The 144,179-nt window shown below is 42.4% G+C and overlaps 5 protein-coding genes across 11 annotated transcripts in view; 1 reads left to right on the top strand and 4 right to left on the bottom strand.

Annotated features, from left to right (window-relative positions):
• fam114a1 (family with sequence similarity 114 member A1) overlaps positions 1-9,032 on the bottom strand; it is a 13,713-nt gene extending 4,681 nt beyond the window's left edge. Inside the window, exons 1-7 of one of the 2 annotated variants that reach the window (XM_084045012.1) lie at positions 8,968-9,032; positions 7,625-8,189; positions 4,998-5,082; positions 3,988-4,226; positions 2,483-2,617; positions 2,161-2,313; positions 557-755 (exon numbers count right to left, since the gene is read on the bottom strand). In XM_084045012.1, coding sequence (XP_083901138.1) covers positions 557-755; positions 2,161-2,313; positions 2,483-2,617; positions 3,988-4,226; positions 4,998-5,082; positions 7,625-8,068 — 1,255 coding nt within the window. In that variant the 5' untranslated portion in view covers positions 8,069-8,189; positions 8,968-9,032. The remainder of the gene's footprint in view (positions 1-556; positions 756-2,160; positions 2,314-2,482; positions 2,618-3,987; positions 4,227-4,997; positions 5,083-7,624; positions 8,190-8,967) is intronic. The other variant, XM_084045013.1, reaches the window with a different exon arrangement.
• A 2,027-nt stretch (positions 9,033-11,059) lies between these two features.
• On the bottom strand, positions 11,060-30,595 carry klf3 (Kruppel like factor 3 (basic)). Its single transcript, XM_084045077.1, has 6 exons — positions 30,465-30,595; positions 19,315-19,372; positions 17,944-18,586; positions 17,282-17,429; positions 14,123-14,289; positions 11,060-13,953 (listed from the first exon to the last, which is right to left on the bottom strand). The coding sequence occupies exons 2-6, from the start codon at positions 19,351-19,353 to the stop codon at positions 13,772-13,774; spliced, it is 1,179 nt and encodes a 392-aa protein (XP_083901203.1). The 5' UTR covers positions 19,354-19,372; positions 30,465-30,595; the 3' UTR covers positions 11,060-13,771.
• Positions 30,596-52,973: 22,378 nt separating this feature from the next.
• On the bottom strand, positions 52,974-121,238 carry tbc1d1 (TBC1 (tre-2/USP6, BUB2, cdc16) domain family, member 1). Of its 6 annotated transcripts, none has more exons than XR_014599811.1 (24): positions 120,897-121,238; positions 117,623-118,320; positions 96,913-97,527; positions 90,511-90,600; positions 90,311-90,415; positions 89,400-89,532; positions 88,613-88,704; positions 85,721-85,837; positions 84,551-84,676; positions 83,837-83,982; positions 82,666-82,941; positions 81,152-81,262; positions 80,788-80,901; positions 80,354-80,487; positions 69,914-70,123; positions 65,372-65,533; positions 62,521-62,676; positions 60,738-60,838; positions 59,742-59,885; positions 59,058-59,217; positions 57,310-57,479; positions 55,705-55,881; positions 54,489-55,505; positions 52,974-54,443 (listed from the first exon to the last, which is right to left on the bottom strand). XR_014599811.1 is itself a non-coding variant. In XM_084044459.1 (23 exons), the coding sequence occupies exons 2-23, from the start codon at positions 118,265-118,267 to the stop codon at positions 55,185-55,187; spliced, it is 4,305 nt and encodes a 1,434-aa protein (XP_083900585.1). In that variant the 5' UTR covers positions 118,268-118,320; positions 120,897-121,238; the 3' UTR covers positions 52,974-55,184. The 6 variants fall into 6 exon arrangements, 4 of the variants coding, with proteins under 4 accessions (XP_083900585.1, XP_083900586.1, XP_083900587.1 ...); XR_014599812.1 differs by having other exon boundaries at positions 52,974-54,446; positions 54,509-55,505; XM_084044459.1 differs by having other exon boundaries at positions 52,974-55,505.
• Positions 121,239-122,690: 1,452 nt separating this feature from the next.
• pgm2 (phosphoglucomutase 2) lies at positions 122,691-138,006 on the bottom strand. The gene is made up of 13 exons (XM_084082964.1): positions 137,777-138,006; positions 136,315-136,482; positions 135,678-135,869; positions 134,255-134,338; positions 129,942-130,135; positions 129,157-129,346; positions 128,900-128,997; positions 128,573-128,753; positions 128,357-128,450; positions 124,740-124,869; positions 124,076-124,268; positions 123,723-123,856; positions 122,691-123,580 (listed from the first exon to the last, which is right to left on the bottom strand). The coding sequence occupies exons 1-13, from the start codon at positions 137,864-137,866 to the stop codon at positions 123,478-123,480; spliced, it is 1,851 nt and encodes a 616-aa protein (XP_083939090.1). The 5' UTR covers positions 137,867-138,006; the 3' UTR covers positions 122,691-123,477.
• Positions 138,007-139,106: 1,100 nt separating this feature from the next.
• Positions 139,107-141,558, top strand: LOC311054529 (transcriptional protein SWT1-like; the record flags this gene model as incomplete). Its single annotated transcript, XM_084070542.1, has 2 exons — positions 139,107-139,185; positions 139,345-141,558. Exon 2 carries the CDS (start codon positions 139,765-139,767, stop codon positions 141,556-141,558), a length of 1,794 nt encoding a protein of 597 aa, XP_083926668.1. The 5' UTR covers positions 139,107-139,185; positions 139,345-139,764.
• Positions 141,559-144,179: the final 2,621 nt, after the last annotated feature.

Below are 144,179 nucleotides of genomic sequence, written 5' to 3'. Positions count from 1 at the left end.
TAGAGTCTATCTGTGCACGTCCCTGACTGCCTTAACCAAGCGCCCCAGTACCTGAGTAGACAGGCAGATAGATAGACAAGGCCTCGGTGTGACTGTGAACACAATTCCAGAGGAACAGCATTGAAGAGCCGCACATTACGTAAAGGTAAAGCAGGCTTTTCATTTGTATTCAGTCCAGGGCCAGCATGACATTTTGCAAGGTACTTACTGACATCATTTTAGTATTCCACATTTCTGCTATGTGGAGTGAGAAGTTTGGCTGGGGAACAACACTAACACCAGAATTTCAAATGTCAAGGTTTCCCCTTAATTTCACTTTTGTTTTATTTTTATGCCACAATCTGTCTGCCTCACACTGACATGCCCCCAAAAATAAACAAAACGTTCAACCAAAGTGAAATCTCACATTGAAGTAAGGATTTTGAATGAGCTCATATGGAACACATCATTTCTGGATCAAGATCCTTTGCCTCTTTTCCCATAGTTGAATATCTGAGTCTGTACCAGTGCTCAGGGGACACCTCTGCTTCCAGCGGGTTCGGACCGACTCACTCACACAGGGGGGTAGAACAGTGTATTTGGGAACTTAGATCACCCTTATCCTCTGTCTCTCTCTCCTGACTCTCCACTCTCCCATCCTCCGCCACCTCATTGCCCCCCTCCTCTTGACCGATGAAGATGTCCTTGATGGCGATGAGCTCCTTCTTCACCTCGTCTTGCTCTTCCTCCTCCAGGGAGGAGAGGAACGCTTGGACCTGAGAAGATGTGGAGACATGTCAGACAGACAGGGAGATCAATTTATTTAATAACCCACAAGGACAAATAAGACAGAGGAGAGAGAGAGGTATGCCTGAAACATACTCCATGGAGTTACATGGACGCAGATACTTCAAGCTGCGGTATACAAGATTGAATTTACATGTTGTTGCGTTCTGGAATATGTCACACTTTCTATTGTGGCTTTCTATGGGAGGCAACAACACAATGAAGCCATCTTCTTGGATTTGCGCTCTCTTCTGCTCTATCTCAAATGAAGAGGTTTATTACCTCCACCGGCGCAAAAGAGCGCACTTTCAGTATGTTCACTGAGGACGTGCGTTTGTGCCGGCTGAGCCAAGTGTGGTCATTTGCGTTGCGTACTTGTGTGGAGTATGTTTAAGGCTTTAACCACTTGTGCCCCAGCATGCCTATTCTGGGAGGAACATTCACCGAAAATAGCAGATCTACAAGCTCACAAGCTTGTATATCGTCTAGTTTCAGCAAAGAGATTTGGTGTAAAGGGAAAAAGGAGCGCAGTACAGTTGCAACTCAGGTCCGTTAGGGTTTAGGTAGGTGGTTTAAAAGACAGTGGAGGATAGAGGGCATCAATAAGACAACGTTGTGCACATGCCCTTTTTTAACCTTTATTTTACCCAGGGGAGGTTCGATGAGAACAAATTCTCTTTTTCAGGAACGCCCCCCTTCACAGTCACACAGACACACACACAAACTTTAAAACATTGGATCTGCCTAGTACCACCACAGTCGTATACTGCAGGCCACTGAGCAGCTGCACTGGGGCAGTTGGGGGTTCAGTGCCTTGCTCAAGGGCAGTTCAACAGTGTTGGGGGAGGGGGAGGTGGTGGCCATTCCTCACCCAGAATTATTCTGTCAGTCCAAGGAATCGAACCGAGCACCTTTCGATTACAAACTCATGCTGTGTTCACACTGGCAATTATAAACATACAGCCTACCATTCATTTTCAATGGAAGCCAGCGACATAAAGAATCATTCATTCATTCAAGATTTATTTATTCTCGAAATTACGCAGTAATTGAACTCATTTGCAGTGTCGTCGAGTAATGCAATGCATTCAACAACATCAGTGTTGAAAATAGATTACAATTTAGGAATTGGGAAGAAATAAAAGGCATACATTTAAAATATAAAAGTTACAGATACAAAGAATTATCAGAAATTTGTAGCAGCTACAAAGCTACAAATAAGTGGAACTGGCTTCAACGTCAGATACAAAGCGACAGATATGCTGTGTAGCTTAGTATCTTTTGCATCTGCCAGTGTGAACGCCAGCATCTCTCCTCTGACCTTTAGGTCACCGCTGCCCAATACAGAGGTTCTAGTTTACTTGCCATTGTATTTGAACAGTTTGTAAGCCTTACCTTAGCCTCGCTCTCATTGGACAGAATCTCCAGTGCCTCGAGATGTGATAGGCCCTGGTAGTCGTCAAACAGGATCCCGTAGTGGGCTGTTGGCTCGCTGATTGGATGGTTGCTGAGACGTTCGCGCTCCTTCTCTTTAGCTTCTTTCAGCATCTAGCCAATCAATGAAACACTGTTGTTGAACAGCTATCTCTGATACAAACATAATGACATTGTAAACAAACGTTATGTGATTCTGCTGAAAAGGAGGAAAGTGGTCATAGGTTTTTTAAGATATTTTACCTTATGTTTGGGGTGAGATTGTGAGTATGTACATGCGTACCTGGCTCAGTGATACAGTCTTTTGCATCAGAGTCTTGGTCTTCTTGAAGCCTGGATCACTCTCTGCCAGAACAGTCATGGTTTTCTTCCCAATGAACTCCAAGGCATCCAGACCCCCACTGATCATAGACTTTCCCTAATAGCAGACAAAGAGATGATGGTGTGTGTGTGTGGGTCGCAGGATGTAGTGATGCTAGAGAGACGTTGCATGTAGGGATGCATGTGACCCTCCTCCCTCAGTCCCTGCCGCTGACCAACCCAGTCTGAGTAAAGGAAGCCAGGTTCGTAAGTCTTCCGAGGTCAGTACATAGCCTCTCCTTCACCAAGACTCCTATTGTGCCTCCACGTGGCAGCTCAGGGTAGCTGGTAGCTGCCACGTGGAGGCACAATAGGAGAAGGTACTGCGCACCACTACGCTCACTTAAATCTACTCTCTGCACAGGCCCATAGATCTTTATCGTCAGGCAAATACAGGAGAAATCCAGAGAACACAAGCGAGATCTGTACATGGCTTTCATTGATCTGCCGAGGGCTTTCGACACAGTAGACCGAAAGCTACTCTGGGGCATACTCAGCCAATTTGGGGTCCCATACAAATTCCTCTCCATCCTCCAGCAGTTTCATGATGGCATGCAAGCCAGGGTTTTAATAGGTGGACAACAGTCTGACCACTTCAATGTCAAAATTGGAGTGAAGCAAGGATGTATCTTCTGTTATTTTCAACATATTCCTCACAGCAGTTACACTCATCTCCCATAAACATCTGAAGAACCTTCAGCATGCCCTCAATATGGTAGCTGCCACCTACAGTTGGTCTTCAGATCAACATCAAGAAGACAAAAATAGTCCACCAACCAAGCTCTACCCAGACTCCCACACCAGTCTTCTACATTGACAACACCCCTCTGGAAACTGTAAACTGTATGCAGACATCTAAGCCCGTATCAACCTTGCTTCCAGTACCTTGCTTTGGTCGCCTAAGGTCACAGGTTTTCACCAACAAAAAACAACTAAGGCAGCAGTGTGTCCACACTACTGTATGGCTCTGAAACCTGGACACCATACAGACGGCACATAAGATCTCTGGAGGCCTTTCACATTCGCTGTCTGCGAAGGATCCTGGGCATCACATGGGAGCACCGCACTATACAGATCTCTAAGAACGCACCAACTAATTCAGCATAGAGGTGATTCTGGCACACATACAGCTACTAGGTCATGCAGATATGAACGATGGACTGCCATAAACAAGTAAGTGTGTGTGTGTGTGTGTGTGTGTGTGTGTGTGTGTGTGTGTGTGTGTGTGTGTGTGTGTGTGTGTGCGCTCGTGTGTGCATCTCGTGTGTGCATGTGTGTGTGTGTGTGTGTGTGTGTGTGTGTGTGTGTGTGTGTGTGTGTGTGTGTGTGTGTGTGTGTGTGTGTGTGTGTGTGTGTGTGTGTGTGTGTGTGTGTGTGTGTGTGTGTGTGTGGTGTGGTGTGTGTGTGTGTGTGTGTGTGTACACTCACTGTGTTCTGTACAGCGTGTGTGAAGGTGGAGAAGACTCCTCTGCTAGTAGTGGTTGAAGGAGACTGACTGGGGTCAGACTGGCCAGTCTCTCCTCTGTCGTCTCCTCCTCCCTCCATCTTCTCCTCCTCCTGGTGCTGCGCCTCTCCCTCCTCTTCCTGTGCCTCCTCTCCAACCGATGTCTTGTGGAAGCGCAGGGCGTCTCCTGCCTTATCCTTGACTGAGCTCAGGGTCAGCTGACCTGAGGTCATGGAAACAGATGTAAAGCAAATGTACGATCGATAGATACAGATAGATAGACCTTTGTTGATCCCTGTGGGGAAATGCAGGTGTCATCACAACATGGCATTAAGAATGGGAAACACACAAGTGAAGTGATATAACTAAGATTAATAAAAAGAAAAGTAAAATGCAAAAATATATATAAAAATAGGTAGACTTAAAGTCTGATCTAGCCATCTGCACTGCCTGGTATATACTGTATATGAACTGTCATCACACACCCTTTAATTGCCCTCTGTGTGAGGGGGTGATCTTCTATTTGGGCTATTTCCATGTTGTCATTGTGAATAAAAAAAGGCTATGGGTATCCAATTAACCAATTGAACCCTCTAGTCTTAGTGAAACAGACCTGAGTTGCAACTAGACCGTTTTTCTTTCTTGGTCTACACCAAATCTCTTCACCAATGCGTTGCGACGCATTGTGAGCATGTAGATCGGATATTTTTGGAGAATGTTCCCCCCAGAAAAGGGATGCTGGGGTTCAAGTGGTTCAAACAATATCAGCCAGCATTTGTCGTTGCCCTTGTTATCCAACCTTGAGCATGGCTGCTGATCAGATCTCAGCCCAGGTGATCAATTATTTTCACATGCACTGAACTTTGCTATAATCATCAGGTTATAGTACAGCCCAAATACAAAAAAAGGGTACAAACCGACATGGTGAGCAGATAATGAACTAAACAACAAGGGAAACAGAAAAGGAGACAAGGTGAAAAGGAAGGAAGCATACCCATTGAACTGGAGGCGCTGCTCAAAAGAGACTTTCCCCACGAACCCCAGCCTCCCCATCCTTTGTCTTTTGCCTGGTTGGGATCCTACACACGCGCACGCACGCACGCACGCACGCACGCACGCACACACACACACACACACACACACACACACACACACACACACACACACACACACACACACACACACACACACACACACACACACACACACACACACACACACACACACACACACACACACACACACAAAACATCTTGGTTAAACACTAGCAGTGAAAGGTGTCTGTGTGATGTATTGCAGCAGCTCCTGTCCTGAACCTGTCCTGACTACTCTGATCAAAGGTAAAGCACATTTTCCGTTTCTGCAAGTTGATTTTCATACCCTGTTAAACTGAATGGAATACAATGGCTTCCATGGTATAATCTGGAAAATGATCAGCAGAAATGTCAAATATATATTTACATTTTAGGCATTTAACAGATGCTATTATCCAGAGCGGCTTACAAAGTGCAAGATCAGAGTAAGTGGTGTGAACCCCAGTCAAGAAACAACAGGGTATTAAACAGAGTGCAACACAAATCAATTACATGAGACATAGTCAAGGTTAAACATGCCAGACCGCCAGTAGGGATGCACAATATATCATTCATAATATTATTATCGGTCAATATTTACTTAATGCAATATTGTTATTGAACCTATATTAAAAGGTAGAGTAAAATGATATGTTTTGGTTTAAACAAAACGTTTTGTTTTTTGTTTTGTTAAAAAGGTTAAAGCACTATTTTCGATAGTAATCAATTGCTATAGAGTGTTTGTTCGGTAACAGGAGTCTCCCCATCTCTCTGGGTCTTCAATAAACAGAAAATACATTTTCAGGTGGGTTGCAAAATCTTAGCCAATCAGGAGAGAGACCCAATTTTGTCTGCTTGTTTCTTTGTGTCATCACTTCTAATTTCACTTGTTTAATCTGTATCCTGTCCGAGTTCTCTATCCTGATTGGATACAATTGGTATCCCGACCTGAAAATGCATTTTCTGTTTGAGTACTATCAGAATATAGAGCTATTTAACACCTATTTAAAAATCACCTACCCTACCTTTAATATAATCCTAATAATAATATTCTTAGCTGATGTTTTATGTTATAAAATGTATATTTGAATGTGAAGCTGAAAAATCCTTTTGTGATGATTGAAGACAGCATATTCAATCAGTTTTTTTCTCAGAAAGCTTTCAAAAAAAAAAAAAAAAAGTGAGCGGTGCTATTTATGAGTTATTAATTTCATCATGCATCTCGGTAGCCAATCACAGCACGTCCTGCGAAGTGACGTGCTTACATTTTTGGGGCGGTGTAGCCGCCCCCTATAAGTGAGTTTTGGACACCGACCAAAAGATTTGTATACCCCCTAACCCTGCCATTGTTAATGCAAATCGATACTTTTGCAAAGTCAGCCAATCACATTACAGCTAGTGTCATCACCACTTACTGTAATGTGATTGGCTGACTTTGCAAATTCAGGACTGTGATTGGCTAGCGAAACACATGACACATGTGCAGCCCTATGAATAGCAGTATGGACTTTAAAAAAAGTCATTTGTCCTTTTTTTAAAGTGAGTCATGTTGTGATGACCACACACCGCCCACTTCACACTGGGTGTGATTTTTTACATTATTATTAATTTCATCATGCGTCTCGCTACCCAATCACAGCGCGTCTGCGAAGTTTGAAGTTCATTTCATCATGTGTCTCGCTATAATCACAGCACGTCCTGCAAAGCTTAGCCTACAGGCATGTTTTCCACAGCGAAACACACATTTTCACGACGGAAAGAAAAAAATTCACCACGGATGGGTCCTAAACCCTCTTATAGGAGCGGTTGCACCGCTCAAAAAGGTCTACCTGTAGAACAAATCAAATCAAAGAAAAACGTAAAAATAATAAAATATGTAGACCAATGTGCTCATGTCCTTCAGAAGTGAAAGCAGACACTAATTATTATCGGCCAAAATATCAACATTTTTATATTTACATTTAGCGATAACAATAATGTCATCTTCACTAGTTGTGGGATCGCTTTAGCGATCACACTAATGTTATTGCCACTATTTATTATTCCGCCCGTTTTTGGATTGGTCAAGCTTCATGTGACATCACAATATGTAATATAAATAGGTAAGACAGAACAGTACTATCAACATTCTTAGCGATCCCACACTGTTTCTTCAGGAACAGTACTTTCTAGTTATTATTATTATTCCGCCCGTTTTTGGATTGGTCAAGCTTCACGTGACATCACAATATGTAATATGAATAGGTAAGTGGGAATTAATCAGGAACTTTCTAGTCTAACTTTGTAATGGTCACTAGTATTTTAGGCTGTTTAGAACAGTCAATCAGTAAATGCAGAGGACAAATTTCACGTATGTGTAAATATACAGTGACAAAAAAAAACAAAATTTCACGTATGTGCAAATATACACTACAGTGACAAAAGAAAACAAAATTTCACGTATGTGCAAATATACAGTGACAAAAGAAAACAACCCAAGGAGTGGGGACTATTCTATTCTATTGTATGATACATCAGGAAACACACACACACACAACTTCAGCTTTACCTCTGTTTCCTCCTCTCCGGCTGGCATGTCTGGCTCCAAACTCACCGGTTGGTCACAGTCAACCAAAAGGACCTCACTGCCACGTCCTGGTTGCTCACATACAACCATGTGACTCTCACAGTCATGTCCTGGCTGGTCAGTGAGACCTTCGGAGCAGGTTCCCTGAGCAACGTCCTGTCCAGTCGCCTCTCCGGTAGCCTCTCCCGCAGCATCTCTAGTAGCCTCTCCCTCAGCATCTTTGGTAGCCTCTCCCTCAGCATCTTTAGTAGCCTCTCCCTCAACATCTCTGGTGGCCTCTCCGGGGGCCTCAGAGCCACTGAAATCCTCAGGGACCGGTGGGGGTTGCATGACCTCAGATGAGTCAGGCTCAGTGTTGGGGGGTTGGGCATGTGGAGAGGGAGGATCTTTAAAGGCGTCTGTGACGGTGGGAGCAGGCTCGGACATTCTGTTCTGGACAGTGACACGCACACCAGTAATATGATATTACAGTATCTGTTGACCAGGCTTTAAAGGACGGGTCTTTTTATTGATTTGGACTGCATCTGGAATAAAGATGAAAAGAATCCTGCAGGTGATAAAAGTATGTAAGGGTTAACCACTGGTACAGCAGTGCCATCCAGAGGTCAGATGTTGCAAACGCATCCAGCTGATTAATGTTTTCTCTTGGGCTCTCAGTCACTGTTACTTTATTTTTTACACATTTTGTTCACACACCAAGCACTATCCCACTGAGAACAATTATGTAGAGATGAACCCGAACAAACGGTAAGAAAAAGTAACCTACAAAGTAATAAAATGCGTAAAAACAAAAGGAACTTTACAGCACAATTTAATTGCATTCTCAAAAAGTTACAATGGCTTCATTGTTACACTAGTCTGTATTTCATTGCTTTGGGAGATAACTTTACAAACATCAACAGCTCTCTACAGACACTGTCTGGTAGGGGGGATTGTGATCAAAATATAAGCCCAGTAGTAGACAAAAATAATTAGCTCATCATCACATCATATGAATGGCAAATTCACATTAGCCATGTCTTCATAATCTCATCTGGTGCTTGGGCTGAATTTATTCTGGACACTATAACAACATGACAACATAGAACTATACACCAGATTATCGCTTTTCATTTCTTAACAAAATCTGTGGAAAGCTATGATTCAGAGCATTGTACGCCTATCGATTCAATAAACTCTGCCCCGGGTGACGCAACAACAACGACGAACGTATGTTAACTTCATAGCAGAACAGGCAGAATATTAACGTGTTGTTGTTGTTGTTTCATGTTATACAAAACAGCTGAAAGGTTGTTTTGTTTGTATGGAAATGACAGCACACTCACCGTGTCGTGACAGCTCTGCTCCACAGCGCGCGCCGCTGCTTCCGCCCCGCCACGTCGGCAGGCCGGCCGCGTCGCGTGCAGCACGGAGCGGATGACGTCAGCAAGAACAACAACAGACTTTGCATTCTTGTCTTTATTATTATTCTTTTGAACAAAGCGATGTGTGTATTTAAATGAACACATGAAGTACTCAGTAAATACTGAATAATGCTGTTACATTTATAGACAGTGACTGAGTAGAACTGCTTGTATTTTCTCATGGTATCGTACTGGCTCGTTGGTCTAGGGGTATGATTCTCGCTTAGGGTGCGAGAGGTCCCGGGTTCAAATCCCGGACGAGCCCTCGTTTTTTTTTCATTGATAACCTTAAACATAGACTGTTCTAAACTGTTTGTAGATAATGCATTTATCACATTATTGCTACTTTGATGTGATTGTTCAATCACTGAATTCAGCAGTGAGTTGACATTTCTGGATAATGACTGCTGAGCCAGAGCTCATGACAATAACAGACCTCTGTTTAATCAAAGACTCAGAGCACCTGGCTGTGCTGCTTGATTTTGGGGTTTATTTCTCAACATGAAAAGCTCGCCGTCAATTATCTCTTGCATTATTTCTGACTGCCATCCCTCTATATTTGGGCAAGACTGACGGTATCATTAACTAAGACGTCATCAACATGACGTCAGGTCACCCATTTTCAACCTCCCAGTGACGTCATCGGTAGCCAGGTTTAGTCGTTTTAAACAAGATAAAAATAAACTAGAACCAGGAGACCTGGTAGGCTACTGCCAGACCCCTAGTGGTTTAAATCTGAATGGCCGGGCTTTGCATGACGTGCGTCCCTTCTGTAAGCCCGACCCATTGGGTCTGGCAAAAATCAGGAATATAAAGCCTGCAGTGTAGTTCTATTAGCTTGGATTCCCCATTAATGATGTCCTAAGCAGGTTTCTGAACTGTCAACAGGCCTCCTGTGAGACACAGGCCAAGTACACTAAATTAGCATTAGTTTGAGGAACAATTATATGAAGATAAGATTGAAAATGGGTGAAGTGGTCCTTTAATACTGCAAATCTTGAAAATCACTGGCACCCACCTCAACATTTATTTTTGGGCGGTGTAGCCGCCCCTATAAGTGGGGTTGGGACACCTCATTAGTACACCCTTTGCTGTACTGTGATTGGCTCATACATTAGTACACCCCTAGTACACCCCTAGCTGTATTGTGATTGGCTGACTCTCTTGGCTGACTCTATTCAGCACTGTGATTGGCTAGCGAGACACATGATGAAATGAATCTACCTATAAATAGGACTATGCACTTTAAAAAAAAACACTGTTTTTTTAAGTGAGCTTCCATCACTGTGATGACCACACCGCCCACTTCACACTGGGTGTGATTTTTACTTTTGTAGTGACAAAATCCTACTTGGATGCTATGGCTGCTGATATTGCCTTACTGATTGTTTTACACACATGGTCAGAAAAACAAGTAGGCACATTTCCAGTACTTTATAATCGTGCATTTATTTTCGTACAATAAGTATATTATCTGTCCCAATATGATTTTAATACAAAACTAGAAAATGTGCTCCTCGGAGTACTGTTCCTGATTAATCCTGTCTTACCTCACTTCAAAAGATATAAATGATCTTTTGAAGTGACACACCTATTTATAGGTAGACAATAAATGTGAAAAAATAAATACAGCCCAACAACAATGTAAAGCGATCACAGTCAAAACTGTTTTACGCCCGTTGGCGCAACAAATAAGGCTCTTAATAGCTTTATTCTATTTTTCAAGTTATTAATTAATTAGTTAATCTACCGCTATACATCATTCCTAGCCATGTTTTAAAAGCATTAATGAGTGTCAGAAAAAAGTAAGGACATAATGCAGAATATGAACCCTGCTTCAAGTTTGCCTGGAATTTGTTGTACATGTATGAACTGTTTATGCAGTTCTTTTAATCACGTGCGCGCACGCACACACACACACACACACACACACACACACACACACACACACACACACACACACACACACACACACACACACACACAAACAAATCAAAGTTGGAATGCGTTAAAGTTCTGCAAATATTGTCACTTTTATTAAATGTATGAATATCTTAAATGATAAAATGATATGCAAAACTGCAAATAAATCTGTACAGTATATATGTTCACAGTTTAATATGTTCCCTTTGAATTGCCAACTAGATTAAGAGAGATAGGGGTTTCATATAGTCACAACTTTATAGAAATGTATAATATCCATTGTTATGATAGTACATCAAAACCATGCTTAATAAAAAACCTTTAATTGCCCTTTCAGTCTAATAATCACTTACAAAATATATTACAACTTATAGAATTTAGGGAGATACAAAAGGACAAACTTACACACTAAACTGTAAAGAATGACCAGGAGAGGATATAGATCAGTTGAGATGCTACATTCAGAGTGTGTGTGTGTGTGTGTGTGTGTGTGTGTGTGTGTGTGTGTGTGTGTGTGTGTGTGTGTGTGTGTATGAGAGAGACTGAGAGAGACAGAGAGACAGAGAGAGAGAGAGAGAGAGAGAGAGAGACAGAGACAGAGACAGAGACAGAGACAGAGACAGAGACAGAGACAGAGACAGAGACAGAGACAGAGACAGAGACAGAGACAGAGACAGAGACAGAGACAGAGACAGAGAGAGAGAGAGAGAGAGAGAGAGAGAGAGAGAGAGAGAGAGAGAGAGAGAGAGAGGTGGATGTGAGGCATGAAACATGGGTCTCTCCCTCTCCTGGAATAAAAATGTCAGAGAATGACACAATACTAAGAATTACCCTGGTGAATATTTCAAATCAAGCTGATAAATCAAACCATCAATAAAGCTAAATTTATGTGACTAATAATAAATGTTTGGCTTTGGGAATGTATTTTGTTTTATAAAGTGCACATTCTCCTGAAGACATACGTACAAAGCTCTTGTGTACAAAGTTTTGTTTTGTTCAACAGAAGTTGAATTTTTTTTTTGCTGCAAAACATTGCCACTTTCTCTTGCTATTTTTTGTAATAATTTATCAATTTGCCCACATCAAAACAAAAACACTTTTTCCTACCTACCTTGAGATGTATGTTAATGACATACAAAACATTTGAAACTAGGCTAATGAAGCAGGGAATTGCTTTGCATTCCAAAATGGACGTACTGAATAGTGGTTTGGAATAAAACCCTGCACCTTCTGGTGACCCCAAAAATAAAAGAATCAAGAGCAACTTTCCCTGCTTTGCACCTTGCACCCCCCCTTTATAAAAAGTGTCATAAGATAGAAAAAGAATACCACTGTGCCACATCAAAAAATCCAAAACAAAGATATATCATAGATACATACATACACTTGACACAAGACAATGGTAAGACATACATTTCTTTGCTTTTACCCTTAAACCAACCGACTGGTCGCTTTCCTTACTGTACAATATAATGCCCCTGCGTATCAACTTAGATTTCACATTTCTCAATGCAACGATAAGAACACTTCACTCTGTGAATGGAAGAGATCCCAAATCCACTTTCAACCCAACTAACAAAAACCCAGAAGACTACGACTGAGCTGCTTTTGTTAAGTGCCTGTTTTGTGTTGATTGTGTAGGTGTGTGTGTGTAGGTGTGTGTGTGCGTGCACGCGCATGTACATGTACATGAGAGAAAGAGAAAGAGATGGAGAGAGCTCAAAAGTGTGTATACAGTCTATGCGTACAAGCTTGAAAGGGTATGTCTGATGACTTACTTCATGGTACTGTAATAAGCTGGTAGAGGCAGATGAGCTGTGCGGTACTATATACTAGCAATACAGGAAAAGTACTGGTGACGTTTGTGTATGACACAATGTATACAGTAGGTATTATATGACATATACATTCTAAAAAATGTTCCTGCTCAGGAAAACATAGACATTTCACATTATACTGGTTTAGCTGACAGATAAAAAAGTGTGTATGTGTGTGTGTGTGTGTGTGTGTGTGTGTGTGTGTGTGTGTGTGTGTGTGTGTGTGTGTGTGTGTGTGTGTGTGTGTGTGTGTGTGTGTGTGTGTGTGTTTAATGTACTATATTTACGTATAAAATATTATTTTGAGCGAGTTCATCTGCTTGAAGAAAAATAAGAGCTTATTTGTGAAGCTTGAGAATGCTGTGTGTGTGTGTGAGTGTGTGTGTGTGTGTGTGTGTGTGTGTGTGTGTGTGTGTGTGTGTGTGTGTGTGTGTGTGTGTGTGTGTGTGTGTGTGTGTGTGTGTGTGTGTGTGTGTGTGTGTGTGTGTGCGTGTGCGTGTGTGTTTTTCATGTAAAATGGGACATTGATGCAGTTTGGTTCTCTGGCCTGAAGAGGGTGCTGCTCTCAGACCAGCTGAGATCCTGCAGCCTCTCTTCTAAAACTTGTCTGGGCTCTTCTTTGCGTCAAGAGGTCAGAGTTTGCGCCTCCATCCTGTCCATAATGTTAGAAGGGTCTTCTACTAAATGTACTCAGGGAACTAAACAGGTAACTACTACATGATTACAGAAGAGGAAGGAGAGGATGCTTCAGCAGGTGGATGGAGGAATGGATGGATGGCGGGTTAGGTGGCTGGAAGGAAGGCTGACACCAGCTCTTGAAGAGGTGAAAAGGGCTTGAACCTGCACCCTGAGGAACTCCTCATTTCACTCCGCGCCCGTCCCATGGTCAAAGTCAGCTCCTAAACTCCTCAAGAAAAACGTGGTGCAGTCCACCACCACAACAACTGGCATGAGCTGTGCTAAAGTCACGTCGCGTTCCGATGTTTTTACACCAAGAGGTGGCGTTTCTTGTGCAGAGCCAGGTGGTCGGAACGGGAGAAGCTGCGTTCACAGTCGGGACACTGGAACGGTTTGACCCCTGTGTGTTTGCGGAAGTGTCTCGTCAGTTCGTCCGATCGGGCAAACTTCCACGTGCAGCCTTCCCACATGCACTTGTACGGCTTCTCACCTTGAGAAGGACAATAAGCAGAAGACACAGCAGATAAGCAAGGGAGAAGAATAGAAGATTAGTAAAGCTGTAAAAAAAAATACTGGTCCATAAAAGCTTTTTCTTTCAATAGACTTCAAAAGAAAAGTGCAGGGCTTTTTATTACTATACAGTATGTCAAACATCTCACCTGTGTGTGTCCTGCGGTGTGCTTTGAGGTGGGAGCTTTTAGTGTACACTTTATTACAGCCTCCAAAATCACAGCGGTGAATTCGCCTCTTCTTCAGTGAATCTGGAGAGTCGACTGGGAGCGGGTGCTTACTGCCAGAGTGGACTATTACTGATGGGTTGTTACCCCTGGGGAGGCGGAGAGAGAGAGAGAGGGAGAGGTTAGATTATGGCTTTCTATTCTGGTGCTGTCTTGGAACAGCAGGGGGTGCTGGTGTGTAATTCTAGTGTGTTGATCAAAACCATCAAGAGAGCCTATTTCACCCACACAATAACCTGGCCAATGCTGGGTACCGAAACCTGAACATGCTGATCGAAGCGCTTCTTGTCAGCGCAATAACCCCGACAACCCTGGGTCAAGCTTGTAATAATCTAATAAAATAGAATAGTGGAATTGCACATCCAAAGGACATTGCTGTAGGAAAACAACGAAGCCCTGCACGTGTGCGTGTGTGTGTGTGTGTGTGTGTGTGTGTGTGTGTGTGTGTGTCAGTGGCAGTTGAAAGCAAACGTTAAGTGTTGAAATATGAATCCTTCACACAGTACAGTTCTGTGTAAAAAGGAATGTGCAGAACCCTCCAGGAAGAAGAGAGAGAATATCAGAGACCTACACACACACACACACACACACACACACACACACACACACACACACACACACACACACACACACACACACACACACACACACACACACACACACACACACACACACACACACACACACACACACACACACACACACACACACACACACCATTACCGGAACCCATCATTACGTACATTACATACATTACAACCTGACCCATTTCTCAATGCACTCATATTTACATTGTTGATGTGTGGCTGTGTTTTGAGAGGCGGAATTGTGACAGCCAAAGACACGCCCACTTCCTGTTAAAGATCCAGTTATCTGGCACAGTGACAACATGGGCCGGTAACACAACAGGCCCGAAACCCCCCTGACAACCCCAGGAGGGAGAACAGAGTAGGCTCCACCTATGTACACGTTTTCTGTACCCTACAGTGGTTCTCAACCTGTGGGTCGGGAACCCCAGGGGGGTCCCCACATGATTTGGGAGGGGGGGGGTGACGGATGACAGTGACTTTTAAGACTTTTTTAATACCTAAAAAAAACAAACATTACTTCATCAAAAGTAATCAACATACTATACAATAAAAACTGGTCAAACATTGGCCAAATGGTCAAATAATATAAGAAAGAGACAAAATCTGTGAAAATAGCCGATCTACAATGAGCTTGTAGATCTGCTATTTTCACAATATTTGTCTGTGGTACCAAGTCAAAAGTGTAATGCCTCAACTCCTACATTCAAAGTGCTTATCAGGGTGGGGGGTCCCCAGTTCAAGTATGATTATTTTGGAGGGGTCACGGCTTGAAAAGGTTGAGAACCACTGCCCTACGACACATATTCATTTTCACTCTTCATACACATCTCACATGTTATAAGCGACCACAATGGAAATATGCTTTCAGCTTTCTTGCGTTCTATCCTTTTGATGGTGGTGTGCACATGTAAATGTAACTGATTTCCATTGATTGCATTCATTTCCTAAACTCTAACCACTCTGTGTGGATGTACTCTTCACACAAACAGCTGTTTAAATGAATGGGAATGAAATAAAATAAGAAATAAACACTCCCGGTGTGTGCAGACCTAAAGTCTGAACTCTAAAACAGCCTCTTGAAAAGTGAGCTTGTCCTCACTTTCCACAATTTCCCTCATTGTTCTATCCTTCTGAGGACATTTGGTTCTCATAAAGATAGCTATACAAGTACACACGAATGCAAACCCATATAAGGAAGTCCTTCCACTCACACACAAACAACACATGACCCTGACCCCAACCCAACCCCCCACTCAACCACACACACATACACACACAGAAAAACAAGAACCAACTGGCAACATTCCATCATAACCGTCTCCCCTTAATTATAACTTAATTACTCTTTCTAGGAAAGCAACTTGAAGCCGGACACGCACTTCGTCGTACGGCGGTGTCGCGTCTCTATACCTGATGTGCAAGCCAATAGCGTGGAGAATTCGCATTGTGTCGTGGGCTTGTAGATTGGGTATGTTCAGCGCATGACACCGTCGTACGATGGAGCATACATTAGGCATTATAGAGAACAACATGAAAGAACAGGGTAAGAGGAAGATGAAGAGGAGCTGAGTAGGAAGAGGAAGAGGAAGTGATGAGGAGGAGGAAGAATTAGAAGGATGGGGGAGGGGGGGGGGGGTGAAGTCAGGACAATGAAACAGGCAGGAAGTGCCGAACCGGCAGGAAGTGGAGGTGGAAGAAGGAGGAAGCGTAGGCTGCGGTGAAGTTGTCAGACAGGCCAATACTGCACCCGTCACATGGGTTCATTTCTACATTCTCAGAAGTGAGAATGAAATCAAGGCTCAGGATTTTGTTATGTCTCAGCCTTAAGATCTTAAATACAAAACAAATCTTATATAGATAAATAAAATCTCAAATAATACCTAACATTTATTTAGAGTTTACAAATGTTTGCGAGTGCATTTTGTTACAATTGTACAGTTTACTGTATGCGAACAGAAGAATAGCAGTAATGGGTGTGCACATAGACCTGTAGGTATGCATGTCTGTGTCTGGGAATGGGTCTATGTTGGTATTTCAAGTCTGTGTGTTATTTTTGTGACAGCTATTCTCTATAGCCCTCTGTGTTGTTAAATTATTCTAAACTAACCTCACCTCCCCTGCATTCCTTCAAACACTGTGACAGAAAGCATCACCTTAACACAGGCCAGGTGATGCACTAGCTACCGTAGCGTAACAGTACAAGAAAATGGTCTACCGTGCTAGAAAAAGATGAAGAATGGGAACTCAAATTAAATGATAGCACTTAGCCATATCTCTCCTGACCCAGTTCGTGTTCATACTAATTAAAATAAGACCCGTTTTAGCCCCATGTATTAGAACTTCAACTGGATGTATGAGCTGTCGCAAGAACCAATATTAAACCAAACCATAAGAGCGAAAGTGTGCGTCGTGTGTGTGTGTGTGTGTGTGTGTGTGTGTGTGTGTGTGTGTGTGTGTGTGTGTGTGTGTGTGTGTGTGTGTGTTGACTCACTCGCTATAGGTACGTGGTATACTGATGACCGGGTGTGATGTCATCTCATGGCTGTTGTAGGAGTCATGAGAGTGCTCAGGGCGAGGCTCTGTTTTGATTGGCTTCTGAAGTTCAGGGGCGTCATCTTCCATGGCCTTCATACAGAGTGCTGGGCAGATCAGACACAAAAAGATAGGTCAAGGCCTGACTACATTACGCCATGAGTGTATGCTTACATCAGGGGTGGGAAACCACCTCTTTTACATCTACCTAGGTGATCAGATTGGGCTATTGAGGTGATCAATTGAGTTGATCATAAATAACCCTTATTAACCATTATTGTTTAACTGGCATAAATATTTTCTCCTCAGTTAGTCAGAATTTATCTTACCTTTAAAATTAATGTTAAATTATTGACTCATACTTTGTTAGGTTTTATTATTAAATTATTGACTTATTATGTTGTTGTATTATTCCAATTATCAGCCTATAATAGCCTTGACAAGTAGACATAAAAGCAGTGGTGACCAAGTGACCATGCGCCTGAAAACGACACCTACCCCTGTCTTATGTAGTAAAATCCTTAGTGTTTAATTTAAACCCTCTCTGAAGGTGTAAAAATGTACAAATGAACACTGAGGATTTTAGAGAGCGAAAGCGCTGCAGAATGACCTCTCTTATACCTGTCTTGTGCTCCCGGCCTCCCTGCCTCTGGTGGTGATGATGATGATGATGATGATGGTGATGGTCGTCATCACCGGTGGCGATGCTGGGGCTGAGCATGATGGGCTGATGCAGGTGGAGCGGCGAGGGGTAGAGGACGGGGAGGGACTGCAGCACGACCGGAGACAGCATGACCCCGGACCCCTGGATGACCCGGGAGCCCGAGCCTATCAGCATGGTGGGGTACATCCCGGAGGAGGCCGGGTGGAGCGTGATGGGAGGAGAGTGCTGAGGATGAGGATGCTGGTGCTGGAGCTGCGGGGGGCTGCGGCGCGCCGGGGACTCGCGGCCTCTGGGGCTGTATGGCGAAGGTGGGGAGCTCCGCGAAGAAGAGGAGTAGGAGTCAGGGGAGGAGGCGGAGGAGCAAGGCGGGGACGAGACAGACGACGCCGAGGAGGAAGAGCGCTTGCTGAGCGACAGGTCCACGGGCTCCATCTGGCCGTGCGTCGCGGGGCTACCGCCGTGTGCTTGCGAGTGCGTGTGCCTGATGGCCGCCGTGTACGCTTGTGTGTGCGTGGGGTGGTAGAGATGGGCTGTGCCGGCCAGGTGGGAGTAGATCACTCCATAGGTCTCCGGGGTCTTCACTAACGATGGGTATAGTGACTGAAGGAGAAAGAGAGAGAGAGACACACACAGAGAGACAGGGAGAGAGAGGAAACTTTCACATTTCTATTTCACATTGAATTTTTTTTTTAAATAGAAAGATGTTTTGACGACCAGAGGCAGCCAAAACATTTCTGTTTATGATTGTCCAACAGTTATGTCTATGAGCATGTGTGTGTTCATTAGCCTACTGGCTGGCAGCGTGTATCCATTGTATGCAAATGTCCGGTGTACAGAAGCCTGTTTGTCCAGGAAGAGCTGGAATGTGGGAACCAGCCTGTCTAGACTCATGGTGTGTGTGTGTGTGTGTGTGTGTGTGTGTGTGTGTGTGTGTGTGTGTGTGTGTGTGTGTGTGTGTGTGTGTAAGATTATGCGGGTCAGGTTTACTGTATGGTGGTAAGAAACATGCTTGGGCTTGTTGTACATTGTATGACATTGTACCAAATGCACACCTAAGAGTCAATTTGGGTCTGTTTTTACACCCTCAGTTAAGCACTTAAGTCCTTTATACTTCATTTCATGACAAAGACCAACAATAGCCGGTCTACAGGCTCACAAAGCATCACATCGTGGCACATTGGGAGCCTGTAGATCTGCTATTTTCACCCATACTGACATGCCCCAAATAAGGACGCCAGGTTGAAAGGAGGTTAAATTAACCTTGTGTCTTGTGTGCTCCCTTGGTGACAAGAGGAGCACACAAAAGCACGTTGTGCACGCACTCGTACCTCCATTTCTGTCTTCAGTGCGTAGTCATACATCAGCATGGCTGCAGAGGCCAAACTCCTGCAGAAAACAAGAAGACAAACAATCATCAGTACGTTCCACAACATAACCATTATTAATAGCGTACCCAGCATTATCTTTAAACACATCCACACAGTCACTAGGTTAATTACTGGGAGTGTGGACTAAAGCCTTCATTTATGCTTCGTCTTACAGTAAGATCATGCCGCTCTCCGTATATCACAGTTGAAAATCTGTTATTTTTGCTTTTGGAGAGTGTTGCGCTGTCATACACAGATGTATAATTAGCCTTAGGGCTGGTCACTGTTGTGGACTAAAGTTGTCACTGTTTTTAAGCAAATTTTGCTATTCTGGCAACTACTGCCAATTCTAATCTACACATACAGAAAAGGAGATGAATTGCGCCACTCTCTGCTGAATTTTGCAATGCGACGCATGCAAACACCCACAGGCAGAAAGAAAAGACAGACAGGTAGGTAGACAAGACAAAGAGACACTTTTGTGATGACACCCGATTGGAATCTAGGCCTCTTTTACAAAAAAGAAGAAAGAAGCGACAGGGAAGTGATGAAAGGTTAACTACCATAACTGGAGGTGGGTTTTGAAGTTAAGTATACTGTAGTAGGAGACAGGAGGGAGTGTGTGTGTGTGTGTGTGTGTGTGTGTGTGTGTGTGTGTGTGTGTGTGCGTGCGTGCGTGCGTGCGTGCGTGCGTGCGTGCGTGCGTGCGTGCGTGCGTGCGTGCGTGCGCGTGTGTGTGTGTACACACAGTACACTACAGTACAGTATATATTGTGTGTACTGTATGTACATCCCAATAAATAACTTCAGACAATTTACATACATATGTTCTGTTATGCATCCGCTCCTCCTTCTGCACTCTCTCATTCCCTCCTCCACGCGTCTTGTGGAGATAATGTCTTTCTCACACTGTCAAGTCTTTCATCCTCACGATTATGTGTCGTTTAACCCTTTCAGCAGGCTATCTCAGGATATTTCAAAGACATGACAACATGGACAGAGTCCGAAAAGCCACACAAGATGCTCGTACAGCGAGGTCCATGGCAAGTGGATTCACAAGCTCATAATAGAACCCACACCACAGTAAAATCCTCAGTGTTCATTTAACTCAGAGAGTACATCATTTTCTACACCCTTGGAGTTACAAATTGATAAATTAAGACTGAGGATTTTACTGTGCACGAAGCCTTGAATTCATGGAGACTTTTTTGTTTAGCTCCCGCGATGAACCAGGCTAACTTCATTTTCACTCCAGGAGCGGAGAAATCTCACACAGACGCATTAACTGTAGCGTGTGCCTGACCGCCCGGCGAGCATGCATGTGGAAAAACATAGGCATGAACGCACATGCACGCACATACATGCACAGTCACGCACATACGCTGCCACGACCACCACCAGCTCTATCACCTGAGGCACTGTCAATTACACGGTGTTTGGAGCCGGAAAAAAGAAAAGAAAAAGGATGAGGTTTCAAAGCTTTCAAAGATCCAGGTGTGCTTATGTTGACTGTGTGTTTGCATGTAGTATAAGTGTGTGTGTGTGTGTGTGTGTGTGTGTGTGTGTGTGTGTGTGTGTGTGTGTGTGTGTGTGTGTGTGTGTGTGTGTGTGTGTGTGTGTGTGTGTGTGTGTGTGTGTGTGTGTGTGTGTGTGTGTGTGTGTGTGTGCAATGAGCACATGTATTACAGTGCCTCTCTGCCTGTCTGGGTCTATCACTGATGCATGAAACTCAACATGAACATTGAAAGAATCAACCCTAAGGCCTAACGTTACCTACCGTACGTGTCAGTATAGTATGTGTGTATGTTTGTACAGTATGTCACAATCCCGTACAGTACTTACTTACTGATCGGAATTATGTGTGTGTGAGTGTGTATATAGACACACACATATACTATACATACATATACACTACAGTACATAATACATACGGTAGTTTGTGTGTGACCTGGTTAAGGTCCACAGTCAGACAGGTTAGCCTTTAATTATTAACAAATGGACGAGAACACAGGCAGACACACCCAACACGCACGCACGCATACACTCGCGCACACACACACAAACACACACACACACACATCAGATGGGGTTCCGGGGGCCAATAGGAAAGCAGGATGGCAGTGGTTTCATGATCAGCAGTAGGGCGTGGCTGTGACAACGCCTCACCCTATGCTTGGCTCCAATAAAACAAAAGGGACCGCAGTGAGGTGCATGTGTGTGCGTGTACATACTGTATACGTGTGTATTTAAGGTTACGTGTGCTAATCTGGCTTTGTATTGTTATTCAGTATTATAGTTCAACTTGAGGTCAAGCTTTTCTTCTATTCTGGGGTAAACATACTTAGACGTAACAATATAGGCTAGGTACACAGTAACATTCTGAGTGTCAATCTAACGTTTTGATTAGCACCCGTCCGTTATGGGTCCATTTTTACTCTCAGGGTTTTAGGTTAACACTTTCTTTACAGTGTATTAGGCAGGGTATGAATAGACAGACCATGAAGTGATAAATTAGGAGATTATGTCTAGAATCTTGATATTACGCCATCCTGTCCAACTATGTAGGTCTTACTTCTACAGAATCAGAACTAGGGCTGCAATAGTTAATCGAACTAAACTAATCAATTCGAATGATTGTTAGAAAATAATCAAACTTGGGACAAACTATTTTAAAACATAGCAAAGATTGCCAATCTACAAGCTCACAACGCATCACAATCTATTTGTTGTCTACGTCAAATAGAGCTTAAGTGGTTAAATAAATATATGGAGGATTTATTTTGTGAGTCGCCGATTAGAAGTAATTAATTCTAGGGTTGAGTACTTGTCAGACACATAATGTTCAACTGAATATACATACAGTAATACACCTGACATAAAATCATATGTTCTGCAGTGCATGTATCTATGTATTTAATTGTGTTTTTTGGGCCGTTTACTATGATGATACAGTGACTTTGTGCTTGTTGTTCTGTATAGTGTAGGCTATTGTAGATATAGTATAATACTGTATAGTGTCCCTTCATTATTGATGGTGCTTTTTATTATGTTCTTGTATCTGCTGTATCTTACAGTACTTTATTTTACTCTGTATCTGTAACTTAACTGCTGTTCTGTCTCTGGTGACTGAATTTCCCCCACAGTATCAATAAAGGTCTATCTATCTATCTAACTTCTGCCCTACAGGGTGCTTAGCTTAGAAAAGGGTGGATGTCCCCTTGAGGGTGAAGCATTTGATCATATTCACACAGTCTCCAATTTTGCTCTTACAACATACTTATAAGGGTTGGAGGTTTCCAACCTCCTAAGTAAAGTCCCTTAGACAGAGTCAGATTTTGTTGCACAGACAAAACGTGCAATGAAAATCTAAAACGAACACATGCTTCTCAACGAACTCTTGCACACCAACTCTGAAATTGATGTCCGACAAGTGGCTCCAGCGGTGCGTTTAAAAAAATGTATCGCACCCAGTTCAAGTCCTGATTTATTTTGGTTGCATTAAAAACTGATAAATAAAGCAAATGCCATCAGACTCTGAATAAAAGGGTCTTGAGACATGAAAGCAAAATAGCCGTCTTCCGTATACTCAGTGCACAGTCGGCTCTCCTCAATTCAACCATAAAACACGTGCCAAACATACCAAGCAACAGAAACTCATCACACTCCACCATCATTATTTGTTTGACAGATACATTTATGGACTTGACACCTTTCACTCAATTAATTGCAAGTAATCATGTCGTTCTTGGGCTGGGCCTTGCCCTTGAGATTTATGTTTGGGTGTGTAGATAGATGTACATGAAGGTATGTACATAACTCTCACTCTAATTATATGTCCTCATATGTCGTCATATGCCATAAATTAAGCTGGTCTGGTACTGCAGTGGCCCCAGGTGACTTTTGAAGCTGAAAATCACTTTGAAAGTGGAGTGACTGACAGCTACCAGATTACTATCAGCTGATAATCTAACCCGATTCCCCAGCTCCACCCAACACACACCATACACAGTACAATCATCAGTGTTAATCTATCCATTTGTAACTCTGAGAGTGTACAAAATGTAATTCATTTGTAGATACACTCTCTGATGTGAAAAAATGAAAAAACAGCGCATCCGCACACTCAATGACAACAACGTTTAGCAGGCATCAAGATGGTAGCCTGGCATGGCCAGACTAATATCACTGCGTAGATATTAGTCCGGAATCTCTGTGTAAAAATGCCTCTGGTGATAAAACCGCCCAATATTTGCATACTGGGCCCTGAGCACTCAGGCTTGTACTGAGTCCGGTACCTCCTATTCCACGAAAGAACTCACTGTGCTTCTTCTCATGGATTCCATCTGTCATCTTTGACATTACAGGTAAGATGAACTCACTCAGTTGAAAATAATTGTGCTGTGCCTAGTAGAAAGCCACAAGCGTGTTAGATCTGGTCCACTAGGCTGAATCTGGGGTGAAGAAGCAGACGTGGGTGAACTAGTATTTAAAATAAATAACTGTTTGTTTTGCCTTACTGGGAGTACCAAAACTGTGGATTTGGGTTTTACTAACACTAACAATACCCTGACAGTCACAGTTAGATAAACTCAGCAAATTATGACTTTTGCACACTCTTCTGTAGTCTCCTGCCACATTGTAGGTCAGATGTGTTGATCATCCAGGGCTATGTGAGTAGAGCTCTAGACAGACTTTTCTAGTTCACAAAAGTTTTAAGCACATCCATTTTAGCACTGGGCAAAAATAAGACATAACACAGAAACTTTACTTATGGTGTGGCTCTGCCTGTCTGTCTGTCTGTGAGTGTGTCCTGACTCCTGGGCTAATATCCCAAACTGCTGGACGGATCAGCACCAAATGTCTTGTGCACACTGCCAGTGAAGTACAGTACCTCCTCAAAAGAAATCACGTGTTATACTTTTTGAAATATATATAACTTAAATCTTTAGAATGGAAGTCAATGGGGCTCTGATCGGGCTGAAACCTTGCCCAAATTGGAGTCACACAACGTCATAGATAAAATGTCAGAGACGATTGACGTCATAGATGGCTGATGACACAGGCTGGCTACATGAGGTCCAAGCTCCACAATGGAGCTATGCTATTCCCACGCCGTGGATCCCGAGATCCACATGATTAGATTTTTTGATCCATACACACTTTGACATGAGGCACATACTGTACTTGAAGCTATCTGAGCTGTTTCAAAATCAGCACTTTATAATTTTGGGCTATTCAGAGCAGGTAGTGTTCCTATAAGACATAAGAGAACTAATGCGCACGCGCGCGCGCACACACACACACACACACACACACACACACACACACACACACACACACACACACACACACACACACACACACACACACACACACACACACACACACACACACACACACACACACACACACACACACACACACACACGAAGGAACTGCCTCCTCACTGCTCCTATTTGGTAAATATGAAGCTATACCTGAGTCATAAACTCTAGGGGAATATTTGCTCTGCCGTGCACATAATGTGGGTGTGTGTTTGCGTGTGTCAAGTGTGGTCTGCAAATATTGTCTCTCTGGGTCAGTGGAACTACTGTGTACTCCACCCCCAACCCACTCGGCAAACACTTACTACATCTCTCTCCACCCATAGTCTCTGGCTCCATCTTTCCTTATCTCCCTCTGGTTTCCTGCATCTCTGTATCACAGTGCTTCTCTCCACCTTTTCTGGATCAGGGCCCACTTGAAAATGCGTTCGCGGCCCACCCATCTGACCACTCTGGTGGCAGTCGTTCGGGCTGCCGTGTTAAGTGGTCAGATGGGTTGGCCGAGGGCATTTTCAGAGCATGTTTATTTGTAATGATCAATCATGTTCCAGTTTGGATCAATATACTTTAAGTTGCTATTCATCACAAGGAAAAACTCATTTTTCAAGTTTTAAATAAAACATACCATGACATTTATTTTCTAAGAAATATTATTTCTCTATTGCTACTGTATGTAGCAATAGAACACCGTTTCAATAGAACACCGTTTCCCAAACAATGGGTCGGGACCCATGTTTGGGTCGCGGACCAATCTTTATGGGTCGCAAGTAAATATCCCATTTTGTTCGTTGAAAAAAAAGGGGATACATTAAAAAAGATTTCAAAAACCTTTCATCAATTAAAATCAATTCCAAATGTTTTCAAAAGTATTTCATAAATTAAATAATTTCTATAAATACATAAAAGAAACGTTTAAGAAGTTTGTAGATCTGCTGGCAAACATCTAATTTCTCTTTTGGGTCTTGAGCTAAAAGGTTTGGGAACCACTGCAATAGAACATGCATTATGACATCTGTCTTGGTCTCAATCTCTCTCTCTCTCTCCATTTCTCTTTCTCCCTCTCTCTCTCTCTTTCTATGTGAAAAGAGCCAAGCATGAATGATATAAAACATCATGTCTGAAGGGGAAAATATTGCGGCTTTAAGTCCCTGGCTACTGACTCAACCACACACGTGCACAGACACACACACAAAAAGTTTCTGCTTGCTCAACAGAATACACACACTAAATCACTGAAAGTCTAAATTATCACATGCACGCATGCACAAGCACATACACCCACACACGAGCACGTATGCACACACACACACACACACACACACACACACACACACACACACACACACACACACACACACACACACACACACACACACACACACACACACACACACACACACACACACACACACTCTCTCTCTAATGGCAACAGGCTGGAGATGATGAGATCACCAGAGAGACCAGAAACCTCCAGACAACAGTTTTGTCCAAGAACACTAGGCCTAACCCCCTCCTCCCAACACACACACACACACACACACACACACACACACACACACACACACACACACACACACACACACACACACACACACACACACACACACACACACACACACACACACACACACGCACACAAGACCCTTATGCCACAGCCTCTGATTCTATCTGTGTCTTATTTTACCCCCTATTTTCCACATTTGTTTTTTCTCTGACTCTTCGAGTCCAATTCCACAGTACTTCAGCCCCATTCTATCCTTGTTCATTTCAGTACTCATGTTTAGTGTCTTTATCAAGTAATTAGGCTCCTCCATTTGTTAAAAATAATGACAATGCAAACGTGCAGTGTTTGACAATAGAGAAACATAGCTGCATTACAGGACACTCCGGCGCTCGTAAAGTATTGCTCTGAGTGTAGAATTGGTCCCAAGCGATCCCAAAATGTATTGCCTTTGACAATGAGGATTTCATTGAGCAGTTGTGGAAGTCGCCACTTATTCGTTCAAACTGCAAGGCACTTTGTTTGCCTTGTTCCTCAAGGATCTCCATTAGCTGACATGTGGGCCTCAAGCTACAAGCTTCCTCTATCTCACTGACCTCTCTGACCTCCTTGACCACACACACACACACACACACACACACAGTTAAGGCTCATTTAAAATTTGTCAAACAACAATGTTGCCGTACAACGTTTTTGTCACATGATACACGTATGAATTAGCCCTGGCCTTGTATAGCTCCACACTCTTCGGATTGAGCTCACTACAGATCAAAGTGGTTCTCAAACTGGGGTCTGGGGACCCCCAAGGGGTCCTTGAGGGGCTTCCAGGGTGTCCCCAGCTAAATTATTGGTATGGGCCTAATGTATGCTAAACCGGGGATCCTTGAAATGAAAAGGTTTGAGAACAACTGCTATAGAATCACTTCTCTTGCAATCAAGCTCTCACGTTAGCTTCCCTTCCTATTTCCAACCCATACTGTAGCTCACTCCTTGGGGCCCTCTGACCGACCCCCCCCCCCCCCCTCCATTTCTCCAGTATAGCTCCCTAATCTCTAGTTTGGGCTCCCTTGTTCATTCCTCCCATCCCTCTGGCCCCCCGGTGCACCACAGCCCCCCTCAGCTCCTCCACAGCAGACTGTGAGGCTGCCGGCCTGGAGTCCTCAGGGATGAGGCTAGCTGGAGAGCCAGAGGGGGGCCGTCAACAGGGGAGAGGAAACAGGATCTATCAACACCACACTCGCACGCACGCACGCACATTTCCACATTAAAAGTAGACATGATACTCAAAACACAAGCTGAGAGCGCGACTATCACGCCAACGGACTGTATAGAAAATGGACCCAAAAGAGTGTGTGCATCGTGAACACACGCACACAACACACATGCTCGCACACCTTGTACCACAGTTGTCTAGGACAGTGAATGTTTTGAGGCTTTCCAGACACCTGAAGACGGAGGTGAAGAGAAAACGAAAGAGGATGCCAGAAACAGAGAGCGAGAGAGAGAGAGAGAGAGCGCGCAGCGGAAGCCATCACAGTTTAGTCTGACTGTTATTATTTCCACACTGTGTGAAGGGTTGGGGGGGGGTGTAGAGGAGGGGAGGGGGAGAGGAGGAGAGAGAGGCCATATGGGGGGGTGCTGCTGCAGGGGGCCTGTGGTTTCCTGTCTGAGCCCCTCTCCCTCCCTTCCTCGACCCCAAAAGAATGAGAGGGGAGAGAGCGAGAGAGAGAGGCAGAGGGGGGGGGGGGGGGGGGGGGCAGAAGAGGGGTGGTGGAAGAAGAGGAGGAACGAGAAAGAAAAATAGCAACCCCTGACCAAACTATGTCAAAATGGAAATGGAAAGAACGAAGCAGAACGAGAGACAGAGGGGAAGAAAATTCAGCGGGTTTTCAACCAAAATATGACAAAACTCCAACAAACCTCAAACATGGAGGGGGGTGTTGAAGGGGGAGGGGGGGGTCTGTTCAGACATAGTGGCTCAATTCCGTGGTTAAAAAGCTGTAACACACACATGTTGCAAATGTGTGTGTGTGTGTGTGTGTGTGTGTGTGTGTGTGTGTGTGTGTGTGTGTGTGTGTGTGTGTGTGTGTGTGTGTGTGTGTGTACAATGGTTGTGTAACTAACTTGTTTATGACTGTCTGGGAGGATCATGGTGTCCTTACTTCTAATGGAGAATTACCAACTATCCAGCATCCAGGAGTTTAATGTTTAGCCCTAATGTTCCCTAGGACATGCCCTTTGAGCAGAGTGTGTGTGTGTGTGTGTGTGTGTGTGTGTGTGTGTGTGTGTGTGTGTTGAAACACAAACACCACACACACACACACACACACACACACACACACACACACACACACACACACACACACACACACACACACACACACACACACACACACACACACACACACACACACACACACACACACACACACACACACACACACACACACACACTTGTGCATTTTGTTCCGCCAGATAACATCAGCATGTTGATTCAGGAAAAGAGGCGTAGAGGTGGGTGGGGTGTTTGGATGCGTGTAGTGTACGTTTGTGTTTGTGATAATAGGAGAAAACTAAAGAAAGAGAGAGAGAGAGAGTGTGTGAGAGAGAGAGAGAGAGAGAGAGAGAGAGGCACAGAACAAGGGATAGAAAAGAGTGAGAGAGAGGTCACCCTTGTTCCACCCTTCCACCCCCCACGTCCCTCTCTCCTCCCTTCATTCTCCTCCCTCTCTCTCTCTCTCTCTCTCTCTCTCTCTCTCTCTCCAGGCTCTAAACAGGATAAGGGCTTCATGTGCCAAGTGGAATGTGTGACGCAAGCCTCAGCCTTGAAACAAAGCACAGGAAACAGAGAGAGAGAGACTGAAAGAGCAAGAGAGAGAGATATGGAGAGAAAGAGGTGCTGATTTTGTTTTAAAGGATGGAGCAATATAAGAAGAAACAATTACTCTGATTTAGGTTAATATTAATGAAATATGTTTGTGTGCACACCCACACACACACACACACACACACACACACACACACACACACGTCATTACCAAGCCTATTTTGTGTGCACACAAACAATCACATTCTCCTTGCTGCAATGCTGTAGCTTATTCCCAACTCCAAGCAGATTCTAACATTTTTAAAGAGAGACTATAAAGAACGTTACTACCTATGTAATAGCCTAAGCAGGCATGAGCAGTTTGTCAAAGTAAATACCTGCACGAAAAATAGCCTCTGCAAAGGTAAAATATGAGCACAGGACAGGTAAGTTCAGTAGATGCACAGAAGAGTAGTAATGGCATACAGAAGTAGTTGCAGGTAGTACAGTGGTAGTCTGGTAGGAGTAACAGTAGTAGTCAAGCAGGCTACAGTTACAGTGGTAGGATGTGGTTGCTATATATAGCACTGATGACTCAGGTGATCAATCAGCTCATTGGTATGATAGACAGCATACAACAGTCCACGTTGACCTTTTAATCAGTGTGTTCTTAAAACACAGCTGGACATTAGTTAAAACAACCATTCTGGACTGGTTATGCTTAACTGTTTTAGGCTAATGCATGTAGGTCGAATTAAAGTTGAAAAACTTGATCATAATTAGCCTATAGACTACCGTGAAAACACAGCCACTGTGTATATATAGCCTATATATGACATTATATTAGGTTATACTGTATATTAATTCTATATTGTAATACTATTTATACAACAAAAATGAAATAAACGCAAATAGGCTGTATGCCTAAATGACTAAGAGTAGATCTCATCATGTTATATCCCGCAAAAACCCAAATGAACACGAATCTATTCCACTACGCGAATGGTCTCGTTGAGTCGTTTACATACAGTAGACCACTGGTTCACAAACTTTTTATCTCAAGACCCAAAAGAGACGAGAAATTAGACGTACGCCCGGTACCCAAACTAGTTAAAATAGCAGATCTACAAGCTCACAACGCCAGCTTAGCGCCGCGTTGTGAGCTTGTAGATCTTGTAGATTTTCGCTACTTCTTAAACATTTGTTTTCTAATTTATGGAATGTCTTACATTTTTTAAATGTATTATCATTTATTCATGAAATTATTTTGACAAATCATAAGATGTTTTTTTCATTCATGAAAAAAAAAGGTTTTTTTTTTTTATGTTTTGACATTTACTCGTGACCCATACAAATTGACCCGTGACCCACAAATGGGTCCCAAGCCACTGTTTGGGAACCAGTGCAGTAGCCTACTCATCATTTCCCCCATGAAGCACACAACAAGCACACAAACTCTCTGACAGAATGTCAAACTTACTTTCCAGATGGTACGGTGTGTGGAGGACAGTGACACGCCAGCCAGGTGGCCTCTACTCCAGGTTCAGAGCAGCTGTATGTGGGTAAAACTCGCGTCCCAACGGTTACGGGTGAAACAGTGACGCAGGCAAACGGCTCTGATCGCTGGTGACACTGACATCCGTCACCCAGAAACACAGCCGAGACGTTCGTGTGATCGATCGCGACAAAACTTCCCCAAGTTACGAAACTCCTCTCTTCCTCTCTCTCTCTCTCCTCTGTTGTCGTTGAGACACTACTGTGTGTGTGCGTGTATGTGAATGTGTGTGTGTGTGAGTGTGTGAGTGATCTGTGAGTGATCTGTGAGTGAGCTTGTTGTCACATGATCTCTAGTCTGTCCATGGGTCGGGCCGCTGGGCGGGACCGGGGCGGCAACGCAGGAGGCGAGGGTGGGACAGACAGTACAGGCCTTTGTGTGTGTGTGTGTGTGTGTGTGTGTGTGTGTGTGTGTGTGTGTGTGTGTGTGTGTGTGTGTGTGTGTGTGTGTGTGTGTGTGTGTGTGTGTGTGTGTGTGTGTGTGTGTGTGTGTGTGTGTGTGTGTGTGTGTGTGTGTGTGTGTGTGTGTGTGTGTGTGTGTGTGTGTGTGTGTGTGTGTGTGTGTGCGCGCGCGCGCGCGCGCGCGCAGTCTCTGTGTGTGGCAGAGCACCATCTGGAGAAGGAAGAGGAAGGCCTGGGTGTGACAGACTGACAGCAAACAAGCAAGCTCTTCCCAGAAAGAACTACATAGCTGTATTATTATGTTATTATTGTCAGCAAAGGTTCTATAGTCCTACAACACAGACACACTGAGATTGGGAGAGAGACAGACAGAGAAACAGAGACCCAGGTTGAGGATAAGAGAGACACAAGAACAAAACACAACCCATTTTAACCACTTAAACCCCATATGGATAACCGGAGTCCCTCAGGGCTCAATACTAGTGTATTTTCTGTTTTCTGTTATTGTGGGGAAAGCTTTCGCTGAAAATAGCCGATTGACTTTCCCCACAATATGCTGGGGTTAGTCAAAGTTGGAGGAGACAAATCTTAACAGGTGTTGTTGTCTGTTCTCCCCCCCCCAGCCAGTCATAAAGCAGCATATATACACTACTACAGTATGTCATTACAACTGTAAAACACCACAACACACACCTCTGTTTCCAGATGACACACACCTTCGCAGTGAAGCATAGCGGTGTGTATTTATTTATGGGGAGGTCAGTTGTTTTAGCAGGCTGGCAGGCTGGTTAAAACAAGTCACAGCTATGACAGCAGAGCGGCTCTGACATGTCATGCATGGTTTGTTCTATAAGACTCTGAACCTATTTGCTCTGTGAAAACATCCACTTAGGCTTATGTCTGATTTATACTTGGTTGAACTTGTGCATCGAGTTGTGCAGACGCGCACCAAAAATAACGGTCTACTATAAGCTCACGGCTCATGGCAGGCATTGTGAGCTTGTAGATCGGCTGTTTTTGGTCAATCAATCAATCAATTGATTATGATTCAAGGCTTTAAAGAAACAATACCATGATTCCTATTAAACATAATATATTTTTAAATATTAATGTTATTATCATTCAAATCTTCGGCCCTCCAGTGGTCCCCGGCCCGCAGGTTGAGAACCACTGCCTTAGATAACTCAGTATGTATAAATCAGTGGCGTCAGTTCAGCAAAAGCTAAGGTATGGCAAGGTTAGGGTTGCCAACTCCCAGAGATTGAAATAAGGGACACCTATCCTGGGCGCGTGGCAAAGCCGCATGGCCGAAATGTTTTTTGGGGGTCAAAACCCCCGAAATGCAATTAAAACTATGCATTATACCTATAACACAATACAAACACAATGGTCTTACACCTGCATTAGGCTACTATTCACCATACCCCATGCCCTAACTTGCCATACCCAATTGACGCCCTGGTATAAATCCAGACCATGTGCATTGCTAATGACAGTAAGAGCTTGAGAAATGCTGTCAGTATTGTGTTATAAACTTCAACATTAGCCTTTCGGGACACATCTTAAAATGGAAATAGGTACCAGAACTGATGTCCCATATTGTTGATGATAACTCAATATAAACAGAACTCTTGTAAAAGTAAATACAAAGAGTGATTCTCTTTGGAGATGCATCTGATGCATGCTGTGAATGAAATTAAGCTAATTTTGGTCAAAAACATGCATTCAGGTGTGTGTGTGTGTGTGTGTGTGTGTGTGTGTGTGTGTGTGTGTGTGTGTGTGTGTGTGTGTGTGTGTGTGTGTGTGTGTGTGTGTGTGCGTGTGTGTGTGCGTGTGCGTGTACATTTAACCTATAAAAGAAAGCATAGCAGGTGCTGGAATGAAACCACAAACATGTATGCATGTCCACACACGCACGCGCAGGCACACACACGCACGCACGCACGCGCACACGCACACACGCACACACACACACACACACACACACACACACACACACACACACACACACACACACACACACACACACACACACACACACACACATGCTCACTGTGCCTTGAACATGCACACTGTATTCAGATCCACCTAGACAGCCCTACACTGTAAAATCCTGTGTGTTTGTAATGTAACCAAATGGGTCCATTTGGTCACATGTGTACACTCAGAGTTACAAATGGACAAATGAACACTGAGGATTTTACTGTGTAATCTTTCACAATGAGCAGATTCCAAAGTATTTTGCCTTTAGCAGGACTGAGCAAACAGAAGGCATCACATTGCTATCACTTATCAAGGATCTGTTGCTTGAAAACAGGAAGTGTGGTATCAAATTATGTTTTTGAAAAACAAACCAGTTTTTCAGTGGAAACTGATGGCTCTACATGTCCCCTTATATAACATACGGTGACATGGCAGCCACATATCATGTGGTGACAAATCAAGTTCATGTTCAACTACAATTAGGAATATTCCAAATCAGAATCAGAATCAATCAGAATCAATTCATTCTGAGTTATTCATTCACACTGCTACTGCTGCTGCAAAAATACTGTAAATCTATTTGATAAATCTAATAGATATCGCATGCCTGGAACTGTCAAAATAAAGACATGAAATAATCATAATCCTAAATAATCATTCTCTTGCTTTGAGCTAAACAGCATTCATCTCGATAGCAGGAAGCAGCAACGCTTCCAATCGCATGCCAATCAGTTCAGCTATGAATCAAATGAAGAATGGAGGTGGGTGGGATGAAAGGAGGAGTGTAGCTTGTAAAAGTCAAGTTTGGCCCGAGGGAGGAGGTGCGAGTGAGTGTGCACACATGCACACACAATACACACAGGCTCTTTCTACACAGCTACAATGCAAATAGTAAAACCTGCACCTCAGGGGAGAAGAGGAGATGGGCAGGGCAGTGGGTTTGGTGTGCATGTGCGTGTACACGCACGTGTGTGTGTGTGTGTGTGTGCGTGCGTGCGTGCGTGCGTGCGTGCGTGCGTGCGTGCGTGCGTGCGTGCGTGCGTGCGTGCGTGCGTGTGTGAGTGAGTGTGTGCGTGACGTGCATGCTTGTGCATGCACGCATGGGTGTGTGCACGCATGTGTGTGAATGAGAGAGAGAGAGAGAGAGAGAGAGTGTAATGGGGGAAAGAGAGAGAGCAGTAAAATTACTATACAGGAGTCAGTGTCACTGTGAGAGGGGTTGGCACAATGGCACACATACCAATGCTGGGCTGGGTCTCAACAATGGCTCGGTCTCAACAATAGGCTGACCCTCAGGGCATTAGTAGGAGACAAACGCACACATTAAAACAAATACAGCATATATATAAATTACACACACACACACACACACACACACACACACACACACACACACACACACACACACACACACACACACACACACACACACACACACACACACACACACACACACACACACACACACACACACACTCATATAGGATACTGTGAATTAACACATTTCCTGCCACAGAGAATTAACATATCTATAACATAACCATAAAACATAAGACTTATTTGAACTGAGTTACATGGACACAGTGAGGAGTCAGAATGGGGTTGAGGCCAGTAAGGAGTGACACTAAAGTTTGGATTTCCTCTTATTGTCTCGGCAATAAGTGTCGGAGACACAAAGGTACAAGAAGGATGTGGAAAGTGCAGGAAAACATAGTGGACGTCCATTAAGGCCAGAGAGGTGGCATAACAGTCTGAAATTATGGAAACAAACATTTATTGAATGTATTAATTTAGCCAGACTTGGTAGAATTGTTCTCCATAGGTGTGTGTGTGTGTGTGTGTGTGTGTGTGTGTGTGTGTGTGTGTGTGTGTGTGTGTGTGTGTGTGTGTGTGTGTGTGTGTGTGTGTGTGTGTGTGTGTGTGTGCACGCACATGCGCGAGTGTGTGTGTCTGTTGCACTGCAGCTTTGTGGTCGTCTGTGTGGCATACAGACAGACGATAGAGCTGTCATATCATGGAATTTCTGCAGGCTTTTACTGTCATCGCTGGCTTACAAGCTTAAAGAGAAATAACACAGTACACTGAGGCGCAGAGGCGGTGGGGTTGGGTTGGTGGTATGAGAGAGACCGAGACAGAGAGACAGAGAGAGAGAGAGAGAGAGAGAGAGAGAGAGAGAGAGAGAGAGAGAGAGAGAGAGAGAGAGAGAGAACAATTTGGAAATAGACAGCCCTGACTTCCATGGAAGGAACAGCATGGTAGGAAAGAACAGGAAGTCAGGAGACGGAAGTATTTCAGGTGAAACATTCAGGTGTCAAAATAACTTCTGACGAATATATTCACAACACATCCACTCAGTCCTTCCCCCCCACACACCCATAAACCTATACTGTAAATGTTGTGCACACACAATATTGTAAACACATATTATCCATTTTATGCAGTATGTACGAAATACACAACTCCACTGTATGCAATGCAAGTGCAGTTGAAGATTTGGTCAGAATTAGTAGTCTCCTCTCTCCCTCAATCTGCAATACCATCAGGGAGATGGGAGAGTCATTCCAAATTAATTCTGCAGCCTGACAATGACCCTAAACATACAGTTAGAGGCATAAAGAACTATCTTCAGCAAAAAGAAGAACAAGGAGTCCTGCAACAGATAGTATATGACCCCACAGAGTCCAGTTCTCTAGGGGCTAACATACAGCGGAAATAGCAGATCAACACACTCACAACACGTTACTTTGTTATGTTGCCTATTTTCAGCGAAGATATTGAGTGTGGAGTGAAAACAGGAGAGGGCCTAGTATACACTACAGCCCTTGGGAATCTGGTCAACTAAGTGCAGAGACTTCGCAACATGGGCATCATCCAGTCAGTCTGGGATTACATGAAGAGACAGAACATCAAGTCAGTCAAAGTTACACAAAGAGACAAAAGCATTTGAGACAGCCTAAATCCACAGAAGAACTGTGGCAAGTTCTCTGCTATGTTTAGAACAACCTACTGTACCTGCAGAGTACCTTAACTGTGTGCATATGTTATTGGTGTTTTAAAAGCAATTTGATTTAGGTTATTTCTGTTTGCCACACTTTGTATGTTGTTAAAATAAAAATGATTCATGGCATTATTTTTTGAAAGCATCTTCTCTCTTAATTTTTTCACAAGTGCTCAAAACTATTTCACAGTACTGTATGTGCGTGTGCACTGTTCATGCACGAACAAATGAACGAACGCAAGCGAGCATGTGTGTGACACACACACACACCTTTTCTGTCCAGGGTGTGAACTGAGGGCAGTTTGCCAATTCTTCCTGCAGTGTAGGCGTATTCAAGCAACCCGCAAAAGGGTAAGCCATAATTAATGTTCAGTTGGCACTACCCCTGAGGGCACAGTGTGGACAGGTCTACTGTCGTCTCTACACACGCGCAAAGTCTCAAGTCAGAGTGGTTTGGAGTATTGTGTACAGTAAGTGTGTATGCGAGAGACAACATCATAGAGACAGAGATAATAAAAAAATCAGGATGTTGTGTGTTATATAATGGATCTATTGACATGCAAATCAGAGTTGAATTATCCTGTTTGTTAAGAAGTAATTGCTAGTAACCGTCATCTACTTTGAACAGATAACAGACAGAGACATCTCACTGGCCTAGTTTCACCCCATCCTACCTTGATTACTCTCTACAGTACAGTACATCTGTCATATCTAAAAAAGGAAAACAAAGAAAGAAAGAAAAACACTTGAACGGTCGTGTGGCATCATCCAACATCATCAACCCAGAATTCCAACAAGAGAGTGCCAACATGAGTCATGAGTCCATACAGTTTCACTTCAAAGAGAGATATCTACCATCTGAAACAACATTTTGCCAAACATTACATTTAAGTGACAACAATAATAGGGTTTCATTTTATGATCAAAAAGCACTCATCCTCTAAGCGAGTATAAGCATCTCACACTTGAAAGAAGAGTAAGTGGGGTGGCTTCCACTGCATGACGATCAATTTGTTTGATGTTGTTTTGAGTGTAACAGGTGAGTAAGGCACTGAAATCTCAACCATCTCCCAGAGTCTGGCCATGTGGACAGCATTCCCAGAACATACTGTATATAAATAAGTAATGGATGGCCAGCAATACTTTACATTAAACAGAGCTTCCTGGCCATCAAATACACTCTATATAAATTATAATGTATTTGCTATTTCGGGGTTTTCGTCAAAACACACTATTTGTTAGAACTCCTACAACTTTTGTCCAAAACTCACAGAAATCGGTTATCTTATTATTATCTCTGAAGCCATGTGATCAAGATGTATCAAGAAGTACTCATATTTCATTCCAATTGCCTATAACTGCCTTCCAAGATTTGCGGGCCCTGGGTAGGCAACCCGGCCTGGTGGAGACCTGCACTCCAAGGAGCACACTTTTCTGGTTAAATATTGTGGAGCACAAGTTCCATGCAAAGGGACAGTTGAGCAGTTGCGAAACAATGTGTACTGTAAATAATGGGCAGTTCTAGAAGATCTAGGTACTAGATATAAGTACTAGATAGGAGTGAGCCCACCACAACACTGATGCCTCAGGCTGGAGCTAGGGCAATAAGGGTTAATAGTGTTTACAATTTGGAATAGATGCAGATTTTATATCCGGAGAGTTTGCCATGATAATTATAAATAGACAGCATTAGACCATCCCATTCTGAGCTGGTTCCAGAGTGCTCCTAGATGAATAGTGGCATACTTGTATGATCAATTAAACTCTCAGAAATATATTCCCTCGGCAGGAATGAAAGCTTGAAATTTGGGGCTAGAATTGGACTATTTGGTGCTATTTGGGACAAGTTCTGTGATAGAGCGTATGTAACACCCAGAATTAGGCATTGAATGGGATTGGCACCTGACCTGTATTGCACATTCTGTACCCCGGGAACCTTGGGAATGTCCTGGGATTTTGGAGTTCTGGGGAAAGGTTATAGGGACTTAACAGACCTAATGGAAGTACAACTGCCAATGGACCCGTTTGTACATCTTTTAAACGATGACTCTAAATTGCCCCTTACTGAAAAGTCACGCAAAGTTTAGCTGACAGGACTTACAGCAGCCAAAAAGATAATAATAGTCTGGAAAACTCCACATGACATATCCAAAACACACTGGCTGTGGAGCTTTTTGGACATTGCTTATCTTCAGCTAGAATTAACCATGCTCAACAGGGCACAATTTCACTATGGACAAACTTAATATCAGATCTGAAAGATCTTCTGACCTAATGATGCAATGGATGTGTTGTGTTGCTTAGTTAATAGGATGGGGGAAGGAGGAAGGGTTGGGAAGGGATGGGATGATGAAAGGTGGGTAAAGGGAGAAGGATGGGGCATACTGGAGTTCAATTATGTTGATTTTGTACTGCTTGAAATGTATATTCGATTCCATGTGAAAAAAATATAAAAATTGAGTGAGAAAAATAATTAAATAGACATCATGTATGGGGTACATTGCATGGCAAATACAGTAGCGCATTGCATATAATGAAACATTTTAATATGTTCATTCATAGAGATCAGGGATAACACAGGTGATTGAACAGTAATGGACTTTGCTTCAACCCTCTTGAGATGGCAAAAGGTGGGAGGATTATTATATAACACCTTGACCATGCCAATAAAAGGGGAACCTGAGCCCATAGCAATTCCTTGTAAAAAAGACTGTTGAAATTGTTTAGAACAGTACCATCTTTATATTACCACCACCACTATTGGTAGTACCATCACCAATTGGATGTGTGATACTGTATCCATGTCTCTGTTTGTATTAGGTTAAAACCAGTGGTGGAAAAAGTGCTCACATTTTTAACTTAAGTGAAAGTATCAATACTGCAATATATAAATACTCTGTTACAAGTAAAAGTCTGGAATTCAAAATGTACTTGAGTATAAGTACAAAAGTATTGGCATCAAAATGTACTTAAAGTACCAAGAATAAAAGTACTCATTATGCAGAATGTCCCATTTCAAGTTTTCAAATGTATAAAAATCATATGAAAATAGCAGATCTACAAGCTCACAACGCAAGGAGGTGCGACACATTGTGAGCTTGTAGATCTGGTGTTTTCAAATGGCCGTAATATATATAGGGCTGATTAATTGCTGTATGCTTTATAATAAGAATCAAAGTAACTACTAAAGTTTTCAAGTAATTGTAGTGGAGTAAAAGTATATTTGCCTCTGAGATGTAAAAATAGCAGCGATAGGGGTTTACAGCTAAGTGGTTAAAATGCCATCTTTCCATGATGCTTCTCTTCTTCAAATGTCATCTCCTGCCAGCAGACAGTTCATTCAGGTGTCAAAATAATTTCATCGAATGTGAATATTTTCACACCCAGTTCCATCCCACCCACACACCCATAAACCTAAATATTGTACTGTAAGTATGCGCACACACAGGCACAGATTGACAGATATTTATATGGGTTTTATTTATAGCGCAATGTACATACACGCGCGCGCGCACACACACACACACACACACACACACACACACACACACACACACACACACACACACACACACACACACACACACACACACACACACACACACACACACACACACACACACACACACACTCCACCGCCCCAACTTCCAGGGAGAAGTGGGGCAGGATGCCAATTATTCAGTGTACAGTGTAGGCGTGTTCGGGCAACCCACAAAAGGGTAAGCCATGATTAATGTTCAGTTGGCACTACCCCTGAGGGCACAGTGTTGACAGGTCTCTACACATGTGCACAGTCTCAGAGTGGTTTAGAGTATTGTGTACATGTAGGTGTTTGTGCATGTGAGAGAGACAACATCAGAGAGAGAGAGAGAGAGAGAGAGAGAGAGGAGAGGAATCTGGGTGTTGATTGTGTTATATAATGGATGTAATTACATGCAGATCATGTTGATTTATTTTGTTAAGAAATAACTGCTAGTAACCGTCATATATGGTTTCGACAGGTAACAAACAACTAGAGACAGCTCACTGGCCTAGTTTCACCCCCATCCATCCGACCTTGCTTACCCTCTACAGTTCACCTGTTCACCCAGGTGACGCATTCTCTCTCCCAAGTCACCAAGTTCCGTTGACGCTTGATCAACAGAACGTTTACCTTCATTGTGGATGTAGTAGTAGTGGCTCAAAGCCTCTGCCTGATGACCAAAAAGCCTAATACCTCCCCCGCCCAAGGGGGAATTCCCCTCTAGTCAAGAGGTTAAGATGTTGGCTCTCCGCGAGGGAGACCTGGGTTCGAATCCCGGACTTTACATGGGAGCGAAAGGTATGCCTTTAGCGTACCATATTGACAAGGACAGATCATTTAACATTTTCTGTCTTTCAAGTATGCAACCAGAACGACACTGTCGGCAGAAGGGCACATCGTACACCGTTTGGCACGGTCACTCGCTTGGTTGGCGCCTGCCTTGGTTTAACTTGTTTTCATTGTGTTTTCAACACAATTGATGCACTCCCATCATCAACCCCGATTTCCAACAACAGAAAAATGGGCCAACTTTCAAGATTCTATACAGTTTCATTTCAAAGAGAAAACAATACATTAGACTTAAGTGACAACAAATAGAGACATTAACGTCCCTATTCTGGGGCGAACATTGTCAAAGGATAGGAGATCTACAAGTTTCACAGTTTTGTCATAAATTAAGGTCCAACTTCATCACAAGAGTGTCACACAAAAGTAGTGAAAATAGCTGATCTACAAGCCCACAACACCTTGCGATGCAAGCCGTTGTGTGCTTGTAGATCGGCTATTTTCACTATTTTAGAAGTTTAAAAAATAAACACAGTTTTGGACATACAAAGTTTCCACCTGACATCAACGATATACCATATATCCATGTTTGTTGTTCCCAAATAGGCATTTAATGTCTCCCATGAATATGTTTCACGTAAAAAAGAACTGAGCAGAATGTAAACAGTTACTGTACTGTACTGTTGTTCACATTCCATAATGCTTCATCACTCTTCATCAATCGGTGTCTCCTTGGATATGCTGCCAAAATGACTGTAAAACAAGGAACAAAAAGACCAGACATTGTGCAAGGCATGTGGTCTCCTATGATCCTGTGTGTGTGTGTGTGTGTGTGTGTGTGTGTGTGTGTGTGTGTGTGTGCGTGCGTGCGTGCGTGCGTGCGTGCGTGCGTGCGTGCGTGCGTGCGTGCGTGCGCGTGCGTGCGTGCGTGCGTGCGTGCGTGCGTGCGTGCGTGCGTGCGTGCGTGCGTGCGTGCGTGCGTGCGTGCGTATGCGTGCATGCATGTGCGTGTGCACTTTTGGGCACTTGTCTCTATCTCTTTAACTTGATCCTGTGATGTTATTTAACAGATGAACTGATACTGAAGTGATACTGTCATAAATAATGGATAATGAATTTTGGGACAGGTAATTGTGAGAAATTGAAAATATGATCCCTGGAACCTTCCAATGAGAGAGAAATAGGACAGCTCTGGGGCTTTGGCAACAAAAAACTAAACAAAAATGCAAATCCATAAAATCGGTGTCTGTGTGTCTGTCTGTGTGTGCACGCTATCAAATATGATCTCTGTCTGGAATCAAACGTGGTGCGTCTTTGGAGGGTGTGTTGCATGTTTATGTTGTAATAAGAGGTGAGTAACAGTCTGAGGTATGGCACATGCTAACATCTCCCTCAGGAACAATCACAGCTCTGTCTTTCACAAGCAGACTGACAGTATGGTGTAACAACAACAACAACATGACATAAGCAAAAAACACAATCATACAATCATACTCATATATACAAAGTAGAACAATCAAGCTCCTCTGCTCCCAAGTCCCATTGGAAACAATAAAGTATTTGACCCAATACAGGTAAAGATGTTGCACTGGGAGAATCAGAGCAGTGTGAAGGGTTCGTTTTGTAAAGAAAACAGAGGTACATTTTCCTAACCACTTGAGCCCTATATACTTCTTCATACGGCAAATAGCTAAATCAGTCCATCTAATCTCACAACGCGCTGACATGTTGTGAGCTGGTAGCTCTGCTATTTTTGCTATTTTGTTTTTTGCTGAAAAATCTTGACAATTTAGAATACGTGCCCAAAATAGGAATGTGATATTATCAAAGAAAAATATCAAACATATCAGACAGTGTACACATTTCCCAAAAGGGATTCTATGTAATGTAGGAATGGATCCCGCCAGCGAATCAAACCCTGTGTGTGCGTGCGTGCGTGCGTGTGTGCGTGCCTGCGAGCGAGCGTGTGTGTGTGTGTGTGTGTGTGTGTGTGTGTGTGTGTGTGTGTGTGTGTGTGTGTGTGTGTGTGTGTGTGTGTCATGCTCTTTGCTTGATATCACCTTGCCACCTGGGGGAAATGGTAAATGGTGCATTTATATGGCGCTTTTATCCAAAGCGCTTTACATAGATTGTGCATTACATTCACCCATTTACACAGACATTCATACACCGATGGCGGAGGAAACAATGTAAGGCACCAACCTGCTCATCGGGAGCAATTAGGGGTTCAGTGTCTTGCTCAAGGACACTTCGGCACTAACTCTGGGAGCCTTGTGCCATTGCTGCTCCTAATACAACCAATACACATCTAATAGTAGGTTGAAAGGAGAAACCGCACCGTAACAGAATTTACAGTGAGAGCTTAATCTAAACCACTGAAGAGAAAGGCTATAGGACACAAACTCTGTCATTGCCTTGAGCACCAGTAACAATAAATAGGAAATGTTTGGTTGCGCCAAAGGAGATTTTTTGTTATGCCTCAACCATTGCAATGGCATCGCAACATGAACCTCATTTGGATGTAAATGCACACATGTGAACAACATCATCACCACTGCTACTAATACTGTAGTAAGGATGGGAAAATGCAGAGGACAGATTTCATGTACTTTATGAGCAAATGTATAGTGACAAATACCCCCAAAACAAATAAAGGGGACTAAATGATGGTGATTCAAATCATGTACCTACCATGTTGGGCATCTCCTTGGTCCACAATGTGCTGATTCTGTATTTGAAAGCCTTTTACAGTGTGGCTCTGCAGGAGGCCAGAGGGTTGGACCTGCTTCAATTACATTTCTTTTGTCAGCCATAGGCCTACTGTAATTGAATACAGTCCCACCCCATAAATGAAATCTAATGGATCATAGACCTGAGTTTACAATAGAGTGTGAGGTTCTCAATTTAATCATTAGACAATACATGAGTCATTGTTTTAATGGATGTTTTAGCGGTTGGTGACATGACATGTTATTATTCTTATCAAATACCTCTCCCAACAAAAGAATGATCTCAATTTCCTGACACACACTAAACAAACATTATTGTGCTTTCATAAAGCAACACTGATTGACAGTTTGACTTTTGGATCATGAATCAAGTGTAATTTATACTCCATCGCACGACAGTGTTACTTGCTGAAAATACTTTATTTTTTTTACATCGTCGTAGGCCTACTACGGAATATAAATTAGGCTGTATCCAGATAGGGAAGAGCAATAGGATATTTCTTTAAACTTAATCTGTCTGAAGTATTCCGGATTTTGTTTCACCACAGTACCAGGAAACAAATAGTTCAGTCTGCTCTGTAGCAGTAGAAACACCCTAATTTCTTTTTTATTTTATTTTTTTTATCCCACGATTTTGTAACCCATTTTTTTCACCGAGTGCCAATTGTCTGAGTAATCCTGGGCGCTACACTCCCTCTGCCAGCCTAGGGAGAGCCTAGAGCCGAGCTCATGCCTCCTTCAATGCATGAGAGCTAGCAAGTCGCTTCTTATCACCTGACAGGGAGGAGTTTCCCCGGTAGGACATAGCGCGTGGAAGGAACATGTTATTCCAACCAGTTCCTTTCCCCTCCATCAGGCGCCCCGACTGACCAGGGGGAGGCAGTATAGAGACCAGGATTACTGCATGTTTTTGTGAGGGTACCTACCCTAGAAACACCCTCATTGCTTTGATCTCATCCTAAGACTGGGAGTTCAGATCCCTCCCTTTGCATGACATGCGCTGAAAAAGGATGGATTTCTCCAGACAATAATAATACCCTTAATTTAGTGCATAATCTAAATGAATGGTATTATCATTATTATTATCTATCTAATTGTTATTGTTAGCACAGTCTGTGGAGCATACCAAACCAACATTTCGCTGCTTGTACCTGTAATCCTGTATGAGTGGGGTAACAAATAAACCCTCTAGAATCCTCTTTAATTCATAAAAACAACCACAGCCACAGAGGAAGATAGGGAGCCTATATATGGACATTGTTCTTCCACTACTGATCACCTACAGTATTGCTTTTGCTTGCAAAACATTCCAACATGGCATTTATTCTCTCCTCCCATTCCAACAATGGAGTTATGTAGTGATGTGAAAATACATCTTGAAAAAACTATAGTAAAATATCAAATGTGTGCCACTGTTATCAGAATTAGCCTCCATAAACACAATTACAAGCATCCAACAGCTACAGTAATTCACCTGGAAATCAGACTAGGGAGAGTCTTTTGAAATGATTCTGTTTTTTCAGTGTTGACTGATAGAATAACATTCAGCCTCGGTGAGACATTTCCTGTCACAGTCAGTACTGTAGATCAAATGAGAATGAGGTTCTGTCAGCTGTTCTGTCATTCTGACCTGAAAGAACCTACAGTTCACAAAGCGTCCTGTCACTCAATGCCTGTATCCTTACAATACACTCTGCGGCTGGCTGCATGACCAACGCTGAGATCACCAGCCACATTTGATTTTTTTTATATGGATCTGAACAAAAAGCGTAATACATAATAGATCCAAACACTGATCAGAAGAAGGTTACATAACGGTCAAACCAGATACAAGTGCTGCACATGCTTATCAACATACAGAGGAAAAAAGATAACACATTGATGACATACTACTAAATACAGAAATTTGATAGACACACACACACACACACACACACACACACACACACACACACACTTTACCTGTGTTATCCTGCCTAAATACCAATCCCGCCCCTATAAGTACACACCCCTGCTTTGCATATAAGCAGCTATACTGTATGTGGTGTGATTAGAGCGAGATGTACATACCTGTAGTGTACAGTACATAGCGTCTTGTACATATGTGTTATTACAAGTGTTTACCAGTACCACTTATACATTGTTGTAAATAAGATAGCTAAAATAAACACAGCACAATGTGAGCTTGTAAATCGGCTGCCCATTTCCGCCAAATGTTCGCCTATTTCCGCCAAATGTTCGCCTTTGATATGCCTAGAATAGAGATGCTGGGGTTCATAGGGTTAATGTACGTTGTACTGTATGTGTGCTGTATTACACTGTCTAGATTCCATAGTGATCCATTGTGTGCCCATCAGACAAGTGTTGTGACTTTTCTTTTATTTGTGACTGCCAAATAATGAATTTACGACTGTAACTTCTAAAGGAATCACCTGTTTTAGAATAGTTTGACAGTGAAATGAGCAACAGGAAGGAGCTCGTACACTTCTCCGTGTCGTGGCCTGTCAGATGTTGGTAGCAGAGATGGAATTATAGATTTACAAACTCCTCAATAAAACAGACGGCAGGCCTGGGGGATGTTATCCAGTCACTCAGCACAATGTTGGAAGATGTCCCAGCATAATAATGGATGATTCCAGCCATGACACAACTGCCAATTCTTTTACATGAAGGGTGGAGTTTTTGAAAATGTTTGGTAAAGATGTGTGTGCGCGCGAGTGTGTTCGGTGTGTGTGTGTGTGTGTGTGTGTGTGTGTGTGTGTGTGTGTGTGTGTGTGTGTGTGTGTGTGTGTGTGTGTCTGTCACGCAACTAAGTGCACTGGTGGTGTGTCAGGAGATCGCGAGCAGTGTGCATGGGCCGAAGAATACATGAGCTGTGTGTTTGTGTGTGTGTGTGTGTGTGTGTGTGTGTGTGTGTGTGTGTGTGTGTGTGTGTGTGTGTGTGTGTGTGTGTGTGTGTGTGTGTGTGTGTGTGTGTGTGTGTGTGTGTGTATGTATGCGCGCGCATTTTGCATGTGTGTGTGTTTGTGTGTGCGTGCGTGCGTGCGTGTGCATGTGCTGGGCGGTGGTTCTCTGAATTGTCTCCCCACCCTGTAGGGAGTACGGCTTCCTCTCCAGGGTTCAGAAATAACCAACAGACAACTTTATTGTTCTCTGCCGACAACTAGTGTTGCGCACACACACACACACACACACACACACACACACACACACACACACACACACACACACACACACACACACACACACACACACACACACACACACACACACACACACACACACACACACACACACACACACACACACACACAGACACACACACACACACACACACACAAAGACCCCCCTCTCCATTTACAGATCTGAGTAACTGACAAGTGAGAGTGTTGGTTACACCCTGGCTTTAAGGAACAGAGGAGGGAGGAAAAAGAAAGAAAAAAGGCTGTGGCTGTGTGTGTGTGAGAGAGAGAGAGAGAGAGAGAGAGAGAGAGAGAGAGAGAGAGAGAGAGAGAGAGAGAGAGAGAGAGAGGAGAGAAAGAGGGAGAGAGAGAAAGAGCAGGGGGTAAAGGGAGGGTTTTCATGGACACTTGATGTGCTGACAGGACAGAGGTGGTCACACCCTAACTGTGGCGCCTGACCTTCTACAGCAAACAGTAACACGCACGCACGCACGCACGCACGCACGCACGCACGCACGCACGCACGCACGCACGCACGCACGCACACACACACACACACACACACACACACACACAGTAACATCATCCCTCCCAGCCTTCCAGTGGGGACATCTATTCTCTGTCCAGTGTGTTCTCCACTATTAGCAGTGTGTGACTCAGCAGAGCCGACTACAATCCATCTCTTTCATAATCAAGGCCTCTCTCTCTCTCGTTCTCTCTCTCTCTCTCTAGCTGTGTGTATGTGTGTAAGAATATAAGGAGGAAATACTTTCATTAGTCAGGGGTAGAAACATTATAGTACATGGAGTTATGAAGTACAGTACCAGTGGCCATAGTTTTATGAAGGTCAGAGTAAAAGACCCACACTGTGGGGACCTATTCTGGGCATTTTAGCGAAAAGAGGGAAACATTCAGCGAAAATAGGTGAACCATTTGGCAAAATAGCAGTTCTACAAGCTCCCAACATGTTAATCTTGCAGAGAGCTCATGAATCAAGAAGGGTTTTATTTGTCAAGCAGCAAAATGTTTTGGGGAAGGTAGAGGCAGGTAGTGTGGCAGTATGATAAACCTCTTAAAGACAATATGTTTTTAGCAGCAGTGTCACTTGTAGATTGACGTTGTTAATTCTAAAGCCCAGTCCACACCAATGATGCGCAACACAACTTGTTGCAACATGCAAGGGTCAATTCAGACTGCAACTTGCAACCGTTGCAGCTGTCTGAAATGACCCGTTGCACATTGGTGCAGTTTGGGTATTCTGTTGCAAGTGTTTGCAAGTAGTTGCAGTTCTCATTGCAAATCATTGGTGTGGACTGGGCTTAAGGAGAGTGTAAGAATGGACAGGTAATGGTGTACATAGGCTACTGTATGCTACTGTACGTCAAATAACAAAATTATATTTTGTTATTATTTTATTTAGATTTTGACCCTTATCACAGCAGCGCATGGTTAGATAATGTTGAAGTGTAAACATTAAAAAGCCTCTGTGTTAATGTATCCATTGCAACACAGAGAGTGTAAAAAATGTCACATTTTGTTACATCTGCACACTCTCAAGAGTTAAATGAACACTGAGGATTTTATATACGTTATTTAGATGTTTATACAATTGTTAAGAAAGCCACCCATGCACAGTCTTGGCCTTGCGGCGTTTCGTCATAAAACTGTCAGTTCAGAAATTATTGTTCAAGTGGTAACTGAATAATTTGAAGGCATTGAGGTGTGAGAACCCTCAGATCTTTAATTAGTGTTCATTAGTGTTAATCAGCTCACATAACAGAAGTCATAAATCTGCATTCCTGTGTTGCCTCAACTTAACCTAACCCACACCTGTACTTCTTCTCTCAACAAAATATTGAACCACTTAAACCCTTAGTAAACTTGACCTGAGTTGGCTCTGCACTTGGACTGCTTTTGTCCCTCTGCACCAAATCTCTTAGCGAAAAATAGCATCTAAAAGCTCACAATGTGTCGTGTTGCGACGCATTGTGAGCTTGTAAATATGCTATTTTTGGTTAACGCTCCGCCCAGAATATGGATGCTGGGGTTCAACACCATTTGACACACACATAGTCATTTTACAGCGAGCTTCAGCTGGCATCATAAAGTAATTTCCTGTAGCTTGGGCAAACAGTTGCCACCTTCCTGTAACTCAACCTACTGTAAGCTGGCATCGACTTGCTATTGGCAATGATGTTGTCTACCCAAGTGCTGCTGCTGCTTATCTTGACAGGATCTGTCTGTTGTGCCCACAAACTTGCATGAAAACAATGCAAATCCTGTGGTGTGTGCATGAATGCATTGTTAGATACACATATGGCAGGATTGATGCTGGAATGCATGTTTCACTGTAAAGGCATTTTGCAACAGACATGTAGTATGCAGTGTCTGGAAGGTATTATGATACAGCATCTCCTAACCACAGGAAGCCTAGCGTCACTATTCTGGGTATATCATAACAGGCAAACATTCTGCAAACACAGGCAAACATTGGGTGGAAATAGGTGAACACTCACAAAAATTGCAGATCTACAAACATATGGACGCATTGTGAGCTTGTAGATTGACATAAAACAAAGTATAGGTTTAATTGGTTAACTGCAAAGAGGTTATTGATATTTTCACTGTTCTGTGTATGGAGAGGAAAATGAGCTATATCCAAAGGTTATCTAGGCATCAGCATCTTGATTTCGATAGTCTCATAATCAGAAGCTGACTTTATGGCTACCATGGAACAATAAGACAGCAAGGTAGCTCCTTTGTTATCAAGATTTACTGCCGGGGCAGGTTTTTATGATCTTGGCTGTCACTCAGTCTACTTGACCTTTTGTACTGACCGGTGCTCTCTGTTATACAGTAGTTAGCACATCATGTCCTGGTACACAGCTTTAATTACAGCACCATTAATAATTACATCTAACTAGATTACTTTATTTCACCTTGTAAACTACATCAAAGTGATATGCTGGTGTGAAGGTACTGTAGGTGTGTAAAGGTAGTCTGATAATGATATATAGTCAGGTGTATTTCACATGGAGGGGAAGTAGAAATTGCTGAGCTCTGATATCAGAAACACTGTACAGTCTATGAAGGGCTGCACATTGACCTCGGCTTCTTACTGTGATCAAGCAGTAAATTACCTTATTTATCACCAATTAATAATTATTTCATCTTTTACAGCACAGGCTCTCTGTTTCTCTTTCACACTAAAGGTGAGAATGATGAAACGGCGGGTTCAAGGAGGACAGGCGTGCGGTGTAGCACGAGAGGGCAGGGCAGGGCTCGGCTAGGGTGGAGTAGAGATGGAGTAAGCCTGTGTGCCAAACAAAACAAATATCTGGGCACCGGCACAAACCCTGCTTTGGTTGCCACACACACACACACACACACACACACACACACACACACACACACACACACACACACACACACACACACACACACACACACACACACACACACACACACACACACACACACACACACACACACACACACACACACACACACACACACACACACACACACACACACACACACACACACACACACACACACACACACCCTGTTTACACAAGTGTAGGCAGCACTTAAGACAGCGGGTGATCCTGCTCGCTCTCTCTCGCTTCGCTCAACTGAGAAGTTGTTTGTCCACAGATGTCTCACCGGGTTTCAACCACAAACACGCTACAGCAGTAACCCAATGCTTAGATCAGGTAAGACCTGCCCCCTTTTTTTCTCCGTTTTCTTTTTTTTTTTTTTTAAACCAACTACTGAAAGCGCACCACACACATACACACTGGATTTAAATTATATTTGCACAGGATTGAAAATGTTCTAGAGGTTAAGCATGGATTATGAAGATTTTAAACAAAAAGAAACAGTCTCTCCTCATGTAGCCCAGCTACCTGCTAACTGCAGAATGATGGCATTTACAGTACCTGGTTACTTAGCCAAATGTTCAAATAGGCATGAAATCGGTGAACAACATGCACCGTGTGCGAACATGTCCAGTACTGACAATCATAAGGACAAACACACCAAAGTCAGTGTCATAACTTCTGAAAGGACGTAAAAAATAAAACAAAATATTTGTATCCATTCTTATCTAATTTTATGCTATTTGTATTTTATATTTACTATACACGGTATATGTTTTTTCTTTGTTGTCTTTTTTTAATATCTGTTCTGTATTGTTTTGTATTTTGTAACCTTGCTTCGATAAGTGCCAAACAAATAAACTGTAATTATAATTACATTAGTTCTTTCAGAATTTAGTCATGAGTTATGTAATCCTTAATCAAGGATTGTCTCAGCTCTTTGTTGACAAAAATAAAAACAGGAATGTTTGGGCAGCAAAGTTATCTAGTTATCAGTTATCTATTCCAAACACGTTTTCCAAAGTATTTATACACTCTGACTGGAACAGCCAAACCACAATCAATGAAAACATGTTAATAGTAAAAAGACTTTTGATTGAATTACATCCATTATCTTTCTAAATTGTCTTTTTTTTGGCCCAACACCCATTGTCGAAGTACGTATAATTAAGTATGCATTAAATCCATTAACCAAATGAACCCTTATGTCCATATTCTGGGCATGTGATAATAGGTGAACATTCGGTGAAAATTGCTGATGTACAAGTCACGTTGTGAGGGGAAAAAAGGAGGGGACCAAATGTAGACCCTGGTTGACCCCGGTCAACTCAAGTAGGGTTTAAGTGGGTTGATGTGCAACATATTGTACAGTAGATACTGAAATTAACCAGGGCGCAGGACATACACACCCCCAACATTCTCTATGATTTTGATGATGAAAAGGGGATACAGTAAAGCCCAGTACCACCCTTGCTCAAAACATTACGGTTACTCAATGCACATGGCCCCTTGCTAAAAAGACAAGATTAGTGTGCGCAAGAGTCTAGCCTAAAAATAACACAAAGGTACCAACATTATTATCATAGATTCACCATGGCCAATCTCAGCCAGTGCCACTAATGCCAGTGATGGTAGGCTGTGTGGTGTTAGGATTAGACAGTAAATCTATTGAACAGTCAATAAGTTGAGCATGGTTTAACTACTAAGCAGTCTGATTACCACTGACAGGTGTGAAGAAATTACCTGCATGTTATATAAAGCAGTGGTTCTGAACCTGTGGGTCGGGACCCCCAGGGGGGTCCCCACATGATTTTGGGGGGTCCCCAGATGACAGTAAAGTGACAATTTAATGACTTTTAAGACCTATTTAATACCTTAAAAAAATGAAAAAGACCATTACTGCATAAAAGTAATCAACAAACTATATATCAAATAATATAAGAAAGAGGCACAAATTGTGAAAATAGCAGATCTACAAGTATGTGTAGATCGGCTATTTTCACAATATATATCTGAGAACCGAGTCAAACTATATGTAATGTCTCAAGTCCAAGTGCTTGTCAGGGTGTGGGGTACCCAGTTCAAATATGATTATTTTGGGGGGTTCCCAGTTCAAATGTGATTATTTTGGGGGTCCCCAGTTCAATTTTGGGGGGACGCGGGCTGAAAAGGTTGAGAACCACTGATATAAAAGGCTTCTGGTTTAACATGCGTTGCTTTGTCATGGAAATATCCTTTGAACTGGACTTTTTGGCCTGGGACAAGTCGTTGAACTGGTTTGTAGTACAGTAAATGCATCACACATTGAGGGGCCTCTAAACAACACAGAGCAAAAAGCAATTTAATTTACACCCATAGAGGGCACCACAAATGCTACAATGTCACTGTTTGTTAGTGACACATGATTTTTTTTCCCAACTAATTAGGTACAGATGGTTTTGTGAGTCATGTGACATTAACCGTCAAACAAGGTTGTCATATAGTTTACCTGTAATTGGCTTCACAAATGTATGGGCAAGACTGTCAGCCCTGGATAGGCCACCCAACCAAGGGAGAGATCTGCGCTCCAAGGAGCACTTTTCTAGTTGATATTGAGTCTTGTTATCTGACTTTTTTTCATTTCTCTGTTTTTTTTTGGATTATTTTTGCATCTGCCAAAGGTTGCTTGGGAGTTTGTACAACACAATTTCACCCACTCTTTTACACCTGTACACTTTGGATCTGCACTGGATTCATGGATTGTAATTGTCTGTGCTCTACACAGTATTTTCTGCACTACAGGTATGGTAGTATACTAATTCTACCACTGTAGTCAAGGTTACTTAACACATAGCCGGATGATCAGAGATCCCCCCTTGTCGCCTACATGGGGATATCTAAATTCAGTGTACAGTATGGGCTAAAACTGTGTGGAAAACGATTTGGTAATCAAAGGAATTACTGCATTGCAGAACCAATGCAAAGACTTAGGGTGGTCCTCCATATTGGGACAGTGATTGATTTGTTTTCAAAGCAGTGGCCGTAGGTTTGTTAGCTGCTGTTTATAATGTGCCTATTATATTGATATTATATTAATATCTCTGATTGTCTAGCTACACGAGACTTATCAACACAGGATAAGGTGACCAGAGTGAAAATGTGACGCATTCAAATCCTCAATAACTCTGACAGTGGGGGGTACAGTAGATGCTCTAGTATTATCGTTATTTAACCACTTTCAACCTGGTGCAGCTATTCTGGGCATGTCATTATATGTGCACATTTCCAAAAATGTCAAAACTTTCAAGCCCCGAAAATGACCCAATGCACGTACCAGAATGCGACGTGTTGTGAGCTAGATCTGTTCTTTTCGCTGTGTGTCACCTTTGCACGACTACGCATACATTAGGGCTTAAGTGGTTAAGATGGGTCAGAAAGCCTAAAAACTACTCAGACTTTTATCATTGTGTTATATATGTAGTAAGTTTAATGTAATAAAAAAAACTCAAATTTACCAAAACACCATACATGTGATTGATGAACAGGTGTCCACCAAGTACTCTGGGATCATACTGTGAAGACACTCCTCTTCCTGGCAGAAGCTGATTAAAAGATTATCTAAGAAAATCAGAGCGTAGCGTAGGACTGATTGACATTCCAATTACATGAGAATGTGTGATGGATGCCTCCGCCTCAGAATGGAATACCTCCATTACCCCAATGACTGCTATCAGCCAGAGTCAAGACCATTTGACTGAGCTTATAACCACCTGTATTACAGTATATATGCAGCTCACACACACACACACACACACACACACACACACACACACACACACACACACACACACAGCAACTTGCCCAGACATGCTTCTCCCATCAAGGTGTGGTGCTTGGTGGCGCAGCCAGTTAGTGCAATGACCATAATGCTCCTTGTCAGTCGGGAGCACCCAATCTGACTCCTGTCATGTCTTGTATAACTCCCCTCTCTGCCCGTGGCTTCTTTTCCCTCTAAATAAAGCACAAAATTCCAAAAGAAAATCTTTTGCTTACAGCAAAAGATCACCATTATAAAATGATTAGCATGTTTCAATGGAGGAAATGATGCCTGGCAAACAAGAAAACAGAATACCGTCACGCCAATGCCAGAAATGTGACACACACTCACACTTACAGTAAGTGCACATACCCTAAGAACTTATTCTCAGAATGTGTGTACACACCAACAAAAAAAAACAAAAGAGAGAGGGGTTGTGCTTCCGTTGCACTGGAAAGCGAACAGATGTATTTCATCAAAGTATGGGACGATACAATAATAATTACCAATAAAAACTATTTTATAATTACATGCATTGAAACAAGGAGAGTAGGGAGTTAAAGCAATGTGTTTACAGTGTAAATCAACATGTTTCTGTGAGTGACATGCATGCATTTGTCATATTGCGCGCACACACGCACGCTCGCACACACACACGCAATACAAGCTCCGGCTCTGTCTGTAAAGCTTTCAGTGTGCTGAATACAGTAGGTAGTTTTATAGCAGTTGTACAGATTGTCTTTGCAACAAAGGACTTGAACAGAAACCGAACATTTCAGAAATGAATCTTTCCTTGCTGTAATTTTGCAAAACAAATTGATCAGGCACTCAAAAAGTAGACATTCATCCTTATTAGAAAAACCTATGAAACCAGAGCCATTTCTGTCCCTAAGAATTTCAATCAACAGGTATGCATGAACAGACAGACCAATGACAAAGGAACTGGATTGGAGCATTGTTCATTGGAGTGACAGTAGAAATCAACATAAGAAGGTTTAACAGTTTCACAATGGAAAGAAAGGGGAGTGATGATGGCAGTATATTTTTGTTCAGTCTTTCTCTCCTATTGTGCTTAATGGAGATGTGGCCAAATATCAAAATCAATATCTAACAAACAATATTCAACCTGCTTCTCTGGTACACATTCACTATCTAACAAACAATATTCAACCTGTTTCTCTGTACTGGTACACATTCATCTTTCTAATTAGCCCCAAAGCTGATTATCAGCTTCTGAGATGTATAGTTTGATATAGGTGGCATTGAATCTTTGTTCCGGCTAAAATGTATAGACATTCGTTTGCCATTTCAGCGTCACTGCAACCGTTACATTCATGTGCGCAAACTCAAACCATCTTATACACACGCATAACACACAATACATAAACATACGAAACATAAAAAAATGACAAAACTACAAGTACGGTGCAAATGTAACTGTGCATTGGGTCTCATGTCACAGTACGGACCCAGTGTGTACAGTGCTTTCTTTGGGAGACTGTTGGTCGAATCACACATTCGTTTAAACAAAGAATTGAGCTGGGGGGAGGGGGGGCGGGGGTTAAAGGTCCAAGTTCATGGCACAAACAAAGTCACACAGGGGTCAACAGTCTACTCTGGTCTCCCTCCAACACCTCCATCTCCCTTCTTCTTCAGGTGATTTATTTGGCATGGTGTGAATCTTGCCACCTAGAACATTCTGGGGGCTGCAAAGCAGATGAGGGTTGAAGGAATCATCTTAACATCTCTCCCCCCAACCAACCAGACCTTCTTTTCCTGGTTCTTGTGACTCCCAGGCAGCCAGCTTCTCTCTGCTCGCTGCATCCCAGCCAAGCTTAGTGTTTTCAGTGAGTTGGTCAGTGTGGTTTTAAGGGCCATCTGGGAGAGCCAGTGGGTGGGGAAGAGAGACTGACATCCCGTTCCCCAGCCCCTCTGAACTATCTGGCCCGCGCTGCTGGGTTTGTGTGAGGGCTGTGTGTCCTTCGGGGGTCAGCGCGTGTGTGAGTGTGTGTCCGTCTGGGGTGGCATATATGCCCAGGCTGACAAGGAGGTGGTGCAGGTGTGTGACTGTGCTCTGTAGACATCTCTTCTCCTCCTCCAGCGCAGACACCTGCTCCTTCAACTGGCCCTCGGACTCAACCAGGGTCCCTACGTAGCTCTCCAGGCTGCAAACCCGTGCGTGGGAAACCTGGAAAGTGAGGGGCGGAGGGAAAGAAAGAAAGAAAGAAAGAAAGAAAGAAAGAGAGCAGGAGGAACAAAACAACAACACAAAAAAAGTACAAATAAAAACGTTTTAACTATGTTTAATCACCAATGTGGCTTTCTTCTGTAGGGCTGACTTTTTATTAGATCTATTGCAGTATGAAGTTTGTGTGTGTGTGTCGTACCTGAACTTCCTCCAGGAGGTCAAGGTTCTGCTGCCGGAGGCTCTGATTGGTTCTTTCTAGCTGTGCAGCACGCTGCGATTGGTTGAGTGTAGGAGGCGTGTCCAGCAGCTCATCCTGCAGGACATGGTACTCCACTTCATAGGCCTGGAGCTGCTTGGACACATCCATCTCACACACCTGATGACACACACACACACACACACACACACACACACACACACACACACACACACACACACACACACACACACACACACACACACACACACACACACACACACACACACACACACACACACACACGTTGAACTGGCAAGTACGTGCACATTATTTCACACTCTCTTCTGTTGAGTTTTTTGTTTGTTTTTAATTTTGCAACATACTGTAATTCACCATTTATTTCTAAATGCTCCGATTCTGAATTCCATATTTCTCACAAACACACGCATGGCAAGACATATCGCTCTCAAACAACGTGCTTTGTTACTCACTAGTTAATAATACACTCATCAGATAACACTATCATTTAAATAGGGGTATATCACAATTGTGCTACAAATAAAGGCATATCATTCAAGATTTTATTGCTAATACATCAGGTCAATGGAATTATGTTCCACAGTAAGGAAGCAATATATGATTTCTTATGAGAAATTGTTATGCAGTGCCAGTAACAGCAGGAGAACCACACCACAAACACTTCAAGCCACAACACTCCCACACCATGGCAAACCACACCGCACAACAAGCATACCTTACATTATTACGTACACTTCTAAGGTACCGTAATTAATCATGGGAATTAAGGCCACAAAACTAAATGAGGTCAATCAGTGACTATGAAAGATGAAGCAAAGTGTTGCACTTTTTTTGGCACAATTTAGAAATGTGCAAAACAAACCATTGTTGTTTTTCTTCTTCTTTGTAATAAACAAAATACATGACACAACATGAACAACAACAGAGTCTGCTCTACAGAGTCTTCCTGCTTGTTGTATTCCTCTGTGTAGGTTACTCTCTGGCTCAAATAAATAGGGACGACCATCTTTTTCAAATGCTAATTCTTCATCTATAATCTTTAACTCACTAAATGTGTTCCTTTGTGTAGGCTAAAAAAACTCCTCTCCAGAAACAAAACTCAACTCCTGTGGGATGCCAGAGTGAGAGATACCCCTGGAGACCACTGAAATAATGTTTTCAGACAGATATAAGAATATAAGCCAGTATTTGGCAAAAAAAGAAAGAAAACAAGAAAGAATGGACCAATTCCAATATTTTTTTAAGCACACTTCTAGTTTGTGGTCCAAATGATCGAAATATTTCACACAGGTAAAAAAAAATAACCCCTATACATTTTAAATACAAGTACAGTACACATCACAGTAACTCAGTTTTACTGTAATTCATTGAGAAAATCACTGCTCCAATTCTCTCTCACTCACTCACACACACACACACACACACACACACACACACACACACACACACACACACACACACACACACACACACACACACACACACACACACACACACACACACACACACACACACACACACACACACACACACACACACACACACACACACACACACACACACAACCTGATTGATGGTTTTCTCCATTTGCACCAGTCCTAGGTTAGGCAGGGTGGTCTTGATGAAGTCCACTATGGACTCCAGGCTGTCATGCTGCAGGATCAGAGGTTTGTGGCTGCCCAGCAGGCTCATGGCCACCTTGAAAATGACCTCCGACCCCTGCAGGAACAACATGTCTGGTGGAGAGAAGACAGGGGCCAGAGAGAGAGAGAAGTCAGGGAGAAATAACAGGGGAGAAAAACAGAAGAAGAACAGGAAAAGACAAAAAAATGGGACAAAGGAAAATAACAAAGGCAGAGAGAGACGGAGAGAGAGAGAGAGGGGGGGGGGGGGGGGGAGTTACAGCCTGCTTTATTTACATAATTTATGTTAGGATAATACTAACATGCACACCACAGGATTAAGTGCTGAATGTGGACTTGAGGGCTGCATGGGTGATGGATGGTTTGACGTCAGCAAAAAACTTTAAGCAAACACATGCATGAGCTAATGTGAACAAACCGAATAGGTGTGTGTGTGTGTGTGTGTGTGTATGTGTGTATGTGCGTGTGGAGGGTAAGACAGAGAGAGAGAGAGAGAGTGTGCGCCCCGCGTGCATGCATGCATAAGGGTAGGGCCAAGTTGGGTCAGGGTTGTATCAGATTACACAGCAGATTAAAGGGAGAGGAATGCAGGCGTGGAGCCCCACATCGTGTCTATCAAAGCCCTCACAACTGTATGATGCCACTCAGACACACTCAGCGCTGCTCAGAACGTGTGGAGCCAGTGGATCAGGTTCAGTGACTGAGAACCACGCAGGAAATTGACCATGAACGAAATCATTGGCATGGTAAAGAACGAGGAGGTGAGGGAAAACAAAGGCATGTAGACATGTATAAAAAGGAGACAAATGGAGGGGGGGATGATGTGGGTGTGATGGCATTTTCAGTACAAACACAGGGTCCTTGCTCACGAAAAATGATAGCCAATACCTACATTCCGATGAAACCTCAACGGGTGCATGTACTGTACGTGTGCGTGTGCACGCACTGGACGACATACGCTATTCATCAAAACAAAATTGAGGTCAAACCATCTCTTGGAAAGTCACAAAGATTTTTAACCACTTAAAGGACAATTTCAGACTAGCCTTTATATGATATTATTATATCCTAAGACCAGTGGTACAGTAGAAAAATGTCATAACTCCATCCCGAGTCCACCGCAGCTACAAACCCGAGCGGACGGCCCATTTTTTTTTCTTCAAATTCATATTGACAGAAACCTAGCCACCGTGTTTTTGTCCCAAATGGGCAGCCGTAGTGTTGACAACCTGACTTGGATGAAATCACTGGTGAAAAATCGTCTTGCGAGACTTCCGGAGGGGCCCATCTAACACAAACGAAAAGCTAGGCTAGTACGGAATTCTCCTTTAAACCGTATATACACTTCATTGACCCGTATAGACCCCCCAGGGTCTATAGTGGGTCCCTTCCTTTTTGTCCTTTACACCAAATACTTATAGCAGATCTACAAGCTCACAACGCTTATACTGTAGATCTAACATGACATGCCCAGAATAGGGACGTTAGGATTCATATGTATTAAATTGCCATTGCTACTGACCACAGACTTAATGGGAAATATGAGGCTGATTTCAGTTCACTTTTGATGACAATCATAGCAATATAGAAAAGAACATCTATGACACAAGCCATAATGACAGAGACAATTCGCATGTCTGCTTCAGCAGTTTTGCAGACGTGGGTGCTTACCAAAGACCCTGGCCACGAAGCCGAGGGGGAAGTGCGAGGCGAATGCGGTGAGGAACCAGGGAGTAGCGTAGAGGCTGGGGCCGATCTCCTGCTGCTCCAGGTGGATGTACAGATCCCTGTGGTAGTCATGGAGCAGCCGCGACAACTGGTACATGTGGATCTGACATGGGACAGCGACAACACCACACGAGACAACATGTTCACTGCTCTGTCAACAAATAAAAACTAGACTAAAATGTTAGGGAGGTACTAGTGGAGAAGAGATCCAGAACTAATGTAAGACATTTTATATTTGGCTGCACTCGGGTGTTGCGCTCTGAAAATAGCAGATCTACAAGCTCACAACACGTCGTGAGCTTGTAGATCGGCTATTTTCAGCACGCAAGTTGCAACCAAGTGTAAAATCAGTCATTACGACGCCATCAAGGCCCGCCGAAATACATCTTAGTCAACCAAATCAACTGTAGATTTAGTCGACTATAATCTTATGATATTTAGTTGACGAAACTAGACAAAAAGTGAGACATTTAAGATGACTAAAATATGACTAAAACGGAATGGAATTTTATCCAAAAGACTATGACTAAAACTAAATCAAAATTTGTTGACAAAATCAACACTGATGTGGACTGTGAGTGGTGGTGGACAGGAATGTGAGTATGTAGGTGTGGTGTGATTGATCACCTGTAGTATGATCATGTCCGGCCTGTATTGCTTGCGGAGCCCCATGTCGTACATCAGAAACTTAAGCATGTAGAAGGCGTCCTCCTCCCCCATGTGTAACAATAACACTCCTGCTATGAAGGACAGGCCCTGGCAATACCCAACCTAGGACGACACCGCCAATTACAGTTAACATCCACGCAAACAGTGAGGAGTCGGATAACAAAAATAACCTGCATGATTCTCCATGACAAACATACAAATGTGAAGAAGGAAGTGTGACTATGGTATATACCGCATCATCATAAATCCTACACGTTTGATTAAAACAGTTTTAGAAAATAATGTGGTAGGGGCTTTTTTTTTTACCCCCCCCCACACCCCCAAAAGGCTACAAGAATCCACACTTTTGTCTGGTAAGCCTTCATGTGATCAATTTCAAACAATCATTTATTATTAGGTGTAGGCCAATTTATACCACCTGTGTAGATAGCTATTGTGTTCCACCACAAGACATTCCCTTGTTTCTACCATGATTGTTGATTCAATGTGTTTACCCTGGGGATATTTGGCAATATTGATTTCTTTACGAGTTACGCTCCGAACCCACTAGATGCGCATCCACAGATCTTTGCGGGCACAGTTTTGCAGGCAACAGAATTTGTTTGTTGTTTTTTCACAGGCATTTGGTTTAGTGCCCTAAAAACATATGACTTGATTTAACTCGATTAATCCCACAATGGTGATTGTCTAGGTTTAAAAACATTAATATGGGGTGATAGGATGCAGATATTGTTCATATAAATTACAGCGTATTTCCATGAGAATACAGAGCTGAAAAATGTGCTTCACGAGTGCAAGCAAAGCGTCCGTGCATGAGAACGGCTGCATTCATTAACATGGGTGCGAAAGTGAAGCGGTCGTGAAGTGTACGTCTGGTGGGTTCGGGGCCAGAGTGTGTAAGAAAGACACATGGAGCTGGAGAAAAGGGGAAGGAGAGAAAGACAAATAATGTACCTCAGGATCCAGTAGGGAGTAGGCTTTCAGTAGATTATAAAGAGACAGTTGTCCTGCCCCCAGCTGAGCCTGGAAATATGGATGAGTGGGGAAAGTACGACCTGAAGAAAAAAGAAACATAACCTCCCATTTAATTACCACAAGACATGCTGAACATATCAGTGATTTGTTGCCGTAATTCAGGCAACAAATCACTATGTTCTATGTATATGCACAACAAACTATGTTCAGTAAATAAACAAATAGATAATTGATTGTTTAAGATTTCTATGCGACTATTTAAGTATTTATCACACTCTCTTGGCATTTCCTTCAGAGGCAGGTGCCTCTACCTTTCACTGTTAAAGTTAAAAGGACGTTGACACATGATCACACATACTGTAGATACAGAAGATAGATAGATTAGACAGACAGACAAGACTTTTATTAATCCCCGTGAGACAATCTATTGCTTTTAGAAAAATTCCAAGCAGTCACATTTATGAACATTTTCAACATACGTTGAATGTACCCGGCATCATTCTTTCTAAAGCTTAACTTGCAATAATAAACTGAGACAAACACCTTTTGACATCTGACAACATAATGAGGGACTGGGACCAGAAAAAGAGCATTCTTATGCTTATAATTGACAGGTGTATATATGCATGTGCGTGTGAGTGCATGTACTCTTTGAGTTTGTGGGCTTCTGAACAACAGTGAGGCTTTAAAGAGGACATAGACAACTGTGTTAGTGTTTGGGTGTACAGTATTTGCATAGGTGGAATGGCCTTCGGGGCAGCAATAGGGTTATTGCAGTCCTTGAGAAAACAATGGCCTGACGCCACCACTCCCCTGCCTGCAGGTAGGACAGTCTAGAACTGTCCAGAACTGATGTTGAATGTCGAGTGTGGGAGCGAAAAACTCATTTCAAACACTCCCTGCTTTTCCCTGTTCGTTAGTTATGCTGATCTTTAAACTCTCTTCCTGTTCCCTAACCGTTTATGACACCTCAATGGAAACAAGACCGCAAGGACTTTTTTGAACGGACCTTTTAGACAAAGTATTTCAAATGTAACTGTGCCGTTTTTTTTGCCAAATAAAATATTCAATCAATCAATCAAAAACACAGATCTTTAAACTTTCCCTCCTGTTTCCTACCTGTTTATGATGCTGATCTTTAATTTGTCCCTGCTGTTCCCTGTCTGTCTGAGATGCTGATCTTTAATTCTCCCTGCCTGTTAGTGACGCTGTTTTTTGCACCTCGGCCATCTCTACACATCTCTCCGTCATCTGTGTATCATGTCACCTGTGTATCATGTCACCCGTGTGTGTTCATCCTCCATAATGCCACTAATCATGGCAGACCCGCCCTGCTGTTAAACAGCAGTCAGCTGTCTGTGTGTATGATATTACTGCCTTTCTCCACCCTGTTTTATTGTAGAGAGCGAACGCTACATGATGGGTGGATGAAAGATATGGTGAGATGGAGGATGGTAGGTGTTAGAAGGGGTGTGGTGTATACTGTAACTGTATGTATCTGTGTGTGCGAGGGTCACAGGGGTGTGAAGGTGTGGTGTGTTATTTTGTTCAGGAGGTGCTGAACAGTAAGGGTGAAACTGTTACAAAAAAAAGAGGTTATCGTCGGGTCATAAAGGTCTTTTGCGTTTCAACTACTATACGCTGTTGATTCTAGATTTATCGATGTGTGTGAAAGCGCTTATGATTGTGTTACTCTTGTGCATATTATGTATTGTGTGCGTGTACGTACGTGTGTGTATTGGTAGGTGTGCGCATGCCTTACCCAGGTCTATGAGGATGGCGTGTTGCTGTGAAGTGAGTTGTTTCAGCAGCTCTTTGTAAGGAGTTTGGTTGGCGGGCGGGCGGCTGGGTAGCTGTCTCAGCAGATACTGCTCTGAGAGACATTTCCAGATCTCCCCTCGATGCTGCCTGGGAACACCTGACAAATGATGGGAGGATTTATGGCAGGCAGGATTTATGGCAGGCAGCGGGGGTGGGAGTTGGTATTTTGTGGACAAAATGTTTGAGGAGAAAAGTGACACACACACACGCCAAAAACTCTGAACTTGGGGGTTATTTATGTGGAGTGAGACTATTGCCATGGCCCTGTCTCACCTTAATGGGTGATGAAATTCCCAGTTTAATTTCCTCTCCACCCACCAAACTAGTTTATAAAAGGCAATGAAATAGGCATCGAGAAAGCAGCTGTGGAGAGGAACACAGCGAGCGGGTGGAGGTTCTGTCAACACCTGCATAACAGGACACCTACACAATGCTACGAAACATACAATGATGTTCTCCTTTTGACAACCAACCCCCCCAAAAATGTGAAATGTGATTTAGCGCCTGAAACATGGGCAATTCAACGCATGCGCTCATTAGATGAGGTAATGTCTAGTATTACCGTCTACTATCTCAAACAATATCAAACTATCAGTTAACACCTCAAAAAACAAATGGTGAACTACATTTACGATGACAGCATGTCCACTGCAATTAGTGTTATCTTGTAACTAGCATGTTTAAAATGAGTGGGAGACAGTTTATTCCTGCCAAAGACAATGATTCCAATGTCTGAGAAATGAGGCAATAAAATAATCATTACAGGTAGTGTAAGTGATATGTATTTTGATAAAAAACAAAAGTTAAAACTCTATATTCTGATAGTAATCATTGCCAGACACATGGCCTTGTGTTCATTAGACAATGTCTCCAATGTTGACTGGATCAGAAAGGGCTTTGAGCCCACCTTTTACCAAACCTCCAATCAGAGAGGGTGGCCAAACAATCTCACACCATCATCAACTTGTTAACTGAGTTAGAACACTGCTGGCCAGTGGCCTTGCACAGTGTGTGCGTGTGTGTGTGGACTTTAGTACTCCTCTGTTCTGTACAGAAGCAGTGTGTCCCCTGGGTAGAACTTGATAATACTGGCATGTAACAGGACAGAGGGTCCTGTGCTATGGAACAAGGACATACTGCACTACTCACACTAGAGACTAAAGCCTAATTTATACGGTGTAAGACAACCTCTGTGAGCCAGATTTATTTGGCTCATGGACATCATTTGGAACGTCTCAGGCTGGGAGCCACTTGGCTCATACATCCTAACATTTCTAGCAGCTCACACAGCGTCAATAATGTCTCACAGCTTTGATTGGGTACTGGCCTGGGGATATGGAGTGTACCGTGTTGCTCAAGGAGATAAGAAATGGTTATTCTATACTGCCGTGTTTTGGTCGGAGACATTAAAGGACAGGTCCGGACTAAGATAGCATATAGGCATTTTTTCCTACTTATACTGAGCCCAAATGACTGGCCATGGCGTCTATTTGCACAATTGCCCCTGTCGTCCAGTGTCCCCAGTAGCCCTCATTGCATAAAGCGGCGCCCATAAGCATATCGCTACTTACGCTATTTGTTGTGGTCAAAAGTGATTTTTCTTTTCATGAATCTGTTATTTGTTGTCATTACACACGCATCCATGCCTTGGTTGTTCCACACGAGCTGTCACAGTCTCGTAAATCATGTTTTGGGTTGAGCGTTCGGCACAACTGCCAATCAAAGTGACTGTACTGGCCAATCACAGCGTGTCTTTTCAGCAAAACACATAACATCAGCATAACATCTGTTTTACAGACTATGGCGGCTCGTGTGAGACAGCCAAGACATAGATGCGTGTGTAATGACAACTAATAACAGAAAAAAAATCAATTAGCGCAAGCAGCGATATGCTTAACTCATTCAAGTGCCAAGGACGACTTATGATGAGACATTGTCCAAACGCCCACACTGCCAAGGACGACTTCTGCCAACTCTTTTTGTTTTTTGCTGGGGGGGGGCTGCTCTCGATCACCTGAGTGACCATTTTCATTCTCTACTCACACGGAAATAAGTCTGGCAGTGAATGAGTTAAGGGCTCCACTCTATGCTATGAGGGCTGCTGGGGAAACCGGATGACAATTCTGCAAATAGACCCCATGGCCAGTCATTTGGGATCAATTTAAGTAGGAAAAACACCTACATGTTATTTACATGTTATTTTAGTCCGGACTTGTCCTTTAACGTTGCAATATTGTTCAATAGTTACATTTACATAAACGTTATATCAAAAACATGGTTGGGTTCGAAGAGAGACTGGCGGAGGTGAGGAAATACCCTCGTCTATACGACTAACGCAGATCACAAAGATGGGCAAGAAAGCGCTTAGGCTAATTCATGGGTCAAGATTTGTATCTCTCCACCCTTGCTGCTCTCATGTGAGGTGTCCCGAACGCTGTCTCTCCCCTGACAGCAATCCAAAGATGAAACTAGTGAAGGAGACCTGGAGAAGTTCTGCAACAGCTAGGCTAAATGACACCATCAGTTGCCATCGAGACACAGGGGGCTTTATCAGTGAGCCGAGTACAAATGGCCAGAGCTATGAGCCATATACCGGTACTGTAGCTTGTCTTATACAGTTTAACCTAGGCTTAACTTCCACTTCGACACTGCATTGAAAATAAATAGATACATATCAAGATATTTGTGTTTTCTATGGGTAAGTAAAAGGATTATGAAGAACAAAGTGGGTCACTGTGGGTTGCTGCAAATGCTGTACGTTTTGCAAAATGAAAACGTAATGGAATGGGTACCTTGTGCGACACAAGCATGGATGGTCTCAGCATCGAACTTGACCTTTGACCTCCCAGGGGTTCCCAGCATCTTCTCCCAGACAACAGTGACGTCCTTTAGACATGGAGTTATCTCCTCATAGTCCAACTTCAGACGCTTGTTCTGCAAGTCATTTGCTGAGGCTACACACACACACACACACACACACACACACACACACACACACACACACACACACACACACACACACACACACACACACACACACACACACACACACACACACACACACACACACACACACACACACACACACACACACACACACACACACACAGAAATGAACACAGATTTTTTTCTGCACATTTTACAAACACAGTATGCAGGCACACACACATACACACTAACTGTGAAACGGTTACAATTTGTTGACGCAAGCGATCAAAGAAAACGAGGAAACACCCAGGGTTCCCTCATCTATTAGTACAACACCCTTCCCCTCCTTATCTCTACCGCTTTGAACCCTCTACCGGCTTCTATCTTGTTTTTTCTACCCACACACAACCACTTATTTCCATCTACCTATCTTTGCACCCAATTTCTCTTTCATTATCCACACTCCATTCCTCCCTCTGGCCAACCCTCTCTCCTCCACCCACTCCTCTCCCTTGTGTATCTCTCCACCCTTCCTGCTCTCATGTGAGGTGTCCACCCAGTGACCAGCTGGAACTTGGCAGGACTGGGGGGAATGACATCATCACTAAGGGACAAGCACAAATAGCAGGAACGGTTCTATTCCAAAACACACGGATGCTTTCTCAGGAAGTGGAGGGGGAAATGAGATATGTAATCATTACTGAAACGGCTTCCATCAGCCTATCAACAGGGTGGAGATCAGTTTCTTTTGGGAATGGCCTACATTTTAAGCAAGACCAAGAGTCTACAATCCCCACTAGAGGCCCCAAGAGGCTGTGCTGCTCCTCATACCCAACGGGGCCAAAGTAGTTTGAACAGACTGGCATCACTACCGAAGGTCCCTGGTAGGTGTCTCGGCCCCGGTCTACAAGCCAAAGTGTCCCTGAGCCAGACACTTAACTCCTAACTGAGGTGCTGCCCCTACAGCTTCCCACTGTTCCTGATGCTTAAGATGGGTTAAATGCAGATACCACATTTCACTGTATATGCAAATATACAGTGACAAATATAGAGTGGAGTGCGGACCAGGAAAAAAAAGTTGACGTAACTAAGACAGAGAGAGAGAGAGACATATGTGACCAGAGTAGAGTTAGATTAGCCAGTCACCAGCTGGATATTTATTGTTTCTATTAGTTCCAAATACATATTTTATCATTCCCAAATACCTATTCTTGTGTGCTTGTAGATACCTCTCACACAATCATACAGTATTATACCCGTTATATTCATCTAACGTGGGAATAGTCACATGACGGTAAGGAGGGCAATATGCGAATGCCATTCCCACTGACTATGCCAGAGTCACTGTATAATTGTCCATCTGTTTCCATTGGAAATTACACTGTGAACCATTGATATGATGACATGGTTTGTTAAAGCATCCATTTGTTACCTGAAAGTTCTGTCTTACTCCACTCCTTCTATTCCTCTCACTCCACTTCCTTCCATTTCCTCTCCTCTCTCAATTTCCCTCTCTCTTTTTATTACTCCGGAACACCCCACCCCTGATAACACAGGGCAGGAAAGGATACCCCACCCTTCACCAGCACACAGACACACACGCACGCACACGCACACACACACGAAGTGACAGAGAAGCGCAAACACATCCCCGCTCGCATATATACACTTCAATAGACGTGCGCGGTTGACCCATAAAGCCAGGGCACAGAGACAGAGATAAACAGAAAGAATAGAGGACAGGCAGTGGCAACTCCACCCAGACAAATAACAGTTACAGAAGTGGACTCCACCCTGACGGAGGAATAAAACACACAATAAAACTATACAGTAGATGCCCCAAAGGAATGGAACACAACACAACACACGGAAGAAGAGGAACAGAGAGAGTGTAATGTGTGTGTGTGTGTGTGTGTGTGTGTGTGTGTGTGTGTGTGTGTGAACGGGCGCTGTGTGTGTGTGTGTGTGTGTGTGTGTGTGTGTGTGTGTGTGTGTGTGTGTGTGTGTGTGTGTGTGAACGGGCGCTGTGTGTGTGTGTGTGTGTGTCTGTGCTGCCCAGACTTGCTCTTCTTACGTCAATATTGGCCCACATTCTTTTCTGCCACACCCTTCTTTACAGGCAACAATTTCTGTGATGGTGCATGTGTCGTGTTTCTGAGAGCACACAGGTACAGGTGGGGAGGTGAGTGAAGTGGAAAGACGGATTAGGTGTGTGTGTGCGTGTGTGTGTGTGTGTGTGTGTGTGTGTGTGTGTGTGTGTGTGTGTGTGTGTGTGTGTGTGTGTGTGTGTGTGTGTGTGTGTGTGTGTGTGTGTGTGTGTGTCTGCAGGTGCCAAATGGGTCAGGAGTGGGGTGGGAAACTTGACAACAAGTAGAGGGCTTTTTTTATGTGCCACTTAGCAAATATAAATCAAACCCTCACATTTTACGAGTAAACATACCATAATAACAACCATACTGTAACATTTTATTATCACCTATTAAGTTGCGGTTGCCATTCTTTTTTAATATCACACCTCCATCCACACAAAACCCAAAAGACAAATCCAGATATGCACTTCCGCACTCTGTGACTTGACTAGAGTGTGTGTGTTAGGGTTGAGCGATATGACCTCAAATCAATATCACGATTATTTTGCCATGATTACGATTACTTTATACACTTCTTTTCTCCACTGCCCTCATAGTTCTCCGACATTTTGGGGGTGAACTATCCCTTTAAGTGCTTAAAGGAGAATTCCTGTCATTTTAAGTGTTATGTTTGATGTGTGTCAAATCACTTACCAACGTAGGAATGAAAATCGCGTAACTCCACAGAGCCCCCTATCGACCCCCACCGTTGTCATTATAGGAGGATATAGGATAGCCCAAATTCGCCTATTTTAACCAATGCAAAGTCTGTTTTTTTGCTTCTAGTACTCATTGTTGAGTCCCATGATAATGTAACAGGCGCTAAAACTCCCGACAAGCTAACGGCTAATAACAGAACGAGCTAATGCTGGTTGCTGGTTTCTCTCCCGACCTGGCAACCTGGGGCTGCCATGCAGAGAGATAAGCAGCCCCAGCGTTAGCTCGTTTGTTATTAGCCGTTAGCTTGTCGGGAGTTTTAGCGCCTGTTACATTATCATGGGACTCAACAATGAGTACTAGAAGCAAAAAAACAGACTTTGCATTGGTTAAAATAGGCGAATTTGGGCTATCCTATATCCTCCTATAATGACAACGGTGGGGGTCGATAGGGGGCTCTGTGGAGTTACGCGATTTTCATTCCTACGTTGGTAAGTGATTTGACACACATCAAACATAACACTTAAAATGACCGGAATTCTCCTTTAATTAGACAAATCGAATCTAGATTTATTTTCGTGTTGATTCGTTGATATATAGGAAATGATTATTCAATTTTTTTTGATTAACCTACATGAGCAAGATTAAGTCGGTTGGAGGTTCAAAATGTATTTTTTAATTATATTTCCGGTTATTTACTCTGCGTGTGTTTGTGTCTGGAACAGAGGACAGGTCACCAATGATTGCTTTGTGATAGATGTGCTTATCTTCAGTGAATACACAGATTCCAGACAATTCACTCACCACATAATGCAGCAGTGTTACGAGCCATGAGAAAAGACCTCAACCACATGAACCCTAGTGTCCCTTTTCTGGTGCGAAAATTCCACGAAAATAGGAGATCTACAAGCTCACAACTAGTCTCCACTCGACACACTGTGTGCTTGTAGATCAGCTATTCTTGGCGAAGAGCTTTGGTGTAAAGGAGAAAAAAGGAGCAGACCTAGTATAGAGCCTTGGGGGACCCCGGACAACCAAGTATAGGGCTTAAGTGGTTAAAGAGACCGAAGTCTGACATCTAGATTAATACCAATATGGGCAATGATGATCTAATGTTTAGATGCTGTTAAATCCAAGTTGTTAAATGCAGTTGTGGCGCTGCCAAGAATTACATAATGATGACTAAGAAGTTGTATTCATCCACACACTTCCTTAACAGTCGAGGTAGGTCCTTCATTAAATGTGTCTGTGTAGAAGTCTGTGCATGTTGTAGAATGTGTAAATGTCTGTGAGGGTGTTAAATAGCACAGATGCTCTGGGTTTTGCACGATCGGGCAACTAAATGGCATGTTAAAAAATGGAATCAAAGGATTGCGCGGATTCTCAGCCGCGGTATTGCATGTAACCAAAGCGTTTTTGCATCGATCAACACTGTTTATGGAACAAATCGACTATACATCCAAATCTTACAAAAAAGCATTTCTTTAATGCTTATGAAGTCCTGTGTGATTGTTGTGTTTTGTAACAAATTAAATGTATAAATCAAGTTTGGACATTTGCTTGCCGTTGCAGTATTCCTCCAATCTTCCATCCAGTCAACCATCCATCCATCCGTCCTACCCTGTAGCCTCTGGTTCTCCCTCTCCATTCTCAGGAGCAGGATCTGCTGGAGGATGGCCTTCCTCCACAGCTCCCTCAGCTCCTCGCTGCCCTTCTTCTTCCTCTCCTCCGGTACCACCCTCAGGGAGGACTCCCCACCACCGCCGGCACCCACACCTCCTATGAGGACCCCGCACATATGGCCAGCCTCTAGAGATGGGTCCCCGTGGTCTGAGAGAGAGAGAGAGAGAGAGAGAGAGAGAGAGAGAGAGAGAGAGAGAGAGAGAGAGAGAGAGAGAGAGAGAGAGAGAGAGAGAGAGAGAGAGAGAGAGAGAGAGAGAGAGAGAGAGAGAGAGAGAGAGAGAGAGAGAGAGAGAGAGAGAGAGAGAGAGAGAGAGAGAGAGAGAGAGAGAGAGAGAGAGAGAGAGAGAGAGAGAGAGAGATAAAGGTACAGCGATAGAGAGAGTATCAATCCAGTGTGTTGTTCTCTTTGGTTCATTCACCTCTCTAAGTCAATAATGAGTCAATGTTCAATGATAGAATTAAAGAGAAGTAGACATGCAAATCAAAGGGAAGTAAACAATGTGGATCAGCCAGGAGTATTATGTTCAAACAACGAGCCCTCTTGACCTGATTGTTCTGTCAATGTCCCAGACACGTGTGCACATCCAAGCGCTAAAATACTGTACATGTACCGTAAAGTAGCGGGTGGTTCCAAAACCTCAATGCTACGTTGTTTAGAGAAGGGCCCTAATAGATGTCCCTCCTTCTACTTCAAAGAAACATAAGGATGAACATCCACACACATGAACATCAACATCCACCTTGCTTTCTGTGTACAATATGTAAATGTATGCACATCTTGCTAAAGAGTGTCTATGTTATCCACGTTAACACATACAGTACACAGACTAAGGCTGGACAATTAGGACTAAAATCATCATCCTGATTATTTTTGCTGAATATAGGAGACGAGAGGCGGGCAAGATGCAAAAGCTGACAAAATAAGATCAGATAGGAGATAGTGGACCCTGATGAAGGCCTCCATGCGTAACGCATTGGTCACCTGTGTTTTTTATTCCTTGCCATGATGGATTAATAAAGGCTTTTTTTTTTTACTTGAACTGAACAGAGCTGCCTTGGACCTTTTTTAAGTTCACCGTCTGATTTTCCACTGTGAAGGTTTACAAAGGAAACAAACTTAAAAGACTTGACCTGACAAAAATGAAAAGTTTCACGATTTTATAATTGAGAAACCTAAAATCACGATTTTCAATTACTTTCAATTGATTGTGCAGTCCTAACACAGACACACAAACGCACACACACACACAGGGGAAGACAATGTGGTACTTTTTCTGCCAGCAGAAGTTGGAATGTGTGTATGCCTTTGTGTCTGAGTTAGTGGAAACTAGTGTCTGTGAAACCATGCAAGGCCTGTTGAAACCAGCAGAGTCACTAGATAAACACACTGCGCTGAAGGTAAAGGAGAGAGGTGCTGACACACACACCTCCTGCGTGTGCAACACACATACGGATCTCTCCTAGGATAAAACATGTTTGTCAGACAAACAGACTGCTACACCACTCAAACAGAACATCTCTTCAACCCTACTGAAGAGCAGCATGTACGTACGTACGTACACACACACGCACACACACACACACACACACACACACACACACACACACACACTGCACGCAAAGTGGCACCGTCTACTCCCTGAGCAAACACACTCAATTTGGTCAGAACCAACGCCCAGAACACACTCGCGCTCACACACAGACACACACACACACACACACAAGACACACACACACACACACACACAAACAATGCTACACATGCAAACTGGGTCAACAAGACTGGCGCTTTCCTGGTACTTTCTGTATGGACACTGTCAACATGACCTTGAAGGAAAAAAAGTGCATGTGCAGTGCATGTGCACACACAAACCCATACGCTTGACACACCCATGACCTCATGCAAGCACAAATCCACACCCAGTAACTCTGCACTTGTAACATCCACGTAGAATAGGCAGAATAGTGCAGTCATATAGGATTGCCATGGAATCTGCTGTCATGCCAGTTGACCATTATAAAATACTTGAGGTTCCACTTGACTGCTAGCAAAGACACGGTTTACCTGATACTTATGTCAGTGCCAACAAGTGCCAATCAAGCTAATCTGTACCCCACACAGCTGTAATGCCTAATTTACTCTCTATCATTCAACAGTGTTGCGTGCGAATAAAAACAAGAATAAATATGACTTGACAGTCATATTATTAGCAGCTGCATTGTGTGTGTGTGTGTGTGTGTGTGTGTGTGTGTGTGTGTGTGTGTGTGTGTGTGTGTGTGTGTGTGTGTGTGTGTGGCTTGTCAGCATGTGTGTGATTGTTATCATAGACCTGCTTGTTTCTCGCCAAACCTGACAACTGTGCGACGCTAAATGCTAATTATATTTTTTATATAAGTGGTGTCAACATTTTTAGACACCACACAGGTCTTCCTAACAATAGCGAAGATTAAAGTAACGGTCAGTGTTTGGAAAGTTCACTTAAAATATGAACTAGTTCAAAGTTCAGTTCACAAATTTTAAAATGAACTAGTTCAGTTCATAATTCAAACTTTTGAACTAAAGTTCATGGTTCCAAAAATGAACTATTTAGTTCATTTTTCGTATTTTTTTTCGCCAATATATATATATATATATATATATTAATTATTATAATATATAATTAATCAATTAATTAATAAATAAGGGTCTCTCTCTCAGCTAAGGGGTCCATGACCTGAAAAACGTTGAATACCCAGGCCTGTGTTATTATATTATATGAATATAATCCAGGATTATGCAATTTGTAGCCATAATGTTTTAATAGCAGACCTACAAGCTCACAATGAGTTGCATCCACGACGCGTTGTGAGCTTGTATATCTGCTATTTTAGTCACGGGACACCGTCGTGCTGCTAAGTGTAAGTTAGACTCTAGCCCAGAGAGAACAGCAGCAGCAGCAGCAGAGAGAGAAAGAAACGGCATCAATAGCAAATAGTTGTGAAAAAGACTAAGAAAAAGTACACAAGCAGTACACCCGGTCCCAGCAACGTTGTTGTTGTTCATACGTGTGTGTAGCTAATATAGCGCAGAAGCTTTCTTTCATTACAACATGATCTTGCGTCGGAGACTCTGCAAGAAGAACAAACAGCTGTGGGTCACTATCACTCGATGCTACAGTGACACAACAACATATAAACGGACATTTATTTTATAAAGCTAAGTGTTGCTTCCCTTGCATTTTTAACCCGAGGGGCTATCTGTAATCACGGAGCTGCATAGTACTAGTCTGTAGTCTGCACGTAGATGAGACTGAGTTGAGTTCACTCCGCGCTGCGCAGATGAATGTTAGACACCGCCTTGCTTTTCTCTTTTTTGGCTGATGGTGCGTTCAAGACGCCTCGGAAACACAGAATAGGATGAAATACAACATGACAAACCTATGTAACCATGGAAATTTGGGACACTCTTGAACAAAGTTATACTGTGAGAGAATGCCGTTCACAAACGCCAGAATGAACGCGTTCACAATAACGTTCATCTAGCGGATATACAGTACGTTCAGTTCACGTTCTGCCAAAATATGAACGAGTTCATAAACGATCGTTCATTGAACGCGTTCAGGCACAACACTGGTAACAGTGAACATGGCCAAATAATAACTTAATAGGCCAACTAGGTCTGAGGAAGCACGCTAGCATTTAGGCTAATGTTAGTTTCTCGCCAAACCTGGCAACATTGAATGTGCGCCGCTAAACGCTAATTATGTTTTTTATATAAGTGTTGGCAACCTTCTTAGACAACACACGGGTCTTCCCAACAATAGCGAAGATTAAAGTCAGGGTGAACATGGCCAAATAATAACTTAATAGTCCAACTAGGTCTGAGGAAGCACGCTAGCATTTAAGCTAACTCTGTAGTCTGAAGCTACGTTGCACTTGCAGAATACTGTTGTTGAAGAAATTAAGGAGTCTTCAGTCTCGATTTCCTCAGGGAGGGGAGGGGAGGGGTGGTACTGCGGAGTCTCCCCATTGGCTTAAACGTGCAAGTGTCCCCATTGGCTTAAAGTAGTGAAGGACAGCCAGGACAGCCAATGAACAAATAGGCGTCGCAGATGATGATGTCTCTGTCTCTTTCTAGAGCAGCAGCTTTGCAGCTGCTAAAAAGCTAATCTACAAACTCACAACGTGTTGCAGATGCTCAATGTGGCCCAAGAGTACAAATATTATGTGTTTGCTTGTTTAGAGAAATATAGACAAAATATATCTCTGAATGCAGAATCAGCGCATATGTTCCTAAAATTGTCAATGTTTGTTGAGCATCATTGTACAACAAATTGGATATATTGCCAAGAAAGGGACTTTCCAACACATTATCCTGCAAATGGGATTCTGCTGGATGTAACAGCATCCAATTGGACATTATACGGATGCTAACATCCGCCTAGGTCCACATAGTTTATTCTGCGATTATTAATTGGGTTTATGGGCAGGTTTAACTGAGAAATGCTTGTTTTAGGAATGTTATTTCCTCCTAAGATCATTTTACATAATCAGCTCTTGCGGTTTGTTTGAGGTGCAGCGCCGTGTGGCCACCTCATGGCTCTAGCCACAGTCAACTGGAGACAAGTTGACAACTGTAGGAGTGCCATGGAATTTGTTGTCGTGCCAGTTGACAATCAAAAACATACTTGAGGTATAGACTTGATTTGACTTCTAGCGAAGACATGTTTTACCTGATACAAGGTAAGTGCCAATAATTGCCAACCTATTGTAGCTAATCTGTAACAGACACCACACCGCTGTCATGTGGCCAAGAGCACACACAAAAGTGTCGGCTTGTGTATAGAAACAAATGGAAAAGATATCTCCAAATGCAGAATCTGCTCATATGTTTGGACTGTTTTGTACATGTTCTTGCAAAGCTAGAAGCCCAGCAAAAGATAAGGTCAAACCTATCAAACTTTTTCCAAAATGCATGTTATTTAATTGAGTCTGGCCAGAAGCAAAATAATTTAAATTTATGCCATAAAAAAAAGCCAAGACCGAGGCTGTGCTGCTCCTTACACACAGACAGATCAAAGTGGTTTGAACCAGGCATCACTTATAACACCGCAATCTAACTAAACAAAAAGTGTAAAAGATGAAAAACAAATATTTGAACTAGCCTACTCTGGGCCATGCAAGTAAGGATCGATGCAAGTCAGGAACAGTTCAGACATGCTTAATGTGCGTTCTCTTGTATTTTCCGTTGTCTTGCACTATGCAAGCACTGCCGAGGGTGTATAGTGTTGTATATTGTATGTTGTATTTTCTAAGTTGGTCCATTCGGCTCTGCACACCTCAGGGTTACATATATGAGACGAATTTTTTTTGACCAAACGGTCGGATGCTGTGCGAGTTATGCCAGGGATAAATTGTGTGTGACACACAGACAAACACACACACACAGATTATAGTACAGATAAGATTATTATTGGTGGCAGAATTGCAAGGGGGGTATGTTTTGTATTCCTTTACAAAAGGCCAATAGACCAATTATTTGTTTACAAACATTGAGATTGAATGCGCAGGTCCTGGTTTCATGTAATCAATTCCCAACAGATTCCCAAACCTGTTGTTTTGGGGAGCGCTGGTTTCAGTTAATTCAACGTCCTCCTGTGTGTTGGCTTGACAGACACTCCTGGCAAGACATATATATACTTTGTCGTGCAACAGTGTTGCACACCAAGAATAGCTGACATAAAGCTCACAACACATCGCGACCGCTGTGAGTTTGGAGGTCTGCAGCTGTGCGGGCAGGCAAGCTGTGGTGCAGTGATCATAGGGAGCGCTCCCTCCGTTCTAATGACAGCGACAGGAGGTGTGGTTTGGAGGACAACTGGTTTGAATCGCTATTATTGTTTACACACAACAGAAACCAAGGATTATATAGTTTCAAAAGTGAGAGATCACAGTAAACATCCTAAGCCTCCTTCCTCCACACTGGGAGGAAAACAGCATCTGAAAGTTTGATGGAATGCAATTTTACACGTGAGTGCTGTGACCACTTTTCCATTGCATCTTATCAGCGGTGGGGTTCATTTGGTGCCGGCCTGTGCACGCATACAGGTTATTATCAGTGTGGCGTTGCCTGAAAATAGGCGTCTATGGCTCACCAAAATCAGTAGGGTTCATCTTGCAATTCGATTATGAGATCATTTTTGTCTGTGTATGGCTGGCATTTTAATCTGAAGGAGGCACTAGAGGCAGCATCATGGAGTCACTCAAATATTTAGGTTCCAATTATACTCAGCATGTTTTCATTCTAACATGAAAGTGCGCAACAAATACCATCGCAATCCAGGCAGTAGTTTTTGAGATATGTTGTTTGGGACCAAAGTGATGGACGGATGGACCAGCATTGCCATCCTTAGAACACCGCGGCTAGCAGGGTGACTTCATCTCCTAAATTATGATGTGCAAATATTGCAAATAATATATATAAGGGACACAACAGGCTGATTTCACAGCTTTTTTTAATCTCAATTGGAAGGATCTTTTAAAATTAAGGTTTCATTCCGCAGGATAGGGTTTATTCAATAAATCATTTATTATACTAATCCCGGCCAGGCTTTAAGACTTTAAGTCTTCTATTTGGTATTTTTACAGTATTACCATTTTCTACCTTTTTTATGGTATTACTTGTCATTTCATTTTTATTTTCATCTTTAGTTGTATCTCTACTCTACTCTTACCTGTATCTGCCCTGTTTCATGCTTACCACGGCGCTGCTATAACAACTGAATTACCCCAACGGGATCAATAAAGGTCTATCCATCTATTTCAATCCGTTTTGAGCCAAACCAGTCTCATAGTGTATTGCTAAATCAGTCTAAACTTTACACAGGGAAGACAATTAACAACGAATTACATGACGTCACACACAGACATGCCAACATCTATTGTTTTATTATGACATGCATGTCACACGTTCTGCATGACCTTCCATTGTGCTATCCTGGCAATCTGGCATGACCTTGCCTTGCCCTATCCTGGCATAACCTTGCCTTATCCTGGCATGACCTTGTCTTGCGCTATCCTGACTCCTGACATAACCTTGCCTTGTGCTTGCATTGTGCTATCCTGGCATGCCCTCGACTTGTACTATCCTGGCATGCCCTCGACTTGTACTATCCTGGCATGACCTCGACTTGTGATATATCCTGGCATAACCTCGCCTTGAGCTATCCTGACATGACCTTAACTTGCCTAAATGTGACATGTGTGTGTACTATACAGTATATGTATGTGTGCTTAGTTTTTTTTTCCACCACACAAGATTTATTTACAGACGGAATGTGTCCAACCCCTCTACAGTGAAGATCTGAGGACATGCAAGCACAAACATGATTTCATCCGACAAAGCACTCTGTACAAACATGCACAAAATTCCCAGTCCCAGGGCAACACACACATATTTAAATAAAGACCTGAGATAGCTCCAGTCTGGTGATTAGTGTGTCAGCTGAAGTTAGAGAGGATTCGCTTGGCGCGGCATTTTCATTTTTGCTAAGCGCACACCTTCACAACAGCACAGGAGCATGCGTGTCATGTCTGCTGTTGTACTGCAACATTGACTGTGGACAGCTCAAGTACTTGACAAATACCCCACATTTTATTATGAAGGCAGGGCCTCCTACCGGCGGAAGAGCTGTGTGGAGCGGTTTGAGGAAGATCGTCGGCTACAAGCAGGCTAAAAATCCACAAGTGGCTGGAGACCAGGACAGGGCCCATGTGTTCAACCCGATTTTTAACAGCCTCAGGGGCTCATTGTCCCCCTTCTCCCAGCTCCACCAACAGCTCTCCACCCTCCCCTCCTCATTCTCCTCCTACCTCCAGCTCCTCTGACCCCCGCTCAGCTGCCACACCATCCCCTTCCCCCATGTTAAACACCACTGACACACACAATGCCCCCCCCCCCCCCCCCCCCCCCCCCAACCTGCTCCAGCAGGTGGCCCACCCCAGGAAGGCTGCGGGCCCTGATGGAGTGAGCCCGAGGGTCCTCAAAGGCTGCACAGACCACCTGTGTGGTGTACTCCAGCCCCTATTTAACCTGAGCCTCCTCTGGAAAAGGTCCCATCAAAGTGGAAAAAAATCTCCCTGGTACCAGTACCAAACCCCCCCCCCCAATGTTCTGAATTGCCTTACTTTAGATGCCTTGACATCCCACATAATGAAGAACATGTAAAGACTGGTGCTAGGACACCATACTGTAGGCATTCTGTAGGACAGTCCAGAAAATTGGACGTTTGTCTTACCTTTTTTTTAGCGGTGCCAACCGCTCTATATCTGACTTTGTCCGACACCCGGACACCCGGACATTCTTATTGGCTGGGCTATAAACAAATATTGATGACAACATCAATACGGGGCTCATCAAAGGCACCGCTTCCTTCACACAGGGTGTGATTTTTTGGTCTATTACCTATTATTTTTAAAGAGAGAACTACTGTGACATCTGAGGCATAAATCAATGCACAGGTGTGAACTTTACAACTCCTCCTCCAGCTGGCTTGATCAGGCTGGGGGACGTTAAGATCAACCAGTGACTGTTTTCTATTTTATAGAACTGTTTGGACTGTCTTTGAATACTGTACTGTAGGTTGTATATCTCTGACTTAGATGTTTATTATAAAGTGGGGTTCTTACATGTCTCGTTCTTCTTTGTTTTCTGATGATGAGAGCTACTGTACCACCATCATTTACCATTGGGGATGAATAAAGTAACTACCTACTGATGAATTAACCTATTTATGTTTCCTTTTTTTCCCCTCTTCTAAAACCACTATGAAAATGTAAATGTATTTGTTCCTTCATGCTACTGTTTTTGAGTGCCTGGAACCGACATTTAGTTATTTCTATATCTTCATTCCCATCGTTCCAAGAGCACCAGATATTAACATATTTTGTCCACCTGGCTGTCTTTTACACTTTAAATTTGTTGGCTGCAAAGCAATTTCAAGTTGGGGCTTTTATAAAGCAGCAAAAGTCATTTTCAGTACAGACACCTGTCTTGACCTGTAAGGTACAGTAGATACTGTAATGTGTTTGTTACTATGTACATTGTCACAGTCTGCTAATCATGTATGTCCAAGTATCTCCAGAGTCAACATACAGTACAAAGACACACACACACACACTCTTTCTCTATGTCTCAACGCACGCACACACACACACACACACACACACACACACACACACACACTTCAATGTACTGCATTAACCTGAAACAAAAAAAGAAATAAATGGAATATCTATTTCTTTTCAACGTATCTCCCTTTTCTCTCTCTATGCTATACACTCAATTTGTAAAAACACAAAATAGCACCACCATTATTCTACTCACTATGCGTAGATTGCGTACAAAATGAAATAGTGACATGCAGTGGACAGACTTTGTCACTACAAGACACACAATTTATGTATTGTAGGTGGAATGTGATTGAAGGTCAAGGTTATTTCAGGGTTTCTATTCTAAACCTCTGTGTTCTGTTGGCAGATTTAAACACATTTTAAATACTTAATAATACTGTGCTTTGACCATCAGGGGTTTTGAGATTAGGTCAAAATGTGTTATGACCACACAACATCGCCATGTGTTTCTAACTACCATAAAGATCTGGTCTTATCTTTCTCATGATTATATAAGAGGTCTGTGCAGTGATGTGGACTTGTAGGAAATTGTCTGTCCAGCTGAAGACGGGGCAGGGACTGCTCCTCCCATTGGACGCCCATCGGGGAGGACTTCTACCTCCCTCTTTCCATGACTCGCTCTCTCTCACCTGGCCTTTCTTTACCTTTGCCCCATTTGCCCTCCCATTCACCGTCCCTGTGTCCCTTTCTGGCTTTCTTCTTGGGTAATTGTCGAGTCTCTCTCTGTACATTATGGTCATTTACATGTAGAGCATGTCAAGTATGGTCTTGACATGCTCTACATGTAAAGTGACAACTTCTGTTAAGATTTGACACTATATAAATAAATCTGATTGACTTGACACCTGTACCTACAGTACTGTGCAAGGCAGCGCGGGGCAGGAGATACAGAACATTCAAACACACGTGCGCAAGTGAGTGTGTTTATGTAAGCTACAATGTAATAAAGCACTGAGCTGTCCCCTTGGCTTGCATACATATACACACACACACACACACACAAACACAGGTGTATTTCTCTGACTAAACCCACCCACGCATCACTTATCATCTCATTCGTTCATCACCCAACAAACCACGCTCTCTTCATTTCTAGCTTCATCTGTGACATAATGCTATGCAGGTGTGAATTGATGTGTGTGTGTGTGTGTGTGTTTGTGTGTGAGAGAGAAATGCAGAGAAAGAGATACAGTAGTTTGTTTTTACCAGGCGTTTCTGGGTTCTTCTGAGGGGTAGCGACCCTTAGGAAAATCTGCTGCCTCCAGGAGTGGCGGTGGCTGCGTAGAGGACTTTCCTCCACTGCATATACTGCACCTGGGATGGACAGAGCTGCCACATCACTGAAGCACACACACAAACACACACACACAAAACATTTCAAAGTGAGATTATATACAGTATACCCTACACATATAGCCACACATACAGGTGGTATAAACGTGACACACACAAGTACGTGTATGCACAGGCGCACGCACCCGCACACTCACGCACAAATGTTCACACGCACAGACTTAAAAAATACAAACATATACAGTATTTCAGCCATGGAAAAAAACTAAACGACATACGGAAGCTGACATTTTCTGCACACACCAATGCATTCTGTATGAATTTGTTTTTGTTTTATTTGCGTATACCTGCACTTTAGATCAGGGCTATCGTTCTCATGGACGGGAGCCAGGAATGGGAATTTCAGGAAGTTAGGAACAGAGGAGGACGAGCGCAGGCGAGCGCGCAGACCTCCCAGAGGGCTGGGATGGAGCGAGTGGAGAATGGCAGTGGAATAAAGGAGGCAGAATGGGGAGAAAGATAGAGAGAACGAGTGCGAGAGAATGTGAAACAAAACTACAACAACATGGAAAATGGAGCTCGGAAGATGTGAGAGGTTTGGGAAATTCAAGTGAAAAGACAATAACTGCAGAGATTAAAAAAAGGATGAGAGGAAATCTGTGTTCAACTTTCTCAAAAAAGAGAAAAGATGAAAGAAAGGGTGCTGCTCACCTTCTTAAGTTGAGCCGGGCCCCAGTAGAGGGGGATGAAGGAGGATGAGAAAGAAGAGGAGATGAAGGGCAAGGAAGGGTGGTAAGGAGGGTGGAGTCGGTTGGTGGACGTCTGAGTCAACAGAAACAGTGTGAGAGAGAGCGAGAGAGAGCGAGAGAGAGAGAGAGAGAGAGAGATACACGTGCAGAGAGGCAAAGAAAAAGTTCAGAACAATAAAGTACAGGAGTGGAGGACGAGATTAGAGAAGATGTTATGAAATATTACAAATGTTAAATGGAAAGAGAAATGAGAGCAAGACACGAGCAAGTGTACAGGAGGCAACTGGAGAGGAAATAAGCTGATCCCCATGGATGTGAACAGGAAGCACCACACACTGCTGACAGGAAGTCAACCATCTTTGTGTGTTTGTGTATGAATATGTATGTAGTATGTCCCTACGGAAGCAGAAAATTACAGCATGCCCTGTGATAAAGGACCATACCAGTGTTACTGGCACATAGTTTACATAATACTATGAAGGGGTGGCCTTAGCTGAATGGGTAGAGAAGCCGTCTGGGAATCAGAAGGTCCGCGGTTCGACCCCCCCCCCCCCCTCAGTGTCCCTGAGCAAGACAACTAATAATGGCATTAGACTAATGCCATGATTTTTGACGGTTTTTCGAAACTGTTTCAAGATGAATGGCAGCGAATGACATTTAAATATGTAGTCCGAAATCTACTCAATTATACACTGCATACACTTATAAGTCAAAATTAGACTGGTATGATACTTTAACAAAGAAACCAAATGAGATTAAAAAGACAAAGAGAAAAACAAAGAGGAAAAAAGGTGCATTCAAAGATTTACCTACAGTACATGTGTACTGTAGGCTACAGTACAGTACATGTGTACTGTAGGTCATCTTCTCATAACACGTCTAATGCACCTTTGAGAGAATCAATATTATAAACCATGCAGGCAGAATCACTGTTACAAAGCCATCTATGCGGTATCGTCATTATAAAATAAATCAATTGAATCAGAATCCCCAATTGAATGGCCACTACAAAGCCATGTAATCAGAATAACCGTTCCAAAGCAGTCTAATAAGAATATTCATTACAAAGCAGTATGTTATCGTCCCGTCATTGTTACAAAGCCATTTAATCAGCATGTCCATTGACAAAACCCACCAATCCAAAACATTACTAAGCCGTCCAACCACAATCACCATTACAAGGCTGTCTTCACTTTTCTCAATTATCCCATAAAATGACTAATATATTAACAAATACATTTTAGATGTATTTAGAAGTGTCCACTGAATTTATTATTGTTTCTAGTTTAGTAGTTTTTATGAAAACATTTAAAATATCTATCTTGTCTTAATGACATAAAAAAATATTAGAATGCAAAGAGGACCATTTAAATAACTTAAATAACAAAAAGAGCTGCTACTAAATTTTTTATGATTTGACATTTTGCCAGCATCAAACATCAGTGACCCTCGCACACAGCATTCAAGTGTCCTTACTTGCTCTGGTGTGGCGTATCAGTGCTGACAGAGTAGTGTCGCACCAGCTTGGGCTTGGAGGCCGCGGTGGGCTCCTGTGGGGACTGACAGTGTATCCGTGGCGGGGAGTCCATAGTCGAGGAGGGGGTGGCGGGGTGGCTGTAAGTGCTGGCACGCCGACGGAAGCCCTGTGACTGAGCATCGTGGGATGGACTGAGGGAACTGAGGGAAGGGGAGGAAGGGGAGAAGGGTAGAGAAGTGTCGAGGCCTTTCAGGTCTCCTGTGGAGTTGTGGCACCTGTGGCAGAAGAGATGAGCATCAGCACAATGGGAGGAGGATTAAGGGTGATTTTTCTTGGTTGCATATCATGTCACGCAGAGAATATAGTCGCTCTACAAGCTCACAATTCAACTTGACTGCTTGGCACTTGGCAGACCAAGAGAATGGATTGGGAAAAAGGAAGTGTAGTGCTGAAAAACATTGCATTAAAATAATTAAAAACGTCCAGTTAGATGATGGTGAATTGCAGTTGAATAACTGACTTAATCTCATTTCCCCCAACATCTTCTGCTTTGTCAGTTTCTACATCTGCAACTTTTGCAGTATTAGTCAGATTTATTGCATTGTGCCATTATGGCCACCGTAGCAGCATAAACATTGAGCTGCGTGATCTTTCTCTGGCACTGTATCCCAAGTACGTACAAAAACAGCGGCTACTATCTTACTTGCCATTTAGTCAAAATTGGATTTGATCCTATAACTGCTTTCTCCTGAGGGCAGGGCTAACAGGGTTTCATGATGTCTTTCCTGCGAATGCAATTTGATTTGTCTGATTATGTCCACACTACAAGCAATTCTGATCACAATATGATCTAGACCGTCTCGCCAAGTCGTTTGGCAGATGATCCGATTCAAATGCGAAATCAAAGCTATAAAGAAATGTTATAATGTAATTTATTTTAGAACTTAGAATTCTGTTTTTATTGTACTTATTTATTTGATTGCACTCTCTTAATGCTCAGTGTCTTAATGTGTTAATTTCTTAGTGTTTTATGTAAAGCACTTGCAATTGCCTTGAAATATTTAGTAAAACCGAGGCTAGTGAGAATGGTTTCAGGGTGTACGTGTACGCGCGCGCGTGTGTGTGTGTGTGTGTGTGTGTGTGTGTGTGTGTGTGTGTGTGTGCGTGTACTTGAGTGGGCTGGTAGGCCGCAGTGTGGAGGATACAGACAGGGAGTCATCTAGTGAGGGTTGGTGGCTGATATTGAGAGTGGAACTGGAAGAGAAGCTGTCACCTCCATCACTGTTCTCCCTTGGCAACCTGGACTTGTTACTGCTCTATGGAGGACACACGCAAACACATGCAAACGCGCACGCACGCACACGCACACACACACACACACACACACACACACACTGTTCAGTATGGGTATGTGACCGAAGTTAAACAATGCCTGCGGAGGCTTTTATGCCATGATAAACCATTTTATAGTCCCTGACGCTGTGTAACCAACCAACAGGGAAACATTTCTTCTAGCCAGTGAAACATTTCCTTCAAGTTAGTGAAAAGGTTTCTTCTACTAAAAGTAAAGTTCTATTTTCTACTTCTTCTAAATGACTTCTAGTATGCAAGTGAAAACATTTATTTTTCTGAATGGAAACTCTAGCAAGTATAACATCTTCCTCCCAAGTAGGACAGATTTGTTTAGCTTCCTGAGTAACACAAGAGCATAACATACAATAAAGCACAGCCAGTAAAGCTTTACGGGAGCTACAGTATGCACACGCTAACACACGTGCCAACTAACTCCTGCCTGAGGACCCTGAGTTCCTTGAGGGAGTTTTGGCACACACACAGACGTACGTATGCAACCAACTCAGAGGCAGAGAGTGAGTGTGCACCTACCTTCCATATTCCCTCTAGTGACTCAGTGAGAGAGCGTTTGGCTCTGGTCTTGAACTGTTCCAGGCGCTGTCGACTGCTGCTCTGCTGTTGTATCTCCGCTGGGGCTGGGGTTGCCTCCTCACACACCTACAGTATATACAGAGAGACAGCACGCGTGTGTGTGTGTGTGTGTGTGTGTGTGTGTGTGTGTGTGTGTGTGTGTGTGTGTGTGTGTGTGTGTGGAGGGAAAAAAGGCAAAATTGAAGAGGTCAATTTTCTCTAAAACACTGTTTCCCAAACTTTTTCAAGAGAAATTTGGTGTTTCCCCTGGATGGGGGAAACACCAAACTTACAAAAGTACATACCCTATGGTTTGAGAAACACTGCTCTAAAATATGGAGGAATAGGACAACAGCAATGAAAGTAGTCAACAGAGTAGATGGATCAGAAAATGACTCTAATGGGTTAGATGTAGGGCTGGGACTCGATTAAAAAAAGTAATCTAATTAATTAGAGGCTTTGTAATTAATTAATCTAAATTAATCGCATGTTAAATCGCATATCAATATTTGACCTGAGAAGCAATTTCTTTTCAGTTAAAACAGATTTTGGTATATGAGTGAATCAGTGAGTGAATACATAAGTTTAAGGAACAAAAAATAGTTCTGCACACAACCGTGTTTTTATCCACGCTTCCATCAGAGAGTTTTTTAAATCTAAATTTCCCATCCACTGGGCCAAGCAAAGCAGTCTGATCGGCTTCTTGTCCCATTGCGTGCACTGGGGTGTGTTGGCTGTTGGTTGGTGCACTGGTATGATCGGTACACCTGAAACTCGTCCAGTGAGAGTGAGTTCTGTGGTGCATTAAACTAAGCGCGATTAAAATGCGATACATTTTTTTAATCGCGTTAATTTTCTGGAATTAATTCATCTAAATTAATCAGTTAAAGTCCCAGCCCTAGTTAGATGTAATGTCTACTGTAAGGATCTCTGGCAGAGAGCAGGTCTACCACCAGTGGAAGAGGAGATTAAAAGAAAAAGTTGGGGATGGATCGGCCACACGCTCCGGAAACCCAATATCAGCTGGAAAATAAATCCCATGATAGAGGCGGACTCTGGCGGACTGTAGTCAATGGCCTATGCTCCATGAAAAGGAGCGATAGTAAGTAAGTATGTGAACGGGTGCTGTACCTGTTTGCTCTCTGCATGCTGTGTGTGCTGGTGGTTCTTCTGTCTGTCCTCGTACAGGCTCCTCAGACTGGCCATCACCAGCTCATTCTCCTCCTGGTCGTTCTTAGGGCGAGCCCTCTGTAACATGATATGGTGTAAAATATTTTTGAATTATGTCCTTTCATAGTTCCTAATGCTAGTGTAATATCTATCCGTTTCAATATAGTCAGAAGATTGGTAATTGAAAAAATACTGGCGGAGGAATTGGTACAATCCATGCAGTGGATGGTTTTCAATAGCAAGAAAAAAATAAGTCATATTCCAGCCAAAGAAAGAATAGAAAGTAAATATGATCTTGTTTCTGAAATTTAAGGTTGGCCAATGGGATAAAGTGTTCGCTCCCAAGCTAGGAGTAAATAAACAGCTTAAGTATGTTAGACAAACCTACACAATAGGCTGCAGAGTTGAATCAAAACTGTGTCACAAGAAATGTTTGGGAATATGGAGGTTCCCAAAGAAGTGAACATTTACTCAGTGTGTGTGCATTCAAGACTGATTCAGTACTCCTGCTACTGTAGTTCAGGTCTATCACCAGCAGATGGCCCCCTAACCATATGCAGGAAGGGTTTACAAGTACAGAACATACTCAAACAGTAGTCAGCAATAATCAGAAGAATGGAATGTAAAACAGCAACAAGCAAGCAACATTCACTGGAAAAATAATAAGAAGACCACACTGATCAAATTATAGCATCTGAAGAAATGGGGTTTTGTCAGGAGACCCTGTAGACCACAGACAGCAAGCTGTGTAGTGCAGTCTCCAGTATAAACATACAGTCTGTACTGTATGTTTAAGAGCGTACTGGCATTTGGAACACCAAGCATGGTAAAAACATGCATGCCCTCTTGAAAGAAAGGTATGTGTGTCATTGTGAATCCTACAGCATATGAAGAACTTCGTTTCGCTTCGATTCGTTCATGATGCAGTGAGTTAGGCTTGTGGACCGACAGGTTTGATTCGCTGCATTTTCATCTCGGATGGCACCCCCCCCCCCCCCCCCCCTGGGGAATCAAACACTTCTCTGACTCCCAAACTCTCTACTGCACATTCACAAGTTCATGAGGTGAATACATGTATGTGCACACACTGGTTTGTTATTAGTGTGGTTGCCCAACAGGGCAACCAGACTACTCTATACACTTTATTCTTTCTTTATAGATAAACTTTTTTCAAACCGCATCTCCTCCCACAGTTTTTATCCCCCAATGTTGTGCCATATGTCAAAATGACCGTCTAAATCGGGAATCGTGCGCTTGTATTTTGCTAAGAGATTGGTTGAATAGTTTAATTGATATTGATTTATTAGTGCATTAAATGTCCCCCATCCACTTTAATGTAAAAGTGAAAAAACTCAAATTCAAGTATTTTTTTCTCAGAAACCTTAAGAGCTAGAGTTATCAGATTTGGAGGGAAAATTCATAATTAAGTCCCAAATTATTTAAAAAAATATCACACCATTCGGCCTCATGGTGGCGCTATAACAGCCCCCTTTACGTTTTGGCCCGTAACTCTTGAACCGTAGGTCCTAAAATCAAAATTTCTTTTCACCTGGATTCCTTGGGTGACGACGCATCTCCCCATATAGGCCACGCCCATTTGCGTCAGGATAGTTTTTTTGATATTGATTTATTAGTGCATTAAATTTCCCCATCCACTTTAATGGGAATTGCAAAAAATCCCATTCAAGTATTTCTTCCTCGGAAACCGTAAGGGCTACAGTTACAAGATTTGGAGGGGAGGTTAATAGTTTTTTGCAAAATTATTATGAAAATAATCACACCAGTCGGCCACATGGTGGCGCTATAACGGCCCACTTTACCTTTTGGCCTATAACTCTTGAACCGTAGGTCGTAAAATCAAAATTTCTTTTGCCCTGGATTCCTTGGGTCACGACGCATCTCCCCATATAGGCCACGCCCATTTGCGTCAGGATAGACTTTCCGCCATTTTGAATTTTCTTCAAAACGCACTTTTTGCTCCTTTTCCTGCAATTTTTTTCCAAATCTCACAAAAATCGGTACACGTGATCTATGGACCCATGCGATAAACCTATCCAAGCAGCATTTTAATAGTCCGTACCGTTCGTCCGTAAATGGCTTCCAAAGTTAGCGGGAGGGGCCCGTTTGACAAAAAATGCCATAAATCACCAACGAAACGTCCGGTCAATCCCAAAATTGAATCACATGTCAAGGGTGGTATACTAAACCAATCCCCAAAAGCATTTCCACTTTGATCCATAGGGGGCGCCACAAATGCGCAAAACGTCACCGTTTGATGCAAAAACATGATATTTGGGGGGGTCAGTCCCTTCAATATGAAACGCAAGCGATCTCAGGAGTGACGTGAAAATGTGATTGGCGCAGTCTCCGACGGTATTCCTCCCGGCGTATTACTCGAGTCCCGACCGGCGTCGGCGCAACCACACTTTGCAATTGCCAATTGCGACGCGTCTAGTTACACTTGACCTTAACCTAACTTAAACATTCCAGCTAAAATTATCACCAGCACTGACTGAAAGTGCTTTTAGGATGATAATTGATCATCAGCTGCGGAGGGCTCTGGCCGAAATGTCTGCTACTGCTGGGTCATTAAAATAAAAGATCCTGAAAGGACTTGCAGTGAGTGCTGGTGATATTTTTTACCAGACCTTAAACCTAAACCCTAATCCTAAAGTAGGGTCCAACAAAATGTTCAGTTCTTTAGGATTCATTATGTTTACATGCATACTAGACACCAGGATACTGTGTGATCTCAAATAATTGCGATTAGGTAATTATGTAATAATTACCTAACACACACACACACACACACACACACACACACACACACACACACACACACACACACATTACCATCGTGTTCTCAAATACTGAAGCTTGCTCTTGGTTGTCCAGTGAGGCCAAGTGTTTCTGAAGCTCCAACTTAGTCTTAGCTGGATGAAGACCTTAAAATAGTACACACACATAAAACAATACCCTTTAGATATGGAACTGTGACAACTGATGGTGACCAACCGGTTTGTTTACTTTGCATGACTTCCTAGAAAATGACTTCCTAGAAAACACAACACAACTACGTACCTACAGTATAAATCATATGAGATGAATCAAATCATTTGAGATCTCTGCTGAACAAAGTCAATAAAGGCACGTGCTAAATAATGCACCGCTACTATTTCATATTGTTGCTGTATGGCAGAAACCTCTTATCTCCATATTTCAACTTTTTATGTTTTTTTGCAAACCAATGCCAACTACAGTCTCACACAAAAGTAGCAAAAATAACCGATCTCCAAGATCACGAGTCACGCTGTGAGCATGTATAATTATCTATTATTTTGGTATTACTTAATTAAAAACAAAGGCGAAAGTGATTAAGCCACAGACACGCTGTGGGTTTTATACAAATTTAACCAATTAAAAGTATTAACAAGAGCTTATGACTAAATAACCACATTGGCTCCATTGTAGCACCGGTACTTTTTGTCCATTTCCTGAAAAGTCACAGTTTTGGACATACAAGGTTTCCACCCGTCTGCAACGATATGCACTCTTCTTAGAAAATGACACCATGAGATGGGCAAACACGGGCCTGTATTCAGTGCGTTGTGGTTTTCAAACAGGGTGAGTAGTTTCCTACCTTCGATCCCCTCACACAGTCTGTGTAGCTGCTGCATGGGGCAGCTGTCACACTGCTGGCTCTGGGTCCTCTCGCTGCGCAGCAGAGCCGCCACGGAAAACGCCTGCTTCAGAGTCAGCATGATCTCATCCACCTATGTGAAAGCACAGTACCCACACAGTAATACCCTCAGTGTTCATTTATGGGTGATTGTTTATTTGATTGATTGTTTTTTATTGACAAGAAAGCATATACAGTACATGGACATATTTGTACATATCTACAGTATCAATGTATATGTGTACGTGTGTAAACCGGGATTCATACATGATGAAGATGTGTATGTAGACGAATAATAAAAAGAAAAGAAAACATCCACAGAGCTTTTATAAGAGTGTGGAATAAAAGTATTCCCCAAAGAAATTATAATGATTGTGAAATAATATATTTTTTAAACGTTTCAGGTTCAGTTTTGTTTACATCTGTCAGCTCATAGCGGCCATTATCACTGCAGCTTCCATTTTCGTTGGGGAAGGTACTTTCTTTCCCTAAACAGACATTTGGAGGTAGGCTCTGCATTACAATGCTGCGAACTGCATGACTGCTGCCTTATAGACACAACTCGGGGAAATAATAACTAACCTTATGTCAAAGAGGTGCTGTGATGTGGAGTGTGAAATTTTTCTAGCAGCTGAATGTAGTCTATAGCACCTTTAACTCTGAGAGTTACGGGTCCATTTGGTTACATTTGTACACTCTTGGGAGTTACAAATGGATAAATTAACCGATGATTTAACTGTGCAGTAATCAGCATTTCTGTGTAGTCTACTTTCCAGTGCATATCCATTCATTCCGCCATCACTGTATATTCCTTTCAGAGCTACAATGACATCATTCTTCTAACCCGTGTACACTCTGCTTCCCCATCTTACCAGTGATTCATCTGTACACTGGAAGATATAGCAGACAAAGTGGCAGCTCCCTCCGTCCACCGTCTCCCTGCAAATGAAGCCAAAGTGATCCACGTGATGGATACCCTATGGAGAAAATGTCCAGGCAGTGATCAGAATTGAGAATTTAACCATACAGTACGCACACTAACCCTAACCAAATGCATCTGTACAGTACATACCTGTGAGCAGAAGGAGATTTCTCTGAAGCTCTTCTCGATGGCAACCTTCTTAGTGTCTGGGCTAACTAGGAAGATCTGAGACCTCCCCACCTAAAACACATAATGAGCAATAGAGTTTTTGATTGATGTACTTTATTTAGTAAGACATGAGAAACAGTACATGGAAGTACAATTCACAACACAAGGTCTACTAAACTGGATAACTCATAAAAGCACTAAGCTTGTTTAAAATGAGTTCCCTTCCCACGCACACAAATCATGATGACATATAAGAGACAGACAGATATACACTCCTATACAGAACTGCATACGATCAGCTTACAGGTTACTGGTATGAAACATACCAGTAACCTGGGGGGGGGGGGTTATGTTAAGACTTTGACAGGGGCATTGCAGCCTCCTGAAGGTGTCTCTTTAGGGCAGTTTTGAAAGTGAGTAGAGTTTTACACTCCTTTTGGTAGGGCATTCCACATTTTTGTTGTATAGCATGAGAATGAGTTCATTCCCTTTGTTTTTTTTTTTTTTTTTTAATATTTTTTTTTGGGGCTTTTTATAGCTTTATTTGGAGAGGGACAGTGAAAGTAGGCTGACAGGAAACGGGGAGAGAGATGGGGGAAGACACGCAGCAAAGGTCGTCGGGAACGGGACGCGAACCCGCGACACGCTGTCAGTTAAGGGATTTCAACCGAGGGTGCCTGGACCGCAACGCCACGGCCCAGGCCGTTCATTCCCTTTGTTGTGCCAAATCTTGGTTGAACATGATCCGTGGAGTTGCCTCTGGTGTTGTGATCGTGGACTGTTACAGCACTAAGTACAGCCTAATACTATATATAATACAGCCTGTACACGTTATCAGAGTACTTGGAGGCCAGTCTGTAGTCGTCAGTCCTGTATGATGCAACAACCTACCATATATGGTTTAAATTCTACTTTTCCATTCAGTCCCTTTGTGTCCTTGTTCCACTTTATGGGCAATCCCAAATTTACGTCAAGATTGAGTCAACATCACTCAAGGAGAATTCCCCAATTCGTCACTGAACATGTGGTGTTTAAATCACATGTCTTCAAAGTCTCAGAGTATCTCTTCTGTGATGTCAAGTTCAACCTCATGCTCTTTTGGACCTCAGTGTCAAATACCAAATACTTAAATGGGGGGGGGGGGGGGGGGTTAATTCCAGGGACTTAAAAACATGTTTTTTAAACTGTGGATGGGAACGAGGGCTCATGATGTCACGATGATGAGGTCTTGATGTGTGTCATGATGGCACCAGCAGGATGTGGTTGATAAGAATAAATCTGTGTCTGCTGAAAAATACCCCCTGCTTCCTGCACCAATGCTGACAACTTCCTGTTCTGGAAGGAGAACAGGAAGGGTGGCATTAACGGGGGGTCAATAAGGTCAAACCGAGGTCAGGGAGGGCAGCGGAAGTGATGTCATTTTGATCAGCAGTCAGCAGCATAGTACATGCTGAGTCAAAGGGGTGGAGGGGGGGTCTGCTGTGGGCATGTCAGTGTACAGCGAGTTTGCATTTGACCTCACATATGTGTCCTTGTGATAAATCTGTGAAGTTGCACTTCACTTCAAAGCCCTCTTGTCACTGAACAAAGTGGTGTGTAAGCTGTGTGTTAGTTATGACTCAGATCAGTGAGAAGGCCCTTTACCTCATCCCTACCTTTATCCTACCAGATAGAACATCTACCCCCCACCCCCAGCACCAAACAGCTAAGTCATAGCATAATGAACTAGAAAAACTGTTCCTAGTCGGAGCACAGGTCTCCGCCAGGTCAGGTAGGTTAGTGCGGGCCAGCAATGTTCAGAATTCGCCAATCAGGTTGGAATGTGAAAAATTGGACAGATCAGTTGACTTAAGAGATAATAATTATGTACCGATTTGCGTGATGTTTGGACATTTGTAGGAGTATTAATATGAAAAAAAAATATTTTGCAAAAATCGGCCTTCTTGGTGGCGCTGTAATAGGGCAATGTAGAAAGGGTGCCATTTGTTCCTCAACTTATTAGTGCAAATGTGCGTGCAAAGTTTCACCACAATTGGATGCTGCGTTCATGATTTGCGGCATTTTGTTCCAAATGGGCCACTCCTGCAAACTTAAGATGTCAATCTTAGCCAATCAGGATGGAATATGAAAAATCAAACCGATCCGTCTTGATCACATGACTATAGAGATCATGTGTACCGATTTGCGTGAAATTTGGATACAATCTGGAGGAGCAATATCCAAAAATATGTTTTACATAAGTCGGCCTCCTGGTGGCGCTATAAAAGGCAGATGTGAAAAATGCAGGGCAAAGGTTTTTCCTTGGCCTCTAGGGAGTGCACATACAAAGTTTTACACAGATTGGTGCAGTTATAGGTAAAAACACGAATCGGCCTGTTATAGCACCACCATGAGGCTGATTTGATATTTTTCAAGTGGCATTTCTCCGGCCTAGTGAGAATGTGCGTGCACAATTTCACCGAAATTGTGCTGTGTTCATGATATGCTGTGTTCATGATATGAGACATTTTGGTGGTGCTATAACAGGGCCATGAGAACAATTTGGGGCAGAATTTCTGAATTGGCATCCTGGGAGTGTGCGTGCACAGTTTCGCTGCGATCAAGCCAACGGTGCCGGAGATAAGTTGATCACAGACGGACGGACGGACAGACAGGGCCTTTCGGCCTGGCGGAGACAACAAACGCATAAAAAGAAACATGAAAATAAATATTCGAGACACCCACACAACAAAAAAGCCAGGTTAGTCGTGGCGTGGGAATTACAGCATGGTAGCTGACACCAGGGTGGCCCCAACACACTTAGGATTAAATAGGATTGCCAGATCTGATGATCAGCCTTTACTTGAAATAAGTTTCTTAGCCTGGGGGGGCATGCTTAATCTTTTTCTATCCAAAACTGCCCACATGACATATTCTGTCAAATTGAACTTACTGCCTGAGCTGAGCTCTCATGTGGGAAAAGTACAACTATCAACCAGCAGAACACATGCTACATGAAGCCTATAGAACAGGCTTTTTTAATGTTACTTTTACCTTTATTTGCTACTCTTGTTTCTTGTTTGTGAATAATTAACTTAAGTCGAATCTAACATTTCCAAAAGTCAAGTGAGCGCTTACGATGTAAACATCCGGTCGCTGCTAATGCGCACAGAAATACATTTGTCTCACATCACATATTTGTGTGATTGACTGAAAGGGAATTATTTTCAGAGGACTTGGGCTGAGCTGCTTGGTCCAGGGAAAAAATAAATAGTTGATGCATTCAAATGTGGCAATATATCCAACAAAAATGTTGTGCTTCTTGCCAAATGATATCCCTGCTCTTTACTGATAATAAAATGCTTTGAAAACTTTTTCTTTTGTCCAGCTCATGAATGTAGCCTGTGATAGTGATTAGTGAGTGAGTAACAAGTAAAAAAAAAATGAACCCCCCCACCACTATGGACCCACCCGACACAAAAGTGGTGGTCCCCCAGGTTTCAAGATGGTGGACACTGGGTCAAAATCAGTTGAAAATAGATATAGAACATCTCTCACCTTGTTAAAACAAAGCGCAGAGCAAGCACAAACATACTGTGACTTTCGTTCCTGTCAGTGTCTCCTTCCATTTCCCTCTCCCCTTTCCAATTCCATCTCTGTTGCCAATGCCAATTCCAAATTGAACAAGGTTGGCCAAAATCAATACTCATCAGCCAGTGTTGCTGCTACACAGCACATCTTTAGGTGGATGGTTTCTTTATCACTTAAGCCCTATATACTTTCTCGTATGACAAATAGTGAAATTAGCCGATATACAAGCTCACAATGCGTTGCACCGCAAGGCGTTGTGAACTATAATGACATTCCCAAAATGGGGATGCCAGGGTGAAAGTGGTTACTGTCCAAGAGTCCATGATTATGTGCGAAGATCATACATGCTTTCTCACCGTCTGTCCATGATTATGTGCAGATCCTGCTTTTTCACAGTCTGTCTGTGATTATGTGTGCAGATCCTGCTCTCTTCTCTACCTTAAGGCCCGTTCATAGTCCCTAGATGGGTCTGAAACGTCCGTCACGGGGTGAGGGATTACGTCCGTTCTTTACGGACCATGCATAGTTATTTAGGAGAGAGAGATTGCACGTACCCAACGTTGCCATGTCTGCTTATTATAAGCGACTTTGGGCTTATTCTTCTGTATAGTTGCTTGTAAACAAACAAGCCATTTTTTATTGGTGGTTGTGGTTTTATTTGGGCTTGTTTCTAAAGTGTAGTTGCTTATTTGGGCCAATTATTATTTAAACCAGTGATTCTCAAATATATATTGTAGATCTGCTATTTTCATATGCAGTGGTGTAAAGAGGTAATTGTACTTTACTTGAGTATTTCCAATTTCCAATACTTTTACTTTTACTCTACATCTCAGAGGCAAATATTGTACTTTTACTCCACTACAATTATTTGAAAACTTTAGTTACTAGTTACTTTTCAGATATAAATGATGATATTATGAAACATACATTAACCACTTTAGCCCTATTTTATACATAGGCCGATCTACAAGCTCACACAACGCGTCGCATTGTGAGCTTGTAGATCGGCTATTTTCAAACATTTTTGTACTTTTACTTTTGGTACTTTAAGTAGTGATACTTTTACTTAAGTAAAACATTTGAGTATTTTTTCCACCACTGTTCATGTGTGGCCTAGTCGATTCTTTTGGGCTTGTTTTCATAGACCTGGTTACTTATTTCTCTCACAAAATCTGGCTACAGGTTACAATGCTATGAAACTAGCATTGTAGCCCAGTGGTACTACGGGCAAAACGTAGTAAACGTCCATCGGGCTGACGGTGAATGTCGACTGAACGGACGGAAATACTGGAGCCGCAATTGACGGAGGGGGAGACAAAAACGACAACGTAAGGAGCGCCAGCGCTCGTTACGTATCCTTACGTCCGACTATGAATGATACTTTACAGGGTCAGAGGGACTGGTTTTAAGATAACAGGTCAGTGATCAGAGGTTAAGTCACTTATGGGAATGATGCGTAGCCTGCGAGCTAGTTCAGGCAGATACACTTAAACGCATGTGCAGCACTACAGTATGTGGGCGATGTACTGTATGTGACGTGTCAAGCAGCTGACCAAGCTCATCTGATTCATTATACTTTCTCTGGCTGTCAGTGCTGCCACTGATGTGTGATCACTGATGTGCTTTCACATCAAATATAATATTCACTTGCATTAAAATGTTATAAATACGCCCTCTCTCTCTCTGTCACTTCCCCTCTCTATGTGTGCATCCATAGGCGCTATAAGGATGATAAAACATAGCAACGTTTATAATCACCAGTAAGAACAAACTACTTCACAAGAGCAACGTGTAACTAAGCGATCCACTGAAAAATATACTTGTTTACATGCATACATTTTTTTTTGGTTGTGACGGAGCGACAAGAGCATTGTAATTGGCTAGTAGTAGATGACGGATGAACAGCTTGCGCCCAACTGGTTAGTTCCACTCTGTAGCCTGGCAGATGTGTATCCCGTAGCCTGGAGGGACGGTCCATCTGAGATTATTAAGAATTAAGTTCCTTGGCCTACTGACAGCATGCGCAAGAAATATGGCGCTGATTGGTGTACTATTTACGAGATTAGCTGCGGACACAGACACACACACACACACACCCAAAAACATAATCTCCGCCCTGCCTGGTGGAGGTAATGGCTGACGTAGACCTACAGTACAGCTTCACTGCCCTCTGACAGTTTTGCCTACAGCCTAAAAAACACATGGCACTACTTTGACTTGGATGAATGAAGAGACCAAGCTAAATGTAAACTGTGCCAGGTTGAAGTAAAGTGTTAAAATAAAATACAACATCATCTGTGGTGGAACGACCCGACAGAATTAATAACCAATAACCTCATTGCAGGCATGGCAATCTAAGATATGCAGACATTTTCCATAAGTGAAGATGAAGGATTCATTGCCCTCACGGCATATTTGGAGCTAAGTCAGACAACCTTAACAGCTCAGGTTTACAAACTTTACCCCAATTGTTCTAGTGGCTATTATTAAACACAAGATATCCTTGTTGCTCTTGTGTCCTGGTAACATGTTACAAATGAAATATCAGTTTATGATCAATAGCCCCCATCTAGAGATAACAAACATAATCTGGGACCTTGGCCTGATGCAATAGAATCAGTTTCATAGTTTTGGGTGTTATTTTTATTAGCAATTTAGGACTCTGAATCTGGCCAAGTAGAGTTGCTGTCCAGTGTGGTGGTGTGCAGTGCTACATTCATCTTGCGTTTTTAAAAAGTGACTACAAAAACAGTACTCACTGAGGACTTGCTGTATTTGATTAGAAAAATGTATGTTGATTTCTTGTATCCCTACCATAAACAGCATTGTCCTGTTCTCCCGCAGGCTGGTGGGCAGTACTCCAGCAGAGTGGGAGTGTGCGAGAGCTGAGGTGCTGCTGTGCGTGTACTCTGGTGACAGTCCATTCTCATCCAAGGCTTGCAGAGAGGGGAAGCTGGGGTCTCGTTTGAACAGCACTGGATGTCTCCCACTGGAGGGGCTGTTCTTACCCCCATTACCAATCCCACCATTCCCCAAACCGTTGGACTGGAAGGCCAACGCCCTCTTCAGCCCTCCAGCCAATCCCCCGGCATTTTCTCCATTGGCGCCTGCCCCGGAGCCAAGTGACTGGGCAAACTTCTCAATGCACTCGTCTATCAGAGCGGGCGGGGCTTTTTTGTGCGGGACGCTGACGCGGCCACAGAACAGAACCTCGAACTTCTTGGCAAAGGTCGTCGGGGACACGACAGTGGTGGCGGGTGCCTTGGAGGTTGTGTTTGTTGAGGAAACGGAAGAGGAGGTATGGCATCTTTCAGAGGAAGGTCCGCCCCCGGATGCAGTGGCTGAAGGGTTGCTGGGCACGGTTGTGATGTCATCACTGCGTGCTGAGCTCTTACCCGCCTGCCTCAGCGTACTGATGATCTCAGGCACCTGGTGACACACGAGGGGACAGCTTAACATTAGTATGTTAATAAATAGCCTTTTAACCGACAAGAATTTGAACTGATTAATAGTTAAACAGTACTGAGTTAAACAGTTTATTTGTATTTATTTTTTATGGCATGACATCGAAGGGGCCAGCCGTCTAGAACAGGTTTGTATGCATGTCCCCTGCACACATACAGTACGTATGTGTCCCTACAAAAGTGAACTACACACATTTACAATTACAATTTAGGCACTTAACAGACTCTTATCCAATATATTACAAGTGCGAAATCGGAATAAGCAGAGTAAGCATGAGTTCTGACCAATAAATAACAAGGTAAATAGACACATACAGTAAATAGTGCAGAGAGAACGATGTAGTGACTAAAAAAAGATGTGGATACCAGGTAAAGGTAAACAATGAAACTACCATCTGTCTTACAACATACCTTCTAAATAACATTCTTAAAATTTGGTCAATAAAAACTAATCTAAGTCAGAAAAACATGCGAACAAGTGACCAAGATATATTTATATAGTGAGCTAGCATCTCTCATAATACAAGGAGAGAGGAGTGCTTTGGGGTGAGGTGGAGTCTGAAGGGGTCTAGGGTTTAAGGATAGATTAAAAAGGATCTCTGTTTACAAACTGTTGGCAAAAGGCACTTATATAGAACAGAAGGAACTGTGTGAATAAAACAAATTATTTCCCTGAGCCCGGACTCTTTAGGCTTTTAGTGTTCAAGACATCCTTCTATACACTCACAAAATCTATGTGTGTGAGTGAGCAAGATACAGTATAACAAGTAACCATATCTGCATAGTAAGCTACCATTAATTGTGAACATCTATTGTTAAACTGTTCAATCCTCAAAAATAACAAATGAAACATGCACTTCTGCAGTGCATTATATGTTTACAAGTGTGCAGTGACTGCGGTCACTATATAGGACCTACATAGAACTTCCTATAAAGTGAGAAAGGAGTAGTGAATTAATTAAATGATTTTGGAGAAGCAACCTTTTTGTCTTTTTTTTAAAGATTAATGTTTTGGGCTTTTATGTGCCTTTATTGATAGTGAAGTGAAGTAGACAGGAAACGGGGAGAGAGAGATGAAGAGTGACATGCAGCAAAGGCTGGGAATCGAACCTGCGACGCATGTCAGGCTACATTGGAGCCTAGGTGCCCGGACCACTAGGCCAGTGGTCCGGGCCCCTAAGTGACATCTTGAGGTGACACAAGTAGAGTTTATATAACTAACTAACTAAAATGTCTCAATATTATCATGGCCTTGTGACAATATCATTGTCTACCAAAGGTATTCAAGCCGAAAATGTTATCGTTTTGTTTGAACAGCAGCAGTGTTAAAGAAGTAGTTCATCCAAAAAATGACTTATTTTCTATCAATTGCACACCCCATGAAGCCTTGAATTCATGGACTTGTTTTTGTTTTTGTTGCATTCCTAAGCTAATAATTTGATTCCCGTCTCCTACCGACTAGCGTATGCGGTAGGAGACACAAAGTAGATTCTTTGTGTCTCCTCCCGGAAATACACACGGTCATCAAATTGTTGGCTTAGGAAAATGACAAAAACAAAAATAAATCCATGAATTCAAGGCTTCATGGGGCGTGCAATTGAAATAAAATAAGTCATTTCTTGGGTGAACTCCTCCTTTAACGGGAGTGAAACAGCCTTGTTACATCTAACCAGTTGTTGTTGGCTGAGCAACATAGCCTTGCCATTTAGCTTAGCAGCTAACTTAGTTTTAGTCAAACAGTGCTGCCAGCTCTGTACCAAGAGACACAAGTTAAAGTAGCACAAAGCCTCAAACAAGTGTGCATCTCATTAATCACACAAACACATTTGGAACATAATTCATTTTATTTATTCATTTTAAATATTGCCATAAAAATCATTGTTGAACTGATAATCGGCTGGTTGGTTAAAACCGGACTCAAGAGCCGCTTGTATCGATGCCTGTTACTCTGAAGAGAGTTAAGGGTGCTTTGCGTGTTGCTGAGACTTGACTTAACCTGGGGTGGGGGTCCCTTTGCCTTTATAGGTTTGGCCGCGGTGCTAGTGACATTATGGTGATGTCAGTCATATCCGTATATGGAGCAAGCGATGACAGTTATGCCCAAAGGTGGGTCTATGATATCAGTCTTGGATGTTTCGGTTAGCTCCATAATGCTGGCAAGTATGCCCTGAACGTTGGCTACAATCATATTGTAGACTTGTTATCATGATATTATCGCATCGTGAGTTTTTGGTATTGTTACATCCCAAGCATTTCTGTTAATTAAATATGATTCTAATCTGCATATAATTCTGTCTTCGATGTCTGTCTCTCTGATGTTTAGTAGGTCTTCAAACAATCTTGAGGATTCCATATAAGAATTTGTCTTTCGTCTATTTTCCCTAGGCTCTCCTACAGGCTTGTCTAAGAGTGCGAGTGGTGTAGTTCAACCCGAGGGTTTCAACAGCGTCATTCTTTAGGTCTAGTTGCTTTTGATAGATCGGATTAGGGAGTGGGCCTGGGAGAGAATCAGAGGAGGACAACACAACATGGAGACAAAAACAATCATACGATGACCAGAGACACCAATATTGATTTCAGTATTGGAAATGGATAAACCAGATGATAAAATAAGGTCTAATAATTGTGACCCTTGTCATGTCTTGGACCTGAAACAGATTGCATAAGAGTCCACACTATGTAAAACTGAAACATAAATATCTAACAATCCATCACTAACAATCTAAAAAGTATTAGGTTTAGTTTTGGGAAACTTCAGGAATTTGTATTTATCATACTATTTTAAAAAGTATATATATATATATATATATATATATATATATATATATATATATATATATCATCATTGAAATCTACATTTCACTGTAAGTCAAAATACAATTATTTATTTTATTATTGTTGATACACTTAAGAGGAAGAATCGGAAACATGATGCCATTAATAAGGCTACGACAATTTAAATGATGATTATTTCTATGAAGCAAATACAGACCTTGTTTAATAAAGTCAGTGGCTGCTGTAAAAGTTATTGGGGGAAAAAGTTGCTCAGCTGGAAATATGAGTGTTAGAATGGGCCAGGGCGAGTCTCTCTCTCAATCGACAGAATAGAGAGTGGAATCTGGATTTTTTTGTGGAAAGAAATTTAACTTGAACTTCAGGTAAAAATTTGTGTCAAACCAGAAACAGGATTGTGTGAAAGGTTGTGTCCGACCTAGACAGGATCTAAAAAAAATGTCTCAATAGAAGAGCAGGGAGATCATTGTTTTTACATAATATAGCTTTAATATGTATATCTACTATATAATCAATAATGTGTGTGTATATAGAATAGATAGCTATTCCAGGGCTATGCCAGGGCTAACTCTAGCCCTGGCCCTACTGTACATCCAGGTTCAATAACCCAGCAGCAGCCAGAGACATTTTTGCAGTTGGTATTGCTGTTATTGTAACTAAGTGTGAATTTAGTTGAGCCTGCAATGCAAAAATAACACATTAATTGCACTTGAATATAGTATGCTATGCAATATTGTATCTGTGGTGTAACACTATAGACATTACATAGAAGCAGACATGGCCATACATACAGTACATCAGCATACAGTAGGTGCCAGTGCCACACCTCTCCATGGGCTAAACTGATTTACAGTGTTGCCTAATGATTGCTACAGCTGGCTGGAAAAGAGCAGGCCTTGTGATGTTTTCCTGTACTGAATGTACGACAAATGACAAACCACAAAGGATGCTTTGTGTCCCTTTTATAGTATCTCCTTTCCTTTCATCTCCTCTTGTTTTTCTCCTTCACTCTCAGATTGTCTATCATTTTTGTTGCCATGAATTCACCAACTTAAGAAAAAACACTTTCAGGTTCAACGTCTATTACACATCCAGGTTTTACTGCTGTGGGTGCATAGGCATAGGCATGCCACCAGAGGGTGGGGGCTGTTCTGTGTGGGTGGGTGTTTGTTGAAGCAACAATATGGGGGTCTGTCTATTCCTGGTGTGTCTGTCTGCTTTGAAGATCCATGAGCCATGACCTTTTCTCTCATTCCCACTTAATCACAACAGCATAACACATGCACGCAAACGGTCATGTGTGTGCCAGTTGAGCTCCCTGCATGCGCAAACTGCATGCACACACTTTGACGCATGGCACAGCAGGATGCCAGAAAACTGCAGTAATAATTACTCATACTTCAATCTGTAAAACCAGACCAGAAATGATAGTCTTGCTCTCTGAGCAGACCTCAAGCATGTGTTCAGGGAAATAATCACCACAGTAAATGGGTAGAGAAACAAAGCACAGACATAGCACAGATTTCTTTGTTTTGTTTTAGCTATCTGGGCTATACTTAGCCACAAAAAAAGACAAAGAGAGCAGATAGTCTCTGTCCTTAACTGACATCAGGGAGTTCATTAGTAGCTCTGCTCTAGACAAGCTACTTACAAGCTCAAATGCTAGTGCATCCCAAAACAAGGCACGGTATATCCAGATATAAAAACAACTGCACGTACACGCACCAGTAATCATGTCAAAACTTAGGCTGTGGAATGGAGAGCTCTCCCTGGCCGAGTATAGTCTAAACACTACAAGGATTCTGGGGAGTTTCAAGTACTCCCAACACACTCCCAAGGCTGCAAAAACAAATAATTTGACATTCTGTTCATTTTGCTATACAGTTATTATTTCTAAGGCTGTCCCACTCCCTTCAGTTACTTAATCGATCGGTTTGGCCTCAGTCGACCAAGACGTTGTTAGTTGATTAGGCTAGTAATTGTTTATGCCTGCCTTACATCTCTCAAAAACTTTCAATAGCGAGTACCCAGTAGCCATTTTGAAATCCTCCTCATTAGAATGTTCAGTTTCAACCTCTACATTTTACAGATTTGTTTATTAAATAATTTAATGCAGGGGCTTTCAAGTTCTTTTTTTTTAAGGCCACGGTCCTCTTAGCTGTGAGAGAGACACAAAGCAGGGACCCCCACTATAAATTAATTGTATAAAATTGTCTTGCATATTAAACTGTTTTTTTTTTGAGAAAGCCTTTCATGCAACTTGATAAGAGGCTCACCTACTGTACCACTCTACTTATTTCTTCATGATACTGTGATGTCGATTTTCAACACAGAAAGATGCAGGAGGCAGGGCACAGACCTACTGTAAGAACAACTGATTCATTACAACCATTCAGGCTCATGCAATGTCAGGATCAAATTGAAAATGTACTAGTATTTTTTTGTAATTAGTATTTTTGGTCGTTTTTTTCCCCCCCAGGCAATTTGTAAAATAAGAATGTAGAATAATGAATAAAAATGTATGTGTATGAAACAAAGGAACGCTACAAAACAGAACTGAAGAGAACACAAGCAAAGAATTCGGAATAACTGAGCTTGGTTTCACTGTGTGCGTTCATGCGTTTGTGTGTGCGTGTGTACACCTCTAGCATTCAGTTATTTATTTTGTCAGTGTTGTAAAAACAATTAAATGCCATATCTTTAACACAAGTTCACAACATCAACTCAAGTCCTCCAATTGCAAATGACATCCCAAAAAACAGACAATAAATGTTTTGCTGTTCTTGTCCAAATGTTACCTCGGCTGTGTGGCAAAGCCCAGGGCTCTTTGCTCCACCACATTGGCTGTGTATCAAACCGAGTGAAAAAAAGCAGGAAGTATAGCCTAGCTAAGCAGAAGTGGTTGACTCGTCATATCAGTGATGTAATTCCATGTGAGTTAGCCTGAACAATAGTTAACTACATATACAGTATGTATATATGTATACAGCTCAGGCTGGAGACCAAGGCTATTAAAGACAGAGTTAACTAAAACTAAACTAAAAACTAATTAAAACTCATTATTATTAACTGAAATAAAAATAAATGTCAATTTGGTCAAATTTGTCAACATATCCATGGGAGGCATTGGTGCATATGTTTATTGACATATATGGCTATCTAACTGTGAGTCAATTGTCTACAAGTGTATTTGTATCAAACAATACCTCCGCTGAACTTGAAAATCTTGCCCCTGACAAATAACCACATTACCGTATTATAATAAAACTTCAACTAACTGAAACTAATAAAAAACGAAATAAACTAAACCTTTTTATACAATAAAAACTAAAATGAAACAAAAATGAATTTAACTGAGACTAAGAAGAAATTCTATTGAAAAGAAACATTTAAAACAAAATAAAAACAAAAACTAGGAACAAATACAAAACTATAATAGCCTTACAGGAGACACAGTTCCAGTCAGCCGTGTTGAGTCTTGCCTGGGCATGGGGTGTGTTCTGTTCAGAATACCACTCTTAATCTACACTACCTGACTTGTATTCACTGGCACACAACAGCTAGTTCATACTGTAGAAATCAGTTATTTTCAGCAAGTGACATGGTCGTACCACAAAGTAGAAATTGGGCTTTGGGGCTTTTTCACTGCATCTAAAGCGTGTTCCTCAGACAAGGGCATCAGGTATACTCCATTTTAAGTAGCTTTTTGTTGAGCCGCAAAGCCTTTGTGAAACTATTGTAATGAGGCTGTGTGTGTCACTTTGTCCGCAATGACAGTTTCGTCATGAAATTACAAGTCCATGAAACTTCATGTACTGTCTTTAGATCTCTACCTCAATATGTGACATATGGTGTAATTTGGTGGTGAAAGGTCAAAGGTCAGCCTCACCTCTAGGTTGCCCTTATTTTTTAAATTAGAACACCAGAATAGCAGGCAGTTATGGCGTTTGACACTATCAGGTGACCTCCAGCATTCTTATTACTCTATGGAATGTGGTTCCGTCACAGTGTTTCCAATTTGAAGGCCATTGTATAAAATGCAACTCAAAACATTTTTAGAATGCATAGTGCATTACACAAGCTCCTGGCTGTTGAAAGGCGAGAAGGAAAGACATTGCCCTTGTAGATTGACTGACTGGGGAGAAAAGCGACAGTGAAAGCAGTGCATTCTTTTTTTTATCTAGATGGCTTTGCAGAGTGAGAGGTTTTGTTATGGAATGAAAAATAGCAATAGGAGCAAACAGTCTGCTCAATACTTTTGCCTGGATGCAGAGAAAATGACGAACGCCAACTCTCAGGAATGGAAAAACTAAAAGGTCTCCTTATGTCAACAGAAACGCTGCAGAGCAAAAGGGTGAGAGTTTGAGAGAAAGCGGCGAGAGAGACAGAGAGCTTTTAAAAGGCAACATAACAGGCATCCTCCTGAATGCTTCCCAAAGGTCTGCTCGTTTTGAAGACGATGAGAATCACAGGGCTTAACTCCCAAAAGCAGGTGTAATATTCAGACAGTGATGATATCACATTCATACCATGGATACAAATATGAAGCACACACTTACAGCCAGTACCCATTCACGCAGTCAATGACGTAGTCCAACTACACCAAGTATGGCAGAATGTGAGTGTACAGGGAGAACGCGTCTAATTTCTAATCCAGCTGGTTGATTGTTTTCCCAATCCTCAAACGCCTTTAATCCCATCTCTCCACGGCGACAAACCGCCAGTGGGCTGCCTGCTTTGTTGTTTCTAAAGAAAAGGCCAAGCTAGGAAGTGAGAGGAGGACAACTCAGTAACGCCATCGCTGCTCTTACATCAAATCTCATTTATCTAAATTTAGTCTACAGCTTTACTAGTTGTCAGGGCATGGTAAAAAACTAAAACAAAACAAAAAACATACAACAAACTGTTCAGTGATGTTCAGATACAGTGCAAGAGGTAAACAGTATTTAACTGATAACTGAATACATATTATCTAAACTACTCTATTACCTTGCAACAAGCCTAGCTTAAGGACTCCAGTCAACTTTCTTAAAGGAGAATTTCACCGATGAATAAGCAGCATTCACTTATTTGTAGTGGGAAAGAGTTATGTTTAAAATTGGTACACTTGAAGTTCACATCAGAGCAATGGGATTTAGGTCAAAATCGGCTAAGTAAAGTGTCCTTTAAATCTTTTCCTTGTACAATTTTTAGATTAACCCATTTTAGACCAGTCCAATCCTAAAAACGCCATAAATATTTGAAGTTTTCTGAAAAACTTGTCTATCTGGGTCAGTTACCACTCACCTTGACCACCCAGCTGAATAGGGCACTTCCGGCACCACTTCCTGGTGCCGGAAGTAAATACTCAATGCATTTTTCCCATTGACTTTTCCAAAAATATTTATATATCAATTAATTTAAGCCTAGAATCAAGCTATCCAGGATCCTGGTGAATCATGACCATAAAACGTTTGATTCTGTGAGAAAAAAAAATGTGAAAACGGCAAAACAAAGGGTATTTATTAAATATAGTATATCATATCATTAAATATAAAATAAAATAAAAATCACAGAAAAAAAGGTTTTATGGTCATTATTCACCAGGATCCTGGATGGCTCGATTCTAGGCTTAAATTGATTGATATAACCCCCAACGGGGCTGCTCACGGGGCATTCCCGGGGACCACCCACTCCTGGTGCTCCAGAACGGATGCAAAAGTGGTGGCGCCCCCAGTGGAGGACCCCCTGCCACTGCAGCTCACATAAAATGCCGTAACTCTGGGGCTTGCCCCCCACAAACAATCCCTCCTTTCCCCTATAAACACACTCTCAACCCCACATTTAGACCACCAAACAAAACTATCCATTGCCCACACAACTAGGAACCAATCGCCGTTACAGCCCTCTTCTGTATACATGTGACCTACGGTCGCTTATCTCCCGATTAGGGAGTCTTACTGGTTAGATACCTCTGCGTGTTTACCATGTGGCGACAGTTTCGCGTATCATGCCATCTGCAATGTCACGCTATTAATTTATAATATTATTGACCACATCACATGAACGCAGTCTTACCATCTGATGAGGAAGGATACAGTATGGATGAAATCTAGCTGTGTCCAGAATAGATCCATTCCCCATTCCGACATAGGACAGTGATATATTAATTCAAAAGACAAATTTCCCCTCGGTAATCAATAAAGCTCTGGTCCATAATCTATCAGATAGCAGCGTTCCACTTCCAGTATGCCCTGGATTCCAGCATCATCTTTTTACCTCCGTAAAGGTGAGCAATGTTCAGTAGAAAAGGCTTATATAATATCCTTTCAATGTTTATTAACCTAGTATTTGGTGGTGGGGTTAAACTTCTAAACGTATTCTAATGAGAGCATTATGTTCTAATGAGAGCATTATGATCTGTATTTTTTGACGAGAGACGAACTTCTTCAGCACGGGGAAGTTGGTTTTCACGTTAGGTGAAGTTTGAAGTTGAATATTTACTGTTGCCTTTTAAATGCTGTGAAATGGGGTGTGGAACAATGCAAATAAACTTCTCGGAACGTGCTTGTGTTTTTACGATCAGCTGGCAGCCATCCGGACTCATCATGACATACACCTAGTATGATCCTCACATTTCAGGGATTTACACACCCTTTCGTGAATTGTCAGTTTTTGCTTAGATAAATTACACACGCACCAGCTTAGTGAATCAGGCCCATTATCCCGCTGCTTTAGTTTTCTTTTGCCACACTGAGGGATTCTTTCACCCCACACTTGTCTTTTTCAAGGTCACACTTGCAGCAGCAGCTGCCTGCACAAACCCCTTAGGTCGTTTAGGATACGATCCCAATCCCTCACATTTTAACCACTAATCCAATAACTTGTTTACTTCTTGCATCGCTCTTGTCCCAGTGTCAACAGCAGCCAGGTTCCGCCAGGTTTCTCCCATTCTCACAAATCACAAATCAGCAGCCTTTACCTCATGGTGCGAGATCACAGTCTGCCTTGTGTCTGCTGACAACAGACCTCGCTCTGTTTAACCTCTTTTCTACCTCACCCCTCTCCTCTGCCTTCTTCTACCTCCTCTCATAACTTCTTCTGAACCATTTCTTGCAGCAAACTAAATATTTTCCTTGCTCTCCCTCCCTCTTATCAGAGAATACATGGGATCCACGTGAAAGAAGAGAGGCAGTCAAGTTCTTTCTTTTCCTGCAGTGTACTGTTGTTCTGTGTTACATTCAGGAACTAGTGTAATCTTGCCCCATGACACTGTCATCCCTGTCGTCAAGGCAACATGTTTTAGTTGAGCGCTGCTCCTTAACTCTTTGGTGTGATGTAATCACATTGTCTTCTCTCACTGCTTTCCCACATACAAATAAAGTTTCCAAACAATCTATAATTGTTTATACCCCATAATATCAGACACCCTTAATTACTAGTGACACAGAAGGCATTGTGTTACGTTTCCTATCAAGTCAATCAAATCAAAGTTTTTGTCTTGTGATGGGCAGTGCTGTAGCTTACAGCTGTGTCATATGACACTGATCCTATGATTTTCCATACTGGAATAATGTTTAACTGGCTCTCTCTTCAAATGTATTATGTCTTTAAGTGGAGGGATTGAAAACCCAGAAGGGTGGAGAGGTATTGCCCCTCTAAGAAAGCTATAAGCTAAAAACACACAGTGACACACAAGCAATATCTTGCTCAGTAGACCAATGGTTAGAAGAGGCAGGCCTAGTATAACAGGAAGTCAGTTGGACGTGGCAATGATCTGTGACTGTGACCCATGGGGGAAGAACACTTGGTTCTTGGCATGGTGAGTCGCACAGAGTAGGCACTATATAAAGGAGACTACTGTAGTACTGACCTCTAAAAATAGGAAGTTACACAAGAACCACAACAGAGAACTTCCAATATAACACATTAAATTGTGCAAACTTCTCTCTGGGTGTGTATTGAGAGCAACGGAGGGTTATGGTCAAGATATGATACAAAGTCTTGAGGCAAAGCACTTGTGCATTCATGCTTAGTCAATCCCTGCAGTGCAGATAAAAGTAGCATTTGGATAAACACACAATGTTCCTATGACCCTGACTCTGTCTTTCTTCTGAATCATTTCCTTTTGACATTTTGCTCGCTAGAACTACAGTATTTCTTTCTCAGAACCAGCAAGACTTTCCAACCATGCCAAGTGACTTGAGTTACCTTTGTGTTTCCCTTATAATAATTTAATTCAGTAGTACTGGTCCACAGCAACAACAAAAATATGTAATTTAGCCAAACTTAAAAACTGCAAAAGTAAACAGCAGGGTCAATGATTTTGAATATAGACTACAGTAGCTCTATAGAAAAAATATTAAATCATATCGATCTTGGGATCCACATGGGAATGGCGTAGCTCCAATGTGAATCTTCAGTCTACGTGGGCACCTCGATGTAAAATTGAGAACTATTTAGTCCAAAATGTTAAAAAACTGAATATTTATTTATTTTTCACGGTACGGTACATCATTATCAGACCTATATATCCGTTCTGTAGCCATTTGTAGCAATTGTAGAAATATTAGGCCTTATTCGCCGAATGTTCAAGCATGTTCTAACCATGGCATGTATACTTATCTCTATACATCACTGAAGACCATTTTCCAAATATTATATTTGGACAACGTAGACAATTTTACATCGAGGTGCCCACTCTTCCCGTTACCTCTCAGACTTGAGTGTGGCCAGCCTGTGACATCAGTCGGAAGACATAAAGAAGCTTGGTAAAGAAGCAATCTATACAATGTAATCTATGTTTCATCATAACAACATCGACTAGATCCAAAATAACAAGCTCCATGATAAAAACGTTATAATATAAACGCTGCTGTAGCTCAATTCTGAAATGTTTTAAGTACGTGATTAATTTAACAAACAAGCCATGTGGCACTGACAAGTCACAGAGGAATGACCCTGATGTTGTTTAAGAAAATGCTAACTAACGTTATATTAGACTTCATGTGGCAGCTGGCAGCCAGTGATATGAGCACAGTGATACATTAGACAGTTGGGGGGGATGGACTGGGGAAAAAAACAACAAACCAGCTGAATGTTTCATCCTACATTTCCCATGGTCATGTGCCCTGCCATGGTGCATAGCAAAGGCTCAGGTCTGAAGATTCTGGAGCCAGACCAATAAATAGACACAAAGTTCTGAATTTAGCAGGGTGAGGGGGAGATGAATATATGGAGGAGAGGGAGGGAATCATTAAACAGGGAGTGCCACTGGGTGACTGAAACAACCACAAGAGTCCAAGGCACTGACGTCAGTCTACTTGGGCTGAGAGAGAGAGAGAGAGAGAGAGAGAGAGAGAGAGAGAGAGAGAGAGAGAGAGAGAGAGAGAGAGAGAGAGAGAGAGAGAGAGAGAGAGAGAGAGAGAGAGAGAGAGAGAGAGAGAGAGAGAGAGAGAGAGAGAGAGAGAGAGAGACTTAACGGCACAGACAAGTGAGGAAGAGATGAGGAGCTCATTGAAATGTGATAACAGTTACAGTGTGAGTGTGTGTGTGTGTGGGGGGAGGGGGGGGTCTGTTGTCTGAGAAGTCAGGCAGTGCTGAATCATTGTGGACTTTGACTTGGGGGTAAATTAGGACAGCGAAGGGTACTCAAAAAACAGCCCCAACCTTTTTATCTCTGGGAAATCAATTCAGGAAGGAGGCTGTCAAGGTACATTGAGAATGACAGCTGACTGAACCAAGACTGACAACAGAGGGTAACTGAGAGGCATTGGACTGGACTAGCCAACAGTTAAGAAAATTAGACAATCAGACAGAGAGAGAGACAAGGCTGAGATAGACACTGATTGAGAGACGAGGGTAGTTTAATGAAGCAAAGACACTGACTGAAACACAGGAAGGTATGTCCACTTAGCTGAGCTGTTTTTACAACAGGCTGCGGAGTGACTGTCACATGAACGTACAGTAGGAGGAGGAGGTCACATAAATCAGAGAGGGAGGGAATGGACGTGGAAAGCATGTGAGACTACTGGGTTACCATAGAGCATGGGAGAGGAAGGCTCAGCTTCAAACACATGCATGTTTTCAATGGGCTGAGGGATGTCCATTTTACCAACAACAAAATACAAACAATCTAAATGTTCTATATCTAAAATCTAAACTGAAATTTAAAAATTGCAAAGGGGCTGTTTTTAGTTTTATTAGGAGAATTTTCTTTCAGGTGTTGTTAACAAGGTGTTTTAGTAATATGGTGTGGAAACACGAGCTGCAAACTTTCATTTTCTTGACATAAAGCAACTTTTCCTCATGTGTCCCGCAGTTTTTAAGCGTGTTTAACAGTTGAAAAAAGAAAGAAGAGCTGCTTATACTGTACATGCTTTGCCATTCATGTGATGCCAGTCAGAAAGGGGCCTGATGTGACTTTTCTTCATAAAGAGGCCCAAAATTATAACCTCCATTAAGAAAATATTCTAGGGTTGGTCATAATCAGTGTGCGGGAAGCTGAACATATGAATTGGCACTGTATGTATGTCTGCACTGAGAACAGAACAAGTCTGTGACTAATATGATACACAAACCGACACCTTGCCTCCTGTTCTAAAAGTGCAGCTCTGGCATGGGTACAATGGGTTTAGAGGTGACATCGCCATGACTCAAACGTTGCACACACACAAAACGACATCATCTTTTTAGCCTGTATTTACGACAGTGAAGCCGACTGGATTTTCATCTGCCAGCTTTAAGAAAATAAAGGAAAAGTCAAGCCATCCACAACACACCTCTTCATAATCCGCAATCATGAAAAACACAGAAAATCACATTTAGAAGTTAAGTGAAGAATAAACACTGAATGACACACTTCTATGGGAATGTCACTGCAAGATAATGCCATTTATCAGACAACGTACTGATACAAACTGTAAACATTAGCCTGGGCTACACTATAGTTTAGAAACAGAAGTGAAGATATGAAAGTACCGTTCAGATTTGTTTTGACACACACACACACACACACACACACACACACACACACACACACACACACACACACACACACACACACACACACACACACACACACACACACACACACACACACACACACACACACACACACACACACACACACACACACACAGAGGAGTGTGGTGGTTATGAAGCACTTAGCCTACAACCTTTGACAACCTTTGACTGACTTCAGATAACAAGCAGTAATGTTTCAAAGCAAGAATGAAGATTGGGCAGGCGGTGGAGTAAACAGAGTAAAATCAGGTTTCTCCATCTGCCGCGACCCCCAAAATAATATTTTAACTGGGGACCCTCCACCCTGACAAGCACTTGGAACTGTAGGAGTTGAGGCATTACATTTAGTTTCACTCGGTTCCACAGATAAATATTGTGAAAATAGCCGATCTACAAGCTCACAACAGCGAGGTGTTGTGAGCTTGTGCTATTTGCACAATTTTTGCCTCTTTCTAATATTATTTGACAATTTGGCCAATGTTTGACCAGTTTTTATAGTACAGTTTGTTGATTACTTTTGATGTGGTAATGGTCTTTTTTTTTTTTACTGTAATCTGGGGACCTCCTCAAAATCATCCCCCCTAGGGGTCTCGACCCATAGGTTGAGAACCACTGGCCTAGATCACCCCTAGGAGTAATAAGGAACTATCCAGATTCTAGAATCTATACATTTAGCTCATGCACAGTGAAACTGACTGGGGCTTGAACTGTCATGCTAGATGACAAGTTGTAGCCTACTACTCTTGCTTCAAGTAGTAGTATAGGCTATGACTCTCAAGATCAAGATTCAACTAATACATCACCACAACAATATCGACTGTACTCAAACTACCAGTGATGTAAAGTAACTAAGTACATTTACTCAAGTACAGTACTTCAGTACAATTTTGAGGTATATTTACTTTTCTGGAGTACTATTAATGTTCAGTACTTTTACTTCTGCTCAACTCCACTACATCTCAGAAGCAAATATTATACTTTTACTTCACTACAATTATTTGAAAACTTCAGTTACTTTGCATATTTTGATTATTACAAAACATACATTAAACACTTAAGCCATATCCCCTATATACATTTCAGCCATTTGAAAATAGCCGCTCTACAAGATCATTGTGAGCTTGTAGATCCAAAGAGTTTTGGACATTTTACACATTTGAAAACGTGTGAAATTGCTGGGACATACTGCATAATGAGTACTTTTACTTTTGTACTTTAAGTATAATATTTTGATATAATACTTTTGTACTTTTACTCGAGTATTTTTTTATTCCAGACTTCTACATTGCAGTGATATTTTACTTAAGAAAAAAAAAGTACTTTTTCCACCACAGCAAACTACTAACATTATAATTCGCAATCACTTGCATGGAATGCTCAAAAATAGCTCCTACACTAGCTGTAATGTGTTATACTGTGGTTAAGTGTAGACAGTTGTTCCAACTGTTTTGGTCATGTGTTGCCAGTTTTGGCAAAAAGCAGACAGCATACTTTCACAAGTCTAGACTTCAGCTCGTAATATCCTTTCTAACGTTTCCCTGTTGAAACGATACAGACAGGCATCACTAAACATGTGAATAGCTTGTCTAGCCAAGTTAAGCAAGAACAATATGATTTGTAGCGCAAGTTAAACAGCTTTTGTCGCCACACATTCAGTGAAAGTAAGCGGGTTAGCAAACGTTAGCTCGAGAGAGACAAACGTGTGTCTATAACTTTAGCTAAACTGACTGTTGTGTTAGCAAACTATAAAAGAAACACAAGTCAACGGACTCACATCTTTCTGCTCAGGCTTAACACTGAAGAGGTTGAATCGCTGAAGTCGCGCTTTCATTCCATCCGACATGAACTTTCCCTCAGTAGTTTACTGGGTAGTGGTACTACTACTTTACAAGGAGTGTGTTCGTTGGGTTTTCAAATCAATGGGACGTCTATTTCTCCTTCCTCTGCCGTGTATGCGGAGAGGAGAGGAGGAGAGGAGGAGAGGAGAGGGGGCACTGTTGCCAAGTTTGCGAGAGAAACAAGCAACCAGGTCAATGAAAACAAGCTCAATAGAAGCGACTAGGCTGCACATCACCTACTTGAAAATAGCCGATCTACAAGCTTACAACGCCTCGTGATGCGACGCGTTGGGAGCTTTTAGATCTGCTATTTTCAAAAAAATCTGGCTCCAAGGCACAAAACATTTTCAGATGGGGGTTACAGGGACAAATACATATTAATTTGGGGGTCCATGACATGAAAACATTTGAAAACCACTGGTTTAAAAAATAAATGAAAAAAATCGGAAGCAAGCCCAAATAAGCAACAGCACTTTGGAAACAAAACAAGGCCAAAAAACCGCAACCACCACATTTTACAAGCAACTTTACAGAAAAACAAGCCCAACGTCGCTTATAATAAGCGGACATGGCAACTCTGGAAGGGGGCTGCTCACAGTTCCCGTCCCAGGGCAGGCTCCCTCACATCTGAAGGCGGTAGATGTCAGATTAAAGCTACATCGTGTTTATAAGAGTTACGTTGTTATCTGGTAGACTGTAAACATGATTTCCTGGCTTCCGCCATAAGACCCACTATAGCCCGTAATCTCGACGAGACGTCATATGACTAAACATTATCCAGCCAAGAATGAAAACTGAACAGCAACTAGCTCCGACGGAACCTCTCCCTCCGCTGTATAGCTCCGAGATGAGGTTCCTCGTTAGTTACTGCCGTCTGTTTTCGAAATGGTCGCACGTCGTCCACTTTACATGTTTCTTACCCCTTTCTGCACATCGTATCCAAAAAGTAAAGCATTTCCGCCACTCTCTCAGATGTTTGAAGTTTTAACGCGCCATAAAAGCCATCCAACGGGTTGAAGAAAGTATTTAATTTGCCTCGGTTTTCATCCGGTTACATGGTTTTTAAGACATTGCGCAAGAGTTGCGCCCGTAGAGATAACATTACTTTTTACCCTACTGGTCAAATGTTGAATTGCATCTTCTAATGCAAAATATTATGGAACCGGATGAAAACCGAGGCAAATTAAATACTTTCTTCAACCCGTTGGATAGCTTTTATGGCGCGTTAAAACTTCAAACATCTGAGAGAGTGGCGGAAATGCTTTACTTTTTGGATACGATGTGCAGAAAGGGGTAAGAAACATGTAAAGTGGACGACGTGCGACCATTTCGAAAACAGACGGCAGTAACTAACGAGGGACCTCATCTCGGAGCTATACAGCGTACAGCGGAGGGAGAGGTTCCGTAGGGGCTAAACAGCAACTTGTCTTGAGCCTATTATAATGGGTAACGTATTGGTATAAAGGCTACAAGACGAAAAGAGTTAACAGGTTTATAGGCATTTGTCAATGAGCTGGATTGAAAACTCCCTTGAAATCAATGCAAAGGGTGCCTTTGCGGGGTTTTTTTCTTATATAATATATAAAAGACAATAACCTGAAAATAATTTAAACATTGTCAACTTTGTAACAACAGTGTCACCTCGTGGTGATTTTTAACATCGTCCAGCACTTTCTTGAAAGAAGGGGAAACCCACAGCTCCTCTGAGTAATCCTCCTCCCATGGTACTGCACAGGAAGTTCTTAACCTCTATATGGACTCGAGTATTTAAACTGGAATGTTGGCTTGTCCGTTATGATTATTTTTAGTATAAACAGTCTATTATAAGCAGATATCATGCCCTACATCCCTCGCCCTCTTGTCAAAACAATGGACTCCCAGACATCAGAGAGTCTTAAGAAAACATTATTTTCCACATGTTTCATTCTTGTTCCAGTATTTCAACATCTTTCCATATGTTGGTTCTATACACATGCATTACACAGGACAAAGACTATAAGGGCCAGTTAATAATGCCCCGTTTTAGGCAGGTAGAGGTTCGGGCCTCACGTCTACGTCACGGCAGATAGGACCGATTTTCCCAGCCCATAGGCATATATATATAGAGGCATATATGGAGACACAGTTGTCCAGTACCGCAGATCCAACCGATATGCCCATATATGGGCAGATGGAGACCAGCTGACCTATCGACTTTAAACTTGCCTTGCATATTGCCAAGGACCCAAGGGAGTGAGGTGCATAGTGGGAGGTTGGTCGGATCGGTGGTCGGTTGTACAAATATTGATAAATCCGCAAATCCCCATATGTGGAGTACTCTGATGTTATCAATATGACGTCATATTACTGACGTCATATTCGGACTCGGCCATGGCTCACACGTAACTCCATACATGGGCATAAAAGGGACACAGTGTCTCACCGGGGCCCCAAGGGGCCACCACATGCACAAAACATCATGCGGTATATTCATCATTGTGTACAGACAGCATCATGTCCTGCACTGCACTTAGAACATCTGGCAGACAAAGATACCATCTGTAACATAGTTAGTTAGTCAACAAATAAAATATCACAAAGAAGTAATGGGATGTGGATATGTTATGTATGTATCTGTACGCACGCGCACGCACACAGACACGCACACGGACACGCACACACTTGCAGGCTTGTGACTGCCTGCATTTGTTTGTGTTCATGTGGTGGTGGGTGTGGGTGTACTGTGACTGAGCCAGAGCAACAGGTGGCCAGCCTGACATCATTATCACGTTCTGGGAGGGATTACTGAGAACAGAGAGGGAGAGAGAGAGAGTACACTATAGTAGAGTACATAGTACACACAGTACACCCCCCCCCCCCCCACAGGAAGTAGTTCCCACAGAAACCAGACAGTTCTAAGACTTGTAATTTACTAATCTCTGTTCCTCAATCTTCGAATGCTACAGAGAGTCTGTAATTCTGCCTCGTAAAAGTTCTGCAAAGGGATTTCTTTTTCGTCATTTCCATTCACAAAAAAATATTTTGAAATTTCTTTAAAATATATTTTTGAATTTCAATTTCTGCTAAGCAGCAAAGGATTTAGGAACATATTCAACTAATTAGATTTCCAGTAGGAATTATTTACATGACTGCAAAGGCGAAACAGAAGTGGGAGGAGGCATCCACTGTTACTAACCTACAGGTACATTTATGTCCTTGATGTAGGACAAGCTCCTTTACTCTGTCTGAACCTTGTACTTTTAAGACACAAAGACAAAAATATATCATCATGTGACCAGTGGACGTGTGTGTTTGTATGTATGTATGTGTGTGGGTGTGGGTGTGGGTGTGGGTGTGTCATTAAGTTGTGCAAACACAACATAAGCACTTGTTATATTTACAGAACAATCATGTGCGGGCTGCTTTTAAAGCAGTGCAGGCATTGCATTCCCTGCGCGTCGTGCCATCGGCTTGTCTGAGAGCAAACCGTTTTTTTGCTAGAGCAAGGTCATCTTAATGTAAAGTTATTATTTATCTATTTATTCTAATTTATATATTTTTCTTTAGGCCTAATATCCTGCAGGTTCCCCAATGTTGATGATTGATTGATTGAATGCTTTATTAGCAGTTTGCAAAAAGTCAAATGGAAGGGGGGGGGGGGGGGGGGGGGCGTAGGCGTTGACTTTTTACAGGGGCCAGTTTCGGATTGCAGCCACCTGTAATTGGTCTTTTAGAGCGGTTTTGAAGGAGAGTAGGGATTTACACTCCTTTACAATTGTTAGTAGGGCGTTCCACATTTTTGTGGCATAGCAGGAGAACGAATGTCATGTCCCTGTCAGTCCACATTCAGATTGGCATCCTTGGTATGTTTGGCATGGCACACACAATAAACATCAATAAAATCTTCTCCAGCCTAACATGGACACCAGGTGCAATGTAGAGATTGTTGGTCTCTATGCGGAGAAGAGGTGCACGATAAAATCCTCACTGTTAACCACATGAACCCTAGCATCCCTATTATGGGCATGACATAATAGGCATAACATTCGACGGATCGACAATTTTCACTGAAGAGATTTGGTGTAGCGGGGGAAAAAGGAGGAGGCCAAATACAGAGCCCTGGGGGAAGGGAGTGACAGTGATGTATGGCATAAGGAAGTTGTTTATAGAACCCATTACACTATATGCAATGCATGCAATGTCATTGAAATGCGGTAACAAACAAACATGCACCGGTTTTGTTTGTGGAATATGAAGACATTATATGCTCTGGTTCCTTTTCTCAGGACTCTTGAACTGATTCTATGTGAACTTAAAGCCACTAAACATGTGTGTCACATGTACTGTATGTTTTCTGCACATACTGTATGTATACAGTCCTGTGTGGATAAAGCCTGTGTACGAGATTAGTATAAAACATGCCATGTTGTCATAGCATCCACATACCTTGGTACTGTCCTTAAACTGGAAGACGTAGCAGGCACAATGGTTCTGGTCTCTGACCAAACAGCCAAAGCTACTGGGCTCTTGGCTGTTGTGGATGAGCTTGGTCACCCTGTGTGGACGACACTCAAACAGCACCGTGTGTGACAGAGGATCCCAGGTGATGCCCTCGGCCGGCATGCACGAACAACGCACAGTCGATGTTGACACACAGAGTAACACTGGACGATTCCTCGTGGGGAGATCGGCCTGTCCCCCACCCCTGGCGGTCCGTACAGGTCCACCTCCACGCCCTCCAGGTCGACCCCCAGCACCCGGATTGATATTGGTAGGCTGAGATCCTCTCCTGATCTCAGCAACCACCCAGGGAAGCATGGTCATGGTGGTCAGTGTGTGGACGGGCAGGGAACCGATCAGTGTCAGTCTGTATTGTACCTCATCTTCCTCTTCCATCTCTCCCACAGGCTTGATGCTTGTTCTCTCCCCGGCACGATGGACTTTGCTGGGGCGTGGACTGGAGGATGCAGAAGATGCATGGGATGAGCATGAACGCCGGTTCGATGTGACGTTAGTTGGTGGCTTCTGAGAACTCCCAGGCCTGAGGACCTCATCTCTGCTGGGTTTCACCTCAAAGTAGAGTCCTTCCATGGTTAATGATGAGGACGGACGAGGCAGGAGGCTGCCTCTACAGGGGAAAACACCTGTTTGTACAATCAGAACATTCCACAGCATTAGTGAACCGAGTCTTTAGAGAGAAAATCCTTAAACTCTACATAAAAAGGCAAACATGAAATAGCCATGGTAGCCTAGCCATGTACAAAAGTACAAGTTACTTTTATTTTACCAAATAAATAAAAACAAGGATATATTGGCTATGCAGCATGTAATAGTTTGTGTTTAGTGCTTCCTAGATGGGCAAACCCCTCTCTATCATTGTTTCACTTACTTAACCACTTGAACCCTATCATCCCTATTCTTCGACATACAAAGATATTCAGTGTAGAGTGAAACCAGGAGGGGGCCAAGTGTAGAGCCCTTGAGAATCTGGTAAACTAAGTATAGGGTTTAAGTGGTTCAAGGCCTTATTGAACCTGTTATCGAGCTTGGGTCTGCCGCATGGGAAACCAAACATCTACCTCTCAACCAAAGGAGGACCCCCCCTGGCTGGGTAGATATCAGGCTTCTGGGCATCAGACAAGGATACTCTGCTACGTACATAGGGCATCCTGAATATCAACCCCATCATGGACACCTAAGGTATGCAGTCTTTCCTTTGGTTGTGGTCCAGACTGAGTAGAATTGGCACTAACCCAGATTCTCTATCCAAGATCTTGTGTCCAGGGCCTCAAACTGCCATGGCCCAGTACAGTTCTGTACTGTAGTAGACAGCAAGTCATTTGGAGGTCAGTATGAGGAGCTGCTCTGGATTGCACCTAGCTCTATTTCCCGCAAACAACATTAGGATAGGCCACTGACCTAGCTCCCAGTCTCAAGGAGACATGCCCAAAAGTAAGTAAGCACACACACACACACACACACACACACACACACACACACACACACACACACACACACACACACACACACACACACACACACACACACACACACACACACACACACACACACAGAAATTCGACACTCTTGATTAAGGTCACATTTATTCGTCTGTGTTGGAGACTATATGGCACTAGAGACAGTCTACCCAATCAACAAACACAATTCACCTTCTAATAACATACATGTATAGTACTATGTTAGTAATACCTGGCTATTTTGTACCTACAACTGGCACATAACCTGCCATGCTATTTTACAACTAGTGTGTAAAGTCAACGCAGTAACAGGTGACGTTCACTTCACGGCCAATGTCACATGTACTGTGTATAGGCTACTATATTATATTGAAGCAATCCATGAGGCAAAGCTTCGTATCAGATCAGTGCACATCATCATAAAATCTATTAGCCCCAGGGTCCTACCTCTTGTTGTAGCTTGCAATGGAGCCTACAGTAGAGTAGATAGTAATCAGACAAAATGTATCAGCAGAAAAAACAGCTACATCCTCAAACTTCACAAACTGTAATTTCCGAGAAGTGATTTGTTGGCTATATCACAAGTGCTCTGCTGCGGAAATCAATGTGACATTTCATCAGTGTTGCCATATTTTGTGAGAAATAAGCAATCAGGTCTGGGAAAACAAGTAGATCTGCTTGTAGATCTGCTATTTTCAAAAACTATTGCAATAGAATGTGGAATATTTGGAAACATTCTAGCAACACAAATGCTCCCTGTGGCACAGAATATATATAATATGTATATATATATTTTGAGAACCACTGGTTTAAATAATAATTTTAAAAAATTGGAAGCGAGCCTAAATAAGAAAGTACACTTTAGAAACAAGCTAAAAAAAACGCAACTCGCAACAAACCAATATTTACAACAAGCCAACTTTACAGAAAAACAAGCCCAAAGTCACTTATAATAAGCCGACATGGCAACAGTGCATTTCATAGAGTGCGGTCAGGTATGCATCCCCTACCGTAGCACTACCAGCTGTTCCTCTCTACGCAAATCATTCAGCAAGTAGGCTAAATGTTAAACACAATGTAAGATAGCACTGTGGTACAGTTACAGTACATGACCGAATCGAATGAATATTAGTTGTGTCTTGATTTTCACCTTCCGTATTAAAATCACTGGTTCCCAAACTTTTTAGCTCGAGACCCAAAAGAGACATTTTTAAGTAACAGATCTACAAGCTTGTAAATTTGCTATTTTCACTGTCTTTAATTTTTTTTTCTCCAATTTATGGAATTTCTTTGATTTTGAAACCCTGAATTTGTTTCCAATTCATGAAGAATTAATTAAGCTTTTCTTAATTTATTTTAATTTTTTTTGAAATAATCACTAAAAATAAAATGTATAGGAAACAAACAGTTACAGTACATGACAGTATATATATATAATCACTATATATTTTTTGAAATAATCACTATAAATTTTGAAATAATCACTAAAAATAAAATGTATAGGAAACAAACAAGAAATAAAGGGATATTAATTTACTCCTCGTGACCCATAAAAATGTGTCCGTGACCCAGAAATGGGTCCCAACCCACTGTTTGGGAAACAGTGATTTAGAAAGTAGGCTAAATGTTACACACAATGTTAGATAGCGCTGTGGTACAGTGAACATTCCAGCATTGAAACATTAATAATTGAATAGTTGTGTCTTGATTTTCACCTTCCATATCGTATGGTATGACCTTACCTTTTTTCCCCACAGAGACAAGACGCCCTTTTATTGACGCATGTCTGCCATCGTGTCAGTGTTGCAATGAGGACCAGAGATGTTTGTACTCCGTGGTGTAGTAGGTACTAGGCTACGGGACCGAACACGGGACAGACACTGCAAAACAACCCAGTCCGTGGCTCGCCCATGCTGTGCCGTGGCATGGAGCTAAATATAGTCGACCACTAGCAGCTCTACTCTACCTCCCTCTGCTCCGCTCTCCACTCCGAGGAAGCATGACAAGTGCATGACGGACGCATGTGTTGCTGCTGTAACGATGGAGAACTGATCTTCTCCCCGGACTCCACCGACCTTGACATACAGACAGTACCATATGGGGACTGGGACTGTAATGTCACACACTTCACGGGGGCAGTGCGGCAGTCTGTCAGTGTAGCCTACTACTTTATTGAAGCAGAATTTTGCAGTCCCGGCTTTACTTTACACAATGTGACAAAATGAAGCCAACAATGGGAAAATTATCAAAGTGAACCATGTCATTGTATAATGCCAATGCTGGGAAGAAAAAGAGGAACTCGGTACTTATTTGAAGGAATCAGCAAAATGTGAACGTGTGTGAAGTCTGTAAGCAATGTGGTGTAGCAAAGTTTCTCCACTTGGTGGCGCTGCGCCCTTTTATTAAACAAACCTGGAAATGACACAGCAGTAGGGAAATTGAAAGGCTTTAACCCAATTTGTCTTGCCCCAAATCCTGTTTTCAGTTATAATTGACAATTGTTTGCTATTTTGTCCTATGATTTTGTCACGTCAAAGCTGGTGACGAGACAGAGCAGAATGTATGGTGACATAAAATATATGGTTTCTAGGTAGGTATACATTTTTCACAATACCCAACAAAGAACAGTGACTGCAGTAGAAATATGAGTGACATTTTACAATTTTGTAAAATGATATTTACATCCACAATGATAGTGGTAACCCAAAAATATACAAGTTCTGCAATTATGCTGGTACCAAAACATACTCCAGCAAACTGGAGGCAGAGGATACCATAAATCATTCATTATTATGGACCGCAATGGAAACAAGCCCCCTGGGGCTTTGTGTGTTATCCTTTTTATCATAACCTTTGACTGGACTATCTGTACTGTTAACAAACCTGTCAATAAAGTGTGCAATCAATCAAAAATCATTTATGGATTATCAAGTGGTTATGAAGACAGACTAATTGGTACTGTTACAGCATCATGTTTCCCCACTGAAACTGGCACATCTAAACAATTGTGTGTAACAAAATGAATCAATACAAATAGTTATAACTTCAAACTGCTTGTTAAATCTACAAGCCCATCTACAGTAGTTAAGAAATGTGTGAAATATATATCCATCCTGGTAATAGCTGACCGTGTGTGTGTGTGTGTGTGTGTGTGTGTGTGTGTGTGTGTGTGTGTGTGTGTGTGTGTGTGTGTGTGTGTGTGTGTGTGTGTGTGTGTGTGCACTCACGTGTCTGTCTGTGTGTGTGCGTGCAGTCAGTGATGTTCTTAGGTTTTCAGTGTAGTGAGTCCCCCGGAACCACAAGTGGTCATTTGAGTGGGTCCCCAACACATTTAGTTTTTTTTGTCACATCATGACATAGGCTTTTGCAGGTGACTACACACAATGCATGACTGGACCGAGTCCTGACTACACGCAACAAAAGGCAGAGTCTGTATTACCTCGTTTGACAGAATGACAGATGTATTTCCCTGTTATTTCAGACCATTTGATAAATGTGTATTATGCCTGAGTAAATGAAACCTCAATTTAACAAAACTGGTTAAAAACTTAGTTTATTACCATTCTTGGTTACAGCATATTCCTGATGAATTCTATAGCACGTTTTCATTATATATATTATACATCAAAACACATACCAGATTACAAGTTGCTCTTATTTTGTAGTCAGCCACCCAGAATTCAAAAGCTTACTCTCATACTACTTGATGTGCTATGGAATGTTCTATGTTCATGGAAAATCACTGATGTGTCAGTGTCAAACAAACTTCTTGCTGCATAAAGGTCTTTTCAGACAGGGCAGACAAACGCACCTAGTAATTAATGTTCAACGAGAGGTGAGCAGGCATGTAGGGAGACGCGGGCAATCTGACAGGCAGAGCGATCGCAGTCGTGCTCGTCTCACGCACATGTCTGCTCATGTCAGAGTTTAATTAGACCTGTTAAACCTATACGTTGTTAATACCTTTCAAGCCGCATATGAGCATATGTGTCACAATAGTTGTTGCTATATATAGCAAAACATTTGTATTTATTTTTTGGAAAACTGATGTTTTTCAGAAAACCTAGGTTAGGATTTAGAAGGCATTTTTAGAATCGGCTTCAGGTCTAAATGGGTCTTGAACCTTTTATTGAAAATAGGGTGCGTCTACGGCATCCTTTCGGATTTGAGTGCATCAGAGAAGCAGGCAGGACGCATACCTACAGTAACATCATCACTGTGTGTGTGTGTGTGTGTGTGTGTGTGTGTGTGTGTGTGTGTGTGTGTGTGTGTGTGTGTGCGCGTGCCACAGAGTGTATGAACTGTATACACTGTATGTTAAGGTTACTCTGGCTTGGGTTGCAATTTGTTCTTTTTTGGCTGGAAGAAGTTTTCAATGATGGCTTCCACCAACTCATCCAACTCCTTCTGCAACTGTGCCACGTCACTAAGAGCAGGTTAGAGAGAGAAAGCAAAAGAGAAACAGAAACTGTACTGTAAGTGAGGCAGTGATATTAAATATATGAAATGTGAATAGGCAATCCACTGCATCACTGAGCAACCGTGGTGTGGTCTTGATGGTGACCTACCTGTTACCAGGGGCAGCACAGAGCTCTGTGTAGTATTTTATCTTTGGCTCAGTGCCACTGGTTCTCATGGTGGCCATGCCCCCATTGGAGAAGGAAAAAGTGATCATCTGACTTGAACTGGAGGTGGGGAGAACCTGGAGAGAACAGAGGAACGGACACAACCAATAAAGATCATTGCATCGCACAGCCTCTGATGGAGGAGTAACAGCAATCAAATTCAAATTGTGTAATGTCCACTTGAACTAAATACTTTACTAGGTTATTCACAAGTTACCCAATATCATGGATGAACAGCTACTGATAGTGGTCTGTTCACATTATTGAGCGTTTCAAATGTCTGTGCACATCCTCACCGCCTTCTTGTTGGCCTGGTTGCTGTCATAGCCTGTGGTGAGGTCTCGTACAGCAGTGATGGCAAAGCGTCCGCATTCAGTCGGGTAGGAACCCTTCTCATCGCCGTGGTTACGGAGGCGCTCAAACAGACTGCGTATCACCTCCTGGTCATGGCAGATGAAATAGGAGTTCTTAGTGATGTGGTAGCCATACCTGGGAAAATAAGGAGTCAAAGTGAGAGATTAGTTCCTAAAATGTAACACAATTTGAAGTAACTCATAGCAACTAACCTATTTAGGAATAATGTTGCCGTAATTACCTATCTTAAAGATACACTGCAATGCAGTTTAAAAATTCTTAAATTACCGTATTATTTAAGTTAGGGGGTCAGCCTGGATATATTCAACACAACTATATTACCGTAGGTTTAACTGAAAAAAACACAGAAAGGCAGAAACCATGCTTTTCAGTTCAATTATGTATGATACTAAATGAATTTACCTAAGCCCAGTCATCCACCTTGACCCCCCCTGTGTGTGTGTGTGTGTGTGTGTGTGTGTGTGTGTGTGTGTGTGTGTGTGTGTGTGTGTGTGTGTGTGTGTGTGTGTGTGTGTGTGTGTGTGTGTGTGTGTGTGTGTGTGTGTGTGTGTGTGTGTGTGTGTGCGTGCGCCCTTGCGTGCTTACTCTTCATAGATGGCAGTTAGTTGCTGGGAGAGGCTTGTGTTTTTAGTAGCCAGATAGGAAGTCATCTCTCCTGCTATGGCTGCAGCACTCACTCCATCTTTGTCCAGTACAGAGGGACTGCACATATATCCTGCGACAAATACACAATCACACACACACACACATAGTTTTTTCACATAATAAAAAAAAAAATCACACCCAGTGTGAAGAGAGTGGTGCCTTTGAAAGTGTAACTGGTTGCATCCTTGTGTTGCAATCAGCAACAATATGCACCACTCAAAAAGTATATAACGACAGTAGAACAGAAAAACAGGAACAGATAAACCAAAAAAAGCAAGGACAAAAAAAAAACACCAACCACATATCCAAACTAGGAACTAAATACGTTTGTTTTTAAGTGGATCTCAGGATCCACATAGAAACAGCGTGGCTCCAAAGTGGATCTCAGACTTCATTTGACCAGCCAGTGACATCAGTCATCTAGGACGTATCTACAGTATGGTGTATGACTGCAAAATTGGGCAAGGTGTCAACACAATCACAGCCCATAGCATGTGGGGGACAAAAGCCTTGTGGGGGTACTTCTGTGGCCTACTGGCAACATGCATACAAAGTTTGGCACTTATCGGTCCAGCGGTTTGCGAGATTAGCTCAAGAAAGACACAGAGAACACAGACAGGCACGTACGCACTCATACTCAGATGATCTCATAGACAGCTAGCCTCTTGCAGAGCCATGCTGTAAAAAGGAAATTCATCCTTGATCATATCTATCTATAAATGCACAAAATCTCTGTCCGTCCGTACGTGCCCTGCATATCTCGAGAACCATCCCAACATTCGATTCAAACTCAGCGTGCTTATCGCAGAAGACCTGAGGGAGTGATGTGCTCAGTGGGAAGTTGGCCCGATGAGCAGTTGTACAAAATATATCCATAAATCAGCACATCCTCATATATGGAGTACCCTAATGTCATCAATATGATGTCATAGTACTGACATCATAGACTGGCCTAGACCCCATATTTGGGCATGGCTGCCTGACATAGAACTTCATATATGGGCATAAAAAGGGACACACAGAGACAGAGATCTCCATATATGGGCATAAAATAGACACAGGCAGATAGACAGTTACACACAGTGGCCAAGCAGCGATATTTATGCACCCCTCCTGTTCCCAAGTTGGTTTCTTGGATCGTATATCGGCTACTTTCGCACAGCTATTTCTACATCAGCTTGCAGATTGGCTATTTTCATCATTCGATGCATGGATACAGTGGAAATGGTGTTCAGATACAATAACATGCCGTAGAGCAACAAGTTGAGGTCAAAGATCAAGGCAGGCCTCAAGCAGGCCTCAGCGGGACTGAGGAGGAAGGAGTTGTGAGTTGTGAGTGACGTAGAAGGAGAAGAGATAACTGCAGCCTACACATCGGACACCAGAGGTAGCCAGAGAGGAGAAGGTGGTAAAGTAAAGAAGAGCCGAGTCGACGGAGTTGAGCGAAGCACAGAGTTACGCAAATAAGTCTTGAGAATTAATAAACAGTATATGAGAGAGTTGTTCTAGTGTGTGTGAGCTATTGAATGACTAATATGATGCATTATTGTGATCTGCTTTAATTGTTTGTGTTATCTGTATTGTCACTAGTTATAGATGTAATGAATGTCTAGTCAGAACTAAATGTATGTTACTGCTGAAGTCAGAAGCACTGGTAAGATGTTCCTATTTGTAATAGTAAACAGCAGATAACAGTCAGATCTGAATGTGTAACCATAGCTACTGTGTTAACTGTGTAAGCTGAGTTTTGTTAGGAAAGCTATGTTATGGTAAACAAGAACCTTGTTAGAGAGAGTCACACTGCCTGAAGAGGCTGTGGAATTTCAAAACATGTTGTGTCCGACATCACCTAGCAGTAGCGAGATCAAAGTTAACTGTAACCTTTAACAATGACATCATGTGTAAGTTTGAAGCTTTGAACGTTCAAGGCCATAGTATTATTGTGACTTTAAATCCAGTTCAAGGTGGTGGGATTTTGAGCATGACAGGTGCAAGGCCATGGGGTCTGCATCATAGTAACCTTGAACATTGTCAACTTCACATTTGACACAGTGACTTGACCCAGTGACTTGGAGGTCAGGAGACTGGGGGAGAACGCTGTTTTGAGATGATTTAATGGTTAGTGAGGATGACTAAGAGGCAGATGATCAGGTTCAGATTCAGCAGAACATTCTGGCATCGTCCGTCTTTTGTCTTGAATAGCTGTCTGGCAATATTCACGTAAAAGTATAGCTTGTCTACAGTTTAAGAACATGAGCTCCCTCTGGGGTAAAGGACCCAAAGTCAGCCAAACATCCTTTGGGAAGATTAAAGGAACCCCGAGCTCTATCAGACTATTCAGGCCTGAATAGCGGGAGGCTGTCAAGGTCTGGAAGAGCCTTTTTCCATCTACAGTACCTAAATCATATTATGTTATCAAGAATCAGACTCAGGGGGATTACTGATAGGGACTTTTATTTTTATTTAATTTTAATCTCTTTCATTTGTAACAACTACTATGATCTGATCTTTACCCTGTATAGCAAAACCCTTTAATAAATATTTTAATTCCTGCAGTTGAAGAGAAGTCTGAATAGTGTTCTATTCTGTCGCAATGGATTTTATCCATTATTCACCATTCTCCTGGTTATAATGTAAAACAATAGAATTGCGTAAATTGTGTATTAACCCTGTAGGAATATCAGTAAAGTGTATTGATATTGAGGGATTACCTGTTGCATAGAGGGCCTCAACAAAGTTCCAAAGAAGGGAATCTTATGTCGGATAACAACACAAACTGGTACCAAGGGTACACATAAGCGGAAGGGGGGAGGCGTTCCCAACAGGCATTGTTTCCAACGTATTATCTATCCATCTATAAATTCTGCGGCTGTCAATGGTTTATGCCCAAATATGGAGATGACTGATGTACACAGCTCCAGACTGGCCTCCAAGTACTATGATAACTGGGAACAGCACTAGTAGCTCAAATGTAAAACCTGCTATGCAGGTTGAATACACAACCTTGTGTATTCAACTGATGACACTGCACGTGAAAGGCACAACGTTACCATTAACAGCTCTAATCAAATTATATGGGAATGCACACTAGCATGTGACCTTCAATCAAACCTGTGGGTTTGCTTGTATGCATACATAACCAATACATCTTTTCCGTGTGTATGACAGTTGAAGCATGACTGTTCAATTTAGATCAAGGGCCCCAATAGAAATAAGTCTGACTTCACGTGTGTGTGTGTGAGTGAGTGAGTGAGTGAGTGAGTGAGTGAGTGAGTGAGTGAGTGAGTGAGTGAGTGAGTGAGTGAGTGAGTGAGTGAGTGAGTGAGTGAGTGAGTGAGTGAGTGAGTGAGTGAGTGAGTGAGTGAGTGAGTGAGTGAGTGAGTGAGTGAGTGAGTGAGTGAGTGAGTGAGTGAGTGAGTGAGTGAGTGAGTGAGTGAGAGAGAGAGAGAGAGAGAGAGAGAGAGAGAGAGAGAGAGAGAGAGAGAGAGAGAGAGAGAGAGAGAGAGAGAGAGAGAGAGAGAGAGAGAGAGAGAGAGAGAGTGTGTGTGTGTGTGTACCTATGGCTTCCTCAAAGGCAAACAGCACAGTCTTTCCCTGGTCCAGCAGGTCTTTCGCTCTGTTCCCCATCCACTTGAACCCTGTCAGTGTTTCCTGTCAACATAGTGTCACAACAATGTTGTTAACATAACTACACATAAGATTGTGTAAAAATAAGAAAAGCACCACTGATAAATGGTAACAGTGGACAAGCCTCACCCATGTGCATGCGTTACCTCAAAGTGGAAGCCCTCCTTCAGAGCGATGGCTCGTAGGATCTTGGACGAGACGGTGCTAGCCAGCATGTAGACATTTTTCACAGCAGCAGGGTCTGAGTTTTGTTGTTTCCAACAGCGGAACACCCACCAGCCCAGCAACGCTCCCAACTCATTACCACTGAACACACGCCACTGTTCACTGACCAACACAGAGAGAGTGGAGATATTAAACCCACCCATAGGGACATACAAGCACATAATACATGTACAGTACACATGCAGGCACACACAAATACAGGAACGCAAACTAATGCACACATGAATGCACACGCCCTCCTCACACACCTCTTCTGTTTCTCCGCAGCGGCTAGCCGATCAGCGTCGGGGTCGTTGGCAAGCACCACAGTGGCCCCTTCCCGCTCTGCCAGGGCAAATGACAGAGTCTGCCGGACAAACACACACACACACACACAGCTTTAACCACCATCATGTGCCACCCATTACATTGGTGACATTTGATTTGATTTGTTTTAATGTCACGGCAGTGTGTGTGTGTGTGTGTGTGTGTGTGTGTGTGTGTGTGTGTGTGTGTGTGTAGGTACCAAAACGCCCTCTCCTTCCTCAGGGTTGGGATATTTGACCGTTGGGAACTCGGGGTCGGGGTCCTTCTGCTCCTCTACAGCATATGGAGGATGCAGATCGAAGGCTTTGAATGCCGACTGGACAAACGTATGGCCCACCCCGTGCACAGACGTGTGCACGATCTTCACCTCTGAGCCCTTGTTGATCTCCCTATTGCAACAGGTACTTCTATAAAAACCAAGTCCTGATTTTCTTTTGCTCAAGTGTGTGTGTGGTGAATAAATGCAATGTAAATGTTTGGTAGGACTCTACACCAGTGGTTCTCAACCTGTGGGTCGGGACCACATGATTTTGGGGGGGGGGTCCCCAGATGACAGTAAAGTGACAATAAAAATGTTTTATACCTAAAAAGAAAAAAAAAGAAATGAAATGAAATGAAAAAAAGACCAATACTGCATCAAATGAATCAACAAACTATACCATAATAACTGATCAAACATTGGCCAAATTGTCAAATAATTTAAGAAATAGGCACAAATTTTGAAAAAGCTATCTACAAGCTCGGCTATTTTCACAATATTTATCTGTGGAACTGAATCAAACTACATGTAATGTCTCAACTCCTACAATTCCAAGTGCTTGTCAGGGTGGGGGATCCCCAGTACTTCAAATATGATTATTTTGGGGGGCCTGAAAAGGTTGAGAACCACAGCTCTACACCATTGACTGTACATCATTCAGCTGAAGTCATATAAAAAGCTTGACTTTGAAAACCTTTAAAGACCCATTTGAAACATGTGCTGACCTGTGGTGACAGTGTTTCTGGATGGCGGTGAAGTATTGTGTGTGGACGTCCCGGTAGGGGTCATGGAGCAGGGGGCTCTTCAGTGCCTTTTCGGTGTTCCAGGATTCAGGCCACGGCTTCAGGTTCTCCTCTATGGCCTTGGAAATGCCTTTGTCATGTGGGGGGATGATCTGGGCACCGTTCTCCCAGTACACCTGGAATGGACAGTTTTTTAATAGAACTAAAAATACACATGCACACACTCAAGAAGATCTGCTCTGGAGAACTATCTTGCTATTGTTTTGGAAACCCAAGTGAGACAAATCAATAAAGTATTGAATATACACACATTTATAGATGTTTGCAAGCATCAGAAACAGACCTGTTTCACATCAGAGCATCACCAGTGTCTCAAGACATTATACAAATCATGTGGTGTTTTATAGCTTTTTTTTAGAATGAGCGTAGCCTCGCCAACCAGTCTCTTGTTTCACTTTCGCTTCGCTTCACTCAACAGTAGAATGAAGCATGATACAGGGTTTAGGGGGTGATCACGCCGGAATGCATCTCTACAGGGGCAGCTGCTTAAAAAACACCTTGGCAAAATGCGTCAGGCAAAACAGCGTGATGTGCCTATGAAGCGCTGTGCGCAACCGGGTGATCATATAATGAAAAAATGAAAAATGAAAAAAAAAGTATTCAAGCAGACGTTGAGCTCTTTCTGTTGCTGTACTACTGGATGAGTATTTTGAATAATGGGGTGACCTTGAACATTATTCACCGTAATTAAATACCGCTAAAGGAAGTCTCGTCTGGGATTCTATGCTGCAACTATTACACCCGCAACTGGATAAGCGGATGAAGATGGAGGGATAATATCAACCTTTGATCTGCATATTGCACATTTCCTCTCAGAGAGCAAAGTTCAAATCTTTTGATTGTTAATATTTCCTCTCGATGAGGGGTAAAGCAGGAGTGAAGGTCACTAAAAAAGCCACACACTGACTGTGTAAGAGACATTAAGTGTTTAAACAGTACACAATTGAAAACATAGACCAAGCATGCATTGGTCACACATTATAGAATATGATATTTTGTTTGTACATTATGAAAAGCTATAATTTGGCATCTCTATAGTTATCTCAGTTGTACAAGTAGAAGGCCATATGATGCAATACTGTTTAGAAGCTGTATTTTGTATGCAGTGTTGGGAAGTAACTAAAGTAATATGTAACTTAAAGTAATATTATTACCTTTTCCCAGTAACTAGTAACGTAACTAATTACTTTCACGTTTTGAGTAATAATATTACCTTTACTTTTTTTCAAAAAGTAACTTATTACTTTTTTTCACGAGCCTCCGTGGTACTCTGGGTTTGAGTGTGTTTATTTGATCCTGTGTTGTTTTTGGTCCATTGATATAATGGTAGACTGGTTGGGATCGAGTTGCTATGCAGGCTGCTTGCTGATCCGGTCTAGAGCGGATACGGAAACGTTGCGCTCATGTCTGTGTGAATTATTATCAGCTGCGGAAGGGCGGGCCGCCCTTAAACCGGATCAAACAGTGTTGCCATGTCTGCTTATTATAAGCGACTTGTTAACCGATGAAGATGCGCCGTAAGCTTGTAGGTCGGCTATTTTCTATATATATATATATATTAGAATACATTTGTTTACAAAGAAATTAAGCACTTTATGAAGAGGTTTTGTTGTTTAGTTGGTTGCTGTCAAATAAAAGGTTTTTGAGAGGCTGGCTGTAAGTGGGTCCACCAGCATATTGTCCAATGCCCACTTAACCGTAGGCCTAGTCCATAGGCCTAGCTGTAGGCTGCTATGAAGTGGTCAAGTGGAACACACTTTTGATTTATTTTCCTGATATGTTTTTTTGTGTCCTGAATGATGCACTAAATATCAGTCAGTCAGAATGATTGTTTTGAAGTTTACATTTCCTACACCCACGAACCACGATGATATGTGTTGCTATGGGAGCCTTTTTATTTTATTAGAATTAATTTTGTTTACAAAGAAATGAAGCACTTTATGAAGAGGTTTTGTTGTTTAACTGTTTTGTTTAACCTAGTACATAGGCCTAGCCCACGATGATATGTGTTGCTATGGGAGCATTTTTATTTTTGTATTTTATTAGAATACATTTTGTTTACAAAGAAATATAGCAGTTTATGAAGATGTTTTTATCTATGTTTGTTTAGTTTATGTTTGGAGCTTTAATAAACAACAGAAGTTGTTCAAAGATTGTGTCTCATGATGAGTCATTATCTGTTTGAGCCCAGGTGTTTGAATTTGAATATTTTATTAGGCAAAAAATACATTAAATACATTTAAAATACTTGTTTCCATTGAGGTCCTTAGTATTCAATTCATAGTCGTCAAATGGTTTTCATTTAGTCTGTAAGTTATGAATTCATACACTGTAAAAGTCTTAGTGTTAATATAATTCAAATGAGTGTACAATGAGGATTTTACAATGTAGGCTGCAGAAAAGAGAAAAAAAACAACTGCTAATGTTGAAAATGCAAAGTTAGACTTTTGGGGAGAAAGGATGCAAATTACTGGGGGCGAGAAGAAAAAAGTAACTAAAGTAATAAGTAACTAGGTACTTTTGGCAGGGAGTAATAAGTAAAGTAACTACATTACTTTTTAAACAAGTAATATGTAATAAGTAACATATTACTATGTTTTAGTAACTATCCCAACACTGTTTGTATGTCAATTTAAGAATGCCATCACACCATAAACTATCCTTTAGTTAAACGGTAATCTGAGTTCCCAGAAGTTTTCGCCGGCTCGGCGAGGAACAGTTAAACGGTAATGCCTATTTTGTGTTTTTCTTTATCTCAAATGTACTACAACATAAATTGGTACTAAGGGCTTTCAGCTTGATTTCAACGTACCCAAAAACATACCCAAACATGCGAGAGCCTTCTCTATTTCTTGCCACAAGCTCGACCTACTGTAACTATTTTGTCGCAGTTTAGTCCAGGGGCCAACACTGATATTTTCACAAATTGGTACCACCTGAGGTGGCCGTAAAGTCTTTGTATTTTTGTATTCCTACATGTCTCTAGTTTATATTTTGGTATGATACATCTTCCAATTCAGTAGCTTAATGGCAGTTATCACTACCTACCAGCTAATGTATCCGGTAGGAGACACAAAGTAGAATCTTTGTGTCTCCTACCGGAAATACACCCGGGCATCAAATTATTGCGACAAAAACCAAAATATATCCATGTATTCAAGGCTTCATGGGGTGTGCAATTGATAACTTCTCAGATTTTTGGTGTTTGCAAAAAGACTGCTTTCCATAAGCTTGTAAAAGTTGACCCTCCTTCGGTATAGGGTGGTCATAGCTGAATGGGTAGAGAGTCCCCCTGGGAAACTTAAAGGAGGAGTTCACCCAAAAAATGATTATTTTCTGTCAATTGCACACCCCATGAAGCCTTGAATACATGGATATATTTTGTTTTTTGTCGCAATAATTTGATGCCCGGGTGTATTTCCGGTAGGAGACACAAAGATTCTACTTTGTGTCTCCTACCGGATACATTAGCCGGTTTACAGTGATTACTGTCATTAAGCTACTGAATTGGAAGATGTATCATACCAAAATATAAACTAGAGGCATGTAGGAATACAAAAATACCAAAAATGTACGGCCACCTTAGGTGGTACCAAAATCTGCCTTGGCCCCTGGACTAGTTGGCCTGTTCTGAAATATTATATAGACGAATCCACAGAGCGGCAATCATAACTGCGGTGCCGCCCCGCACCGTGACACCGCAGCTACAGACAGCGCTCTGTGGATTCGTCTATAGTGGCATATGATTATGCACTACTAGGATATCGTGACGAGTCGTATAGAAAGTTTTTCCTCGTTCCTTTTTTGTTTTTTTTTGTGTACCTTTATTTTTGTTTATGTTTTGATTATTTTATCTGTGTTATCTTTTCTGTATGTGGGTTTGTATGTGGGGAGGGGGGAGGGATCTGGGGGGGTTGTATGTTTACTTTGTAAAAAATTAAAATGAAAAATAAAATATTCAAAAAAAAAAAAGAAAGTTTTTCCTCCTAGTTATTCATGTTGAGCAGTCGATTAAACACAGTGGTGGAAGTATTTTGCAAAATAACTGAAATCACACACATAACTGGACAATCACAGCGGAAAGTGGGCATACACTTCAAAATGTAAATTTCACAAAGTTACTAAAATGATCGACCCCCAGAACCCCCAGTGTGTGCGACCATCAGAAAGGAGTTTTCTGATCCTGTCTGATGTCATGAACTGCAGTTTGTTTCAGATCCCTGAGGGATTATTACCTTATATCCATTGTCCTGTTTGGGGTTGTGAGAAGCGGTAACCATGATTCCAGCACAGAGACCCAGGTGGGACACAGTGAAAGGCTGGTGGAAAAAAAGAGGAGAAAGAGGAGAGGTTAACAACTTAACCCACTTTGTTGTAAAGGGTCCCCCAGGGCTCTGTCCTTAGCACACTTCCATTTTCCCCTCTAGTTTACACCAAATCGCTTCGCTGAAAATAACCAATATACATGCAAACAACATGTCGCATTCCGTCACGTTGTCGCTGAATGTTCGCCTATTATTACATTCCCAGAAAAACTACACAAGGGTTCTAGTGGTTAAAGGAGAGGAGACAGTAATAGTAACTTTCTTCACTTCTCGGAAGTCACATTTGCTGACAAAATTCAACTCTATTATGATAACAAATTATTATCTACAGTACATATCATTTATCAAACTATAATTATTGAAACTACTACTAAAGTCAAGCAGCACCACAAGTGTATGGGTTCATGTGTAAGTGTGATATTGTTAGAGTTCTAATAATTTCAGTCTATGAACCTACTGACAAGAGTTATTTTATGTAATGTGCATGACCCAATATAGCCTACAGTTATAGATCAGATGACTGAGAAACCTAGCTGGAAACCCTAGATTGGACAAAGCACAATAATCACAACATTTTTCATGACAGTGGGCCTGCAAATCACTGCAGAAAACACTTGTAAAAAGTGACACACTTATTGTGAAACATCCAATACAATACCATGTAGCTCTGTTGAAAAACTTAACTAAAATGTATACGACTTTCAGTCAAGCTGCTCCAATGTAAATCAGTAGTTCTAAATCAGTAGTTCTTTCAAAAATGCAAAAAAATAGCAGATATACAAGCTCACAGCGCGTCACTTCATGCCACGCTGTGAGCTTGTATATCTGCTATTTTTGAATAGCCAACGCAAAAATAAAAAATGATACAGATGCTTTCTCAGTTTTAATGGGTTAAACTGGGCATGGCAGCGAGTGTGATTATGCAACATGTATGTACGTTTGTTTGAAAGAGTGTTTTCTGAGTGGAATTTGCCCTGTTGCCACTAAGCTTCTGTCCCACTCTCTATGTGACTGTCATTCAATCTGGAAACCTAAACCCATACAAACTGACATGACCGTATTTATGTAATGTGTCGTGTACTAGCATAATGTCTCTACTGGGGCTGCAACTACTGATTATTATTATTAGCGGTTGTTTTATCGATTACTTTTCTGATTAATCGAATCAGCAAGAAGCGCATTTTTCAGGTTTTTATAAATCGACTCGATTAGTCTGAGTAACCACTTAAGACATATTTTATCTAGTAGTCTCTACATACAGATACAAAGCACAAACAGTCATGTTTGTCTATGGGTGTTCCTAGCCAAATTGTTACAATTTCTTTTGACCTACCACAAAGGGTGTAGGTACGATGTCAGAGAAGACGTGGACAGGCACCCCTTGGCTGATGAAGACAGCTGCTGCCAGGTTAGCAAAGCGTTTGCTGTTGCCCCCGCTGGCAGGGTGGGCTCGGGCATCATAGCCGATCACCACCCCTCGGTCCTTCAGGTTCTCGAAGCACTGCTCCAAATAACGACAAAAGCCCTGGTAGAGTGTGCGTTAAGGAGGGAGGAGAGAAAGGGGGGAAGGATGAAGCAAATCAATAGAGCATTAAACATAAAGTTAAGTACGTGAGAAGATCTAAATGAACGAGGGAGGAACTGACTGCAGAGACTAGAGGGTGAAGAGAGATGCAGGGTTGAGGTCACATAACTGTGGCTAGCATGTTTAAACCATGTAGTCAACAGTATGTTCTGTACCAAGTAGGAATGTCCCTCTCAACTGCTTCAAACGCTGTCAGGGGACAAAAATCACTAACAAGGCTTTGTTTCTATGTTTTTGGTAATGGGTACTCAACCTGAATCATGAGGTTTAGCCACTTATGCCCTATTTACAAAATATATTTCTAAAATAGCAGATCTACAAGCTGTGTGTGTGTGTGTGTGTGTGTGTGTGTGTGTGTGTGTGTGTGTGTGTTAAATCTTCCAACCTGTGTAGTCTGGATGATAGTGAGGTCATTCATACAGGAGATGCCAGGGCCCATGGCCGCCCTCAGACCTGCTGTGCCAAATTCCATTCGGGAAGAGAAGCATTTTTGCAGCTCGGCCACTGCCCCTTTCTTTACCAGGTCTTCTACCAGAGACACTGTTTTGGGATTCTGGGGGGACACAACGACACACACACACACACACACACACACACACACACACACACACAGTTGCATACAATTACCAACTCCATTTGGTACACATTTTTAAAGAACCAGGACACACTGACTTATATACTAAATGCCATGCTATTACAGTATATTATGATATATTCTGAACTAAATTATATTTTTTTATGTTTTAAATAAATAGGAAAATGATGCATTTATCTTTACACAATATTGTTTCCCTAAATATGTATTACCTACATGATTCATAAACAAATATTTCACTATCAGTCTTAGTCTATGTCTCTTTTCACTGGCATTCTTGATAACTCCCTCATTGTGGGGTCCGGGGACCCCTATGGGTTCTTCCATTGAAATATTTGGTTCCATTTATTTTTACACCCTCAAAGTTAAATTAACGCTGAGGATTACTGTGTAATGGTCTGTGTAAAATCATCTAGTCATCATTGTTTCTGACAATACAACATTTTGGTCAGGCTGAATGTTTACTTGAACCTGATCACATACTGTTACATCATGAGGCTGACCCTTGATTCAGCTCCCCATCCACGGCAGGCGGCAGCTGACAGCCTACACTGTAGATGTGCTAAAATGGCTATCTGAATGAAAAGGCCTAATTCATCAGATGCACTTTTCCATCTTCACCTGATTGGTGACACCTCATATTGCATTAAGTCCATGAATGACTGCACGCGTTCGTTGGTCAGATGTCTGTCTGCACGTTACTTAGATTAGAAAGCTGACTGTTATAGGCTGCTGAAGTACTGCTATATATCCAAGCCTGATCTAGTGTATCTGATATTTTAAACAGTTGTACGTAGGCTACTGTAAAGCTCTGAAGTGTCTGTAAAAGGGTCTGTCATTATTTTTGATATACTTCATCCCAAATTTGACTTAACTTGTGAAATTTACTTACAATAAATTACCTATTGCACAATAACGGAATAACAACTGCATTACTCAAAGTGTGGACTCCACACAAGTGTTATGGTATTGACTTAAGCAGTAACATGTCAAACTTGTTTGAAACTTGTGTGTAACATATTAACTACTGTTGTATTGTCATTAACGGAAACATGATTGCCCACTTGTTTCCTCTCAGGAAGCAACAGCTCAGCCATAAGCTGTTAACATTTCTAGTTTTAGGCATGCGAGATGTCACTTTTAACTTCAATTCTGTCATAGAACAGCATTCTGATGAGTGATCTGACATGCTGTGTGCATCTAGTTAAACACACATGTCATTCTTAGCTAGCTGTCTGTCAACTCAACTTACTTGGTCATATTCCAACCACTGCTTGATGGCTTGGTCCAGGACGCTGTCACCGGTTGCGGTCGCACCGTTGTCCGTCTTTTCTCTTGACATTCTCGTATCCAAAGACGAGCTGAGCTAGTTGTTGTAGTGCGTTAGATATTATGATGAGGGCGAGGCGAACATGGAAGAGGAGTAGATTAGAAGGTAGGATCACAGAAGGATGTTTGGTGGAATCAATGCTGCAGGGCTGGCTTCCTGCTCAGCGTAGCCACGTGACATTAGTGGGCGGAGACTCATTCAGAGCCGAGAGGGAGTGATGTAAGCGCATAGGCCAGCCAGGCAGGGGAGAGGGTCCCAGAATATTTCTTTTGTAGTGTCTAGTTAAGATTTCTTCTTGTTGCCCCTGGTCAACTAATGTCCTATGGGATTCAATTGATTAGACACCACCATTAGGGTCCTAAAAGAACATGTGGTAAAAACAAAAAAACATAAAATACACCTTAAAAATGTAGTGCAAAGACAAATGTAGATATGATTTTGAACATTTTCTGCTAGTTCTTTTTTGCTGTTTCTGTCCTGAAATAGAATCAATATATGCATGAATATTAATTATAACCACTTTAATTAATTCCTTGGGTCAAAAGTATATAGACAAATGTGTTCATTTGTCTCTGTATGTTGTTTACTTCAAGAGTTATGATATTTTCTGTTATCTCCATTTTATGGTTCGGGTTGGGGATAGGTGTAAGAAAGGGTTACTTAGAAATGAACTCCATGGGACATTAGTTGACCAGGGCAACAAGAATAAATCTTAACTAGACACCATAAGAGCCCTAAAAAACAGGTTACAAAAAAATGTCACTCTGGTGCTCTGTGACTCTCTCCCTGAGCCCTGCCCTAGTGAGTGGTTGTGGTTCTCAAACTTCTTCATGTCAATGAGACCCCCAGCCCCAAATTAATATTTATTTAGCCACGGACCCCCATCTGAAAATATTTTCTGCCAGGGACCCCCATACAAGATTCGTGTTGTCAAATGTTTCCGAAATATTCCAAAATGTTCACATTTTGTCAAGATCTTTTTGAAAACAGCAGATCTACAAGCTCATGCAATGCATTGTGAGCTTGTAGCTTGGCTATATGTTCAAGTTGCCATTGTATATAGCTTTTAAGAGGTAACAGATTTTTATGCTTTAACTCATTTAGCTGGGGACCTCCTGGAATCCCCCAAGGACCCCCTGTTTGCGCATGATTCTATGATGAAACATTGAGGTTATAGACACACTCCATATTTGGGCGTAGCTGCATTGGGAACTCCTTATATGGTTATGGCTGAGTCATAGTGACATGAGAAAGAAAGTGTACATGATGGAACATCAAATCAAAGGAATGTCACACAAGTGCCTTCGACAGCCAAGCCCTTACAATCTCAGGTGACCCTTAAGAAAGAAGTGATTGCCATCAGAATAGCCACACCAGGGACCACGTGTGGTCCATGTGTGGAGGCCCCAAACTTGAGTGTACATGATGGAACATCAAAGCAAAGGACTGTCACACAAGTTTCGTCGACAGCCAAGCCCTTACAATCTCAGGTGCCCCCTAAGAAAGAAGGGTTCAACCGACGGTGGGTCAACGGTGGACTGTCCGTCGACTGTGGGTGGGTGGCCGTCACAAACGCAACATGCGGACCTGCGAGGTGCACCGTTGCTCCGATCTGCATCAAACTTGGCACCAACACTGGTCAGGGGTCTGCCATCAGAACAGCCACACCAGGGACCACGTGGGAACCATGTGTGGAGGCCCCAAACTTGAGTGTACATGATGGAACAACAAATCAAAGGAATGTCACACAAGTGCCTTCGACAGCCAAGCTCTTACAATCTCAGGTGCCCCCTAAGAAAGAAGCGAGTGCCATCAGAATAGCCACACCAGGGACCACGTGTGGACCATGTGTGGAGGCCCCAAACTTGAGTGTACATGATGGAACACAGGTCTATGACAATGACATTGAGATGCAGGTGGTTGAGGAGCTGCATGAGGCTCGCTCTAAGGACAGCCTGACGTTGACGAACAGCTATGGAGAACTCACCTCTTTGGATCTATCTACAGACCCATCAGTGGAGGTTGCCACAGAGGGGCCTGGACTGCCACAATGTAGGATAATCATTGCTTTGGACACAAATATTCTCCTCAGTCACCTGGATTTTGTGAAGAAGATCATGTCTCATGGCCTTGGAGCAATGGGCTTCCCTGTGATACTGATCCCCTGGGTGGTGCTGCAGGAGCTGGACTCGCTGAAGAATGGAAAGAAGCTGCGTGAATGTGTGGCTCGTCTGGCCTGTCCTGCAGTCCACTTCATTTACACGTGTCTCAAGAACCAGGATTCACGTGTCTGGGGCCAGTCAATGCAACAGGCCTCTCAGAGTTGCCAGGAACTGACTACTTACAACAATGATGACCGAGTACTGCAGTGCTGCCTGCAGTACCAGAGTCTCTACCCAGAGCGCGCTCTCTATCTGTGCACTAATGACAAGAACCTGTGCAGTAAGTCTCTGTTTAGCGGGGTGAAGGCCCTCAGCAAAACAGACTTAGAGGAGGGGGCGAAGACATATGGACATAGTCCTCACCCCCCACTGGAGGCGCGTGATGGGAGGAGACCTATCGTGCACACCCAGACAGCAGCACCCAGCCCCGGCGAGAGAACTGGCGGTTTGCAACGATTGGAGAAAGTTACGCCCCTCAATACGGTACAGGAGAATGAAAGAGGGAAGGAGGCGGAGGAAAAGACGACAGAGCTCAGCAACTGTGTGTCACTAATGGAGGACTGCCTGAAGGAGGCGCTGTCTGCCATACTGGAGGCAGAGATGAAGGCTGCCTTTGACGACCTATGGTTTGAGATGGTTTATGTGAAACCACCCTGGAGCCTTAAGGCTGTCTTGGAGTGTTTGAAAAAACACTGGATCGCTGTTTTTGGGAGCATTGTCCCAAGGCATCGGCAGCAAACTGTGAAGAATCTCATTGACTTCTTCTCGCCAGGTAAAACAGTAGATTGCAGCACAATGCTGGTGACTCTCTGTGAAGCTAAGTCGTTGCTGGTGGACTTTCAGTGTAGGTCCACTTATGGCAGCCGTGTTCCTACCACTCTCTCCTTATTGGACGGCATTATACGGAAGCTACAACCTCAGCAAACACAGCAACCTGAGGCTAAGGAGAAAGTAGCTGTGCGCGCCTCTCACCACGATGAGAAAGCGGCTGTGCCTGCTCAGGTCTCTCACCCGCACGAGAACATAGCCGCACAGGTCTCTCACCAGCACGAATACTCACCCATGCCTATGGAGTACTCTCACCAGGAGGTGTGGGCTCTGTTTGAGGACATCTGGATGAGGTGCGACCATTTACGCGCGCAGGTGTTTGAGACTCTACACTTTGACCCCGACAGCATGCAGGTGAATTGGCCACAGGGATGTCCCCCTCCACCGCACGTGGAGGAAGCCTGGGCCAAATTGCATCACTTATCCTCCATGGTCACTAAGCTGATCCAAGCTTTCTTCAGGGTTTGGTCAAACAGTGGTTTAGAGGAAACCCAGGCGCTGCACACCCTCATCTACTCTGAGATTCTTACCACGGATTATGCCAAGTTCACTGCCAAGGACCTCTTGGATTGTTTTGCACAACGGGAGTACAGGGAGAAGCTGAAAAACGGGGGGACCAAACTGGAGAACCTCAAAGTTAGCCTGGAGCATTGTGTGGAGGCCATGCGTCAGCTTGGCACTGACACCATCATGGCGTCAACCATGCACAACTGAGTCAAACTACCAGTTACTTGAAGCTTAAATTATTATTATTTCTTTGTTTTGTTTTTGTAAAAATAGAATCTCAACTTGCATGCATGTTGTTGAAGTGAATAATAATGTTTTCTTTGTTATACAAAGAGGTGACGTGTTTACCATGAGAACTTTATTTTTATGTTTTTTACTGCCTATGTCTTTTTTTGTAGTATGTGGTGGACTGTTTTCCAGTTTGTAGGAATAATACACTACATGGGTTTTTACTTACGCAAAGCCCAGTGTGGAGCTGTTTGATGATCAGTTCACTCTTTTCAATTATCAAAACTAAAAAGTACACTGCTATATTTAGTGGCAATAAGTAGCAGGCTGTGGGCGGGAACCCCTTTTTGTAACTATACCTTTCAGGACGGGAACCCCTTTTGGGGTTCTTGTTGCTATGTACAGTATATAGCAACATTTTTTTTTTTTTACACATACGCTTTCTGAAAAACGTCATGGTCATGATTTAGAAGGCGTTTTTAGAATCGGCCCCAGGTCTAAATGGTTTAAATGAAACAGCCCAATTTATACTTTCTCTTACGATGGGGACAGATGTGGAAAATAGACAATCTATACGCCATTACGTGGTCAATTAAGCATAATCTTCTGTTCAAAGTGCGACTACTGTATATCCTTCCAGGCTCAGCGTCTGTGTAGAAAGGATCGCTTCAGGTAAATGATAGTACCAACTACCAAGTAATTGCAGGTATTGTACGCTGTCAGATGATGTCACAGATGATGACATATTTTTGCTGACCTTGTAAACTCTCACTTTGGTGACATTGTGATTGTACTTATCTACTCGTCACCGGTGTTGAAGTAATCTGAGAGCCTGACTTCTAGCTGTATTCTGTGTCCCTGTTACAGCACACTGCATGCCATGCCAAGGCTCAGCTCTCCTAGCAAAAATAATTGGAGTAAAATATATATTATTGTGAGATTTTATTGTATATATCAGTATCATATTTTATTAAATTGAATACTAAGTATTTTCCTTCCTGCCTCTTATGGTCACAAACAGGTACAGCAGTAGCCATAGCTGACATGTTGATCTCATGTACTTTTGCTCCACTACAATCGTTTGAGAACTTTGGTTACTTGTTACTGCAGATATAAATTATTACATTATAGGGCATACATCGACCACTTTAGTCCAACGCGTTGCGATGCTTGTAGATCTGCTGTTTTCAAACATTTTAGTACTTTTACTTTTGGTACTTTAAGTACATTTTGATACCAATACTTTTGTACTTTTACTCAAGTCAATTTTGGGTTCCGTACTTTTACTTGTGGCGGGGTGCTTCTGCATTGCAGTGTTGATACTTTTACTTAAGTAAAACATTTGAGTACTTTTACCACCACCACTGCCTTTTTTCCCTTTATATCAAAACTCTTCCCGGAAAAATAATATAAGCTCACAACGCGTCACATTGTGAGCATGCGTGAGTTGGGAGTTTAATGCCTGGCTCAAGGACACATGCAAACACAAGTATGCTTTGTGTGTGCATGAAGTGACGGAGTAGATAGAGCCTTAGTGTTAATAACCTTATTCTGGGGGCGAACATTTGATTTGATGTTGAGGAAAGGGAGAGGGGACCAAGTATAGACCCCAGGGGGATCCCAGTCAACAGAGTATAGAACTTAAAGGGGAAATCCACCCATTTTCAATATTTAACTATGTCATTAATATAGCATAAAGGAGTTGTGTGGAAATAAGAAAAAAGTTCCCCCCTTTCTGTGTTGCCTTGAACTGGAGGATTGATTGTGGGTTTAACATTGCAAATTACAACATGATGAGTCATCACGTTGTAATTTGCAATGTTAAACCCACAATCAATCCTCCAGTTCAAGGCAACACAGAAAGGGGGGAACTTTTTTCTTATTTCCACACAACTCCTTTATGCTATATTAATGACATAGTTAAATATTGAAAATGGGTGGATTTCCCCTTTAAGTAGTTAATTTGAACCCTGGAGTCACTGACACACAAGATCACTGCATCTCCAGGAAGTAATAATCTAAAGAAAGAAACATACTTTCAAGGTGGTAGTAGCCATGTGTTGTGAAATGTACAATGTCAAAATATTTGATCAATGCTGGTTTGTCTTCTTTAATAAAGTTTTTTTCATATATAAAAAAACAAAAAACAAAAAGAAAACAGCAGATCTACAAGTTATTGTGAGCTTCTGAGATCTTAGGAATTTCACTTGGGAGATGCAAGTAAACCTGTACCACCGCCTCAGCCCAGAGTGCGCCTGCGCAAATCTGCTGTGTTAAACATGCATGGAAATGGTTTGTGTTGTGTGAAGTCAGACCAGAGAGAGAGAGAGAGAGAGAGAGAGAGAGAAATTCCGGAAACTCAAGGACAAACTCCAAGGCAAGGTGTTGTATAAATCGGCATTGCTAGGCATGCCTGGCAACAGTCTGTGTCATATGAGAACCTTATCAGTATATATAGTGTTGTAGATGCACAGAGACACAGGCAGGCAATAAAACATAGGGGGCAGGGTGAGACAGAGCCATTTTTGAATGGCTACTTTGGTGTCTTTGGATCCAATGGAGATGTGTGAGAGCCTCTTGACATGGATACAGACATTTGG

Source organism: Gymnoscopelus microlampas (genome assembly GCF_963454915.1).
Source record: "Gymnoscopelus microlampas genome assembly, chromosome: 2".
In the NCBI taxonomy this organism is placed as follows: Eukaryota; Metazoa; Chordata; class Actinopteri; order Myctophiformes; family Myctophidae; genus Gymnoscopelus; species Gymnoscopelus microlampas.
This window is presented reverse-complemented; position numbering and strand designations above follow the sequence as displayed.

What these genes read in the sequence shown, in the direction of transcription:
- tbc1d1 (XM_084044459.1), bottom strand. Translation starts at nt 118,267, where the DNA reads ATGGAAGGACTCTACTTTGAGGTGAAACCCAGCAGAGATGAGGTCCTC. An exon ending in ACTCCCTACTGGATCCTGAG is followed by an intron (nt 59,886 to 60,737) that starts GTACATTATTTG and finishes GTGTCGTCCTAG; the next exon opens with GTTGGGTATTGCCAGGGCCT. An exon ending in CTTCGTGGCCAGGGTCTTTG is followed by an intron (nt 57,480 to 59,057) that starts GTAAGCACCCAC and finishes TCTCTCCACCAG; the next exon opens with ACATGTTGTTCCTGCAGGGG.
- klf3 (XM_084045077.1), bottom strand. Translation starts at nt 19,353, where the DNA reads ATGCTGATGTATGACTACGCACTGAAGACAGAAATGGAG. An exon ending in CACTGAAGACAGAAATGGAG is followed by an intron (nt 18,587 to 19,314) that starts GTACGAGTGCGT and finishes TTTCTCCTTCAG; the next exon opens with TCACTATACCCATCGTTAGT. An exon ending in ACACCGCAGGACACACACAG is followed by an intron (nt 13,954 to 14,122) that starts GTGAGATGTTTG and finishes GTCCTTCTCAAG; the next exon opens with GTGAGAAGCCGTACAAGTGC.
- pgm2 (XM_084082964.1), bottom strand. Translation starts at nt 137,866, where the DNA reads ATGTCAAGAGAAAAGACGGACAACGGTGCGACCGCAACCGGTGACAGC. An exon ending in TCGTACCTACACCCTTTGTG is followed by an intron (nt 134,339 to 135,677) that starts GTAGGTCAAAAG and finishes TTTTTCCACCAG; the next exon opens with CCTTTCACTGTGTCCCACCT. An exon ending in AGGAAGGAGAGGGCGTTTTG is followed by an intron (nt 128,998 to 129,156) that starts GTACCTACACAC and finishes TTTGTCCGGCAG; the next exon opens with ACTCTGTCATTTGCCCTGGC.